The 137,315-nt window shown below is 32.2% G+C and overlaps 1 protein-coding gene across 4 annotated transcripts; it reads right to left on the bottom strand.

Moving 5' to 3' along the window:
- Nucleotides 1-22,721: 22,721 nt before the first annotated feature.
- On the bottom strand, nt 22,722-110,096 carry LOC143230003 (sister chromatid cohesion protein PDS5 homolog A-like). 4 transcript variants are annotated; one of them, XM_076462942.1, is made up of 35 exons: nt 109,745-109,778; nt 109,197-109,300; nt 102,590-102,717; nt 102,072-102,269; nt 99,068-99,154; nt 97,651-97,748; nt 92,057-92,183; nt 86,763-86,843; nt 85,795-85,935; nt 82,650-82,765; nt 80,117-80,211; nt 78,354-78,499; nt 73,763-73,914; nt 73,456-73,569; nt 71,460-71,492; nt 70,559-70,656; nt 70,169-70,308; nt 68,489-68,704; nt 67,082-67,242; nt 65,109-65,232; nt 62,946-63,101; nt 57,064-57,132; nt 54,981-55,114; nt 49,153-49,276; nt 44,871-45,075; nt 43,519-43,633; nt 42,088-42,220; nt 32,739-32,861; nt 30,971-31,033; nt 30,557-30,723; nt 29,479-29,922; nt 28,200-28,304; nt 27,862-27,984; nt 25,135-25,270; nt 22,722-23,858 (listed from the first exon to the last, which is right to left on the bottom strand). In XM_076462942.1, the coding sequence occupies exons 3-35, from the start codon at nt 102,689-102,691 to the stop codon at nt 23,826-23,828; spliced, it is 4,359 nt and encodes a 1,452-aa protein (XP_076319057.1). In that variant the 5' UTR covers nt 102,692-102,717; nt 109,197-109,300; nt 109,745-109,778; the 3' UTR covers nt 22,722-23,825. The 4 variants fall into 4 exon arrangements, with proteins under 4 accessions (XP_076319057.1, XP_076319056.1, XP_076319058.1 ...); XM_076462941.1 differs by lacking the exon at nt 109,197-109,300 and having other exon boundaries at nt 109,745-110,096; XM_076462943.1 differs by lacking the exon at nt 109,197-109,300 and having other exon boundaries at nt 109,535-109,774.
- Between the last annotated feature and the right edge of the window lie 27,219 nt (nt 110,097-137,315).

The raw sequence follows: 137,315 nt of genomic DNA, 5'->3' as shown, positions 1-137,315 counted from the left end.
TACCCTGGTCTACTGCACTTTCACACAGTTTTAACAATATACAAAGTTATTAACCTGATCTACTGCATCTACACAAAGTTTTAACAATATACAAAGTTATTAACCTGGTCTACAGTACCGTAACAAAGTTTTAACAACATATGAAATATTACCCTAGTCTACTGTATCTTCACAAATCTTTAACAACGTATGAAGTGATTACCTTGGTCTACTATATCTTTACAATATTTCAACAATATATAAATTGGTTATCGTTGTCTACCGTAACTTCAGAAAGTTTTAACAGTATATAAAGTGATTACCCTGGTCTACTGCATTTACACAAAGTTTTAACAATAGACAAAGTATTCACCTGGTCTACTGTACCGAAACAAAGTTCTAACAATATATAAAGATATTACCCTGGTCTACTGTAACTTCAGAAAGTGTTAACAATATATAAAGTGATTACCCTGGTCTACTGTATCTTAATGAGGTTTCAACAATACATAATGTTACTATCAAGGTCATCTTTTATCTTGACAAAGCGTAAACTATATATAAAGTGTTTAGCCTCGTCTACTGTATCTTCAAAAAGGTCTAACAATATATAAAGTTATTACACTGGCCTACTGAATCTTGACAAAGCTTTAATAAAATAAAAAGCGATTACTTTGCTCTGCTGTATCTTCACAAAGTGTTTACAATGTGTAAAATTATTACCCTGGTCTACTGTATCTTTACAATGTTTTAACAATATAGAGAATCATTACTTTTGTCTACTTATCTTCAAAAAAGTTTCAACAACATTTGAAGTAAATTCCCTGGTTCACTCTATCTTTACAATATTTAAACAATATATTCAGTGATTAAACTGGTCTACTGTATCTTTATAAAGTTTTAACAAATACATAGAGTGATTACTTTGATCTACTGTTCTTTACAAAGTCATAACAATACTTATATTTATTATCCTGGTCCACTCTATCGTCACAAAGTTTTAACAATATATAAAGTGATTAGCCTGGTCTACTGTATTTTCACAAAGTTTTAAATATATGCAAGTTGATTACCCTTGTCTCCTGATCTTCAAAGCTTTTAACTATATCAAGAGTGAATATAATGGTCTACTCTACTTTCACGAAACTTTAAGTATATATATATATAAAGTTTGTGTATTTTTACTTTTTATCTTTGTGAAGATACAGTCGGCAACGATAACATTTTATATATTGTGAAAACATTATGAAAATACAGTGGACCAGGGTCACCACTTTATATGTTGTTAAAACTTTCTGAAGATAAAGTAGACCAGAGTAATCACTTTATATGCTATTAAAACATTGTGAAGATAAAGTAGACCAGAGTAATCACTTTATATACTATTAAAACATTGTGATGATACAGTTGATCAGAATAAGCACTTTATATATTGTTAAAGCTTTGTCAAGACAGAGTACACCAGGTAAATCACTTTATATACTATTAAAACATTGTGAAGATAAAGTAGACTAGAGTAATCACTTTATATACTATTAAAACATTGTGAAGATAAAGTAGACCAGAGTAATCACTTTATATGCTATTAAAACATTGTGAAGATAAAGTAGACCAGAGTAATCACTTTATATACTATTAAAACATTGTGATGATACAGTTGATCAGAATAAGCACTTTATATATTGTTAAAGCTTTGTCAAGACAGAGTACACCAGGTAAATCACTTTATATACTATTAAAACATTGTGAAGATAAAGTAGACTAGAGTAATCACTTTATATACTATTAAAACATTGTGAAGATAAAGTAGACTAGAGTAATCACTTTATATACTATTAAAACATTGTGAAGATAAAGTAGACCAGAGTAATCACTTCATATATTGTTAAAATTTTGTGAAGTTACAGTAGACAACGATATCACTTTATATATTGTTAAAATATTGTGATATATGAACGTAGTGAAAAACAAGCATTAATATATTTCGTCTGATATATAACAACACAAAACACTGACTGTAAGAGTAACATAAGACTATCAGAGAATGTTTTATATACTGAGATGTTATATCACTCTAGCAATGGAACTTTAAGTATCATGAATACCATATGGACGTTTTCAATGTCGTGACATAAGTTCTGTGACCTCACGACAAAAGTATGGCCTAGAATAGAAAACATATCTATCTTTTTAAATGAAATCAGTTTATCAAAATCGTTCTGATATAACAAACATGGCCTGGCATGCCCAGGTGGGTTAAGGCGTTCGACTCATAATCTGAGGGTCGCGGGTTCGAATCGCGGTCGTACCATACCTGCTCGCCCTTTCAGCCGTGGGGGCGTTATAATGTGATGGTCAATCCCATTATTCGTTGGTAAAAGAGTAGCCCAAGAGTTGGCGGTGGGTGGTGATGACTAGCTGCCTTCCCTCTAGTCTTACACTGCTAAATTAGGGACGGCTAGCGTAGATAGCCTTCGAGTAGCTTTGCGCGAAATTAAAAAAACAGACAAATAACAAACATACTAGACATTCGAAAACATTATTAGATTAATTTCCAGAGACTGTTTTTGAAGAAAACGCTTATAATAAATTAATTTGTATTATTCCATAGTATAACATTATAATAAACTTTTTGTTTTTACATCTTAAACGTTAAGGAAATTGTTATAATATTTACGAAGATTAGTAAAGTCATTGTACTAATAGGAATACGATAAAGTTCTAACACGCTACCACACAGTTACAGTCATAAAACCTATGTTCTTATATTAAACAGCCAGTGGTGTCTAGTAGGGTTGATAGAATGTTGTCAACCATTCAAGTAGGGTTGATAGAATGTTATCAACTATTCAAGTAGGGTTGTTAGAATGTTGTCAACCATTCAAGTAGGGTTGATAGAATGTTGTCAACCATTCAAGTAGGGTTGATAGAATGTTATCAACCATTCAAGTAGGGTTGATAGAATGCTGTCAACCATTCAAGTAGTTTGTGTTCATCAGTAAAAGTTATTTTGACTGTGTTCTGCCCTCTAGTGGCAGGAAACTAGGTTTCTATACCCGTGGTGGGCAGAGCACAGAGAGCCCATTGTGTAACTTTGTGCTTCTTTCAGTTGTCCGTATAATGCAAAGCCTTTCCTACAGCAGAGTCTATTTTCATCAGCAAAAACCAAAAGAAACTGGGACCCGTGATTGACGGTACTCTCGACGTCTCATGCCTAGACTTTCAAAGAATACAGCTGAGGGTACATAAAATATAGACATGCACCTTGATAGTTTGAGTTTCCCTTGTGAAACATACAGAGCCACAAAATCTGTTTATGTTCAATCCACATTAAATATGTCTTTCTTAAATTACGGGAACATCCGGATACGCAACATCATATTTTTTACGAAACTCTCTTTTCTGATCCTTTATTATATATTTCTAACGAAAAGAAACGTATAAGCAATTGGACTGTTCACAGTTTACGATGCACGCTACTGTGATGGAGAGATATTTTGTCAAGAGGTTATTGTATCAGCTGGAAATGTAGCAAAGTCCTATCGGTATCTGAAGTTTTGTTAATGCATGTTTCAGTATACGTGATACTGAAGTCTATGATTGTAATTACATATATTAATGATAGCATATCAGGTATGATGAAACATGAATTTTATGTAAGTAGTATAAACATAGACTTGTATAAGTTGTTCAAATATACTTGTTAGAAACTGATATACAAGCTTGTAATTCATCACAAAAGGCAAAGTTAGACATATAATAACCTAGCATTTCATCTTTCTCCTGAACAGGCTGAATTATCAACGTAAGATGAGTATAAGTTATATTTTCCAAATGACCATGTCATAACCTTTGACTAGTTGCTATGTATCGACAGTTTAATCTTACTAAGTAGTAAGCGTAAAATGTTTTTGAATTTATGTTCAAAATGTACATAATTCAAGAAAACTTGAACAATTTATTTTTAGTATTAAGTATAACCTAAATATACAGGTGAGATTGTTTCATGATGTTAGAAAAGCACGTAGGTCCAATAAGTCTTGATAGAAATAAATAAAAACCCTATATCCCTAGCACTTTCGAAAGATGCCTTCCTTCTTCTCCTGATTCCTGATTCGCCCCTGAAAAAGAAAGTTCCACCTTTTGAAAGTGTTCGGGTTATAGGGTTTTATTCATTTCTAGGTAAGATTCCTATCTTAATAATTAATGTATAGTCATGAATACAGACGTATACAATGTATTTAGCTGAGCTGTTCAAATTTTGTTTTCTTCTCAGCCATATTGAACTTTATTTAATTTTAATACCCTCTTCTCTTAATAAAAGGTCAATATATGGTCAGCTGTGAGAAGGATAAATATCCAATAGTAATGAAACATCCACATTACTTGGTGATTGTTTGTGTTGACCTTTCCATCCTTTTTTCATGACAATAAATTCACTTGAAATAAAAATGTATCTCATAACGGGTGGTATGGGTATTAACACTATTATTGATAAGGAGAAAAAACGTTTTGACCTTCCTAGGTCATCGTATAACTGCAACATAAGCAGAAAGAGCACCTATATTTAGTAGCTCATTTAATGTTGAAAATTAAAATATTTACAGAAACGTAAGAACATAATTTTTATGCAAGTAATTGTTAACCATAGTTATTTAAATAGATCCTTTAAAATACATTTTGTTGGAATAAATCAGCTTATAAAGCTGAACATCAAAATTTTTATAAATTATTTAGATATTTAAATAAGCGTCCTTTTCAGGATAACCAGATGTTATATTAGTTATAGAAATGAGAACAAATGAATTAGCGACAAAGGATTTTACTTATAAATTTTTTGAAATGCAAAATGTAATACAAACTATAAATAGAATAAAAACTATAATCAGTTTGTTAAATGTATGCTAAATCAATATTTGCAAAACACAATTGGTTATACTAACTATGTATTCAATATTTATCAAAACAACATAATAAACGTGATGAAAACTTTTCAAAAGTAAGTTAATTTTTTTAGTGATACCATTCGCTTTTATAATGCCTAAGTAATATAGTTAAATATGCAAATATAAACGTAGGTTGAAACAAGATGAAATCTTTATGTAAACCTATGGGAGTATAGTAACACTATTCATCCTTATAAAACACCAGTATGACTAGTTAAATCGCCTGCTGACGAAAAAGGAACTTGTTACTCTTTGTTATGTCACAATCAATCACTATCACCCCTCAGGTTACCTGCACGTGCAATGTTTCCAGATGTTTGACTTGTAAACTGTGCAGCCACTATATAAGCGACCAAGAGAAACAGTCTGGCAGTACTTTTTTCATGAAAATGTGTTTATAAAGGTCAAAGGTGCTGTGGATATACTTTAAAGTTAGTTCGGTTCTGACAATGACAGTAGTGATAGTAATAACAGCCTTGTGTTAGATCGGAAGACAAAAACAGTCTTCAATCTCAGACAAAAGAAAAATTGCATAATTTTATTTGAGAATAAATAGTAAAAGAAAGATAGCCTATAACTGTGTGACCACTATTGGTATGTTGATGATGCCACTCCAAAATCTCATGTCTCTTTGACCACTCATAAGTCCTGACTGAAATACTTTACTACCATATGGATTGCATATGTGGATACAGTAGATCTTCTGAACTTTACACTGATTCACGCAAATACATACAAAAATATTATTGGATTATTTTTCTTGCTTTGCCACTCATGAACACTACGTAGTCTCTGAATGAGGGAAAGAAAATCTCTGACTTAAATCAAGATGACATGCCTGAATTGCATTCGTTGAGGTTTATTCTGTAAGACTGTTAGATAAGCATGCTTAGGTTTGGTGTGTCGTCGATTTAACTAAATGCTCTATTAGTTTCAAAATGGTGATGTTTTCTGATGTAAATACATGTTCAAAAGTAAATAAATCTACTGCTTGTGAACAATAAACAAATAGCATACAATCCACTTGTTTTAAAATGATATATTAAAAGAAGTCAAACATATATACAAATGTTCGTTACACTTTTAGTAAATGCAGTTGTATTCAGAGCTTTAACTAATTGTCTCTACTTCGTTAAAGTCCAGAGAGACGGGTTTAGTTACTTTAGAACACAGTTCTATAACATTAATTATTCTGCGATAATATAAGTTATGAAAAACGCCACTAAGCGCTCTTTGTTGCTAAACTATCACACAGTCTACGTCTAACTATTCATATAGCTAATTTAACTGAAACTACATCTTGGTCTGGTTTGAATTTCACGCAAAGCTACAGAAGGGCTATCTGCGCTAGCCGTCCCTAATTTAGTAGTGTAAGACTAGAGGGAAGGCAGCTAGTCATCACCACCCGCCGCCAACTCTTGGGATACTATTTTCAGCCTTCCAAGCACTACTAAATATTAGGATGTAATAATACTCAATCAAATAACAAGGAAACTCATAAGGTTTTAGTAACATGACGCAATGATACAAAAATCGCCAATTCACAACAGTTGAAGTACACAATGTATGATTCGTACACAGTTACGTAAACAAACCTGCTATAAGCTATCGCTTCTGGAAAAAAATAAAAGAAATGACAGAATTCAACACTGGTATTAAACTCAAACTGTCTTTACATCTATTAACCTTAATCTGTGAACGTGTTGTCAAGTGATTATATGAATTAACTCACAGTGAAACAGCGATATTTTTTATTATAACTGTTATACAAACAGAGGTATGTCTGTGGGATTAGAACACTAAAAACCGGTTTTCGGTACTCGTGATGTGCACAACCCATTGTGTGGCTTTGTGCTTAATTGCAAATAAACAAACACATGTGTAAATCATTAATTCTCCAGCGTTGTTAAAAGATACAGTAACTGAAGACTACAGTTTTTTCATTGATTTCGTATAACGTTGGGCAGATGTAAAGTTTAATTAAATAAAGTGTTTTGACAAACTTAGCTTTGTTCATATTCCGTGGAACGTTCTGTATGCATTACTATCAGTCCTTTCATTTATAATGCTACAAAATTTCTTCATACGTATTTTGATGCAGTTAAGACTTATATCTGTTAAAACGGACAAGTTGTTCTTGTTGTCATTGACTCCTGATACGAAATTACATTTACAGGGTACCTAGTAAGGTTTAGGAATTCAAATAAAACTGGGAATTACATTGTTGCTAATATCTTCGTAAACTACAAATTGTGTTAACATTTTATTATATTATTTCATATCATTCGCATTGGTTCTAAGAAAAGTATTAATGAAACATATTTTAATGTAAAATAATACCGAGTACAGTTAGCATTAGAGCAAAGTTCATTTGTAGGTCTGATTTCAAGAATATACAATTCTCAAACCTCACTCTGAAACAATTCCAAACCTGAATTAGTTTCAAACTTGCGTGAACAGTTCTACCGAGTAGAAGTGTTGACTTTTCATTATTGTTTTCTTTATCTGAAAGTAAATCCTCGAGTCGTCCTAAAACCAACTGACGAAGATACTAAACCGTTAGACTGTCATCTTTATAAAGGTTCAGAGTATTCTACTGTATATGTAGTATTCACTTCAAGAAGACAAGCAGATACATTTAAGGAGCATCACAGTTTAAAAAGGTCTGTGGAATATTCTTAAATATGTATTAGATTTCAACGACACTTCTGAAACAATACATAAGCTTTAAAGGCCAGCTAAAAATTCCTATCATCCACCCAAACAGAACCATTCTCCAACTCTCTAGTGTCTTCCCAGTACCCATGTGTTCAGCTACAGATCCCTATCATCCATCTCCACAAAATAATGTGTTCAGCTACAGATCCCTATCATCCATTCCCACAAAATAATGTGTTCAGCTACAGATCCCTATCATCCATTCCAACAAATAATGTGTTCAGCCACAGATCCCTATCATCCATTCCAACAAAATAATGTGTTCAGCTACATATCCCTATCATCCGTCCCCACAAAATAATGTGTTCAGCTACAGATTCCCTTTCATCCATCCCAAAAAAAATAATGTGTTCAACTACAGATCCCTATTATCCGTCGACAAAATAATGTGTTCAGCTACAGATCCCTATCATCCATTCCAACAAAATAATGTGTTCAGCTACAGATCCCTATCATCCGTCGACAAAGTAATGTGTTCAGCTACAGATCCCTATCATCCGTCGACAAAATAATGTGTTCACCTACAGATCCCTATCATCCATTCCAACAAAATAATGCGTTCAGCTACAGATCCCTATCATTCATTCCAACAAAATAATGTGTTCAGCTACAGATCCCAATCATCCATCACAACAAAATAATCTGTACGGCTACAGATCCCTATCATCCGTCCACAAAATAATGTGTTCAGCTACAGATCCCTATCATCCATCCCCAACAAAATAATGTGTTCAGCTACAGATCCCTATCATCCGTCCACAAAATAATGTGTTCAGCTACAGATTCCCTATCATCCATTCCAACAAAATAATGTGTTCAGCTACAGATTCCCTATCATCCATTCCAACAAAATAATGTGTTCAGCTACAGATTCCCTTTTATCAATTCCAACAAAATAATGTGTTCAGCTACATATCCCTATCATCCGTCCCCAAAAAATAATGTGTTCAGCAACAGATCCCTCTCATTCAACCCCACAAAATAATGTGTTCAGCTACATATCCCTGTCATCCGTCCCCACAAAATAATGTGTTCAGCTACAGATTCCCTATCATCCATTCCAAAAAAATAATGTGTTCAACTACATATCCCTGTCATCCATCCTCACAAAATAATGTGTTCAGCTACATATCCCTGTCATCCGTCCCAACAAAATAATGTGTTCAGCTACAGATCCCTTTCATCCATTCCAACAAAATAATGGGTTCAGCTACAGATCCCTATCATCCGTCCCCAAAAAATAATGTGTTCAGCAACAGATCCCTCTCATTCAACCCCACAAAATAATGTGTTCAGCTACAGATCCCTATCATCCATTCCAACAAAATAATGTGTTTAGCTACAGATCCCTATCATCCATCCCCACAAAATAATGTGTTCAGCTACAGATTCCCTTTCATCAATTCCAACAAAATAATGTGTTCAGCTACATATCTCTATCATCCGTCCACAAAACAATGTGTTCAGCTACAGATCCCTATCATCCATTCCAACAAAATAATGGGTTCAGCTACAGATCCCTATCATCCGTCCCCAAAAAATAATGTGTTCAGCAACAGATCCCTCTCATTCAACCCCACAAAATAATGTGTTCAGCTACATATCCCTGTCATCCGTCCCCACAAAATAATGTGTTCAGCTACAGATTCCCTATCATCCATTCCAACAAAATAATGTGTTCAGCTACATATCCCTGTCATCCATCCCCACAAAATAATGTGTTCAGCTACAGATCCCTATCATCCGTCCCGACAAAATAATGTGTTCAGCTACAGATCCCTTTCATCCATTCCAACAAAATAATGGGTTCAGCTACAGATCCCTATCATCCGTCATCCATTCCAACAAAATAATGTGTTCAGCAACAGATCCCTCTCATTCGTCCCACAAAATAATGTCTTCAGCTACAGATCCCTATCATCCATTCCAACAAAATAATGTGTTTAGCTACAGATCCCTATCATCCATCCCCACAAAATAATGTGTTCAGCTACAGATTCCCTATCATCCATTCCAACAAAATAATGTGTTCAGCTACATATCTCTATCATCCGTCCACAAAACAATGTGTTCAGCTACAGATCCCTATCATCCATTCCAACAAAATAATGGGTTCAGCTACAGATCCCTATCATCCGTCCCCAAAAAATAATGTGTTCAGCAACAGATCCTCTCATTCAACCCCACAAAATAATGTGTTCAGCTACAGTTCCCTATCATCCATTCCAACAAAATAATGTGTTTAGCTACAGATCCCTATCATCCATTCCAACAAAATAATGTGTTTAGCTACAGATCCCTATCATCCATCCTCACAAAATAATGTGTTCAGCTACAGATCCCTATCATACATTCCAACAAAATGATGTGTTCAGCTACAGATCCCTATCATCCATTCCAAAAAAATAATGTGTTCAGCTACATATCCCTGTCATCCATTCCAACAAAATAATGTGTTCAGCTACATATCCCTATCATCCATCCCCACAAAATAATGTGTTCATCTACAGATGCCTATAATCTACCCTAACCGAACCATTTTCTTACTCTCTACAAAGTTTTCTTAATACGCGAGTATCCAACAACTGGAGAGTTATGAAGGTAACAGTTTGGTTTGGTTGTCGGTAAGACCAAAACTACACAATGAGCTATTTGTGTTCTGCCCACCACAGATATTGAAATCCGACCCTTCAGTCTTACACTGGGGACAGGAGATTACAAAGTGCTTCAAAAAGTAATTGTTATTCCTCTATATATCTGTTGTAACAAATCCCTTGTCAGCATAATAAGGCAACTGGTAACAAATCCCTTGTCAGCATAATGAGGCAACTGTTTCCAAGACATCTTTGTCTTTGAGCTGACTTGAAAAAATGTTGTCACTAGATTTTTTGTACTATTTTAATGTACTGAATAGCTGTTTTCAAGTTTGTATATTTTGCCTAAGCATCTTTTAGTTCAGTGTTTGAACACATCAGTTCTCTATTATAACTAAAGAATGTATCATCTTGAACTAAATTCTGTTCGTTATCTTTACGATCTTGTTCTTTTCTCCTTATATGATGTTTGCATCCTTCATTAACACGTGACACTATCCATGCTTCAATCCAGAGTGATACACAATGTTAGAGTTTCTGTGGCCATCTTGCTATTGAGCCTTCTGGATTATCTTGTTATCAAGTCTTCTGGACTGCGAAAATCTACCAGCCGCTTCAATACTGCGTGATCTGTGAAGAGTATAAACATTTGTCTGTAAAGCGCTTAGATTATAGTGGTTTTATCGTTTTTTATTAACGCTACTGAGCCTAGGGGTTTTCTTCTGACATCATGATTTTTTTCTGTAGAGATATTGAGGGAAATAAGTTAGGGCTTGAAGAACACTTCGCAACTTGATACATAGAATAAAATGTTTTCACAATATATCCCTGGTTTAGCATGCCAAATTTTTCATAAATTCAAACCCCCAAAAAAAAATATCATTGTCATTTACAGACCATTGAATCAGATTAGTCAAATATTGAATAAAATTAAAGATGAAATAAATTTAATGGAGAAAACACGTAACGTGCATGTATTCGTACATAAGAGGTCAAATTACAAGAAATTTAAAATTTAGGATAAACAAACAAACAAACAAAACGGGGAATGATTTGGTTTTGTATTTAACGCAAAGCTACACGAGGGCTATCTGCGCGAGCCGTCCCTAATTTTGCAGTGTAAGACTAGATAGAAGGCAGCTAGTCTTTACCACCTACCACCAACTCTTGGGCTACTCTTTTATCAAGGAATAGTGAGATTGATCGTCACATTATAACGCCCCACGGCTGAAAGGGCGAGGATGTAACGGGGATTCGAAGCTGCAACTCTCGGATTACGAGTCGAGTGTTTTAACCATCTGGCTATGATGCCGGACGAAGTAAATGGTAAAAAAAAAAAACTTTTATCAGCTGAACTATTTTATTTATACTAATTATATTAAACATTTTATCCAATGAGAAAAACCGGTTGTTTTTTTTTGTCGAATCAAATGACTACTGGAAACATTAGAAAAACCATCGAAATAACGAAAACACAACAAAAACAACTTGATCTTTAATAACGATGAAGGACTAGAAAATTAGAAAGTATCTGGATGATGTGATTTGTTAAAAACGTTTAAACTAGTGTCACATGACCATGGTTTTTATACTTATATAGCACACAGTATCTGTTTTTCACACTTGATGATTGAAACATGGAAAATGACTTTTACAAACAATGGTCGATTTAAATACAGATTTTAGATGTGTTATAAAACTTTGTTCCTTTGTAAATTCAATACTTCAAATATATAAAGTGTTCTTCAAATAATAACAGAGCGAAATTCAGCTGAGAATAGCTTAAATGAGATAAAAAGTTCATGGTTTAAAGAGTGGATTCATGAGCTAGTGACTGGAAATTTTACAGTTTATAAGCCCAGTGAAAGCTGGAAAATTCCTTTCAGAGATGAAGGAAGGGAATGAATTGTTGAGAACATCAATTGTATATAAAGTGCATCAAGAAGAAAATTAGAAGTTCATTTCTGGACATCACGATGCACTGGTAAAAGCCATAGAAGGAAACAGGAATGTGAGGTAAAACTAAATTCACATCTTATTTGTACCAGAAGTTGTACTTCCAGTGGCATCAAGGAGGGCAGTCATTGTAAAACCAAGAACTGAAATACTCAAAATAGGATGTATAAGGAAGGAGTTTACATCCAATTAATGTGCCATTGTAGAACCAAAAATATTGGCATGTCCTGACAGATTAAGGGTTGAAAGAACTCATGAATCTGTAGAACAGAACTGTCATCATTTTACAACAAGCTGAAAAATTTGAACATGCCTGGATGTAAAATTGAAAGTTCTGAGGTTCTACACATATTACTTCAATATCAAATGTAGTCACATCTGAGGCAAGACTTGGTAAGTTTGATGTCAAATCCAAACTTGAGGACAGTTTATCAACTCACCAGGACTCTAAAGGCTTACAGCCGATCATTATCGTGCATTACGTGACACTACCATGGAATAGCAAGATACATTCTAAAGTGAACCTCACGTCTTAGGCCTAAAAAAATAACATATCTCACAATATAGATACTGGAGATACAGCTCCAATTCCTGAGTTAGCCAGCGGGTAACTAATCTAAGGTGTGTTTTTATCTAAAATAACAGATGAATTTGATAATATTATTATATTATTCTGTTACTTCATTATAATTATCCACCACTGTATGTAAAGGCTCAAGAAACAGCAAGTTGATCTCTAAAATTACAAAAAGGAAGCGACTGCAAATAGTTTGATGTAATAACTACTATTTGATAAATAAATATAAATTTCAATGAAATTAAAATTAATAATTAGTCTTAATTATGGAGAACAGGGAAATCACAAAAAAAATCCTCTATGGCTACTCTACTTTGGGTCATAAGTTGAATATCTTTCGTGTTTGGGATAGTTATACCCAACAAATTTGACGAGGTTGGATAGCTTCGTGAATTACTTGACACCTAACAAACCAATCATCAGAGGTAAAACTTACAGCACGTGACGCACTTAGCAGATACAGTGTGTGTGTTTTCTTTAAGCAAAGCCACATCGGGCTATCTGTTGAGTCTACCGAGGGAAATCGAACCCCCGGGCAGATGTATTCATCATTATTTAGTAAATTTAATTTTGTATATCTGTTTAAAATAATGAGTAATTAAAATATTTACATTTAATATTGGAAATTATATTAACACATAATTATATGTTATTATTATATGTTAACACGCAATTATATGTTATTATTATATGTTAACATGTAATTATATGTTATTATACGTTAACACATATATAATATTATGTTGCATTTACGTTCTTAATAAAAAGTTATCTATATTAATGTGACTTATGCTTAATCAAAATCTACACCGTGATAAACAATATAAACACCGGCATGGCCAGGTGGGTTAAAGTGTTTGACTCATAATCTGAGGGTCGCGGGTTCGAATCCCGGTCGTACCAAACATTCTCGCCCTTTCAGCCGTGGGGGCATTATAATGTGATGGTCAATCCCATTATTCGTTGGTAAAAGAGTAGCCCAAGAGTTGGCGGTGGGTGGTGATGACTAGCTGCCTTCCCTCTAGTCTTACACTGCTAAATTAGAGACGGCTAGCGCAGATAGCTCTCGTGTAGCTTTGCGTAAAATTACAAAAATACAACAATAGATTAACATTGATAAAATAACTGCCTTGAAAGGAGAAATGTTTACATGTGTGTTAGCTAGAATAACGAGAGATCTAAAGCTATCACGTTAAGTCGTGATATAATTATCATAGTATTCTCACTGAAGATTTTTGATGATCGGCGAAGTTGGGTAACGTGACAACAGTTTAAATATCACGATAATAAAATACAATCACACTGGTTTGGTTTGAATTTCACGCAAAGCTCCGCGAGGACTATCTGCACTAGTCGTCCTTAAGTTAGCAGTGTAAGACGAGAGGGTTGGTAGGTACTCATTACGACCTACCACCAACTCTTGGGCTACTCTTTTACTAACGAAAAGCTGGATTAATCATCACGATATAACGCCATCACGGCTGAAAGGGCGAGCATGTTTGGTGTGACGGGGATTCGAACCCGCGACCCTCAGATTACGAGTCGAGTGCCTGAACCACCTGGCCATGCCGGGCCCAATCACACTAAAGAAGCTGTTTGAATTGACGGTGCAGAACAAGGAAAGAGCTTGGAAACTAGTTTTACTATTTAGTTATATGATACCTTTAGTTTGTGGGAATATAATACTTTATACCACACCGTGCTGTTAAGATTTATATGACACCGAGACTTATCAGGTCTTGCTGATAATAGTGTATGAAAGCACAGTAATTTATAAAGTTTGCTTTCAAGTACAAATGATGTGATCTATATTCACCTCTTTATACAAGGGAAATCCTTGAAACATCGCAGGACTATAGCACACGTAACAAACAACGGGAAGTTAAACGTTTCTATGAACAAAGTAACCACTGAAGCAATGACGTAGGAACGACAATATGGCTTCCTCTTCCTGACTCGTTACGTATGTCGTCTACACATATAAAAATTGAAAATCTTTTCCTGGTTATTCCGTATTTTCCTGGATATTCCGTGTTATCAAAACAAAAGAGATAAAACATATTCATCCCTGTTGGAATTCGGTAACAAGAAACGTGAGCTGGTTAATCTGAAATTGTTCTCACGTTAAACACGCGAAAACTGCAAGTCTGGAACTGGTCACCCGATCCTGAGCTTACAAAGACAAACTCGTGTTTTAAAAATTATTCTGTTGTAAAAATGTTAGGCGGACTTTCTATTTTATCTTCATTATAACAATTAATTCATATCGCTTAGGTTCTTTTATTTTTGGAATTTCTCGCAAAGCTAGTCTTAGGTTACGTGGATTAGTAGTTTCTAATATGAAAGTAATAGATTAGAGAAAGACACAAGTCAACGTAGAACCTACCGCCATCCTTTGAGTTACTGTTTTATTAACGAAAAATGAGATTAAACGCGACGCTATGGCACCCTCACGACTGAAGGGTGAGCATAGTTGTTCCGAGATTTGAACTCACAACCTGTCGACTGCTAGTCTAGTGTCCTAACCATTGGGCCATGCCAGGTCCACCAAGGCAACATTTAGTTACTTAAGCACTGAAATAAACCTAACCGAGAAAACAGGTAAAGTTCAATGTGCAATTCGTACATAAGTAATCAAACTACAGAAAATTTAAAATTTAGAATAAACAAACAAAAAGGGGAATGATTTGGTTTTGTTTTGAATTTCACGCAAAGCTTCACGAGGACTATTGGTGCTAGCGGTCCCTAATTTTGCAGTGTAAGATTAGAGGGAAGACACCTAGGTTTTTTGTCGTTTTGTATTAACACTTCCTGAGCTTGAATGTTTTTTTTCTGATATCATGATTTTTGTTTCTGTATAGAAATTTAAAATTTAGAATAAACTAACAAAACCTTCCAGACAAAACTCAAGAAGAAACGACCGTAAATAATACTTAATGTTTCACTGATGCTGTTAATTGGTTTGTCAAGAACCACATGGTGCAGACTCACCACGAAAACCACTATATAAGTGTCGGTTACTTAATACATGTGTAACAAGAAGGAAAATAAAGAGGAGTTAACTGAGTTACGGTAGTAACTCCAGATGAAAATTGGATTTGGTTACAAAATGTGCAACCATTTTAAAAATATTACGCCAACTTTGTTTCCTCTTGTAATCTGAGACTATTACAGACAGGACTGTTAGAGATGACAGCATGAAAAGGCACGTGAAAGTTTTACTCGGTAAATAATTTAATAGTATTTTTGCATTCTATGTTTTTAATTAAAACGTTTGAAGTATATTTTCGTGTAAGGGAGGTTTGACGTCGTGTAATTAGAGTGTAGTTTAACATTTAGGACCTACTTGAAAAGTTTGGAACGATCTAAACGTAAGTTAAGGTTGAGTGGATGGTGGGTTTGTGTTACTGTTAGTATAATTCATAGAAATTCCAGTTGAAAAATAAAACACCTTTATTATCACTGAGTAGACTGGAACTAGCAGTCTTATTTTAAACAAGTAATTCAAGAGAACTTGTCCAACAGCAGTACGTTATTAAATCAAATTTTATTTTCTCCGCGACAGATGATTTGATCAATTTGTGCACTTTGAGTAATGTGAAATATTATCATGCATACTTATTAAATTTTTTGTGTAAACATGAACAGAACAGTTAGGAAACTTCTGATCTGTTGCACACCTATTACTACAGAAGAGAATCATTTAGAAATCATCTTTGATTTCGGTTCACAAAGAAAGATAAAACACATTCTTCAACGTAAGTGGTCCGTCCAGACGAGCGATCAGTGAAAGGGTAAGTCTTCATTACAAACAGTTCTTTATACAGCTTATGAAGCAACTTATAAAGCTTTGTTTGTTTGTCTGTTTTGAATTTCGAGCGAAGCGACACTAGGGCTTTATCAGTGTAAGAGGGAAGGCAACTAGTTATCACCACCCACCGCCAACTCTTGGGTTACTCTTTTACCAACGAATACTAGGATTGACCGTCACATTATAACGCCCCCACGGCTGAAAGGGCGAGCATGTTCGGTGTGACGGGATTCGAATCCGCGACTTTCAGATTAGGAGTCGACTGCCTTAACCACCTGGCCATGCCGGGTCAAGTTATAAAGGAAATCTAAATTCATGGTTAAAATTCACACTTTATTCTTTAATAGAGATACCAAGAGGCTGGAGTTATTAGGTAGGGTGTGTACATTCTCAAGCCATTTGAGGATAAAATTATAACCTATATACTTTGGTTGCTCAAAAACATAATATAAAAGTCATTATTGGAACACATTGCTACCAAAACACGCAGGCTTTTTTCTATATTGGAAGTTGTTATATACGGAACAATTTCTTTTTTATGTGGTTTTTCGCTAGTTTGTCTCATTAAAAAAAAAAGCATATGCGTGTCTATCTGCCTGCGATTTCTGTTTCTAATATATGGAAATCCACATAGAAAGATCTGCACACGCATGCGCACCCACGCTCGTGCATATATACAAATACATAGATGTGAACATCGTCAGTATACTTGGTATGGGCACAAAATCTCTGGTTACTAGGCTTTTTCTTGGAGCTATGGCAGGTACACATAGTGTCTGTTATTTCTATTTGAAATTTTTAAATAAAACCCTTCTTTTCTGTGTAGTTACTGTAGCTACTTACATAAGTTCTCTCATAAACCACACCCAACACAAATGTTTCAGCAGAAGACAAGCTTCCTATTCAAGGGCATCACATTGCACCATCAACTTGTGGAAGAACACCTTACCATGCAACAACACTCATCAAAGTGACAAGAAAGAACATCTAAAAACAGAACAACAATCAAACCACCTAGTTAATGAATTATCACAAATTTTATTTAACATGTGATTTCACTGTGAACTAAACTAACATCAAGGGTACATGATAAGCAGTTGAATAAATCTCAGCAAACTGATGAATGTTTGTTCTGAATTGGCATGAGAAATGATCGCTGCTATAAAACTTGAGGACGTATTTCTGCTTACGTAGTAAATACATTTGTCTCTCTCTTCCTAGTTTTAAGACACTTTGATGAATATTTTTTCCAACCACTTATCTATTAGAGAAACCCTTAATTCTTAAGCAAACTGATCATAATACAGAGTTGATAAAAATATTCTAGAATAACCCCAACCATTTGTCAGACAAAAGAGAAGTTTGCTTAAAGCAAATGAAAAACGGGGTGGGTAAAATAAATAGAGACGAAAAAAGGTCAAATAATAATCTACATTAATAAAAGGGTGATCTGTGTGTGACCATCATAGCTCCAAGAGCAAAGAACCTAGAAATCTTAACATTTTCAAACATAAGTGGATCCTGAGGGTGTGCATCAGGATGTTATTACTTGCATGCTCATCCTTTCGTGAGGAAAGCAAGCAAAACACCATCACAACTCAAAGAGGAAAGAAGTTAGAACCTGAAATTTTGCAACCATACCAAGTGGATCGTGTGGGTATGTATCTGAATATTATTACTTGTCCACATGCACGCACGCAGCTTTTAATGAGGCAAGCTAGCAAAACCCCACATAGAAAAGAAATAGTACCTTATATTACAAATGCTGGGTGTTCGGAAAGTCACTGTGCAGTTTTGTAATCATATGTCTATTCAGTCTATTTCAAGCCAGCAACTGATAGCAGTGTTTAGAAACAAAATAAGAAGGATCCAGGCCTGTATTGATGCCAACGGAGTCACTTTCAACATTGTTTATAATAGTCATTCATATTTACCTCCTGTATTCTATATTGAAACATGTCTGTTAATAAATATATAAGAGCACAGCGACATTCCGAACACCCTGTAGAAATTACAGACAGGCATGCATACATGTGTGTGTGTGTGTGTGTGAGCACCATAGCTCCAAAAGGAAAGAACCTAGAAACTTGACATTTTGCACCCATACTAAGAACCTGAGGATTTGCACCTTTGTATTATCACTTATCTACATGCACGTGTGCACCTTTTCGTGTAAAATAAAACATAGAAAAATAATGGTTACTTATATTCGAAAAACAAATCACAGGCAGACAGGTATATGTACACATGCACAATGGATCTTTTTAAGCAGATAATTTAGCAGATAACCACATTGAAAAGAAGTGGTTCCTCATACAACAAACATCTAACACATACAAAACCAGTGCAATTTGGCTACAATGCATCCCAATAATGGCTTCTGTGTCACGTTGCTTAGCTACAAAGTATATACGCTATAATTGGTGCTAACAGGGTTCAGAACACACACATTATCAACCAAATAACCTGAGTGAAACTGGGTACTGAATGAGGATACCTGACAAAACAACCACACAAAACATTATGGTAAACATAGCTCCCTTTATTAGCAAAAATGTTACTTTGAGACTGTTTAATAATCTTTAGTCACTCATAATTTTACTAAGATATTATACTCATGATAGACGTCTCAATACTTACAGCTTTACTAAAGAAGAACACTACCAGGATTCATGACTGGTAGTGGACTTACTGAAGAACTTCACTCATACTCTTTAAAATATCTGATTCTTATAGCTTTACTGACAAGGAAATTTTACTCTCAGAATGCTTAAAAATCTGACTAAACATATCTTTACTGAAGAAGGTTAGCCTCAAAGGTCTTAAAACAAAGACAAAATGTAGCTTTCCTGAACAAAGTTATTCTTTCAATGTCTGAAGATTTCTGACAATTCACAGAATAGTCAAAAATATATTCTCAAACTATCTTTATGTTTGACTAAACATAGATTTACTAAACAAAACTGATGTCTCATTACTCATATCCATACAAAACATAAGAGATACAAGTTATTATCAGAATATTTCAAGACGTCTATCTGGCTCTTTTAAATGTCTGACTAACTAGTATTACTGAACAAGAACGTTAATATCTGGATGTTAAAAATCTGACTAACCAGTGTTATTGAACAAGGACGTTACTATCTGGCTGTTTAAGATGTCTGACAAATCAGTGTTACTGAAAACGAACGTTACTATCTGTTTGTTTAAGATGTCTGACTAATCAATGTTACTGAACAAGAACGTTACTATTAGACTATATAATTTTATATTATTTATTTTATTATATTTAATATAGGTATAAAGGCGTTCCTTTATATTGGTTTATTTTGGGTTTCAGTTGTTGTATAAGTAAGGCTTCTTTAAATTTGCGTTTGTTTCTTTATTTAGTTTTTGAGTGTTTTCTATGGTTATGTTGTGTTTATTTGACTTGCAGTGTTCGAAAACGTATGAAGGTGACTTTTTATGTTCTTTGAATCTGGTTTCCATTTTTCTACTTGTTTCTCCAATATAGAAGTCGTGGCAGTTATCACATTGTGTTTTATAAATAATGTTGGTGTGGTGTTTGTCAGTGTAGTTTTTACATGATATAGACCTTAGTTTTGTGCCTGGTTTTTGAACAAATTTGGTATTAACTGGAATGTCATATTTTGTTACTAATTTTTGCCAAATGTTTGTTATTTTTCTGCTGAATATATGGAATATATGGTATGCAGCAGTATATGGTTTCGTGAGATATATTTACTTTTGTTGGTTGATTTTGCTTTATGTCTAGGTGTGTGCGTATAATGTTTTCTAAGGTTTGTGGAGGAAACTTATTGATGCTGATGAAGTATTGTTTTATTTTGTCTGATTCATCGTTAATTTTATCTGGTGAGCATAGTTTTAGGCTGTGTTTATTTGGTTTGTTAGTATGTTGAGTTTTTGTTTTGTTTCATGGAAAGGAATGTATAGTCCAGTATGGGTGATTTTTCGGTGGATTTCTGTTTTAAATTGTGTATCGGTTCTTGTAATTTTGAAGTTAAGAAATGATATTTGATTGCTTTCTTCTAGTTCACATGTGAAGTTGATGTTGGGATGTGTAGCGTTAATATGATTGAAAAAATTGTGTGTTCTGTAGATGTGAACAATCACATCTTCACCAGACTAATCAGTGTTACTGAAAAAGAACGTTATTATATGGCTGTCGAAGATGTCTGAATAACTAGTGTTACTGAACAAGAACGTTACTATGAGACTGTTTATGATGCCTGACTAATCAGTGTTATTGAACAAGAACGTTATTATCACTGTTTCAAATGTCTGACTAATCAGTGTTATGAACAAGGACATTACTATCTCACCGATTAAAGTGTCTGACTAATAAGTGTTATTGAACAAGAACGTTACAACAAGAATGTTTAAATTTTCTAAGTAGTGTTACTGAACAACAACGTTACTCTTTGTCTGTTTAAGATGTCTGACTAATCAGCGTAATAAAGAACGTTACTATCAGACTGTTTAAGATGCCTGACTAATCAGTTTCTGAAAAAAAAGATGCTGTCAGACTATTTCATGTCTGACTAATCAGTATTACTAAACAACAACGTTACTATATGGCTGTTTAAGATGTCTGAATAACCAATCTTATGAACAAGAACGTTACTATCACCGTTTAAGATGTTTGACTATTTAGTGTCACTGAACAACAACATTACTATCTGGATCTTTAAAAATGTCAGAGTAATAAGGGTTATAAAAAATACATTACTATCTGACAATTTAAAGATGTCTCACTAATCAGTGATACTTAAAAACAATGTTGTCGTCAAACTGTTGAAGATGTCTGACTAACCAGTTATTGAACAAAAACGTTACTATCTGGCACTTTAAAATGCCTGACTAATCAGTGTTATTGAACAAGAACGTTACTATCAGATTGTTTAAGAAGTCTGACTAATCAGTATTATGAACAAGAATGTAAATAACTGGCTATTTGAGTTGTATAACTAATCAGTTACTGAACAAGAAAGTTACTATCAGTTGGTTTAACATGTCTCACAAATCAGTATCACTGAACAACAACGTTACTATCTGGCTGTTTAAGATGTTTGACAAATCACTGTTATGAACGGGAACGTCACTATCACTGTTTAAAATATCTGACTAATCAGTGTTTTGTAGTACGTTACCATCTGGCTGTTTAAGATGTTTGACAAATCACTGTTATGAACAGGAACGTCACTATCACTGTTTAAAATATCTGACTAATCAGTGTTATGTAGTACGTTACTATCTGGCTGTTTAATATGTTTGACAAATCACTGTTATTGAGCGAGAACGTCACTATCTGCCTGTTTAAGATGTCTATATAATCAGTGTTATTGAATAACGTTACTATCTAGCTGTTTAAGATACGACTAATCAGTGTTATGAATAAGAACGTTACTATCAGAATGTTTAAGATGACAGCTTTATGGAACAAGGAGATTGCTAACTGTTTTAAAATTTGTGGTTATTAGGTAACAGTGAATGTTATTCTTAAGACTTCAGGTTTATAGTTTTCTTGTAACCATTGTAAAATATTTTTTTCCAAGTCTTCCAGAAATTGTTTAATCTCAAAGTCTCAGTTCAAGAGAGATCCAAGTTCACTTTACACATCAGTTAGTTTGTATAACCAAACAGGTATAACTACTTTCATACTGAAGTGGACATTCCTTGAAGTGGACTCTTACAGTAAATATTAACTTTATTACTGTGCAGGTGTTTAATGCGAAGAACCAAACATTGATAACAACTTATCAAGCATACAAGTTATTTTCACTGCAAATATAAACATTCATACAAACAGGATGTTTGATACTAAACCTTTTCACTACTTGTGGATACCGTATGAATTATACAATACAATTTAGGATTCATAGCACATCCTGTGTTCACATTAATAATTTTCCACTCAATAATGAGATAATTCCTTACTGAAGAGAAGTATTATTTTGACTGAGACTGAAAAGGGAAAAAAAAAACAATTTGTCTGACTTCTGTTTAAGATATGTTGAAAGTCAAATATGTAAAAATAGACAAATCTTTTTATACTCAGAGATCTTGTATTTATATACAGTCTGTGTAAATTAGATCTCAGGAAATAAGGGAACAAGGACTTCCCAAAACAACACTTTATTGGCTCTGGAAATGTCTTCCAATAAAATGCTGTACAAAGTGAAGCACAGCCTGAGTGCAAAAAGCCGGGAACAAATTCAACATGAACATTACATTAAATGATATTTTTTCCAAACTGGATAGTTTATAAAAACAGCTTATTTACATGCCGAAAAGTGAATATAAACTACACGATATATATCCATTACAAAACTTGTAACCACAACTCAATATACAGTAAGTAAGCATAGTTTCTGTAAATCTACCAAATCAAATTAAAATGAAAGCCAACTACTGTTGTGAAACATAAAGTCTTCATACAAATGTCTTACAGTTACTAATTCACTTGTTTCTATTTGTTAAGCAAATACTTATCTTGTCACACAGATAAATGCTGAGTCATGTGTGTGGATATTAAACTAAGAAACAAACCCCATGTGGATATGACATTTTTTTAATAGTTCTGGCTGTCCACATAAAAACCATTAAAAACATTTTTTTAAAACTGAAAAAAAAGAAAGGTTAACAAATTTTAAAATTCAAACTTGTTTTTTAATGACAATTTTTACAACTGGAATAAAGAAAATGAGTTACTTTTAGTCTAAAGAAACTCATAATTACTTCCGTTTGTTTTTCCTCCTAAAAGCACACACAATGTAGTAATACATCACACATTTTCCCCTGATTAAATGATAATTATGGTTCAACAAATGAGAACATAATATTCAAGATTCTAGAAAACAGAAAACATAGACAAATGAAAACCTAGCATGTATGAATGTATTAAAAACAGTCCATGAAGAAGTCCCATAATGTCGCTTGAATCAATGTAGCACTATGAAGATTAACCCGTCAATTCAGGCAGTGCTACACTTTGAAGGTTAGCAGCTATATTAAAAATTAACAGTTTTCAACATGTCTTTCTTCTGTTTCCATATGGTGTGCAGTAGTCAGGAGTGGGAAAATACCTCCACTAGGTAAACATCCACTGACTTGTGTATGTACTTACTGTTGCATCACAGATGTTTGATGATTCTAACTGATACAAGGACTGTTGCATGTGATGACTTTATATGGCCATGAAGGAATCTGATAAACAGATTACTTTACCGGCGTGGTTTTCTTCCTCGTCCCCTTCCCTGTTAATGGAGGAAAAAAAACAACGAAGACAAGAGATTCAGTGCTTTCTATTGGTTAAATTCAAGTGGATTAAAGTAAACTTAACTGTGGAATTTTTTCACAGAGAACATTTTCTATAACAATGTACAAAATAATAGTATTTACATGAAGCCAGCAAATGGTTACTTGTTATAAAACTAATAAACCTACATTTATCACACTTGACAACTACAGCATTATGAAATGTAGTATATGGTTTTAAGATTCTAAATTAATAATATCTTATATAAATACCATTTACAGCCAACGTTAATTTATCACTGTAGACAACAGTATATTATGTAGTAATATATTTCAGCAGTGATAATATCTGGTCTTGTTTTTATAACTTACCATCCAGCTCTTCACTGTTCAGAAGTGTAACACTCCTGGTGTATGATAAAGTGACATAATAACTGTTGACTTATTGAAGTAAGTAAAGTGGCAGATTTCAATGTAACCTCCGAGTAATTTGTTTAACTTTTTAGTAACAAAATTACGTGAAAAGTATGATTACACTGCAATAAAGACAGAAGTAAAATCATTCAAATAAAAACTATGTGACCAATCTTTTACCCAAACAACATTTAGTAGCAACCTAAGGTCAGGTAGTAAGGTGTCCTAACATAGCTTGGTTCAGAGATTCACTACCAGTCTGGACAGAGCTAATAATATACTGAAAAGACATGTATAAAAATTGCCCACTGGTGTATTGCTGTCATTATAAAATATAACAACAAAGTGTACATGCATACCATGTAAGTTACAACTTTGGTTTATGAATCAAGTCATTCCTGAACAAAGGGATAGAAATATTCTTATCATGTTAATAGATCAACTTTTCATCCAGAAATGAATGGATAGAACATCAGTATTATACTTCACTAAGAATTTAAACCACCTCTTTGTAGATTCAGATAAATTGGTTTAAAGAAAAAACTATTTATTAATATATTTTAGAAACTGTTATTAACAGTGGCATTAATCAACACCAAATTTGTGAAACATAAAAAAAATTTAACAAATAACAAGGTGTAAACATAAGCAATCAAATTCACAGTATTTTATATTGAACAATTAATATACTCTACAAGTAATAACAAACCAAAAGTAGTAACAGAATATCAAAAGGTATCTTATTTGGGAAGAATGTATTGCAGTCCCAATAAACATGCTAGTGAAATATATGACACGGAAAAAAAAAAATATATATATACATATATCAACAAAATGTTTAATAAAAATCTCATTGTTTACCCTAGATGAAGAGGCCGACAAGGACGAAGTACAGATAATTTTAACTAGTGCAGAAGATGAGGGAGGCCGGCCCCGACCCCGCTTGACTGGGGATCCTGTATCTGTTCCTTCCTGACTACTGTTTCCTGGGCTCTTCCTGTTAAATTATTTACAATTTCATCATTTTCTTACAACTGGAGCAAAATTTGAAATTTTAAAAGAAATTTTCAAACTACTGTTGAGTATTGTTAACTGAAATATTTACCTTAATCTCAACATGATTCTCAAAACTCTTGTAATCACAGTAAAGTAATTTCTGTAAATTACTATTACATAAATTTTACTCACTTTCATAATAACATGCACATGAAAGTGCTACACGCACATTATTTTGAAATAAATGTCAATCTATGTCAATCACATTTCCATTAGACTGTAATAATAAAGCACAGAATTAAAAATCACCTGCTGTTCCATTTTATATATTGACATGATTTAACTACAAAAAATATACAATTAATGAACTATTAAAATATGCTATAACAAAATTAATGTCAAATCAAGTCACAAGTACACTGGGTGTACAAAAATAAAGGTACTTTTTAACACTGCTAAATTTCATCCTATTATTTATAAAGCTGGTTTTTTTATGCACATATATACAAATTTGCTTCCAATTTGAGGATTTTGGTCACTCAGAATAAGTTTCACTGGTAACTTCAACAAAAAGGGTAAAAGATATTTAAAAATACACTACTAAAGACTAAATGGCAAATCTACATTTCCCCTAATAGTCACTTATTTTAGCAATATATACAGTAGGGAAAACAGTGAAATTAAAAATGACTCACTTCACTATACATTGCCAGTTTTAAAACACAGATTATGATAATTTAAAAACTAACTATATTAATTCTGAATTAAATATTTTTTACACAAAAAATAATCTATGTTAGCTTGAACTGTATTGTAGTTTTGTACATTTTTCTTAATGCAAATATTACAGCCTTGCTTTCTGAAACAATTGATTCACAGCTTGAAAATAAACCTATAACATAAAATTCTTGCACACATTTCTTAACACAAAGGGAACTATTAAACTGAAAACAGTTCATTTTAACTTCTACACTAGAATGATATAAAAACTGAATAAAAGGACCTGATATTTTACTGCCTAGATCAGTTTAGTAAATGTTTGAGAAACTTAATCTACTCACACAAAGTACTTACAATAACAAAGTATCAACCTCTATAATATTTACAATTTGCACTGAAACCTGTATGTACAAGTGCATCCATCATGTAAACAGCTTGTATGTTTGTCCCAAGAAACACGCAATATTTAAATAAAGTTATGTGCAAATTACCTTAAAGACATGTACAGACTTCCTGGGATTACACATAAGTAGTCATGTTAAAGATATGTACTGACTTCCTGGGATTACACATAAACAGTCATGTTAAAGATATGTACTGACTTCCTGGGATTACACATAAACAGTCATGTTAAAGATATGTACTGACTTCCTGGGATTACATATAAACAGTCATGTTAAAGATATGTAATGAATTTCTCAGGTTTATATTAAGCCATTGTAGGATTGTTTTTTTTCCAATGGACAACTGCAACTGGTTAATAAAAAGGTATTCTAGATAATATAATCACAGTGAATCAAGTAAACTCATTACCTAAAATATTTACTAACTTAAAATACATTTGTATAAATAATCTGGTTAAAAGAGATGTATGAAATACACAGGCTTTAACCCAAATAAATTCACTAATTATACATGGTTATATAATACACAAACATGTAAGAAATGTAAAGTACATAAAGCCTAACCAATGACATCACAAGACAGGCTGTTAATAAAGTTACTGAAGAAACATTCCACATAAACTGCAGGAAACCTGATAACTCAACAGGTACATTCAAAACTACAAAACACAATAACTGGGAAAACATGCTACTTTAAATACTTGGCACAGATTCAAAGTAATTACATTTTCCTTTATGAAACATACTATTCAGTGACTTTTGAAATGTAATGCTATTACAAAGAAATGTGCAGTGCATATTAAACAACCTTCATAAAAATATAGTTTTACAAATATGAACAACCATATTATCTTGGAAGGAAAATAGGCAAAACATTTAAATAAGAGACATCCATCTTATGAAAACTATTATACTGCACAAGTATAGGTCTCAAAATAATAATAAAAGTTAAAAATTTAACTCAAGTAAGCTAAGCATTATTACATTACACTAATGCAATAAATATGAAGCCAAACCTATGATTCAATTTGTAATTTATCTTTCATTAAATTTACCATTTGTCCTTGAGTTACGTTGGTTTAAGAGAACTCCACTGATTATCAGTAACCCGTAACCCTGGACATGAGAAAATTAAAGGAATATCACAGGACTTCACATGATGATAGAGTGTATGTGTATGAACTTTTAAAATGTATTTCAACTTGCAGTGTTTCCTATGAATCACTGCCATCCTGTTTTCAGTGATTTATTTAGAAATGGCAATGTTAGAGCAGATTTAATATTTTCTTAGTCTGTATCATGATGGTAAGTAAGAAATCAGATCCAGCTAGTGCTTGCAAAGTCACACTATTACTTTAAACATACCCAGCAGCTCTGATCTTTCATATCTGATGAATATATATTTTAAAAACATAGAGTACATGAAAAACTTCCATACATACATAAACAGGTAACTAGAACCACTTACAAATTTCCCTTTAATATCTGTTGCTTTGACGGTGATGCTAGTACTAATTTCACAGGACTTGAGGACTTTGGTGGTGATCGAGATTTATTCAGCTGTTTGGGTTGTTCATCTTCTTCCTTTGGTCTAACATTTGTATACCAAATACATTTCTCAATCGCTTAAGTGGTCATGTTCCAATAAAACAATTAACACTGTGTAACAACACAAAATTACGTTCCTTTTTAATAACTTGTGACAACTTACTTCTTTGCCTGGTAACAAAGATAATTGTTTATTATACAAAAATAAGATTACAGATGTACATCAAGTTAAATAGATAAAATTACACAGATACATACTTTGCAGCTATTCTCGCTGACTGGCGTGTACCTTGTACAACAGGAGAACTCAGTTTCTGAGGAGATGATGAATAATTGGAATTACGAGGTGGTCTACCAGGTCCCCTAATAACAACACAGATTCATAAAGCAATACAAACTAAAATATTACAACAATGCAATGTTTATTCTAGATTGATTTATTTTTTTCACTTTTGCTACTTTAAAAAAAAAATCATAAGGAGTTTAATCAGGACTTAAAAACCTGGAACGCTACTGATTCTTTCCAACCAATCATAAAAAGGTATGTAAACATCTGACAAATATGGAAAAATACCATAAAGAAGATGTTTTGGAACTTCATGAACTCTCTGATCATCATCAGTTCCAACGTGTGAACATTATATATATATATATAATTGTCAGTGGTGATGAAAAATGGACACCCTGTGCCAATACTGAACACCAAAAACATTGGCTAAGTTCTAGATGAAAACCACTTACAACCTCAAAATATGGACTCCATTCACAGAAAGTGATGCTTTATTTCTGTTGGACATCAAAATTCATTTTGAGCTCCTTAATCCACAACAGACTGTCAATACAGAGGTCAACAGTCAGGAACTTGAATGTTTAAATCAAGTCCTTTACTAAAAGCATCCTTCACTTTTAAACTGGAAAGGTATTGTTCTTCTCTACAACAATGCAAGTCTACATGTGGTACATACAACACAACAAAACATCATTGGCTTCAGAAGATCCCCCCACCCCATCAAATTCTACAGATACAGCTCCATTAGATTACCATCTTTATAGTTTGCTGCATCACCATCTTAATGAAAAAAAATTATGTAAATGTGGAAGGTATTAAACAGAACAATGATATGTTTTTGCTTCAAAGTCAATTGATTTCTTTAAGTGATTGTAAAATGGAAAAGCATCATTGACAAGAATGGAGACTACTTCATTTGATACGTTTATGTTTTGATATGAGTTGAGTTTTTCATCTAAAAAGCAACATTAATTTCTTGACAACCTAACAGATGAACAAAGAAAAACCAACACAACTTTTTTTTGTGTGTGAAATTTAATGGAATGTTGCAGTGGTTGTAATTGACCAGCACTGGTCCACAGATGAGTGGTTAAGAAACACTAATCTACATGTTTGAAAACATTAAATAATGCCCCAGTTTGTGTAGCAATATCTGTAGGGCATGTCTGAGAAATACAAAAAACGATAAATTTCTAATTGTGGTCGATACACGATAAAACTTTTGGAAATGAAAAATGCTTGGCTAACCTTGAAACAATATTAGGTGGTTTGCCCTTTTCTGGGTATTTTTCAGTTTTAGATGGTATATCTGAAGACTGACTGGTAGGTCTTGGTTTCTTGGATGCTGGTTCTTCTTGGAATCCTTCTTCTTTGTCAGAGTATTCATTCAAAGTTCGGTCTGCTTGTCTTGCTCCTTTCATCTGTGTTTCAGAAATGTCATCTTCTTGTGAGCTATTCATTACTGGGCCTTGGCTGCTACTGGTTTCATCTTGACTGGAGACAGAATCATGTGAAGAAACTGCCCTTCCAGGTTTTCTGTTGCTTTCATACTGAGCTGTTTCAGATTTCCTTGGTCTCCCTCGACCTCGCTTGACAGGTGGTGTGGGTACATATGCTCCATTTGTTGTCTTACCTGGAGAAGTTTCCTCCTTTGGTACAACAACCCTTACTGACCTCCTTGTCTTTTGTTCACTGTAAAATATTGTTATCAGTGAGAAAAATTACACATAAAAGGAAAACAATAACAAAGCAAAGTGTAATGTTAAAGATATTCCTAAAACAATAACAAAGCAAAGTGTAATGTTAAAGATATTCCTAAAACAATAACAAAGCAAAGTGTAATGTTAAAGATATTCCTAAAACAATAACAAAGCAAAATGTAATGTTAAAGATATTCCCTTACGTATTACTTAACAGTCAATCAGAAAAGCTCTGTACAGAAATAGTCATATGAATATCTAAATACAACTTAAAACTACAATGAACATACTTCTATAACTCTTTTCACTTCAGAAAATTAAAGATACAAGAGTTGATTTTTAAACCCCATGGACACATCATCATCATGCCATGTTCCCACCAAAACGTTTCTCACTGATAATCTGTTTTCAACTTTCTCAGACAGGATGAATCAAACAAATCCCCAAATTCTTGAAAAATACAAAAAACATTTACAGTGTGAGACTGGTTCAGTGATCATTTCAACAGAGACTAATTACCAAGAAATGTTTGTGTGTTTATCTGCAGCTTGGTTCCAATTTGGGAGGATTCTTTATGTCTTTATATCAAAGGGAATCCTGTTACTGGAAGTCGTGTTTTAACTCACCTCTCACTGTCGTCAGCTTCATTGGATTCTTGATCACCTCCATCCTTACTGTCTAACTGATGGGCATTACCATTAGCTGTACGAGGTTTTCTCCCACGGCCATTGGTGAACTTTTTTATCTCCTGCTTTGCTTGTGGTCCAAACATTTCCATCTCAATACCAGATCTCTGATATATTTTTAAAACATATATTTTAATCAATTACATCAAACATATTAAAACTAAATTAGCAGTAAATATGAGTTTTCAGACATTTAATATCAAACCAAAGATATATACTGTCTAATGCAAATACTCCACAAGTTTATCTAATAAAATGTCACCAAATATTAAAAACAATAGTTTTAAAAAAACGTGATCTTTTCCATTTTTCATTTAGAAGATCTACATTAATCAGTAAATATTACAAACTCACCTTAGGTGGAGTAAATTCACTTATTAATTCCTGTGGTAGGTAAATCTTCATGTTGCTATAGCTCTATATAATTTCAAGAACAAGACTTTTTATTAAAATATATCCTGTTGAATAACAAATAAATATCTTTATATTAAAATAGCATTACATTACAAAAGTTTCTAGATATAACTTTTCAATATTCTCTTAAAAATTCCTTTCTTTTGACACAAAATTAGAAATAAATTCTCATATACTCATAAGCATATATTTAAATCAAAATTATATTTCAAGTAAAATAAAGATACTATCACAATATTTTTGTCATTCTGAATAACATATTTTAAAATGTAGTACACAAGTACAAAATAGGCATCACTAATCCCTTTTCCCAAACAGTTTGTAAAGCACCATGTCACTACTTTCAACTACATTTAATTCTTATGATCCAACTTTACTTATAAGCAAGTGAAACCTCCTGACAAAGTTTAGCTGTGAATTCCAAACAATGCTTTAAACAATAAATCTCTAATATCTTACACTTCCAAGTAAGCTTGTAAACAACCTCAACTTTCTAACAAAGTGTAAATGCAATTTCCAAACAATTCTGCAAAAATATATTTAGTTTATATTTATAAACAAATGAAATTAATCATTCTTGAAATTTGCAAATGAAAAAAACCACACTTAAGTACTGATTTGAGTCATGGCAGGCACTGGTTTGGTAAGATAAAAAATCACATGTAGCAAACAAAGCTGAGATGTCTGAAATTGTGACAACATTGAAAAGTGTTTAGGAAACACTGTTCTAAAGCTTTAAAAATATAGTAAATGTCACATTTCTATGAAAAACTATTGCAATAAAACCTTGTCATATGTAACAATGTCAAAATAAAATTTTAAGAGTAAATTTATTAGGTTGCCTGTGAAAGATAAGTTTTATTTGTTTATTTATTAACAAGTTTAGTTACTATGAAATAATACAATGAACACAGAAAAATACTGTGGTCTTTATTTCATGCAGCATACAAATTTAAGCTGTGCTTTATGATTTTACGCTTAAAAGTCTTAATGTATACAATGTACATAACAGGTTGGTTTTGAAATTTCTTACACTAGTAGTATATAAACATCACATTATTTGCATTACAACCTTTATCAAACTGAAGTAAGAGGAAGATAATATATTGGACTAGCTGTCTCATCAGTTACATTTAATATTTAAAAAGTATACTTTCTTATGAAAAATGTTTTAACTGTTTCTAATACATATATTTTACCTTTATTTTAATTTTATGGTAAATTTATGTTTTCTGCAACTCCAAACATTTTTTAAGGTATCACATGACATATATCAGTATTCATCTGTATTTATACATCAATGCCAAAGACTGCAAGCTTCAAAGAAACATACGATTTCTATTTCAATCAATATTTATATGTCAAGGTTTGCTTTCTAATTACTTTTTTCATGAACATAAATAATTCCTATTGATTATTTTTATTATTATTCCTCATTTTATCACAAAAATCTATTTTCAAAATCAGCATCAAATATGGTATTATTATAAGGTATTGAAAAAAACTAAAATTTGTTTTCTTTAAATCTTACATTTACAGAAAATTAGGAGATTCACAAACAGTGGAGAAAAGAGGAAGTTCCCTGTTTGAGGTTTTGTATCACTTTATGGTAAAATGAGTATTTTTAAACTGAAATAAAGTACCTTAATGTCTTGTTAGAATTTGCAATTATTATAGGCTAATACCTAGTGTTTTTTTTTTGTTTTACCTTGTCAGGATCTGTATAGAGTTTTGAGGGTAGTGATGGTTCCACTGGAAAGTCTTTTAGAACAAAACTGGTTGTTTTAGAAACCAACAAGCCAACAGCCAAATCACATACAGCATATAGTTTCTGGAAGGAAAAAAATGTAAAGATAAATAAAATTTTTTTTTGCTGATTTCTGAAGTCCTTATAACAGTTTTTAAGGTATGTCGGATGAGTCAAACTACAACATTTAACCTCTATTAACAAAATTAATGGTACCTCTCATGTTGGATGAGTCAGAGTACAACAACAATATTAAGGTTACTTCTCATGTTAGATGAATCAAAGTCCAACAACAGTTACCTACACAAACAGGATTAACACTAACTTTTGCATCAGTAAAACATCAGAGTACATCAATGATGAACATGCTCAATCAATATTAACACTATCTTTTGTACAAGGCACAAGTCAGAGTACAGCAAAACCAGCTTGTACAAGCAATATTAAAAATACTTTTTGCATCTGACACAAATCAGAGCACAACAACAAATATCCTGCATGAGCAATGTTAAAGCTTACACTTGTATTGAACATAACTCAGTGTACTACAATCAAACTACATAAGGAACACTATCTTCTTGTCTACTCGATTTGTTTAACCCTGTTCTCAACAGGTCACAGGCCATCACCGAATTTGTGGATTTGCATTCAGAATTTTATTGGACCACTATATTATGCATTTATATCAATAAGTTTGAAGTCAAATTGTATATTATAATTCAAACTTCAATGTTATATATGAGTTAATTTCTTAATTTAAAAGCAAAAATTAAAGAACACACCTAAATATAGATTTTATTAAGTCTATTATTTTGGTATGTTGAATGCAGCACTGTTTAAAATTAGATGTTTATGATGTCAAAATACGAAGTCTATAGTTTCATACAAATTTGGAATTTTTTTTACTTATACTGACAAGCTAAAATATAAAGTAAGAACCTCATATCTTTTTATTTTGCTGAGATATATATGACTTATGTACTAAATGAAACACAATGGTCCCATTCAATTGTTTCAATTTTTTTTAAACAGTCTCTTACATACTTTTATTACAGTAAATGACATGTAAATAACCAATTGACAGCTTAGTATGTCCTTGTTGCAATTTTCTCAGACATTTTAATCTGTGAAAAGGCTGTCACGTTCTGTATTTAATCTATTCAAAGTTTCATTTTTCCTTAATCCAAGCACATCTTAGTTACTAAGCAAAAAAATTATAGTAGAATTCTATAGTATTTGTATAGTCACTTATGATTTCTTGGTTATTCAACTCTATATGTAAAATCTAAATAAAATATCCTCTATGTGCAAAATTTTGGAAGGCTCAGCAAATCTGTGTCCAAAGTCACTGAGTTCAAAAGTCATAGCGAGAAAAGATGATTGTTTGATACACTTCTACATTTATTGTTCTATATTTTAAGGAAAACAAGTTTAATAATTTATTTCCAAATAGTAATAATCTATATGTATATATAATGTATAATAATTGAAATGTAACTATATATTACAAAATACCAGTCCACTAAAACACAGCAAAGACAGGGAACACTAAAGGTCATTTCTATATTACTGGATATAGAATGAGTGCATGTGCACAACATCAATGCGAGTTATGTAATGTTAGCTAGGCATGACTGGAAGGTCAACATAATAAATGTATAAGGTTATATGATTTAAGCTGTTTATAGCATGAAAGAAGCATAATTTATAATTACTTCTTAATTTTCTTATGCTGGTTACCAGATTGGTGACCAATATAGAGAAAATAACAGTCTTATTCAAACAAAACAAATCTTTAGTAAACAAATATTTCAATAAAAAATCTGATTTTTTGTGTACAAACAACTTGTAATGTTTACTAAAAGTCTGCTAAACCTTGTGAAGAAACACATGCTGTTTCAAAAGAATGTGTACAAATGTGAGATGAGCTAATGTAGGTTTTACGGAGCGCTAAAGGGTTAATAATTACAACTAAAACAAATAGACATGTCTTAAATGTTGTAACAGAGCAATTATTAAATGTGAATAAAATGAGTGTAATCTACTTATGTGTTTCTATAACAACACCTATTAAATCACATACACCTTTGCTTCACCAACTTAATTAGTGGCAACATCATAGAAGTTCAACACGACTAAAACTAGCAAAAAATAATAAAATGCATTTAAAATTAAACAAAAGAACACAAATACAAGTTATTGCTTTGCATAGTGGAAAGAATAATCAACTAAACATTGTTCCAAACCTTCTAGTACTTCAAAGTGCATTGTTCCAAAAACATTTTGCAGCATCAACATGTTTAGGAAATAATGTCTACAAATATTCAGTTCCATATTGTTCAAACTCCTAGTGTTTCAAAGTGTACTGCTGCAAGAACATTTTGCAGCATCTACATGTTTAGGAAATAATGTCTACAAATATTCAGTTCCATATTGTTCAAACTCCTAGTGTTTCAAAGTGTAATGTTGCAAAAATATTTTACTGTACCCACAAGTTTAAGAAGTAGGAACATCTAAGAATATTGAGGTATGCCTTTGTTTAATCTTCTAGTTTTTTCAGAACTTATTGTTGCAGTCTTAGTTTGAAAGGAAAATGTCTGAGAAGGATAGAAACATGCATAATATCCAATGAAATACTTAAAAATCAAATCAAAACATCACCAGAAATATAGAATGGGAAGGGGTTAAATCAACAATACGACTATATGAAAGTGTATTCAAGAAGGTGGTCTATCTACGTGGAAAAGTCTCATCTAAAGAAACGAACATTTTACAAATTATGATGAAAGTTTCAATATGGATTTACAAAGCAAAGAATGAGCTGTTTAAAAACTGGAATGTTTTGAGTGGAAATATTACTATAAGTAACAGCTGCAAGACTATAATCATGTGTGGCTGTCTTTCACCTGTGGAAGAGAAAGATAATGTTAAAATCAGAGCTCAAAAGATCTATAAGTTAACAGCAAGTACAGCCAAATACATGGTGTGGAAGGAGGGGTGAGGGAGTGTAGAAAATGTGTAATTGTTCAACTTAATATTCACATTAAAATTCCCATTTCTATAATGTGCAATTCCTATATTTGTGCACTAATAACAGTAGAAAACACACCAACTTCCTTCAAGAGAACCTTTGGGTTTTTTTCATGGAGATTATTCTTTTAAGAAAAGTTGCAAAGTTTGAGTGCCATGTGTTTCACTATCATGTTTCAGTTCAAGTAACACCAACAGCAGAATTTATTTTTCCAGCAATGATCAATCTCTATCACCTTGTGTTTACTTCTATCATAAACTGTTGTGAAACAGATGCAACAACACAAATCCATGCTAGTCTAACATGACAGCAATTCATCAGACAGACCAAGCCTGATTCAGGAAAGGTTTTCCACTTCACAAGGTTTACTGCCAGGCCTTGTAACAAAGAAATTCTGTGGTATGACCTTTATTTGTAAGATTATTTTCATTACATCTGAGTTAATCTCTTGAATTACCAGCAGTGCATCTAAATCAAAGCATAAAATTGACAATTACTAGGAAATTTTCATTTCAACAAGACTTATGGTACAATGAGGAAGAACATCTTATTTCACCACAAAACATCAAAAGGACAAAATTTACGTGACCATGACTTTGAATTATATTAGGATAACACACTGGAGAAGAAGGGAAGAGATGGTTACACAAAAGTCATGATATGACTGCTTAACATATACAGTTATAGAACTGAAAACATGTACTACTAGTTTTAAAAGAGTAGCTGGAGAATGTAATGAAAAACTGACACAAATACCAGTTGATAGTCTGAAACAAAAGCAGCATCCAGCCCTATAATACCAGTTGATAGTCTAAAACAAAAGCAGCATCCAGCCCTATAATACCAGTTGATAGTCTAAAACAAAAGCAGCATCCAGCCCTATAATACCAGTTGATAGTCTAAAACAAAAGCAGCATCCAGCCCTATAATACCAGTTGATAGTCTAAAACAAAAGCAGCATCCAGCCCTATAATACCAGTTGATAGTCTAAAACAAAAGCAGCATCCAGCCCTATAATACCAGTTGATAGTCTAAAACAAAAGCAGCATCCAGCCCTATAATACTAGTTGATAGTCTAAAACAAAAGCAGCATCCAGCCCTATAATACCAGTTGATAGTCTAAAACAAAAGCAGCATCCAGCCCTATAATACCAGTTGATAGTGTAAAACAAAAGCAGCATCCAGCCCTATAATACCAGTTGATAGTCTAAAACAAAAGCAGCATCCAGCCCTATAATACCAGTTGATAATCTAAAACAAAAGCAGCATCCAGCCCTATAATCCAGTTGATAGTCTAAAACAAAAGCAGCATCCAGCCCTATAATACCAGTTGATAGTCTAATACAAAAGCAGCATCCAGCCCTATAATACCAGTTGATAGTCTAATACAAAAGCAGCATCCAGCCCTATAATACCAGTTGATAGTCTAAAACAAAAGCAGCATCCAGCCCTATAATACCAGTTGATAGTCTAAAACAAAAGCAGCATCCAGCCCTATAATACTAGTTGATAGTCTAAAACAAAAGCAGCATCCAGCCCTATAATACCAGTTGATAGTCTAAAACAAAAGCAGCATCCAGCCCTATAATACCAGTTGATAGTGTAAAACAAAAGCAGCATCCAGCCCTATAATACCAGTTGATAGTCTAAAACAAAAGCAGCATCCAGCCCTATAATACCAGTTGATAATCTAAAACAAAAGCAGCATCCAGCCCGATCCAGTTGATAGTCTAAAACAAAAGCAGCATCCAGCCCTATAATACCAGTTGATAGTCTAATACAAAAGCAGCATCCAGCCCTATAATACCAGTTGATAGTCTAAAACAAAAGCAGCATCCAGCCCTATAATACCAGTTGATAGTCTAAAACAAAAGCAGCATCCAGCCCTATAATACCAGTTGATAGTGTAAAACAAAAGCATCATCCAGCCCTTTAATACCAGTTGATAATCTAAAACAAAAGCAGCATCCAGCCCGATCCAGTTGATAGTCTAAAACAAAAGCAGCATCCAGCCCTATAATACCAGTTGATAGTCTAATACAAAAGCAGCATCCAGCCCTATAATACCAGTTGATAGTCTAATACAAAAGCAGCATCCAGCCCTATAATACCAGTTGATAGTCTAAAACAAAAGCAGCATCCAGCCCTATAATACCAGTTGATAGTCTAAAACAAAAGCAGCATCCAGCCCTATAATACCAGTTGATAGTCTAAAACAAAAGCAGCATCCAGCCCTATAATACCAGTTGATAGTCTAAAACAAAAGCAGCATCCAGCCCTATAATACCAGTTGATAGTCTAAAACAAAAGCAGCATCCAGCCCTATAATACCAGTTGACAGTCTAAAACAAAAGCAGCATCCAGCCCTATAATACCAGTTGATAGTGTAAAACAAAAGCAGCATCCAGCCCTATAATACCAGTTGATAGTCTAAAACAAAAGCAGCATCCAGCCCTATAATACCAGTTGATAGTGTAAAACAAAAGCAGCATCCAGCCCTATAATACCAGTTGATAGTGTAAAACAAAAGCAGCATCCAGCCCTATAATACCAGTTGATAGTGTAAAACAAAAGCAGCATCCAGCCCTATAATACCAGTTGATAGTCTAAAACAAAAGCAGCATCCAGCCCTATAATACCAGTTGATAGTCTAAAACAAAAGCAGCATCCAGCCCTATAATACCAGTTGATAGTCTAAAACAAAAGCAGCATCCAGCCCTATAATACCAGTTGATAGTCTAAAACAAAAGCAGCATACAGCCCTATAATACCAGTTGATAGTGTAAAACAAAAGCAGCATCCAGCCCTATAATACCAGTTGATAGTGTAAAACAAAAGCAGCATCCAGCCCTATAATACCAGTTGATAGTGTAAAACAAAAGCAGCATCCAGCCCTATAATACCAGTTGATAGTCTAAAACAAAAGCAGCATCCAGCCCTATAATACCAGTTGATAGTCTAAAACAAAAGCAGCATCCAGCCCTATAATACCAGTTGATAGTCTAAAACAAAAGCAGCATCCAGCCCTATAATACCAGTTGATAGTCTAAAACAAAAGCAGCATCCAGCCCTATAATACCAGTTGATAGTGTAAAACAAAAGCAGCATCCAGCCCTATAATACCAGTTGATAGTGTAAAACAAAAGCAGCATCCAGCCCTATAATACCAGTTGATAGTCTAAAACAAAAGCAGCATCCAGCCCTATAATACCAGTTGATAGTCTAAAACAAAAGCAGCATCCAGCCCTATAATACCAGTTGATAGTCTAAAACAAAAGCAGCATCAAGCCCTATAATACCAGTTGATAGTCTAAAACAAAAGCAGCATCCAGCCCTATAATACCAGTTGATAGTCTAAAACAAAAGCAGCATCCAGCCCTATAATACCAGTTGACAGTCTAAAACAAAAGCAGCATCCAGCCCTATAATACCAGTTGATAGTCTAAAACAAAAGCAGCATCCAGCCCTATAATACCAGTTGATAATCTAAAACAAAAGCAGCATCCAGCCCTATAATCCAGTTGATAGTCTAAAACAAAAGCAGCATCCAGCCCTATAATACCAGTTGATAGTCTAAAACAAAAGCAGCATCCAGCCCTATAATACCAGTTGATAGTCTAAAACAAAAGCAGCATCCAGCCCTATAATACCAGTTGATAGTCTAAAACAAAAGCAGCATCCAGCCCTATAATACCAGTTGATAGTCTAAAACAAAAGCAGCATCCAGCCCTATAATACCAGTTGATAGTGTAAAACAAAAGCAGCATCCAGCCCTATAATACCAGTTGATAGTCTAAAACAAAAGCAGCATCCAGCCCTATAATACCAGTTGATAGTAAAACAAAAGCAGCATCCAGCCCTATAATACCAGTTGATAGTCTAAAACAAAAGCAGCATCCAGCCCTATAATACCAGTTGATAGTCTAAAACAAAAGCAGCATCCAGCCCTATAATACCAGTTGATAGTCTAAAACAAAAGCAGCATCCAGCCCTATAATACCAGTTGATAGTCTAAAACAAAAGCAGCATCCAGCCCTATAATACCAGTTGATAGTCTAAAACAAAAGCAGCATCCAGCCCTATAATACCAGTTGATAGTCTAAAACAAAAGCAGCATCCAGCCCTATAATACCAGTTGATAGTCTAAAACAAAAGCAGCATCCAGCCCTATAATACCAGTTGATAGTCTAAAACAAAAGCAGCATCCAGCCCTATAATACCAGTTGATAGTCTAAAACAAAAGCAGCATCCAGCCCTATAATACCAGTTGATAGTCTAAAACAAAAGCAGCATCCAGCCCTATAATACCAGTTGATAGTCTAAAACAAAAGCAGCATCCAGCCCTATAATACCAGTTGATAGTCTAAAACAAAAGCAGCATCCAGCCCTATAATACCAGTTGATAGTCTAAAACAAAAGCAGCATCCAGCCCTATAATACCAGTTGATAGTCTAAAACAAAAGCAGCATCCAGCCCTATAATACCAGTTGATAGTCTAAAACAAAAGCAGCATCCAGCCCTATAATACCAGTTGATAGTCTAAAACAAAAGCAGCATCCAGCCCTATAATACCAGTTGATAGTGTAAAACAAAAGCAGCATCCAGCCCTATAATACCAGTTGATAGTCTAAAACAAAAGCAGCATCCAGCCCTATAATACCAGTTGATAATCTAAAACAAAAAGCAGCATCCAGCCCAGCATCCAGCCCTATAATACCAGTTGAGTCTGAAACAAAATCTAAACACAAAAGCAGCATCCAGCCCGATACCAGTTGATAGTCTAAAACAAAAGCAGCATCCAGCCCTATAATACCAGTTGATAGTCTAATACAAAAGCAGCATCCAGCCCTATAATACCAGTTGATAGTCTAATACAAAAGCAGCATCCAGCCCTATAATACCAGTTGATAGTGTAATACAAAAGCAGCATCCAGCCCTATAATACCAGTTGATAGTCTAAAACAAAAGCAGCATCCAGCCCTATAATACCAGTTGATAGTCTAACACAAAAGCAGCATCCAGCCCTATAATACAAGTTGATAGTGTAATACAAAAGCAGCATCCAGCCCTATAATACCAGTTGATAGTCTAATACAAAAGCAGCATCCAGCCCTATAATACCAGTTGATAGTGTAATACAAAAGCAGCATCCAGCCCTATAATACCAGTTGATAGTCTAATACAAAAGCAGCATCCAGCCCTATAATACCAGTTGACAGTGTAAAACAAAAGCAGCATCCAGCCCTATCAAAGATTTTGTTTTAAATATAATGTGCAGAAAAATTTTCCATTTTGTAGTTTTACTGAAAACTAGAGTGTTGTTCGCTTGAATTCTCTCACTCTGACCAATACTATATTCCTTTGGACAGTCCAGTGTTATATATGTGTGTGTGGGTGACAGAGATCTTATCCTGTGCAACAGATGCTAAAGACAAAACACCAAACACTGCAATAAAACCAAAAATACACCAAAATGTTGCCACACAGATACTGCTTTGCATTACACATTGTTATATGTCCTAAAAACTATATTTGAAACAAAACAAATAAATAGTTGGCAGTCATTTTTTATTATTAAAATGAGTAAAACATACTTAACATGTTTAAAATAAAGAGCTGGCAGAGTTATTCTGTACTAATAAAAGGAGTATACCATACTCAGCATGTTTAAGATAAACAGCTGGCAGAGTTATTCTGTACTAATAAAAGGATTATACCATACTCAGACATGTTTAAGATAAACAGCTGGCAGAGTTATTCTGTACTAATAAAAGGATTATACCATACTCAGACATGTTTAAGATAAACAGCTGGCAGAGTTATTCTGTACTAATAAAAGGATTATACCATACTCAGACATGTTTAAGATAAACAGCTGGCAGAGTTATTCTGTACTAATAAAAGGAGTATACCATACTCAGACATGTTTAAGATAAACAGCTAGCAGAGTTATTCTGTACTAATAAAAGGATTATACCATACTCAGACATGTTTAACTGAAGATAAGCAACTGGCAGTTATTTCATATGATTAAAAGGTGTATACCATACTCAACATGTTTAACTTAAGATAAAAAGCTGACAGTTTTTAGCACTGTTAAGTAGATTAAAACATAGTCCATATATGAAGCTTAACTAAGTGAAACAGATCATTTGTCTGGTTTGTAAAAATCTTTGGCACATATCACTTAATGGTGTTAACCACATTTGTTTTACCTACTTCGACCAGTTTAAATATATCTATTTTAATTCAGTTATTACTTCTGATCATATCACTTACCAAGTTTGTAAAGCTGTCATTTGGAGCTTGCTTATCCTTTGTCTGTTTGATATTTTCAATAAGACGCTTGAAAAAACTAAAGCTGTAGTTCTCATTCTTAGTTATCAGTGGTTCAATCAAAAACCACAGGCAGCTAATTCAAAAAAAGGAAATTGACAAAAACAATGTTAAATAACACATTCATAGACACTAACCTTCACTTATCAGAAAACAAAAAAAACATTAACATTTCTTGTCTTTTATAATGAAAATCTGAGGGTACAGATGCAATCATTGTTTTTATTATGAAAATCTGAGGGTACAGATGCAATCATTGTTTTTATGGGATTATATTCTCATTTCTTTTTTTCATTATGAAATCCCTAATGCAGATCATGCTTTGTAGAAGATAATAACTGGCTTGTTTAACAGATTAATTAATCACATCTTTAAGTTCAAAATCAAAAGTCCATTTCAAAAAACAGTCAAAATGTATCCAATTTAGGAGTTTTTTATTTCTCTTCTTGAAAAAAAAATCATAAAACAACTTGTTTACATTGTCTGAAATTTTCCAGTTACTACATAAAAAAATATTAATTGTGCAGGCCAATTTATAATTGTGTGACTTTGCCACAGTTTCAGGTCACAAAGCAGATGTATCTTACAAATTTAAAGTTTTAAAAATTCCAACATAAAATCTAGTCTTAAGAAAACTTAGTTACTTAAAACCTTTCAATACATCTATTTAAAACACATTTTGTTATTGTATTTCACTTTACAAACAGAATTTGAAAGAAAATCAAAGTCCAGAATGTACATTATGAATGAAAAATCAGTGAAACCTGAAGACAAAATTTATATCATACAGAATACTCTACAGTTTACACACACACACACACACACACACACACACACACACACACACACACATATTGCACTAAGAGAATGAGAAAACAGCAAAGCTAAAACATAATTAACTTTATGTTACTGCTGACTGTCTCCTTTGAACAACCACTTGTTTTTAATCTTTTTCATAACTACCATACAAGTAAAACCTATACTCATTCAATCAATGGATCAAAGCTTTCCATATGTTCCAGTGTAAAACACTTATGTTACTTTATTTTCCCCACCCACAACAGCTAGTTATAACTGTAACATGTATCAGTAAAAACTACATTAAATGCTTTTTTATAAGTAACACACAAAACCCTCAAAACATTTTTTGTTTTAAATTTAAAAAGAGATGTTTGATGACAAGCCTAATTTTTCATTGTAGAATCACACATTTTAAAAAAAATTAATTCTCATAAAAACTCAGTCCAAAGTTATATCAAAAAAGGATCTGTTAGCCAAAATAAGTAATGTTACCACATGGTAAAACTGATAGGAAAAAAACATTCAACAGTTCAGAGATTATATTAAATACTTGTGCCAATGCATTACACTTACTCTTTAAGTCTCATCAGTGACGGAATGTCATCATATTTTTTGAATGAAGGGTCATGTGCTAAAAGATGAATGGCATAAGGTAGAACATAATCCGGGAGGACCGAAAACAACCTCTCTATTTTAAAAAAAAAAAGTTTTTGTTATACAGAATATATTAATATGGTGTTAAACATAATTTCAAACCTGTCATTTTAATAGCGTTTCAGATACATGTGTTCTAAGCATTAGTTTCAAATTTTAAAATGTTACAAAAACATTTTAGTTTGCTATTGTTTGACATTTTTTACTATCATTCTACATAAGTTCCAATATTCCAATTTTAAAATATTTTTATCAAAACATAAAAGGATGGCAGATTTAACTTATGATATATAAAGATTAACTATATAAGAGAAACACTACAGAAACCTGAACACATCTCTACATCTGACATCTCATGCTGGTCACACAGATCTAACAATATATTATCAGAATTAAAAAAATATAATTATACCATAAAGACTTGTAGTCAGATCAATAGCAGAATCTTTTATGAAGTTACTGCTGTACTGATAAGTTATATTTTTAAGACTATCAACACAGATTTATACCAAATTTAAGATTCATAATCATGTAACATAATACAGATTTTTATTCAATTAATAATTAAAAGAGCACAAATATACAGTAATTTTATTAGTTTCTAAAAACAATATAGATTTATATTCACTATGAATTTAACAGTAGTTATATTTTATAATGAGAGAAGTTTAAAGTACAGGTTCTTATACACTATCATAGTAGTTTAATAAGATATTTTATTACTGTATCAGAAAAATCAAAAGTTCAATACGTAAGTTAATATTCTATAAACATAAAATTATGCTAAATAAACACATCTCTGCATGTCTGCCTTTGTGGAATACATGAACACTACTGAAATTATCCTCTTATAATATTGTATAAGAAAGCATGCTACTAGAATGATATATCAGAGTAAAGCAGTGCACAGATTTCTAATTCAAAGGAAGAAAGTTATACTGATCAAAATATATCCCTTTTAGGAAAAATATGTCACTGATTGTCTTTGGTAACAATTTAAGTGCTCCTGTTTAGGAACAAGTATAAGAGGTAATTATTTACTGTTTGAAATATGTGTTTGTAGTAAGAAATAAAGCTGCACAATGGGCGATCTGTGCTCTACCCACCACAGGTACTAAAACCACATTTCTAGCATTGTAAGTCTGCAGATACAATTCTGTGCTCTGGAGGCCTCAGAAAAAACCAACAATAAATAGATGGAAACAAAAGAGTGAAAACATTTCTTAATAATAAGCTTTAAGTATGAGGTTTAAACAAGAAAATCTACAAACCAGTGGTGATAGGATGTTGCTTCAAATATTCTCGACGTTTATTGATATTGGCCAGAAGATACTGCTTAAACAGTGATTTCAATTCTCTTGTTTTCTCTAAGCCACCTAAAGCAAAGATGGCCATGAACTCTAATGGCAAGCTGAGAGAAAACAGGCCTTTATGTAGTTTCTGTGCAAATTTTTCCCTTACTTGGTAGCATTCATCCTAAAGAAAAATGTAAAAAAAATACTTGTTGATTACATCCGTTTCTACATACTGTTCTCAGACATTTTTAAAAATATAAATACAATTTTCCATTCTGATACATGAGCATGAAGAAAACAGTACTATAATACTCTATAACAATAAGCATCACAGCTCCCACTTCTTCCATCATCATCCATGCTTAAAGTGACAACTGTATGATCAACACACTCCTGGAATACAAAAAGCTTCAATGAAAAACATCTTACGTCAGACATGTTGATAAACTATAGTTTGAAATCAAAGAACATTTAAGCAAACCAAAGTGGAGGAAAACCCAGCTGCAACTGCATTACTCGAGTTAACAAGAATACAAATTAAATAAGGTTGCTCTGATTCTAGTCACTTCAGTCATCTTCCTCATGAAAACAACCATTAATTACATGGTGTAGGCAAGAAGCTTTTAAACTTCTGACTAACAAATCATAACTTCAGATCTTTATATTACTTTGTTAATGTTATAAGAGATATGACAATCATATAATAATGGTGGTTAATTTTGAGTTGGAGAGTATTTTTATAATCTTAAATGTTTCTTTGTTTGCAATTGGCATGGACTGCAGTTACCAGAGATCTTAAACTGTATAACACACAAGAGTTCTTACTTCCACAATAATCCTAAAACATCCTTCTATAAAAATGTTTTGTCTCTAGATCATTTAACTATCTTACAAAATAAATGTCCTTCCTTAGTAAGGTTGTGACATAATCTTCAGCTATGTTAAACAGTTCAAAATTTGCTAAATCATTCAAAAGAGTAAATTTGCACTTCTGAACTCTTACAATGTCAAAAGCTGTAAATAAAAAAAAATTACAATAATAATCATGAGAAAAAAATTTTAATATTTGAGTATTTTTATTATTTTGAAATAAGAAAATATAAACAGGTTTCAACAACAAGAATGGAACTTCTTATAAAACACTTAGATAATCTCTTCTTTAGATTTTGTAATAAACACAAGTTACATTAAAAAATTAAAATAATTTTACTGTTTTTGAAATTAAACTGTCATATGATGTTTTTTATCTCAGAATTTTTTAAGAATGATTGATAAGCGTTATGCACTTCCAATTCCATAAAATTGAATCATTATAATTGAGCATGATAAAATAAGACATCCACTCAGAGAAAGGGCTACTAGTAAATATACACGCTGCACAAAATTCATGCTGACTAACTTAGCAGCACAATACATTTGTACAAAGAATGAGTTACATAAAAAAACACAAAGCTTATCATCATTTAGAATTAATAACAAGAAGTATAGTACATATTTAACAGTTAAAATAATCATATGACTACAAAACTGTTCACAGCTGATGCCAGAAAATTCATACAACCAATTTTTGAAATGTAGGGACTGTCCTTGACAAAGTTATGGTATAAAGTACAAAGCAAACCCCCATCATTGAGCTGTTCTAGCCATTTTCATGGCAGTAAACACAAGCACTGAAATTTGAGATTAAACTGGGCCTCTTTGTAGGATGTTCTGTGATATTCGTACTCATGGTAAAAATGGTACTCATTTTTCAAGAGCACATAAATTTTTCTATGTTTATCAGCTTTCAAAGATCTCACAGTCAGGCATTTAGAATAAATCAGAAATACACTTTACCACTGTGTTCACATGAAAGTCCAACCAATACAAGTATCCTTCTTAGAAAGAAGTAACCACCTGACCACGTCAATAATATCTTTATCAGTTGATATGAGGAACCACATTCTTAATTTTAGCCCAAGAAAATTCCACCTTTTTACCAGCCTATTACTTATTTCCAAAAATTTGATTTAATCAAACTTTCACAATGATTTCTTTGCACTTAAACATGCAATAGGTTACAAAAAATGCATGATTCTGATCTCCCATATCAAAATGTTTGTTTCTTCAGAGCAAAAGCTACATTAGGCTATCTTTTGTGTGCACCACATGAAATCAACCCCTGTACTTTAGTGTTGTAAGTCTGTAAACTTATTGGTGTCCCACCAAGAAATCCAAACAATTTGAACTGCCAGACCTAGTACCAAAGCAAGGAGATACTTGCAATCCTAATAACATCTATTCTAGTTTAGAGGTATTTCAGGGAAAATGCTCATGAACCATCACAACAGAACAAAACAATAACAGTAATCATTTAATATGCAAAAAGATAAATGTATGGTATGTACAATAAAACTTCATTAATCCATATCCTCATAACTGGCATAACACTGTTAATTAAAATGTCATTTATATATCTATAAAACAATGTGTAATTCATTTATCTTGTACATATAATATTATTAATCTAAATGGTTTTATACTACCTTAGAATGTAAATATTGGTTCTATTTCTTAATATACATACTTTCCCAGAAATAATCCTGTTTAAGGATTACCCTTTCCCCTACATACACATGTGCACACACTCTACTTGGTATTGTTTAATGATAGTCTTCTGTTTGTTATGATCACCTGTATATATTAGGTATGTGATTTTACTTCTAATTTGTAGCAGCAAATACATATTGTATCAAATCATCCCATAAGTAATGTCCAAAAATTTAATACAGAAAGTGCATCATCATTTCTCTCTTTGTAGAAGGCTTTAATGACTAAAATATGTAGTAGGGCGTACATGAAAATGTTCAGACAAATAAAAGAAACTAACCCAACTCCACATTTTCAGATCATTAATAAAAAAAACCTTTATGAAGATGGATGTGTCTGAGGAGCACATTAGACATACAATGCTTTATGAGTTTAAAAAAGGCAATAGTGCAGCAGAAAATACATGAAACATTCAAGGTGTTTATGGTGCAGAATCTCTCTATGAAAGAAAATGTAGAAGGTGGTTTCAGAAGTTCAGATCAGGTGACTACAGCTTAAGTGATGCGTCACGTTCAGGTCATCTTAATGATGACTTGCTGCTGGCTGTACTTGATGAAAATTGTGTTGTAACAGTTGAAGAACTAACACAGAAGTTTAATTTAACACATTCAACAATTCACTGTTATCTACAACAGCTTGGAAATATGTCAAAGCTTGGAAAATAGGTCCCCCGTGATTTGACAGAAGCTAACCTTGGAGCGAGAGTGGACATTTGCACTTCTCTGCACTCTCATGAATGTAACTCACCTTTTTTGGAGAGACTAGTGACTGGAGATGAAAAATTTACATATTATAAAAATAGTAGGTCCTGCAGACAATGGCTCTGTGTAGGTAAAGTGGTTAAAGCACAGCCCAAAATGGACATCTACCCTAGGAAAGTTTTGTTAAATGTTTGGTGGGATATTGTTGGTGTGATCCACTTTGAGTTGCTGCCACTCAATGTAACAATTATATCAGACATCTATCTATTGCCAACAGTTAGCATGCTTGAATGTTGCACTGAAAGAAAAGAGGCCTGCTTTGATCAATCATAGAGGTGCTGGGTTACACCAGGATAATGCAAGGCCCCATACAGCAAGAATCACACCTGCAACGGTTGAAAAGCTAGACTTGGAAACACTTCCACACCCTGCTTATTCTCTAAACCTTGGCCTATCTGATTATTACCAATTTCAATGTTTGCAAAACTATCTTGATGGAAAAGAGCTTGGAACACATGGAGATGTCAAAACTACCATCTCTACATTTTTTTCCTCCAAACCCCATGAATTTCACAGAAGCTTGTGAATCATTACCAGGAAGTAATTAATAATAATAATAAAATATACATTACTGATTAAATACCATTAAAACTGTTGAAATCCCTTGTCTTTTTCTGAACCTAAAATCGGTCATTACTTAGGGGATAACATGATATGTGTTAAGATGCTTATCTGTTTTAAATTTTGAACAATGCAAATCATGGAATGGATAAATATTAGACTGGTTAATCAAAAGTTCAAATTATCATACAAAAACAAAATACATATTCTAATATCCTGATATTTGTCACTCATTATATATCTGATTAATTGGAAATTTTGGTAATTTCATCACAATTCCTTATCAATTCAGGTGGAAATTAATTTCACTACACTGCAAACTCGCTGTACAAAACCAAAACACTTACGTTTAAAACAAGGGCTAATATCTGGAACTGTTCTTGAGAAAGTATTTCTGCATAAGGTTGTTCATGACACAACTTCAGCATGCAGCATGCTGCTGAGAAACGCATCCATGACTTCTCTACAGGTCTACAAAGTTAAAAAACAAAATTTTACGTAATAAAAATAACCAAATTAGTGAGAAGGAAAAAGCTAAAACCATGCCCTACTAACATAAAAAAAAATCTAACTTCTGATAAGAATAATTTATGGTTTAATTTAAGCAAACTAAACAACTTTTGAGACTTGATGGTGTTATCCAACTGGTTCTTGCAACAAAAGCCAAGTTCAAAATAAAACATTTCAGATTAAATACTGTTGCATTAAATATACTTTATGAATTCTTGTTTACTTAAACAAATGCCATTAAATCTACTTTTTTCACAGTGATAAAAATGTAAAAATATATAATTTGCAACACCAACCAAAATACTTTTAAACAGCACTCCACCCATTTTCACTCTGAAGTTGTCATTACATTTACTTATTTTTTGTTAAATGTTTTTCAAAAATTCCTAGAATGATTATAATTCTACTTTATACACATCAACTGTATAATTATGGCTCACAAAAACCACTATCATCATCAAATGATGAACTGAAACACTAAATAAAATTTGTTGTACATTTTGTAGCTTGATATGACATACTAAAGTGAAAAAGTAAAACAATAAAATTAATAACTGTAATGAGAAAGAAAATATCTTGTAATGAGTAATTTACACAAAAATGACAAAGAAACAATTTTAAAAGTAGACAAAATATTATCACAGGATGATGCTAACTCTGTGGTGAAATGCATCCACAGTAATGTGTTTATTTACTTTTATTTGTCATTTAGTATTTAACATATTTAGTATAAAACCTTTTGGGTAAAACAATTATAAAAGGTTTGGTACTATGTAAACTATTATCACCACCAATGGCTATCAAATTATGTGTTTACACAACACTGTTCATTCATGTGTTATCAGAAATAATCTTTATATATACACTGCTGGCCAAAATCTTAAAGCCAATGAACATAAAGAAAAATTATGCATTTTGCATTGTTAGACTCAACCACTTATTTCAGTAGAGCTTCGAAAGATGAAAATAAGAAAAGGGAAAATAAAAATAAAAAAACCTTTTAACATTTAATATGGAAAATGTGAACACTATGAAATTAGCCTAAATACTAGCTGGTGAAAAGTTTAAGACCATACTCAAACGAAACGTTAATCGGTAAATACGTAACAAAATTTAGTCAGTTGTGTTCAAGCATTAGCCTTGTCAACATCTCCCACTGACATCTCCTGTGTTACATTGGGTAAAAAACATGGCAAAGGCTAAAAAGTTGACAGAGTTTGAACGTGGCAGAATTGTCGAGCTGCAAAAGCAAGGTTTCTCTCAACGTGCCATGGTTGGTGAGAATGGGCGTAGTAAAACTGCTTTTTCAAATTTCTTAAAAGAACCTGAGAGATACAGAACGAGAATTTCAAGTAGTCAACTCAAGAAAATTTCACCATTGTTGAACAGGAGGATTTGACGGGTTGTCCTGCAAGACATCAGCCGACCGTCCAACCAGATTAAGGCCCTTAAGGACGCAAAATGCAGCTCAAAAACAATAAGACAGCATCTAAGAGAAAAAGGCTTTAAAAACCGTAAACGTCTTCAAAGGCCACGCCTCCTTCCACACCATGAAACAGCTCGGTTAAACTTTGCTGAGAAGCACCAAACATGGGACGTAGAAAAGCGGACAGAGGTTTTGTTCTCTGATGAGAAAAAATTTAACCTGGATGGTCCAGATGGTTTCCAACATTACTGGCACAATAAGCATATCCCACCAGAGACATTTTTACACAACACAGTGGAGGAGATTCCATCATGATCTGGGGTGCTATCTCCTTCCATGGAACAATGGAGCATCAGGTTATGCAGGGGCGTCGTGCAGCTGGCTACATTGGCATGTTGGAGAGAGCATTCTTATTGACTGAAGGCCCTCGCTTGTGTGGAAATGACTGGATCTTTCAGCAGGACAATGCTGCAATCCACAATGCCCACAGGACAAAGGACTTTTTCATGGCGAATAACGTGATTCTTTTGGACTATCCAGCATGTTCTCCCAAACTGAACCCCATTGAAAATGTTTGGGTGTTGATGGCAAGGGAAGTCTATAGAAATGGATGTCAATTCCAAACTGCATAATCTTCATGAAGCCATCTTCACCACTTGGAACAACATTCCAGCCAGCCAACGCTTATATCGACCATGCCAAAGCAAATTGTTAAAGTTATTCACAATGACGGCCTTGCAACTCACTACTGAGAACTCTGTTAGGCATTTCCTACCCTGTTTAGGACTTCTTTTTGGTATGATCTTAAACGTTTGACCAGCTAGTTTTTAGGATAATTTCATAGTGTTCACATTTTCCCTATTAAATGTTAAAAACGTTTTTTATTTTTATTTTCCCTTTTCTTATTTTCATCTTTCAAAGCTCTACTCAAAAAAGTGGTTGAATTAAAATGCAAAATGCATATTTTTTTCTTTATGTTCATTGGCCTTAAGATTTTGGCCAGCAGTGTATATATTGATTTATTATGCTTACTGTGTTGTTACATAAAAAGTTTAACTGGAAAGTAAAATAAAATCAAAATTAGACAAACCAAGAATAAAATATCACTGTTATATTTATATTTCACAATTAAACTTACGTTTTGTATACAATTAACTACCAACTGAAAGGCCCTTGCGAATTCAAATTGTAACTTGAAATTACATTTATTCTATATAGCTTTAAATGTGTAACAAAATACACTTGTATATACTTAATTTATTTTAATGTTCTTTGAAGCATGTATCACTACTACTCTCACTTCTAAATCAATTGGTAAAAGTGTAGCTCACATTAACTTATTGAATTACACAATGCAAAGGCTACTTGTGAGTTGCTTAAAAGCGTACCTTGTTAAACTTTTATAATTACTAAGTTTACCTAATCTGACCAAAGTGTTTGTAAAATTTACACTTTAGCTACCTTTATAATAAGAAATAAAGAACAATACATGAAAAGCAAGAAATATGTTACTCACCCATGTCTCGTGTTGTGAATTATACCTCAGCCCACATATTTTATATTTATGGTGATAATCCATAATATAATTATGTAATTAAATAATACACCATAGATTGTAGAATAATAGCATGCAAAAAACAAAAAACTTCCTCCAATTATCACAGTATTTCTGGCTTTCTATGTGACAAGAGCCTATACAAATTCATCCAAGGTACCATGTTATCTTTCTCACGAGAATGAAACTTGTACTAAAGAGAAACTGACAATTCTCTGTTCATAACACAAACTAATATAATTTGTCATTAGACAGATGAAAACTTTGCTTTTTGCTGATTATAAATAATACAGAATTAAACATGAGAGAACTATCAACAAGTCCTAAAATAAGAGGATGTGGCAGGTGGGTGCAGCAAGATGGGTGTGATTTGGTATTTGATGGCTCTAAAACAAAACAAAAGTTTGGGTGTGATTTGATATTTGATGGCTCTAAAACCTAACAAAAGTTAAAGCTATAAATATATGGTTTGTCTGAACAGTGACAACCTTATGGTTAAATTATGTTAAATTTCATACTTATTAGAGGTGTGGTGAATAAAATAGAGAAAATGGGATGCCTACAGGAACCGTATTACCTTTCTCACACCAGGGAAAATTCACAAGTTTTCAAAATATTGCATTGTAAAAGAACTTAAACTTACATACTGTTAAAATGTGGATTAATAGCTATAATTTTATATTATACTAACAGATAGAACATAAATAAAAATCAGGTTAATAAAATTTGAATGTAAGACACTAAAACTTTGTGTCACGTGCAGTCAAGAATATTCAAGTTTAAAGAGTAAATAAAATTAAAATTATCTGCTGGGGTATCCTTTACCTTACATGACACAAGGGTTTTAGTGTCTTACATTTAAAATTTTATTAATTATGTTTTATTGTTTTATATATCTTTACCAATTAATACGATATATCTTCTCTAATTTAGCCACCACCACTTAAACATATATGAAATTAAGCATACATTGCTTACTATTTGTTGTTACTCAGACAAACAATAGTTCTTAAAACCTTCAATCTTACATGGTTAAAAAACTATAAACAGAAAATCACAACCCCTCCTGCCAAAACCTCTATTTCAGGATATATGATACTTATAACCAATAAAAGTCGATGTTTTTATCTATCAAATGATATCTTACATTACATATTGTGTTCTGAACAGATAATAGTCAATTTCACTTGTAATACAACATTGGTCCCCAATGGAATCACAAGGGCTAGCTCGGATGAATTTGTAATAATTGTGGTTACATAGTTAAAAAGCCAGAAATACTTTGAGAGTTAGGGGTAATTGTTGTTTTTTTTGTATTATTTAATTAAATAAAAACTATTTAAATCACTACTACAATTAGTAAACAATATGTAGGCTTAAACATCCTCAACCATTGAAGGTAAGAAAAAAGAAGATTGGGTATTTTATTTCATGTTTATTTATTTATTATTATAAAAGTAACTAAAATGTAAAAATAGGGGCCTTTTAGGTTAGTGAAGGTTATATTACATAAAATAAATAACATTATAAAAAGGGTTCACAAGTTAAGCACATGAGTAAAATGTAGGTAATGTAATTTTAAATGGTGAGTTGCACATGCCCTAAGTGATTTACAACTTATAATGATGAGATCAGTAGTTATACATGGCTCAAAGAGCAATAAAACCCATACAATTTAATTATCAATTTACTAATACAGTTCCATGTCAATATGAAGTCATTCTAAAAGAAGTCAATATGAAGTCATTCTAAAAAAAAGCCAATATGAAGTCATTCTAAGAAAAGAAGTTTATTTAAATTTATTTTATTTTTCTTATGGTTACAAGATCAGTCAAACTGATCAACCACTTATAGAATTAGGGTAGAGAAAATAACAGGTAAATTATAGGGTTTTAGTAAAAAAACAAACTTTTTAAATGAGAAGGGCAAACTGATCAACCACTTATAAAATTAGGGTACAGAAAATAAGAGGTAAATTATAGGGTTTTAGTAAAAACAAACTTTTTAAATGAGAAGGTCAAACTGATCAACCACTCATAAAATTAGGGAAGAGAAAATAACATGTAAATTCTAAGGTTTTAGTGGAAACAAACTTTTTAAAAGAGATTTTAGAGATTACACACATGAAATGCGAGATTTTTGAAATGAAGAAAAGTATTGTTAACCTTAACATAAAACTACTCTGCACATGAGTACTCTACTATTCATGGACAAATCTTTATTTTAGTTTATTAAAAATTCTTCAGTAAAAAAGTATGATATTTTGTACGTGTAAGATTATGTGAACTTAAAGACTTACAAATTTTTTGAAGATATACACCATATAGAAAATTACTAGTATCAGATCTATAGACTTTAAATGGTACAAAGAAACTATGTATTTGCCCAGACTGACCAAGCACATGTTAAGAGTAAAACCTGATCTTTCATTCAGGAAATATTCTAATGACCACAACTAATTTTTTGTTTTTTAAATGTTTAATAACAATTCAAATTACTTCAAAATAATGGTATTCTCACAATAGCATACAATACGTAAAATGAATATACTTGTGTTTATGTGTTTTGAAATTACTGATTTGGTGTACCTGAGTATAGCAATAACTTTATAATCTCTGTTTACAGAACAGCATAGATATAATAAGTTTACAGAGACCTTAGCTTACAGATAGCTATATACTTACGAAACAAAGTTTTTCTCCATTAGATCTCCCTGGTGCAGAACAACTGTACTGAGAAGCCTAAGTGTTGAGCTAGCTGACTGCTGGGCTGTTTTCAGTCCCACAAGCCAACGAACCATCATTTTCATTCCTTCAATCTTTTTTAATTTGAAAAACAGAATGAATAATATAAATCTTAGCTGTTGCTTTTTTCTTCTTTAGTAAGCAATGCCAACCATACTAATTTAACTATAACTACATCTGAAACGAAATCAGTGCAATAAGTCAAATCAGACATACTGAAAACACTTAGTAGTACTGAAACATGGTACTTAAATTTAATAATACTAGAGTGTTGTTAACAATAAACAGAAGGTATGACAAGAACCTGGTAGGTAAAGAAATACAAATATATATGAAATATATAAATTTATATATCTTCAAAAACTATAACAATTAAAAAAAGAGGTTGCAGAATTGTTGTTGTATCTAATAAAATGTCAAAACAAAAGCAGATCTGAGTGCAGGATGTTTATAGAAAGTTGAAGGACAAAGTACAAAAATCATTTTAAATGATTACTCATAAATTACACATTTTAAAAAGCACACAAATCATATAAAACTTTACAATACATGCACTACAGTATCAAAGCAACAACAAAATGTCCATGACAACATTATGATAAAGCATGATGATGGACAAGGAAGATCAAACCCATCCATAAATTCTGCATTTTTAACAAACCAAAAGAAATACTTATGGCTTAAAATAAAGATTCAAAAAATATTTTTTCTACATCAACACAGTGAGAAACATTTTGTTGCATCCTTGTCAGTTTTTTTATTTTGACTTAGCCACTTCTTTTGATTGCTTTTACCTTTATTTTTTCTCAACTCATCATCTATGTATGGTTGCCTACAACCACACAAACACTACAAGCGTCCATCACACTTGTATAAATGTCAGTGGAGAGATATCATCACACGAACAAACAAAGTTTATATTACTGACAGCCGTCTTCCTTAACCCTCATGTGCTGTTGACTTGACCTTATGATGTGGCCACTCATATAGTTCATCATATGTGCAGAAAGTCAAAAAACAATGTAACCTCAATTTATATCCTCAAATTTATACAACCATTATTGGTCATAATTTTACCATTCAGCAAAAATCTATCATCACTGTGGACATCTAACTCAAGATTATTTTAACAATTGAGTGGAGAAAACACAAACAATGACAACTCTTTGTCTACAGATATTTCTTTCAAGAGTGCAGATAGCCCTCATGTAGCTTTGTGTGAAATTCAAACACAAACAATGACAACTGTTTGTCTACAGATATTTCTTTCAAGAGTGCAGATAGCCCTCATGTAGCTTTGTGTGAAATTCAAACACAAACAATGACAACTGTTTGTCTATAGATATTTCTTTCAAGAGTGCAGATAGCCCTCATGTAGCTTTGTATGAAATTCAAACACAAACAATGACAACTGTTTGTCTACAGATATTTCTTTCAAGAATGCAGATAGCCCTCATGTAGCTTTGTGTGAAATTCAAACACAAACAATGACAACTGTTTGTCTACAGATATTTCTTTCAAGAGTGCAGATAGCCCTCATGTAGCTTTGTATGAAATTCAAACACAAACAATGACAACTGTCTGTCTACAGATATTTCTTTCAAGAGTGCAGATAGCCCTCATGTAGCTTTGTATGAAATTCAAACACAAACAATGACAACTGTTTGTCTACAGATATTTCTTTCAAGAGTGCAGATAGCCCTCATGTAGCTTTGTGTGAAATTCAAACACAAACACATTTCTTTTACGTTTTATAAAAAAAAGTTTAGTGCAAAACTGAGTTTGAAATTAAACTAATTTTTAACAACTATTTTTCTTAATTAAAAGACTTTACTTAAAATTAGTACGTATTTATAAAAAGCATTAATTTACTTTAAAACACTTTTATACTTCTAATTATATTGTTTATTTTATACAAGCTGTCAAGAATACAGTTGAGAAGGATAGATAATATCTTTATTTACTTTGAAAAAGCAGCTACTACTATTATTATTATATGATACAACTTACAGGAAATACCTACCTTAACTTTTGTTTCCTCTGGAAGGTCATCAAATGGCCCCCACATGGCTTCTGTTACCCGAGGAATGTCCTATAAGAAAAAAAAAAAATCATAGTATCTAGAACACCATACAAAAAACACACTCAACAACTCAAGTCCTTCTGAGATAAATAATTAAAAGCAAGGAATCAAAAAGTCAAAGCTTAATGTAACTGTTCTTGTGTGTGTGTTTATTTACATATCAATTAATTTAAGAAAAGTACATATGAAACATTAAAAAACTGAGCATGGGTAACAGTTCTGAATAAAACAGTACAACTGGTCAGCTACTGGGACAAACTGAGCATGGGTAACAGTTCTGAATAAAACAGTACAACTGGTCAGCTACTGGGACAAACTGAGCATGGGTAACAGTTCTGAATGCTCAAACCAATGTTGCCAAGACTACTTTCAGAAGTCACTTTAATTATATGAGAGCCATAATTTGTGGTTTTTTTGGGCTCATTTTATTTTGAGGTCACATATTTAGTTTACTTCCACATGCAGTAAAATGGTTGTAAGAGTGATTTTGGTGATCAACTGGATTAATAAGTTTGACTGTTCTGTGTGCAGTAGTTTTCATGTTAAGAATAAAAATACTGAGAAATCACACATTCCATTTGCATAATTTATAACACTTCCTAAATAAACTTCACACATTTTTTTCATTAAACTTTATATTTGATGTCATTTTTCCATTCTAACTCTATATAGTTAATTTGTCCAACCTAGTAACCACCAAAAAAATAATAAAAAAAGTGTAAATTACCTATCTTTATTTTATAGAATGATTTCGAAGTCTAATATGAAACCACATTTGTTGATGCTAAATAACTCTGTACTCTTTAACAGTACATATTTCTATTTAATAAGTTTTATTACCTTTTGAATCATGTCAAACTAACATTCCCTCTACACAAGTTCAAAATCCCTTGACAAACATGTAACCCAGTCAAATTACAAAATGCATAATTGCTTGTGAGCAAGCATCATGAAATTTTGTCTTATTATTATTATATACCTAATTACCCTTATCTATTCTAAAAGGTTCCTAACTTTTATATTACAGTTATGATAATAAAGAATATACGTGAAAAGTGAGAAATGCATATATTTTAATACCAATGGTACTATTGCAATAAATTTTTATTTAATTAAATAATGCAACAAAGGACACAGAATAACCACATGCAAAAATTAGGAAATATCCCATCACTATAACAGTTTTTGTGGATTTATAATTATGCAGCAATAGCTGTTAAATTTGTCAATGCGTTTCACATAAGAATACAATTTGAAATGAAAATGAAAAAGACAATTTTCTGTACATAAAACAATATGTCATTTGATAAATTAAAACTTCAGCTTTATATTGGTTATAAACAGAGTTTAAACATGTAACTACTAGCAATTTGTAAAAGAGAAGATGTGACAAGTGGGGATGGTAAGAGGGGTGTTAGTTTCTAGTTTATAATCAAACATCGACATTTATAAACATTATGCTTTTCTCAATGATAACAATACTGCTATAACTAATTCATATTTCATACTTCTCAGAGATGTGGTAAATTATAGAAGAGGGGATATCTAGATAGAAAATTTCACAATCTCATATTAGGGAAATTAACCACTTTTAAAAACATTGCCTTATAAAAGCTTACAATTTATATATTAACATTTGGATACTAAGTTTATTTATATCCCATGATAACAGTTTGATTAAATTTTGAATGTAATTCAATAAAACCTTATGACATGGGCAGAAAACAATGTTCATAAAAAACAGTTTAGGTGGAGAATTTTTAATATCTGTGTAAAGATGTGGGCCTTGAAATCATAATCAAAAAATAAACTATCAAATATTCCAGTGACTCAAAACCACTCACATTCCTGAAAATTAAAACCAGTTATAAGTAAAATCACTGAGATAAATGATTTGTGTCAAACATTGATTTTCAATTAGTTTGTCATACGATATTACAACATAAAATCATGGTCACCAGACCACTATTGTGACCAAGTTTCATTGTGGCACCTGGACTTTATCCACTTTTTATTCATGCACATGAATGTGCAAAACAGAACTCAAATATAGAACTATTTTCATGTTCAGTCCAAAATCAAACTTTGTTTCTTGGATTTTAATGGCAGATTCAGTATTTTATGTTTTTCAGGAATGAAGCACTGTGGCTGCACGACATGTTACGAACTCTGCATCATTTTCTTTTTCTTCTTTCTCTGAACTGAACCAATCACTTTATGTGTTTAAACTCGTATGGGACCAAAGCCAGTTAGTTCAGGCAATACTATCAAGTGGTCGTTAATATCAAGTGATTGCTAGCATGCATTTGTTGTTGAGAAAGTAAATAAACATAGCCCTCACTTTCCAGTACAAACAGTGGTGAAGTTAGGTTAGGCACACTAAAAGACCCTTGCTTATCATTGTATAGTGTTGTATTGATGAGAAGGTTAGATTTATCCTGAAGCAGCCTGCTTAGCCTATCAAATTCAGAATGATTATTTTCATTCACTGCCAGAATCCAAATAAGTTATAACTGGTTTGTTTATTATTTTAATAATTGCACATATTGAAGTTTAAATAATATATATGTTATACATAAAGTTTAAAACTGAATCTTGTTTGTGTGTGTGTGTGTCTTGTACTATAATCACACCACCTATTCAAACTATATACTGTAACTTTTTTAATTAGACCTGCCTCCTGGATCTGAAAATACTTGTTCAGGTCTGTCTTACAAACATTTATTATTCCTAATTATCACCTGCTGTAAATTCACACACTAAAACTTTAATTCTAAATTAAAATAAAACTTAAATACACAAGCAAACATTTTGACTTCTGTTACTTTCCTGGAAACAATTCCGCCACATAAAAAATCTAAATTTTGCAAGTTTAGAAAGTAAACTATTTATTTTCCACGATATCCAGGGGCCAAACAAACACTGAATTATACAACAATCAGAAGAATTCGATATAATCAGCCAGTTGCTGGTAAGTGTTAAATTAGTAATTGATTGATTTCCATAACTGCACATAGATACTTTCATTAACATTTAAATTTATTTATTAAGTCTTGTGAACAGAACTACAATATCTAGCTTTTTTATTATGAACTTTGGTTCTCATCACTAAAATATGTAAATTCAGAGGAAAAAAAACAACAAAGTATCTAAGAGTGATGTAGAGATCTTATTCACTACTCCCTCTCCAGTAGACTAGATTCATTACATTCAGGGTTTATAAGTACTACAGTTGGCATGGAATGGTTCATATCCCTAAACAAACCCTACAAAACAATGTGTTTTCTTTGTTTACATTCACTGATAAATATTCCATCTATCATACACACAAAATTTACCCATGGTAACACTTTAAAATAACTTTTTGCAGTTTAGATTATTAACTTTTTCCTAAATAGCACTGCCTTAGAAAAAAACAAAAACTATAAGGAAGAAAATATACATTACTACAGAGTTAATTCTAAACATAAATCAAAAAAATATCAATAATATATTTCTAAATGCAAATAAACTAGGAATTGGAAATGAAAGAAATACTCTTCTGTAAATAACAATATTCTACCTTGCAGAAACTGGATCTTATATGTAATACTTTTAGAAGTTAGCCACTGTTCATGACAAAGTTTTAAACCTTCAATTACGGATTGGGTACAATCCACCCAACTCGCTAACACAAAAGTATCCATGAAAGTAATCACACTAAGATTATTGATAACGTATCCATATGTTTAAAACATTTTACAGGTTATTGGTAAATATTACAAGGTTTCTGAATTAAGTGTTAAGATTTTTTAATTATGGAATTTTTGTAATTTTTTTTATTTCACAATGTTGATTGTACAACACACAGAGTAATTATTATTTCAAAATTAAAAATACTTCAATGCTCAGAAAATTTTCTATAACCTCCAGACAAATATCTAATGTTTTTAAGAAAAAACTTTACATTTTATCTGTTATTTCACAATCAAATTGGAATTTCTATACATGTTTTAAAGATTTGATCAATACCTTAAACCCCATAAAAAATTTGCAAAAAAAGTATAATTATGTTTTTTTCATTTTAGAATGACTACAAATTATAACTCAAAAACACAAATGTTTAGTGTAAATAGCTTAGTGTCCAAACATTATATATTTGCATACATTTATTTTTTTTTTTATTATACTGACCTTTATAGCCATTGCTGGTTAACATCTGTGATGTTACAAAGACACGGCACATGTGCACTCATGTTACCATATCCAATAATATAAACTTTATCCATCTTGGATGTGTTTTAGTGGAGTTGTATTTTGCAAAATAGCCACATTTCAATTATTATATATACATATACACATTTACAAATAAGTTCTTAAAATAATTTTTCTGAAAACACAGATCAGTAAATAAATAACTTAACAATTATATCTTCCAGTTACAATGACCTTTGTACTGATTTCCTGTAAGTTGTTAAACATTTTAATATTTTGCACATTTAAGGACGTGAAATGAAATAATTATTCTAACATTTTATATATGCATTTTAAATGACAAAAGAAAAGATAAATAACTATATCGATACCACAGAATTCCATTATACTTTATTAAGCTTGGTAACTAAGCTGTATTTGAGTCTAAAAAATTTAAATTTCAAGCAGACTGAAAACTCAACCTACCCCCTTGAAGTCTTCTTTTGAAAGAACAATCTGATACAGATATACTTGAAAATCACCATGAAAGCAAAGGGACATTCTGAGCTTTTAACTGGTTATTCACATGTCACAGACAGAAATAAATGTACACTTTTAAAAATGTAGAGAGACCAGTGCATGAGTGATATCTCAGCAAGTTATCATTATATATTCTAATTTGTCAATACTGGTAATATGAGTTCCTAATTTATACAAAACTACAGACTTCATATTTTGACATCACAAATGTGATTTGAACCAGTGCTGCATTCAACATACCACAACTCACAAAAAATCAATGTTTAGGTGTGTTCTTATAATATTTACTTTTAAGATAAGAAATTCACTAATATATAATACTAAAAATTGGATTATAATCTACAATTTAAAACCAACTTGATAAGCATAAATTAATAAAACAGTTAAATTACAGTATGTACATTTTTACTTTTTCTTGTTCCTGGGCAGAATGTTATTTCCCAATTGCTTATGTCTAAAGTATATAGAAATGACCTATTTTTCTCTTCAAACTTTGCTTTTGTGGCCTAGGAGCATATAACAAAAACATAATGGGAGACTATATTTGGGGGCTGATACGTGAAAGTGATTTACATTACAGTCTCAAATCTCAAAAACTACTGACGTCTAAACATTTTTTGTTCATTTTTGTATAACTTTAGTATAAATACATGTAAATCTTGATTCATATGTTGTTTTATTCAGACCTTATGTAAATGAAAATGTACAAATTTGCCCATTTTTACATAGAAAATACATTAATTTCTGAATTTCATTATCCAGGTTACAAAAGCAAAGTTTAAAGGGAATAATGGCCATTTTCTATACTTTTACAACATAAGCAATTAAGAAATAACACATACCATCCAGGAACAAAATTTGTGTTACATAGTGTTATTCTCTGTTTCAGTGAAAAATGTTGCAACATCTATAAACAATGAATATTGGTAATTTTGCACTTTCCAAATTAAAAAGTTCTATGCTACACAATGTACATACTCTAGTACTGTTTGTTAATAATGTTTATATATAAAAACACACACACAAACAAACCCAATAATAGCATTTAGTATATATTACAAAAACTGAAATTGTACAGTTAAGTGGCTCAAATAAAAAACTTAACTTACCTGATCAACCATTAAAAGTTCTTTAACTACTACTTTAGACACAATGCTCTTTATCTGTAATCCAAACAGGTCAGGACAGTGGTATGCTATATGACCAATTGAAACAATGGAAGTCCTGAAGTAATGAGACTGCAGAGTCAGATTCTGTTTCAAATGCTGGAAATGCACAAAATTAATTAACTTTTACCCATTTTTAATATGTTAAAAAACAACAGAGTTGTGTTGATACTGGAGACCACAAAGTACAGTTACAATGTTTCTATATATACTTTGACATCCATATTTAAGACAGCATATCCATATTAATATACAGCAGTAATTTCCAATTGTTTTTGTCACAGTTTCCTTCCTCAACAACTGTTTATGCCCTTTCTAAAAAATTATTTTTAAAGACTATTAAAACATTTTTACTAAAATTAAAATTGTAAGGCAATAGCACCTTAATCTTATGGGTTAATTTCAATAAATATAACCTTGAAACCCTCAAACTTTTTTCACCTTTCTCATATTTTAAAAATGCCCTCTACAAAAGGCAGTACCACCCAGGTTGATTGGGAAACACTGTTCTACAACGTTTTGCTGGTATTGTGGTAAAACAAACTTTCATGTTGAAGAATGATCTACAGAAGGCAGTACCACCCAGGTTGATTGGGAAACACTGTTCTACAACGTTTTGCTGGTATTGTGGTAAAACTGTTCTACAACGTTTTGCTGGTATTGTGGTAAAACTGTTCTACAACGTTTTGCTGGTATTGTGGTAAAACAAACTTTCATGTTGAAGAATGGTCTACAAAAGCTACTTTAACTGTTCTCTTCTAACATATTACTTAGTAGATATGGTAGTAAGCAGGTTGGAAATGAGATAACTTTATATATGGCTATCTATCCTAATAGTATTAGAAATGAGATTACTTTATATATGACTATCTATCCTAATAGTATTAGAAATGAGATAACTTTATATATGACTATCTATCCTAATAGTATTAGAAATGAGATAACTTTATATATGGCTATCTATCCTAATAGTATTAGAAATGAGATAACTTTATATATGACTATCTATCCTAATAGTATTAGAAATGAGATAACTTTATATATGACTATCTATCCTAATAGTATTAGAAATGAGATAACTTTATATATGGCTATCTATCCTAATAGTATTAGAAATGAGATAACTTTATATATGGCTATCTATCCTAATAGTATTAGAAATGAGATAACTTTATATATGACTATCTATCCTAATAGTATTAGAAATGAGATAACTTTATATATGGCTATCTATCCTAATAGTATTAGAAATGAGATAACTTTATATATGGCTATCTATCCTAATAGTATTAGAAATGAGATAACTTTATATATGGCTATCTATCCTAATAGTATTAGAAATGAGATAACTTTATATATGACTATCTATCCTAATAGTATTAGAAATGAGATAACTTTATATATGACTATCTATCCTAATAGTATTAGAAATGAGATAACTTTATATATGACTATCTATCCTAATAGTATTAGTTTTCAAAAACAACTCATCTTAATTTGCACTACAACACATGTATGATACTTGAGCTAACAATTAAAATGAAAATTAATATTTATACTATAAATCACAGTGGTGTTCCCAAAATACACACATCCTGAAAACAGGGTTTTTACAAAATTCATCAAGTAGCTATAGTGAAATTTATAAAACCAAAAACAATTAAATGAGCGTATTGAAAATCATTCTGTAACTGTGATTGTAACTCAAGTATTTTAAACAACTGACAAAAAATACAGTACAGTATACACCTTCCTCAAAACTACATATTTTGTACTGTGTGTAGATTTAATAATACAACAAATTTTCAACAGCCATTTCATTTTAGAAACAGCATCAGTCCAAACAACTATTAATTAGATAAAAAGCTTGAAGCACCAGTACAAAGTCACAGTTTATTTCAACAGGTTTCATAACACACTGATGGTGCTTTTTAAAATTCTGAAGATGAAATAAACAATTACTGATGACAAAGTCATCAGGAGAAAACAATTTCAATCTTATGTTTTTATTAAAGTTTCCATCTAGATCATCAAATTACTATCATTTTCATAATAATATTACAAAACTCCTCAAAGAGTATTAACAGAAGTAAAAGGTAAACTTACATCAAGGATTTGCCCAAACACTCTTTCTTTATTGGATGCAATAACTTTTATGCAGGCTACTGCATGCTTGGCTTGTTTTACTGTTCCATTTTCTACAAAATTCTGAATAATGGGTAGAACACGCCTATAAGAACAAAGAAATTATATTACAAAAGTGACCAAATTGATTTGAGTTAAACACACAAGAGCAGAGAGAAACTAAACAAATGAGCAGAATTAATGTACTACTTCAGATTAATATATTCCCAAAACATTTAACCCTATCACAATGGATCATGAGACAAAGATCATGCCATCATGTTTGCTGACTTGCATTCAAAATTTTATTGTAATAATATTTTACAAATTGATGTCAATATGTCTGGTATCAAACTGTAGATGATAATTCAAGTTTTAGTATTATATCTTAGTTAATTTCTTAATTTAAAAGTAAATATTAAACAAAAACACCTAAATTTCAGTTTTTGTGAGTCATGTTGAATGCAGCACTAGTTCAAACTAGATGATGATGTCAAACTATCAAGTCTCTATTTTCATATGAATTATGAATTACTAACAATGACAAAATACAAAACAGGAACCTCAAATCTTTTTACTTTCTTGAAATATAGATTATGTACCAAATCTAACACAATAGCCTCACTCATCTCTTCCTGTTTTTAGAAATGGTTCCTTATATATTTACTTGAATATATGTTATGTGAATAACCAATCATTAAATATCTGTTATGTGAATAACCAATCAAAAGCTCAGAATGTCCCTATAGTCACTTTCTCAGCCATTTTAAACCAAGATTTCAAACAGGTAGATGAGGTCATGTCTTTAGTCTGCTTAAAATTACATGTTGTTTTAGATAACAACAAAATAAGTTTAGACACTAAGCTTGGTAGATTATAATGGAATTCTGTAGCATTAATACAAGTATTTATCATTTGTTTTGGTTATTGCAATATATATATAAAACCTACAAAAATTTATTTCATTTCACATCCTCCACATATTCCATATTTTTTAACATCTAAACACAACTTAGGTACTAAGTTTAAATTTACTGGGATTCCATGATATCAGAATAGTTAATTATGAATTCTTGGTTTAGCCAACTATGTTAAGCAGCAAACGAGTACAATGGTCCTTGTAACTGGAAAATGTAATTGTTTGCTACACTAAATGTATATTTATCATTATATATTTAAATAAAAATAAGTTTAAGAACTTATTTGTAAATAGTAAAAACATCTATACATATCTATATAATGTATAATTAACTGAAATTAAAGTACCATCAAAACAGGTAACTCTGTGAAGACTAAAGGTCAGTTTTATGTTATTGGGTATAGTGCCATTTCAATGCAAATCTGGTAATGTTGGCTAGGCACAAATGGAAGGTCAATATATAATAATAATAATAATAAATATAAATGTATAATGGTATAAGATTTAAGCTGTTTATATTAAACATTTGTATTTTTGTGTTATAATATGTAGTCATTATAGAATGAAAAAAGCATAACTCATATTTATTTCCTAACTTTATATGGTGACTAGGAGATTGGTCAGATTTACACCCCACAGAGTTAGAAAATATAATAAAAAGTATAAAGTCTTATTGAAACAAATATTTGAAATGTATTCAGAGATTATGCAATAATATCTGAGACTTTCTGGATGAAGAACAGTTTTTAATCATAACATGAAAATCACTTCACACTCAGACTAGAAACAAAACAGACTCAATATTTTCACAAACAAATCTTTAGTATGAAAATATTTCATTAAAAATCTGATTTTTTGCATACAAAAGACTTGCAATCTTTACTTTCTACCAAATATTGTGAAAATAGACATTAAAAGTAACAGTATAAATACTTAACCTGTGTTTATTATACCTAGCCCATCACAAAAGGTTTAACATAAACACAAGACTACTAGCTACTAAAATGATTAAGTACAAATAAAACTGTTTACATACGTGGCAATGTTTGGATGATTTGCTTCAATTTCAGGTCCAATGTTAATTAATATTTGTAGGGTAATATCAGTAGCTACTTCATCATCTATCGTCAGAAAATTTATCAATTCATTGCTAACTTCATCAGTGTAAAACGCTCCAGGGAAGACATAAGTTAAGGTCTGAAAAACAAACAAACCAATGAAACAACTAAAAATGTAACACAGTTACTAACACGTGAAATATACAAACAAAAATATTCTGTTCAAGCTGTCAAAGTAGATTATCTCTTTGTTCTCCAATATCCATTTCTTAAATGTACATTTTCTACATACTAACACAAGTTTCATCTTTATTTATAAATCAACACTAATATATAAACTGTATGCACTGATGACGACACAACTAATATTCATTGTTTTATATGGCTAACATATACTGCTCAGTTCTGAAATCCTTATTAATAAAGATCAAAGAAGTAAAATAAATTCTTCAATGTATAGCTGACACTTAGTAGCAGCTGACTAATTATTTTACTAATTAAAATGTATAAGTTTCAAAATGTGTTGTACCACCAATTTTTTTAACCAAATGTTTGGACGTCTTATAATTAAAAAACTTGACACCAATGTAAGTACACTGCATCCGATGATGGGGTGTGAGATATATTTTAGCACCATTTTAGTGAGTTTATGCACACCAAGATTCATCCTCTCCACCCCATCCTCCTTTTCAATGACTAAAACTAAAGCAGCTCTCATCCATTTTCACACACACAACTTTGATAATTACTACAAATTGGAATTTAAAAACATGAAATTATGCATTTTTAAGTAATGGCAAACTAAATGGTCAATGCAACAAGACCGTATTCACGTATTTAGTGACACTAAAGAACTTCCAACAGCTAACAGGCAAACTACTCTTAACAGTTTTTAAATAGCTAAAATAAACAACTGTAATTTTTCTAATAATCCTCTTCCTAATAGTTTTGGAAATAGAATTTATGCATACACAATATAGCTCAAACTTGCTTTGTTTATTTAAAAGTCATTAATTAACAAAACATTAAATTTACTCCCTAAATGAAGAGATCATGTAAACAAGTTACATTACTTACATGCTGCTGTAGTAAATCAAAATCAATTACAGAAATACTTGACAAATGCAAGTTACATGCCTAACAAAATGAACAATTATAACCAATAGAAAAACTTTAAAATTTCTAAAACACAAACTACTTAAAATTCTGCATGAAAATACAATTACAGCAGTGTTTTTACAACTGTTTCATGAACATTAGGCTTAACAACAACCAAACCTCGTATTAAAAATGCACCGTATATGAAAGCAATATAAAGATTTTATTTAATGAAATTAATAAAAAGTATCAGAAATTGTGCAATATACATTTAAAAATACACCTACATGAAGAAGCTGAAGTCCACGGTGTCCAGAATTTACCAAACCTAGCTGGGCATCAATGTTTCCCACTCCTAAAATGGTATCCTGTACATACATAATCAACTGTTTAACTCCCTGATGATCAATCATGACTGGTGCAACTCGCTCCAACAACTGCTTTATAGTCATGTAAAATGTATTTGTTTGGACAGGGAATCCTAACGACTTCATGACTTCTTTCTGAAATATTGTAGAGATTAACACAAACTGTAAACATAGCTCAATTACAATACTAGTTGGCAAGTTAATGTACAAATGTTCAAATTAAACATTACCCAATTTACAAATATTAGTTGTTTGAAATGATTAAGTTACAACACTGCAGCATGCAACTTTATCACAATAGTTACCAACACAACACAGTACCTTAACATAACAATGTTAACATTCACATTTTGTTATACATTTTTAGAAATTACTGATCTAGATGTAACCTATATTTCACAAGGGATTCTTTAACTATTCTGTTACTTGAAAAGTTTAGTACAAATACATTTTGGTTTGTAAAAATATCCACCTTTTTCTGCAGACTTCAAAGCCTCCTCATGATTCAAAGACACCCATTCGCCAATCAAGTTCCTCCAATCCCCAATTACTTTGAGTTACCCCAAGAATGGTCTCCAACACAAAAAAACACGCTAAGACACACTAAGTATGTGTATCAATACAGTTTCAAAGATCGAGATCTCAGTACTAGCCAGGCACATAAACTATGGAGCTGTTATGCTTGGATGAATTTTTGGGGGCATTTTAGCCCCTCTTTGCAAGGGGTATAACACCTTACAAATAAGGACACATCCTAGTTCATGTGAGTTCACCTGTCAAACTTGATCCTGCTAGTTCCAGAAATGTTAGAGGAGGTAGATAAAAATAAATTAACCTTGTATCTTTGTAATGTAAGATAGGCATTATTCAGATGTAAATGCCTAAGATGATAGCAGGCTAATAACTACAACATTATTTTATAATACCATCAGTAAATAATTAACTAGAAAAATATTACTTCAGCCAGTACATATAAAACTCTTCTTAGGATATCAAAGAGTACTAAAAAAATCTGTCACAACTGATAACTTTGAAGCAATTTATTAAAAATAGAATTGTAGTATTTTCTTTAACAACATTTCTTAAAATAGTCCAAAACTGGCTTAAAAGCAAAAAGTTTGAAATTTTTCAAATGAAAACATACTCCACATGATCCTGGAAACAATTAAAATTCCTCTTAACAAACATTCTTGCTAGACTCTTGGAACAACCATGCAACCCATCTTCTTTAAATGTTAAATCATTTCTAAATCACAAGTTCCTTAATGTGGTTACAAATGTGCTTCTAAAAATCAAGCAAGTATAAAATAAGTTTCAAGTCTTAAAATTAATGACCAATAAAGCATAAACTACATAATTATAATAATACACTTTATTTGAACCAATATCAAATACTGATTCTCAACAGTAACATTAAATAAAAAAAAACAACTATATTTAAACCTAGTTTATGATAATACACAAGTACTATGCAGTTGGATGTAAATTAATTAATAAATATTGAGCTTAATTTTGGTATTAGTTTCCCCAATCTTCATTGGTTTAAACACTGAAGAGAGTATACAAGAAACAGATGCATCTGACAATCCTATCACTTACCACACTATGTTCAGCTTCTGAACAGGAAGCTGTTCCACTAAGTATCACATCCATATGCTCTCTCAACCTTTGATTGTTCTCTAACAATGTACAAAACTTACTGATGAACTCCTGGGACTTCACAGGGTCCAATAAGTTTTCTAGAAACACATTAAACAAAACAATTTAAAACAAAGCCCAAATTATAAAATAAATTGAAAATAAACATTAAAGAACAATTTCACTTTATATGAATGTATATAACAATGCAGACTGAAGCATAGCTACATGAAGCAAGCATTCTTCCTCTATATCTTAAGGAACAGTAACCAGAAGTAAAAAACAAAATGTGTGTCTTCAATAACCAATATAGATAATACATGTCACAAGACATCATGACATATTACTTACTAGACAGAGCAACAATCCTATTAACAAGTATCTTGTCTCTTTCTTCCGACTTCATCATCTGAATTTCCTCCATGAGTGCCCGTACTTGGTTGCGTACACTGAAAGAAAAACAAGGAATAATGTTGCTCATTTCACACTGAAAGTACAGGAATCAAAACTTTTTAGTAAGCAAAATGAAACTACACCATAACAACCTGCATCATTCCTAAACCATATTTTCTGATGATATCTTACATTAAAAGTTCTGATAATGACGAGACAGTGTTTATTTTCCCTTCTGAAATACGCAAGAAATTTCATTACAAACAAACACAATAGAGACTAGACTAAATTATACTGATGTTTCAGATATGTATATCAAACATTGTAAAATTACTAAGAAACCTGCAAATTACAAATGTTTAATTAACTGAGATCATAGAACTCAAGTTTCAAAAGCTTTTAAGGGAAATGTCAAAGGTTACATCTACATGCCTACAACCCTCACCGAAAACCCCATTAAAGTCTGGTCAAACAATGCAGTGAAAAAACAAAACTAAGAAATTTCAAGACCAATTTTTACCTAAATACAAATGCAATGAAAGGTTAAAATAGCTTGAGAATGATCCCAAATTAATTTAACTTAAAACCCTCATTTATAATCAAATTCAAGATATAGATGATGGTGTAATTGAAACACATGTACAGAAAAAAACCGATGTTGGTATCAGATCAAATGTCCACAACTTGGGCAACATTTAAAAATATTTTGGAAACGAACAATTAAAAAAAATGCAGGGTTATAAATAACATATTCTTTGTAGTCTTATAAGTACAATACAAAACTAAAATACTGATCTTGAACAATATTGATTTAAATTACTCTGTCCACAGTGAACTTTGAAATCATGTTTTAACTCACATGTTCTGACATTTCAGCAATTCTTTGAAGGCTCTGTAACACAATAAAGGAAACAATTACATATAAATTATCTTAGTCATACATTATTGTTACACAAGTCCATGTAATTAAACCTATTTTAACCTTCATCAATACATCAAAATATTTTTTTCACTGACCAGTTATATTTTTATTTATTTTTATGTAATTGTCGTATTATCATCCTCCAACACAAAAACGGTAAAACTTTAGATGTCTTGCCCCGAATAATTTCTATGAATAAAAAGTTGCATGGGGTTCGTGTAGACCCCAAGTAATATGCAGATTTGTAGCTCTGTGTCTTTATCAGGCATTATGTATATGGACTCACAGAGGTTATTCATTGTGATAAACAGTGATTACGCATTTACATTTCTCTTGGAGTAATGTACAAAACCTACTCCAGAGACGTCTCCAAAATCCCTGTGCAATGCAGAAAGGTGTCAAATCTGCATTTGTAGATCTAGAATTGCTTGATATAAGACAGCATGTTGGTCACAATGTTCCAGCAACAACAACAAAAAAAAGTTATCTTTGCCCAAGAATCACAGACAGGAAAGTCTGTCAAACCTGTACAGCTTGTGGAAACCATGTCTGTACTGATCACTCCACATCCAGTGTATGGTGTGACAAGTGTTTGTAATATGACTGGTAAAAGATATGAGTAACACTTTATGTTCACTCAGGATAAGTTTTGATTACATGTTGCCCTAAAATTTGGCATTAGTTTAGCTCTGAAACAAAGTTTGATGTAGTTCAATTCCCTTGGGTTCACTTGGACCCCAAGTGCATTTTCATACAATGTGGTGTTTTTTTGTTACATATTCAAGAAATCTGTTTCTTCATTCAGTATTTTATTACTTTTAACTGTGAGATGTCAATTAGAGAAAAAGTGACCCTACATTATCAAAATATATCTCAATTATGACAATTTTTTGTCTAAATAAGAGAAAATGGACATAAATAAATTTTATATTTTTGTAATAATAAATCACATATTATATTCTTATGGTACTCAGTCTTTCTTACAGTTTATCTGCACAATGCTACAAGAAGCCAGTATGCTAACTTTTCAACATCTAAATCATAGCTTCAACATTATGATCTTTAAATTGATGCTGGGTCCGTACGGACCCTAGGTGTACTGAAAGGTGGATATTTTAATGTGTACTGATGAAGGTTAAAAATGTGCATATATTTTTCATGTAAAATATAATTCTGAAATAGACAATCATTCACTTGCAATGAATTTTAAAATAGCTATAATGTACATAACATGTTTGTTTATAACTTTATCAAGCATGCACTTCCACTTCAACTATGTAGCTTATAAATTGTTCAAGAATTATTATTGATAATAGCTGCAATACAAAAATAAAAACTACAATGCTCTGTTTAAACAAATATTTATTTGACAATAGGATATTCACATTGTTTCAAAATATATATAAGATGTACTACAATTATGTGCTTATGAATATTTTAACTTCAGACAGTACTCAGTATGATTTTCATATGTATATTAAAGAGTTTACTGCAGTTAATGTCACAAAATAGAAAATAGAAGAAATTAAGAATATAAAGCTTTAAGTGAAAAAAAGATATTCACTTAGCTAACTCTAAAAGATATGAAATATGAAAACTGTATGCTGAAAAGAAGTATTATTATTCTTAGACTGGAAATCCCCTTGGGCTCACAGTATACTGAGTCTAAATTCACAAATTTATAGTAAAAATACACAGTTAACATTCCTTTCTTGCGAACAACAGGCTGTTAATGTTTACTGACTAATGTAACTAATGTAACAATACACCTGGTGAGTTTTGAATTATAGATGTATAATTTCATGGTCACAGGGTTGGTCATTTTGACCAAGCCTGTGCACAGAAGGTTACAATGTGATGTGCTATAAAAGTATAATAATTACAAACAAAAAAAAGTTAACAGTAACTTATAGCATTAAAGCCAGTTGCTTACTTGACTGCATAATCATCCACAGTAGCAAAAAGTTGATACAGTTTCTTCATTCTTTCTTCTAAGGGTAGCTGGTAAGGCACCAAACAGGTATGTAGGATCTTTTCTACCAAAAGTCTTGAAAAATTGTTAAAACCCAACATTACTTGAGGCTAGGATGAAATATTATTATTATTATAATAAAGTTGATTTACTTCTATTTCTTTTCTTTAGATGGAAAGATACATTTTTAATGATAATATCCAGTAATCTCTATCTTTTAATAAATCTAAATTATTACCTTTTTAATAGTTTTATCAAGGACAATTACCTGTCTTCCAATGCTGTTTGATAATATACATGAAGGACTTTATTTTTTATCCATGATATGCAGTCTAAGGTTGACTGAGGTAAATCTGGGCTACTCATGTTCTGCTTATACACCATGGCTAGTCCTTGTAATGCTTCTTTCCTAATTTTAAACTGAAGCAAAAATAGTGACTAAGTTAGTTTTCTTACATTACAGAGTAATCAAGAGCAGTTTTTACAATCAATACAAGCTTGAAACCACTAAAATGATAATTTAGTTTCTGTATCATTCAATATAAAAGCATGAGACCAAAAATGACATTAAGTGAAAATGGTACACAATTTCTGAACTATTCAATCCCACTGATAATTTTTTTAACATATTTAGTCTACCTTACAATGAAAATCAATCATGATTTAAAATCATATTAGCTTTGACTGTAACAAAAAACTTTTTTAAAAACCACTGGTCAAGACACCACAAAAAATAAATTCTGAAAACTAGCAATTCCAGAAAAAATAAAAAAATGGTAAAAAATGATGATAGGCAGGAAAAGATTACCCTATCTTTCAAAGATCTAATTTCCTTCTTATAATTTTTTCCAGAGGGAGATTAGGTTTCTTTAACTGCTTGTCACATTCATGTTTTTAAGCTTTTAGTATTTACTCACATTTCATCAAAACTTTTTATAATCAAGTCTGCCACTTTTTTGAGTAAAGTAAGAAAGGCTTCACAAATTTTCTTTGTGTATTTTAAAGCAAAAGCACATTAAACCATCTACTGCATCCTCTGCATGCAATCATACCCCAAAGTTTTTGCAATGTAAGTCTATAAATGTATCACTGTTCCACCAGATGACAAATATTTCTTCACCACTTTTAAAAACAACAACCTCATAACTGACCTTGACCTAAGTTATTTATCTTGAAGATTTAGATTACAGACTAGTTTACAATTAATACTATTTTATAATATTTTCAATTCATTCCTTCACATTTTTCCATTATACACTTGGTTAACTAGTTTATGGAACACAAATGAAAATTTATAAATGTTCAAAACTTAATTTCTGTCATGTGTTCAGATGTATCAGTATTAAATGTACTGGTTTATAGATGTTTTTATTGACCCCTTAAGCTTATATTCCTGACAATCAACCTTTCATTTTTCAAAAGATTGACATTTTATGTTTCCAAACTTTCCATTTGTCCAACTGTAAATATAAAGGCTGAAGCAACAGTTACTGCACATCTAAGAGGAATGCTATACAACTTTGATTGGATCTAAGGTTAGAGAAGGAATACAGCTTAACACTAATATCTGTTAAAATTTGACTGACTGGAATTAAGCACAAAACAACCTAATAGACTGTCTGTGCTCTGCCCACCACAGCTATTGATATCTGGTTTCTAGCAGTGCATGTCTGCTGACATACCACTGTGCTACTGAAGTGGGTGTGGGACAAAGCAATTCTCAGAAAGGAGAGATGGTAAGCTTTCATGATACGAAACCAAAATTGCAATAGTACTGTGTCCAAACTTAAATTACTCGACTAGTTACAAACATGGATAATGAAACAACTTCAAAACAAAGTGTTCATGCATTTCCCAATTGAAATACAGCAAGTACATTAAGCTACAGTTTACAATTTGAGCAACAATCTTTTTAAAATGAGGATATTGTTCAAACCACACACTTACAAATGCAAGATCTTATTATTCACTATAAACAAACCACAATTATTGACATAAACAAATAACACCATGCTAGCATGTCTGACAAAAGGTACTGGCACCATGATACTCAAAGATAAGGTCACTTTTCACCAGTAAATATTTGTCAGTCACATCACTATGAATTAAAGTGGAAAGTCTGCTTCAATTACAAAACAAACACACACTAATAAATATGAGAAAAGTTAAAACTAGATAGATAAAATGGAACTTTCTCATCAAGGAAAAATAGTACTTAGAAAGAAAAAAGAAGGTATTTTGCATATTTCAAAACCTAAGTAATTGTACAAGTCCTGAATCAAATTTTAGGATTATTTCATTCAAAACAACATGAATACAACTTTGTTAAGCATGTTTACTGTGAAAACAAAAAAATAACATGACATATCAACAATACTCCTCCAGTTTAGAAACGGGTAAGGAGCTCCCTTTCACACACTATCAATGCAGCAACTGACATCCAATAAAAGCAGTTACAAAAATAATGCTATTTGTAAAATTACAAATACAATAAAAATGTTTGTTATCTATTAGATAAGAAATATTAATTATAACTTCAAGAGATAAATAGTTTCTCCACACTAGACAAGTTTTATGAGGGCACTGCAGTGACACTTGTGGATGCTTAGACTACTGGCATGGGTGCATATCGCACACTATTCACTGTATCCTCCTTCACCTCCAGACATCTAGATTTTATCCTGACACATGAACCAAGATAAAGCAGGGCAAGAAAGTGAGGCAGACTCAGCTTTGCACAACCTGTCATCACTTCAATGAAACCTAACTGCAGAAGCCATTACATCTTACACAACCAACACTAAAAACCCTTTAGTGACAGGCAACAAGCAGAGTAAAAGGTGTGGATACACTGAGAACTGTTGGTTGCAGACCTTCACAAAGGTAGTTCAGGAAACACAGCTCTCTTCACTGAAATTAAATAGTAATGGCTCTCTGTATTGCACTACTCACCTAAGTGGCACGAGGAAGGGACTAGAAAAGATGTCCAACAAATTGCCTGCTTCACTAAAGCTGTGATGTGGCACGAGTAAGGGACTAGAAAAGATGTCCAACAAATTGCCTGCTTCACTAAAGCTGTGATGTGGCACGAGTTATGGACTAGAAAAGATGTCCAACAAATTGCCTGCTTCACTAAAGCTGTGATGTGGCACGAGTAAGGGACTAAAAAATATGTCCAACAAATTGCCTGCTTCACTAAAGGTGTGGTCAATTTACTGGAATAAATAATGATCCTTCTCTGAGATAAAATAACTTGGCACAACTAACATGGATAGGTCATGTAGTCAGCATGTTAGAAATACACTTCCCAAAAAAGGTATTCTATGGAGAGCTTGTTGGAGGCAAATGATCATAAGATGGCAACACAAAAGTACCAGAAACTGCTTGAAGTTGTCAATAAAGGTCTGCAACATTCGTGATAGCTCAAGACTGCAACTTGTGACATAGAGCATTGAAGCTCAAATAACCAAGCAGCACCTTCACAAGTGTCATCAACAAGATCTACATTCAGCTGCCCCAAACTCACACTTCTGTGCACAGTGTTGAGGAAGGTTTTTGTGAAAGAGGTGTAAAAATGGCTGTAATCTTTGTATGTAATGGATGAACAACAAAGAGACAAGTTCCTAAATATTCTAAATTCCTAATATTCTAAATATTAAATGCCAAAAACAATTGTTCTTCAAATAAACATGACATAAAATAAAAAACAATTAACGTACAAGTATACAATTGAACTCTTTATTGTAAAAATAGTTTACCAAAATACATTTACTTAATACAATATTAAAATAAATCAGATTTTTTTCAACCTTAATTAATCAGTTTGAACATGTATTTTATAAAGTGATTAATTATCAAATATAATGAAGGTTAACTTTCTTTCCACAGGTTAAACCCCACAAATACCCTTCAGTTTTTTCAAACTACATCTTCTAATATGTTTGCATACAAAAAATTATCAAAAACAAAACATATGAAAACCTTTCTGAATGAGTAAGGTATTCCATACTAATTACAATATGCAGCATTTTGAACTTTTTTCATTTGTAACCAAATATCCCTACTTAACTATTTTTATACAGGCTCAGCCCTAAACTGACCTGTAGTTTCTAATGTTTTGTATATCTTCACAAAATTTTGCAAGCTTTTAGTAATCATTAAGTCATTTAAAGACAAACAAATCAGGACTTTTTAATTAAATATTATCACAAATTTCTCCATGAAAATAAGTAGTCAGTGTTAACTAAACAGTGATTTTCACATTAAAATTAGCACAGATAGCCCTCATATAGCTTTGTGCAAAATTCAAAACAAACCAAAACATTAAAATTAAAAATAGTTCTACTTATCACAAAAATCCCGTATTTCATGAACATATTCTTTAAAAACCTATTAAATTTCATACTTTTTCTCAGTTAAAATATGGAATGCCTACAGAGCAAATTTTACAATTCTCATACTACAAGAAACAAAGACTTTTTGTGATATTGCAATATAAAGTTAGAACATACAACTCATATAGCATTAAAATTTGGATTATAAGTTAATGTTTTCATGCTAGTTTGTTCATATACCGATAATAAGTAGTGTAATTTGGAACATAACTTATGACATGTAAAGAAAATGAGGCCAGTAGAAAAAAGATGTAATAAGATATATTTTAGAAAATAACAATTACATTAAATTCACAATTTTAAAAAGTGCACTACAGATTTTATTATTTTACCTCACATACTAATAAAACTTCTAAAATGTCACTCTGTACTAGAGAACAAGTGAGAAATTGGTCTTTGATTTTTGTACATAGACCACCATCTATATTTTAAACATTTATATTTATTATACACAAGATTCTGCACCTTTTTGTCTAAGGTCCTTTCTTTAACAAAGTTCAAAAGCTCTTCTGAAACAGTGTTAAACTCTTTCTTTGCAGCACTGATAATGGCCATCACTACCTCATACCTCACATGTTCTTCGGGGTCATGCTGTCTTTGTCGAAGTTGTTCTTAAAATACAAAAAGAAACAAGATTACATATACAAGTCCATCTCTATTGTATTCTTGTGGCTAGGACAATTATTATTATTATTCTTTAACCACTCAGAGTGTATAGGTTAATGTTCTGATACATAATAAATTAAAAACAAAAAATTTTAATATTTCATTACATATCTTAAATATGTGAACTTAAGTTTTAAAAAAATTATTTCTTTATGGTGGTACAAAATTCCAAACTAATATAGTAATACTTTAGAGCAATGGTTCCCAACTGTCATTCCACAGACTGGTCCTTGTCCACAGGCACATTTTAATTGGTCATTAAGTAAACTGAACTTATTCCTGTTTTATAAATGACATATAAAATGTTAATAAATTATACAAAGCAGTCCATGACATTCTGGGATCTTAACTAGCCAGTCCTCAGTCAGATAAAAGGTTGCTGCCACTGTTTTAGAAGTACATATGTCTATGGATGTGAGGTAGATAAAACAAATATAACAAGTGATAATGGAACGTACACACAATCAGCTATAATCATTTGTTTGTTGAATTTTTACCCCAAGTAACTTGAGGGCTTTTTTTCTTCCATTAGCCATTACTAATTTTGAGCTGGTACAATAAAAAGAAAATAACTGGTCAATACCAACTACAATCAACTCTTAGGTTCACTTTACCAATGAATACTGGGACTGATGATCATATTATGCCTGTACAACTGAAACAGCAAGCTTGTTTGATGGAATTCAAGCAGCTATAAGTAGCAAATTGTGTTTCTCAAGTATTGTCTCTCAAAGTAATCACAGTGGTGTAAAATATTCATTGTAATAACAGAACATAAATGTTTTTCTGTGTTCATGAATGATTTATATAATTTCTACATTTGCAAATTCAACATACAAGTTGAGAGTTTTGAAAAGTTGACTGCTTTTATAGTTTAATTTTGGTTTTAACATTTGTAATTACATAAATTACTTAAATGTATAAATATGAAAAATGTCCCCTGCATAACTCCAAAACTACTCACTTCTGTAACGATACACAGTATCTTATCATGAGGCCAAAAACCAGTGTATGTCATTACACTTACTTTAAAATAATGTTCTTTTTAAACGTTTTTTTTTTGAAAATCAGGAAACTGAAATGTTTTCAGATTATGAAACTGTACTTGAAGTTTTACTGAATTTATTTTCACAACACTCTGAAAGTTACTGATTCCTAATGATTATCATGCATTAAGAAACATAGAACTCTCTAAATCAATGAAAAAAGTAATTTATAGTTGTGTTACTGAGTCAATATTTATTATATATATAGTAATTTATAGTTGTGTCACTGAGTCAATATTTATTATATATATAGTAATTTATAGTTGTGTCACCGAGTCAATATTTATTATATATATAGTAATTTATAGTTGTGTCACCGAGTCAATATTTATTATATATATAGTAATTTATAGTTGTGTCACTGAGTCAATATTTATTATATATATAGTAATTTATAGTTGTGTCACTGAGTCAATATTTATTATATATATAGTAATTTATAGTTGTGTCACTGAGTCAATATTTATTATATATATAGTAATGTATAGTCAATATCTATTCAACATACAATCATACCTGTGATATCTTGCTTCAGTTCGGGGTGATTGATAAGAAAGTGCATGGAATACTGTACACATCTCATTCTCACTTGAACACTGATATCATTGAACCTAACGGAAAGACACGGAAAACATGTCAAGGTTCAAAAAACTCATTATCCATGTCAGCATAAATATTAAGTAATTTACTGCCTCGGTACTAGATGGCAGTCACTGTTATTAATTCATCACCACAACTATACAGCAACAAAGATTGTTTATTCCTGTATAAAAGTTATAATGCTCAAATCTTTATATCAGTTATTATTATAAAAATTACTTCCCCAGTGTGATTACCTACTTACAGAGAAAGAATTTCTCACACATAAAGACAATGCAAATATGTCAAAAATCTTTATATCAGTTATTATTATAAAAATTACTTCCCCAGTGTGATTACCTAATTACAGAGAAAGAATTTCTCACACATAAAGACAATGCAAATATGTCAAAAATCTTTAAAGTAAGATATAATGAAAATTTCAGAGATTTTGTAATTGGGAGATTATATCATTGTAACACTTTTTGGATGTTGTTTTAGAATAATCATGAAATTCCTACAAAACTTCTAAAAGGTTACAATGAAACAATCTTAACACACAAAATCTCCAAACAAGTTTACAATGAAACAACAAACATATATGCACAATCTCTAAATGAGGTCACAATAAAACAACTTCACACATCAAATCTCTAAAGATTGCAATTCAGTAACACACACAAAATCTCTTATCAATGAAACAAGTTCACAAATCAAATCTCTAAATAAGGTTAAAACAGAACAACTTCACAAACCACTTTTTTAAACAAGGTTAAAAGAATGTCACAAAAAAGTCTCTAAAAGTTAATAAAAAACATACACACTCACAAGAAAATCTCTAAACAAAATCACTTTCATACATTCTCATACACACAAAATCTCTAATCATGATTACAATGAAGCAATCACACACACAAAATCCCTAAGCATGGTTTGAACCAATCTCTAGTAAGTTTTCATCAGTATTTATCATGATAAAGCACTTACTTTTTTTTCTCAACCAGAATTAATTTAAAGCAAGTGAGCAAAAGATCATCAAATATTAAAACTAAAGGTGTAAAGTTTATTGTAAAATGGTCCTGTAAAGCAATTAGCCACATATATGGTTCGATGTATATTCACACTTAGAATATGGCTTGAAAAACCTTTTTATGCAAAGCCTGCAATGAATTATTTTTATTGTGACCAATTGAATTTCAGAAGTGTAAAAATACTGCAAAGTCTTTACAATAAAAGAATAAAATTATCTCAATTTTCAAGACATAAAAATCACATTGTACATTCAATAAAAGAAAAAACAAAAAATTCACTATATGAAATACAAATGATTACTATTTTAAAACATATTTTAAATGTCTAAAAATATTTATATTCCATCATTGTTTTATAAATAATTATAATACTGTATTTTGTAGGAGTTGTTGTTTTGAATTAAGCACAAAGCTACACAATGGCTATCTGTGCTCTGCCCACCACAGATATCAAAACCCAGTTTTTAACGTTGTAAGTCTGAAGACATACCACCAAGCCAGTGGCAGGCTTTCAGGAGTGAGAAAAGAAAACAACAATAATTTTATAATTTGTGAAGATATTTTTAATTATCATTTTAGGCCTAAAGAAAAAAAAACAAAACAAATGTTATATAACAAAAAATTTTAAAAGCACTGAATTTACTTTGGAAATAATCTCACAAAAGAAAATCATTACAAACCCAACAAAAGACACATATACACAAGTGAATTTTTGTTTAAAATATAATTACTATGGAATGGTTTAAAATTATGATACAAATATAATTTTTCCTATGCTGGCTATTACTAAAAATGAAACTGATTCTGAGTAGAACATAAATATGAATTTATTTTTCTGGAAGCTAATCATACTTCTTAATATAACCTTTCAATTCTACTACTGTTTACAATAAAAAAAAAAATTAGACTTCTACATTTTTTCACATGAAATTCCTGTTTTAACTCTTTAAAGCTTAATATTTTGTAGTCCTCAAGGAATTATTTTCAGAATTTTCAAATAATTATCACCAGGACATTTTTTCACGTGTAAATTATTGTTATAACTCTTTAAAGCTTAATATTTTTGGAGTCCTCAAGGAATTATTTTCAGAATTTTCTAATAATTATCACCAGGTCATGTAAAATTCCAACTTGCTTAATTTTGTGGATAATAGCATGGTTTGAATTAGCTTTCAGCCAAAGATACATAACATTATCAGACACTGTCACCATCCAAAGAGTAAATTATGACTTTCAGCTGAAAACTACAGCATTTGCTCAGGTTTAAGGAATTAAAACACTCCTAATATGACATGTAAAAAAAAATTATTTAACCCAATTATAACTACGCATTCAAATTCTAAGTACGAAAAAGTTATTCAAAACAAAAAAGTATTAATCTAAATTTTTCTACTAAAAACTAAACATATAGGTAGAAATGGTTTTACATATTGTCTTACCTCCCTAAAAAACAGTTCCACAAGGGTTTGTTTGTGGCTGCCAAATCTGAATCTTTGTCAGAAAACATTCGAGCCAAAAGTTTCGTCACTTCTAATCTCTCTTTCTCTTCATTACTCTGAAGAAGTATGTTAAAAAAAAACCTGTATCATTGGTGAAACAGTATAAAGTAAGTAGAAATTACTAACTATACAGTATTTTCCATTCACATTTTACACCTCACACTATTACACAAGTTAAACTTGTTACATGTCAAATAAATACGTGTGTATGTTAATTATCAAAGCAGGTCTTAGCAGGGGAAAGTATCTAAGCAAAATACCAAATGTATGATGGTCATAAATCATATTTTTGAAACTCACTATGTTTATGATTTGAAAGGTTGTAATGCAAGATGATCCTTCTTTTAACCCTACTAACACTAGTCTTCCTAAAGCCACAGGTCAAAGGCCATGCCATTGTATTTGTACACACATTCAAAATTTTATTGAACTAATACTTTATGAATGTACATCTCTAAATCTGGCATCAAACTGAACCACATAATTCAAATTTTAGTATTATACATCAGTTAATTTATTTTAAAAGTAAATACTAAAATAAAAAAAAATGCTACATATCAATTTTTTTGTCAGATGATATGTTGAATGCAACATTGATTCACATTGGATATCTGTAATGTTGAAGTACAAGTTTTGTTGTTTCTTATGAAATCTAAATTAGTGATATTGACAACTGATATTGAATATAAAATGATAACCTCTTATCTTTTCTATTTGCTAAGATGTCCCCACATTTACGGAATCAAACACAGTGGTCCTGCCAACCTCTTTCAATTTTTGAGAATGTTTATGTACACCTACTTCTGTCTGTGATGTATGAACAACCAATCAAAAGTTTGAAATATCCCCCTAGTGACTTCATGAACCTTTGCAAAGTATTTATGTGAAAAACTGTTTATTCCCAATGGTGCATTAATTAGCTAGAAAAATATCTTTATAGACTCATATACAACTAGACTGCTAAGCCTGATAAATTATAGTGAAATCCTGTGGTACTGACATAGTAATCTGTGAATTGTTGCTGTTTTGAAATTACTATATAAAACCTTAAATAAATTATTTTGTTTTATATTCTCCACATGCAAAATTTGATAAGGCTTAGAAAATTATAATAATCAGCAAATGACTATAAAGTTTGCAACTAGAAGAGACAATAGTTTTCTACACTTCTTCATTTACTGTTTAAAAGAAAAAAAGAAACTCAAACACTTGTTTGTAAATAGCAATGATGTATCATAACCAAAATGTGGCTGTATTTTACAAATACTGGTCCACTAAAATACAGCCAAAAGAGGTTACTTTGGAAAGGCCAGTTACATACTGCTGGATACTGTAACATGAGTGAACATGTGCCACATTATTTAACTTGTACATTGTTAGTCACATACAGCTGAAAGGTCAATAAAATAAAAATAATGAACTTACACATATATGTATACTGTGTGAGATTTAAGATATTTAGACATCTGTGGTACTTCTAGCATGAAAAAACTTAACTTCTATCTGTTTCCTACTTTTTCTGTTTTCATGGTGTTAACAATGTCAAATCAACAAAACCCATACAGATAGACAATAGTGAAACTAACATAAAATGTAAAGTTTTAAAAAAAGTTTGATAATTATCTGGAAGTTATAAAGATTTTGTAAGTAAAATTTGATTTTTTTTAATGCACAAAAGTATTTTTAATCTGAAAATAAAAAATAATTTGCATGTTGGATAATCAATATTCAAAAAGAAAAATGCATGACCAAGTCATTATTTTAAAAAATCTGATATTTTGCACATGAAAGTCTTGTAATATTTTCTGATAACCCACAAAATTTTGGAAAGACATGCTCAATGTATTAAACATTATGTCATGAAAACTATAACCAGCACAAAACTGTTAGGAGGTCAAGTCCCTGAAACTAAGCTCATAATTACAAAGTGAATGTTTGTATAAAGATTGCTCCATCAAACCAATTCCTAAAGCCTTTACTTATATTATTGCCAATCAGTCTAGAGTATTAAAATAAGGAACAAATGACAATTTAAACATAACTTAATTACTTTTTAAGTAAAAGAAAACAACAAGTTCTGAAATCATTTGGTAGAGACGGCCTACCACAAGTTCTGAAATAATTTGGTAGAGACGGCCTACCACAAGTTCTGAAATCATTTGGTAGAGACGGCCTACCACAAGTTCTGAAATCATTTGGTTACCACAAGTTCTGAAATCATTTGGTAGAACCAAGTTCTGAAATCATTTGGTAGAGACGGCCTACCACAAGTTCTGAAATCATTTGGTAGAGACGGCCTACCACAAGTTCTGAAATCATTTGGTAGAGACGGCCTACCACAAGTTCTGAAATCATTTGGTAGAGACGGCCTACCACAAGTTCTGAAATCATTTGGTAGAGACGGCCTACCACAAGTTCTGAAACTATCTGGTTGAAAAAACCTACTCCACCCCATTTCTAAATTTTGTAGAAATAAAGAGGTCTTCAAGTAAAATGTAAACCATAAAATAATTTGTCTTAGATTATTTGGAAAAAGTAAATCATAAGAACAGAAACTTCCATATTAGTGCAACCTTTAAGACTAAATTATTTATTTGGACATTCGTTCCAAATATACATAAATTATGTATATAATACTGAAACATAGAAGTTTTATAACTGTCAAACAAATAATAATTTATAAAAATAAAAAAACAGAGTCAATAAACTGTTCACAGCAGTTATGGAGTACTTTATTCCAATTTGTAAAAATAATAATAGAATGTTTATATTTTGGAAATAGCTATTTTCTCATTCACATTATAATGTAACTTTGATTATGCTATTGTGTGTTATAATGGTATAATACAGGTCAGCTAGTTCATTCTTTAGCTGGTTGCTCACTCTTTGACTTTTAAGTTTTACAAGCCAATTTGAAAACTCATTGTTAATAAACAGAATAACTGCTATGAACTAGGGAACAAACTTTTTCTACACTGACAGAATATAACAAGACCATCATACAAGAAATTACAATTCATATGAATGCAAATTAATTGAAAACTGTTATTTTAAATAAATCAAGAGTTTGAAACTTTTACAGTACCTTGAGCTTGAACTCTAGTTGTGGCAAAACTGCTATTAACATTGTTGGACAGATAGCGTTCAGTTCATAGATCAGACTATACAAATGATGTGCTACTTCACTGCGAGATGTTTTCCCAAGGATTAAGGCATTGTTGAAGAACTGGTAAAATAGAATATACGTACATTGTGGTGTCTCTGTAACACAATCTTTATACATTAAAACTGTAACACAATCTTTATACATTAAAACTGTAACACAATCTTTATACATTAAAACTGTAACACAATCTTTATACATTAAAACTGTAACACAATCTACATTATACATTAAAACTGTAACACAATCTTTATACATTAAAACTGTAACACAATCTTTATACATTAAAACTGTAACACAATCTTTATACATTAAAACTGTAACACAATCTTTATACATTAAAACTGTAACACAATCTTTATACATTAAAACTGTAACACAATCTTTATACATTAAAACTGTAACACAATCTTTATACATTAAAACTGTAACACAATCTTTATACATACATGTATAAGACAATACATTAATATAACTACTCTAACATACATGTATAAGACAATACAGGAATATGACTACTCTATTTATTACTACTTCTACCAGTTTCATGACTTCAAAAGTCACTCTTCAGGATATAGTTGTACAGTTAATTTTGTTTATTTTTTCTGTAAGCATTTTTGTGTATATTCAAGGAAATTATACATATATAGTGATTTCCACTTTTAAACTTGTAGTAAAGATCCTAAGTCTTCTGTAAAGCCATGCATGTCTATGAATGACAAAATCTGGAATATGTGTACAATTTACATTGAATGTACATGTCTGTTAACAAGCAGGAAAAAAATTTATATATTACATATTGAAATTCACAAAAATAAAACTTAACAACTAGCTTTTTGTTAGCACCAAGCATGAGATATTTTTTAACTTGTCGAGAAACAGACACTCACTGCTTGAATGTAAGGTTCTATTGTACTTGATGTCCTCTTCAATATGTCCTGTGCTAGACTATATGCATTCTTGTTCTGGGACTAAGTGGGGAAAAAAATAATAATGTTTAATAACATTTAAACCTGCAAAATAAATTAACAGCTAATATAACACTACATTGCTGTATATGTCACTAAGACTTCTCAACATCAGTAAAACATCTGTTCCTTAAGTTAGCACTTGTCCTACACATACAGATGTTTATATCATAAACTACAAACTAACATTTCATGTTAAATTGTTACATACATAATAAATATATATATTTTTAGTTGTAACTTATCATGATAATGTTAAATACACAGCGTGCGAGGTTATGATGCTAGAAAACATATAAATTCTCAGTTTGATTATCTTGTTCTCTGAAATACACAAAGCAGCCAAAGATTTACAAGGGAACTTTTTTTAAATTTAAAAAACAACTTGTAGCAGTTCCCTTCACAGTCCACTCCTGATGAAGAAATTCCACCTTTCAAACGAGTTTGGGTTATAGAACTTTGTATTTCTCCATTAATGCCATAGTAATTGTCATGATCAATACAGGAGAGTTCATCTCTGAAAACTAATATCATATAAACTTAGGAATATGTTCATTCATCATCTCTGTAATCCTCCCTCCCCACCAGCAAGATCAAGAGGACTTTTATTTTATGAACTTATGTACTCTGATCAAGCAAACATAATCCCATTTTAATGAAAGTGTTTGTTTCTGAATATGCAAAAAAAAGAAAGAAAAGAAGACATTGATATATTAGTATGTTCTCTATCTCTTTTAAAACTTTAATCATATTAGTGTGGGATTGGCTGGTGTTTTTACATCTGGGTGACTGACCCAGTCAACAATCACATTAAACAAGCATGATCTTAATGGGGATTCAAACTTGTGACAGAGAGTCGAGTGTCCAAACCATCAGATCATACTATTGGTACCATATTACATTTCTGATAACTCTAGTTAAATAACAAGTAATGAATCTAGAATCAAAGAGCATTTTTAGATTCTCTCACCCAAACTTTCTTATGAAGAGCACAACCTATCACCTAGTCCTTGTCTTTATTATACTGGTAGTTCCAGATGAAGATAACAACACGTGTAACTTTTCTGGCTAATATGCTGCTCTTTGTTTTATTAAAGCATAATGTCAGTACTAAGATTTCATAAAGCAACCCATCACACATTGTTCTGTTCATAATAAGACACTTAAAAGCATAGGAAGTTGTGTTAACTTATTGATGTCAAGGTAACAGAGATTTCCAGAATGCCACTGAATTGGCTTGTGTAGACTTTTGGCAACAAGAGAATTATACATCTAAGATGCAACAATGATTTACATAGTGAAAACAATTTTTGAACACGTTTAACTTGCTTTGAATACATTTATTTACCATATTTACCATCAAATTTATCAACACGTCACAGACACCTACTGTAGAAGAATCCTCACATATATACACACATACTACAAAAACTTAAGTTCTTGATAAAAGCATATTTCAGTCACACCACATAAATCTGTGTTATGCAGGAAGGATTAAAAATAATTGCACACACATATCACTATTATTCGGAGAAGTACATTTTACATGAAAGTTAAAACTGTTACACTTATCACCACAGGTATCATTTGCTGCACAACACAAGGTTATAGTGTCCTACATTCAAAATGTTATTAAACTACTTTTGTTTACATTACATCAGTTCGTATAACATAAAATCTTACCTAACAATCCATATTTAAGTATACAAGTTTTTAATTTTATCAAGCAATATCTGGAAAAATCCTGAATTTCCCCTAGTGCGAGGTTCAAATGACACATTTTCTCATATTATGGGATTGGTTAATTAGAAAATGTGTCATGTGTGTCACACTAGGGGAAATTAAGGATTTTTAAAATACTGCCTTGTAAAATTAAGAAGTTAAAATTTATATACTATTAAAATATGGATTATCAGCTAAGATTCTACACTATTGTAATTGGTATAACAAACAAACAGTAGTTTAGTAAAATTTTAAATGTAAGACACTAAACCTTTGTATCATTTGCAGTAAAGTATACCTACAGCAATAAGTTTAATAGTTCTCTCTCAGATTTAATTACATATTACCTATAGTCAATGTTTTCACATCTCAATTGCCATACTATATTGCATGATGTTCTGAATTGAAAAACATAATTTTCACTTGTGATTCTCATGGGAACTAAAGTTATGTTACAACAGCTAGCCTGGATCAATCTGTAACAGCCTTTGTTGCACAGTCAAAAAGCCTAAAAAATTGTTATTGTTAGAGGAAATTGTCTGCTTTTCGCCTGTTATTAGCATATAATTTTTGCTGCATTATTTAACTAAATAAAAAGTATTTAATGCACTACCATCATTAATATTAAAGAACACAAGTTATCTTCCACAGACAATTTACAGCAAGAAAAAAAAAAGAATACTTAGTTAATTATTCTATTTCTTTATTTTCACATTTATTATTTATTTATTGTATAATTACTAAAATGTAAAAATATAGATCTCTTTAGGTTAGTCAAGGTTAGATTAAGTAAAACAAATAATAATAAAGTATGTTTGTTTTCTAAATTTCATGCATAGCTACTCAAGGGCTATCTGTGCTAGCCATCCCTAATTTAGCAGAGTAAGACTAGAGGGAAGGCTGCTAGTCGTTACCACCACTGCCAACTCTTGGGCTACTCTTTCACCAACAAATAGTGGGATTCACCGTAACATTATAATGCCTCCATGACTAAAGGGGTGAGCATGTGTGGTGCGATGGAGATTCAAACCCGTGACCCTCAGATTACGAGTAGAACACCTTAACCCACATGGCCATGTCGGGCCTAATATAATAAAAATATTTCATCAGACATACATGCGAGCAGCCCGTACGTAATGTAATACAATAGCATAATATGCATAGTATGTTTCACAAGGATATACAATTTATAATGGTGAGAATATTAGTCGGACACCATTCAAACGGCAAGAAAACAATACAATTTAATTATAAATAGATTCACACTATTTTGAGTTTAAAGGTACTCAGGATAAATGAATGTAGTTTCATGTTACATTTGAAGTCATTCTAGAAAAAAAAGAAGGGTAATTTAGATTTCTTTTGTGTATGTGGTATACAGGTTCAGTCAAACTGACCAAACTTGTATAATGTTAATACAGGGTCAGTCAAACTGGTCAAACTTGTATAATGTTAATACAGGGTCAGTCAAACTGACCAAACTTGTATAATGTTAATACAGGTTCAGTCAAACTGACCAAACTTGTATAATGTTAATACAGGGTCAGTCAAACAGACCAAACTTGTGTAATGTTAATACAGGGTCAGTCACACTGACCAAACTTGTATAATGTTAATACAGGACCAGTCAAACTGACCAAGCTTGTATAATGTTAATACAGGACCAGTCAAACTGACCAAGCTTGTATAATGTTAATACAGGGTCAGTCAAACTGATCAAACTTGTATTATGTTAATACAGGGTCAGTCAAACTGGTGAAACTTGTATAATGTTAATACAAAGTCAATCAAACTGACCAAACTTGTATAATGTTAAGGTACAGAAAATAACAAATAAAATATAAAGTTTTTCTCTAAACAAACATGGAATGTGTTTACAAAGTTTTAGAGATTACAAAAATAAAATTTGGGATTTTTGAGATAAAAAACAGTATTTTTAATCTTAATATGAAACTTGCTTTGCACACAAATTATTCAAAGCAAATACTTAATACATTCCAGAGCAAATATTCACTTTAGATTTGTAATGTTTACTAAAAGACTGCCAAATGTTTTGAAGATATGAACACCTTACCAAAAGTTAGAAGTATCAAATCTATACTTTATACAAGCACAAAAAAGTCACATGGTCAGTCAAATTGACCAAGCCAGTGTGGAGACAGTTAATACACGCATGAAACATACAAAAGTTATTCTTTATAAAAGCTATATTGCTCCTATGTGAAATGGTTGATAAGACATCAGAGTTTATTTACTAACTCTTCTGCTATGGGTAGATCAAAGTGTGGATGTCACAATATTTCAGTGAGGTAATTTCAAAATTTAATTGAACAACGTAACTATAGTGTATGAAAACAATCTTCAATTTTTCCTAGTTTCAGAATTGTAGCATTTCTTCCAGCTTCTCTAATTTGTTTACCCATTTCTCTGGGAAGTGCAGAATGTATTTATGTATTATGAACTATTTATTACAAAATTTTTTTCAAGACAAGGCCTAATTTTTATACATTTAATATTATTTGTTTACAGTGTCATAAACTAGAAAATCAGATCCATTTATTACACACATCATTCACATTACATCTTTCACAAATTAAATGATTTATGCTATATTACTTACAACCAATAGTAAAACAAAGTTTTAAGCTATTAAACTAGGTATCACATTACTTTCAGTCTCTTTCAGCTTCAGTTTGAAAGTTTCTCTCATTATGTTTAGAACAAACAGCTTAAAGATATATTTAAAGGCTCTTATGTCATGGTCAAAAAGTCAGATAGTTATATGACATTGTTTGCTTTTTACTTGTTACCATTCTGTATTCTTAGGTGCATTGTTTAAATAAGGAAAATTTACTCAGTGTACTACTACCAACATTAACAAAATAAATGAATGCTTAAATTTAATGTGACTCACAGCAAAAAATAAAAAAGGTCACAAACAGGCAAGACATTTTGTGTTTTATCACGGATATTTTTATTTATAATTATAAAGTTAATTAGAATGTAAAACTTTGAAACTTATTAGATAAGGTTACATTATGTAAGACAATGAAAAACTGTAACACTGTTTAGTAAAATTAAAGATTGTGTGTACAAAAACCTTGTAATATTTACTGAAAGTTTGCAAAATTTTAAGATACACAAAACATATTAAAAGTTATAGTACGGAAACTTATGATCACTTTGGGTTCACAAAGTCAGTGTGGTCCACAGAACCCATAGTGAAAGAGTTAATAAGGTTACATAAAGTTACAGTGAAATATTAGTATTGTTTTTTATCTCAATTATAACTGAAATAGCACTGTATTGATTGGATAAAGTCTGGTATTTTGTTTACATTTGATATTTAAACACCACAATATCAATTATATCGCAATAGTAACTTACTAAAATTTTGAGACACTTAATTAGGTACTTTCTTCATAATATGCCTTTGCTAAAATGAATGAACTTTCAAATTTCTAATTCTAGAAGTTTAAAAAAATAAACAACACCTTTCTTGGCTCAATTATCTGTATCAATATAATGTCCAAGAGTTCCTGAGACACAGAGTCGGCTTCACTGATGAGAGGACACATCATGTCTAACATGAAGTTTTTCACTTTGTTTGAATGGTTGTCACTAGAACAACAAATACATTGCTTAGTAAGAAAGCTGTAATCTATTAAAATTGTGGTACTTTACTTGAAAACAAGCCTGAAATTTGTCTTAAAAACAAAAACACAGAGACTATCTACTGTGGCTTTTCCAAAACTGAGTAGTTTAGGATAAAGATCTTTTAAGATGAAACCAACTTAATTTGTTCAACATTTTTAAACATATATGATCTATTTTACATGAACGTATGATTACAACATTAAGTTCCTTATTTAACAGTAATTTTAAACAAGATACAAACTCAACAAGTATCTACAAATATTTTTTATGAATTTTAATAACTTCGGAGAATTTCATCAATTGTTTACTTTCACTTACTTCATCACAAAATATCAAACCATACAATAACTTACCTAACATTGTTCAACACAAATGAAAAACAAGAATTACAACTAACATATTTTCACTTAACAGTCAAACAATGTGTGCAAATTATGACAGATAGCATCCTCATTGTTACAGATACAATTATTTATGTAATAATTGTACATACGAAAGTGATATTCCAGTATACCATAATTTTACAGTTATTCATAGCTTTCATATTAAATTATGAATGTGAGAGCCCAGAATAAACAATTCATCCTCACTGCTATTTCTGGTACTTTTCTTTATTGTTAGCATTTTTCAGTTTTTGTGACATTTTCAAGGTCTTACCAATGATTTTACACAATTACAGTACATAAAGTTTATAGCATTCTTAACCCATAAATTAAACTCATTTCAGTCGCACTAAAAGTGCACCTATTTCTGTCATGTATCCAACTGAATCACAGTCATAAATGTTAATATACCTTCTTCTTCAGTTGGTATCTTGGTACCAATAACATTCTTGGAAAATTATTTTCTAAACAGACTTCTTACAGCATATATATATATATATATATTACTAAAGTTCTCCAATTAGATTTAAGTTAACATTTTTTTCACACCATCACCCATTTATCTGTCTAAAAATAATGAACAAATTTCAATGAATACAACTTTCATTACAAGTGACAACTTTTACACTAAGGAAGAACACTTTAATACAGATATGACATTTCAATCACTGTTGTGATCATTCTCAAGTTTTAGTGTTCAAACCCACAATCTTTAAATACTAATATTTTTACCATTAGAACTTGTGTGCCACCAGTGACTGAAACATTATACCTGTTTTAAAAATTATCTTCCTTACCCTGAAACATTGTAAGTTGTAATAAAATAATATTTGTAATCAGTAAGCTAAAAATAAAACTGTTAAAGTAAATATTATCTCATAACCGTTCAACCCCATGTACTTTTAGTAAAATTATAGCACAGACGGCCTCAGTTTCTTATTTATCATGTTTTCATGTCCTTACTTTGATAACCTCTAAAATTGTGCAACTTTAATACCTGGGATTGTGAAAGAAAATTATTCATTTCTTTTTCGTTTAAGAAATTTTGTTAACTATGATGCTTTATCTTACTGTGAAAATGTTTCAAATCGGTAAAAATTAACAGGTCAAGCATATTCTTCAATTTGTATTAATGCAAGCACATATGTGGTAATTAGGGATAACTAAACAAAACTAAAAGTAATAGTCACAAAAATGGCTAACTGGAGTGTTATGTGATTAGAATCACTACTCATGCTTACATATATGTCTCTGAACTATTATTATGATTCTGCCAACAGAAGAGGGTGGCATTTTCTTGAAAGGCAAGATAATGTTATGGTAGGAGGAAGCATTAGATGGCTTACATGAAAAAACATGCTGACCACATATGTTAGATATGTGGAACCTTTGCTGACTGGAATTTGAATCTAAATGGGTACAGATGTCACCCTTTTGGTCAGCAATGAAAATGGCTTATATATGTACATAACTGTCTAGGTTTAGATATATATATACACTGTAACTATCAGTGAACCAAAAGAAAATGCTGTAAGGATATTGGGTTAAAATAAAGTGCTATGATACTGCATACTTAATAACCGGAAATAAATATAACACACACTACCATTTGCTTTTTCTAAAATATGAAAGAATACTTAACAAATAGTAGACGCAAGAAACTACAAATGTGATGTATGATTATCACTGTGAAACAAAAAGAAAAAAAATGACTATTGACTCAGAAATAAAAATATATTATTGATTTTAGCCAGTTTAAATAAATAAACACATCAGTATATGATAATTTCATTAATGAATAAGCTCACAAACAGTTTAACATCCACAGAAAAATTACAGATTCAAAGGATTTTGGATACAAGAGTATATGATAAATGTTTTACTTGGAAAAGAATGCTAACAGGAGATCTAATTTAAAAACAACAAAATTCTTACTTAATGCATAAACAAACTCATTTAACTAGCATTTACTAGAATATGACAAAATAAATACATGGTATACCTAATATAAGACTATGTGGTGTTCATACAACTGAATTTTATAAAATAACTGATTTGTTACTGTCCATGAAGATTAACTTGGTGCATAAATATAAAAAGTCTTCAGAACAGACAAAACGATATTTCACAAAGAACATCACTACATTATTGACATGTTAATATGGTGGAAAATTGTATTTTCTTGTTTGAATTTTTTTATATTTTAACTTTAGTTGCTACAGTGGAAAAATACTGCATATGGCCATGTTATTTCTGTAGATGACATTGTGGGAAACACTGGTATGATTATGTTAGAACTTCAAGTGCTACTCTAGAAAACACTAAATATCGTTACGTTATAACTTCAAGTGCTACTCTGGGAAACACTAAATATCATTACATTATAACTGCAGGTGCCACACTGAAAACACTAAATATCAATACATTATAACTGCAGTTGCCACTCTGAAAACACTAAATATCATTACATCATAACTGCAGATGCTACTCTGGAAAACACTGGATATGGTTACATTGTAACTGCAGGTGCTACTCTGGGAAACACTGAATATGGTTACATTGTAACTGCTGGTGCCAAACTGGGAAGTACTAGATATGTTTATGTTGTAACTGCAGGTGCTACTCTGGGAAACACTGAATATGGTTACGTTGTAACTGCTGGTGCCAAACTGGGAAGTACTAGATATGTTTATGTTGTAACTGCAGGTGCTACTCTGGGAAACACTGAATATGGTTACACTGGAATTGCAGGTGCCACTTTAAGAAACACTATGCAAGATTCCATTAGAACTGTAGATACTACTATGGAAAACAACATTTAGAATTATGCTGATGTAATTGTTAAGCACTAACGCCACTACATAGAGAATCAGAATACAGAATATAAATAATAGTGCCATGAAACAAAGCAAACACTAATGAATCAACCAATAAACTGACACTGAATACACAAACACACAAAAAGAGGCTACATAAAAGGGCAGTTAAAGGAACCAGATCTACTTTGGGTAGATACAACAAGCAAAACCATCACAGACAAAGCCAGTGGCTCCAAAATCTCAAAACTTCACACAGACTGGACAATATCTGGGAGTGTCTTGTACTACAGCCAATCTTCAGGGAAAGTTCACTGGTCATATTCCCAGAGAAATGAAAAGTAGTAGCAAAAGCATTTTCCTTACAAGTGTCCACACTATTAATATACTCAGACTACTGAATTGATACAAATAAATATTCCTTCAAGACACTGATTATGGAGTAAGGAAAACACTAAACATAACAGTGAGTAGTGAAATCAGTACTAGATCTAGGTTAACAAAACCAAATTACAGAGTTGGTTCTTTAAAACAATCAAGCATGTAATGGTGAATGAACATGACTTACAAATATAATACAACACAAATAACAACAAAATTTACACTTTATATAACAATACAGAAGCACAAGTCAATATAGGTGCTTCCAGTCTACTGCCTTCTCTCTGTTCATCAATTCATATTTAGTGACAGTTCAATTAGCATTAAACTGCTGTGTAGGACAGCACTAGTAGACTTGTAGTTTATTTATGTATTTTACCAGTGTAATGTTACATTATAGATGCTGGCATTCACTGCTATGAGAAAATTTTTGTTTATAGTTTTTATGGAAATTTTTACTTAAGATAACAGAAAAAAACACTTGAAATATTTAATTTTTTTAAAAAATCAGTACATATTTTTAAACAATAATGTTGCTGCAACTATATTTTCAAAGACTGTTTATTAAAGTACAATTATGATAGATGTTATAGAAAGTAAACTTTCATATCAAAACCAGAGAAATAAATATAATGGCTCCGTGTTTGAAAGGACAAACACGTTTGGTGTCAATGGGTATTGAAACTGTAACCATCACTTCTAATCACCTGGTCAAACTGGCCTGAAGCTCAATATACTTGAAATAATCTTAAATAATACCTAGTCATAATGGCAATATTCTGATTAATTGGACAGCTGGAATGACAGAAAACATTCATAATAATTGAAACATTAACCTAAATTAGTTGATTTAATCAATATAATAAATAATCATACATGTTACATCTTTATTATTCAAGTTAACTGCTCAGCTCAAATTTAAAATTGATGACTTGGTTTCAATTAGGAAAATTCCTACACTTTAAACAAGCCTTATGCCCTTTTAGTTTAAAAACTAGTGAATGAATGAAAACCTGTCAAAGCTCTAACATTAAAATCAGAACTACAAAAAATGGTCATTTCAGTATGACTAGTTTTTCATCATTAAAATCTGGCACAATGACTTACAGAATAAGTATGTCAAATTTTCTTCATCAAAACTTTTATACCCCTAGTAAATTCCATAACAAACATCCATTTGGGTATCTTTACAGCTGTATTAAGGGTCCACTTATATTAAAACATAACACAAGTATATAAACTTAATGAAATAGGTAGATGAAATTAAAACTAATTTAATCTTAAGTTTTAAATACACCCCCTATAAAAATAAAAGAAGTCTAAAACACAATCAAGCTATGTTTGCATAGACAAACATCAGAGTCACTGAATGAATTTATAAAATATCACAGTATGTGAAAAGTAACACAGTTACCTTGAAACCAAAGTGTCACACTGACCACCCAAACCAAGTAAATTTCTTTTAATACCTGAGAACAATTATTCAGTGCTGTTTATACAAACATTTTTAACATAGTTACATCAGTCATAAAAAAATTCATGTGAAACTAATACAGACAAAAGTAGTTGTTTTTTCATAAACTGTAACAAACAGAATGAAAAAATGTTAACTGTAGTACAGTAAACAAGGAAGTTTAATTTGCAATCATATAAATTCCAGCTTTGTTAATTTACAGGGGATTCTAGACATGCTGTTGCCCCCACAAGTCTTTCCTGAGTAGCCTCATTTTAAATCTGTAATGGAACTTGCTGTCAAATATATCTATACTGATATAACTTTTGTAGTTCTCAAGTGTGTTTAACAAGTTTTGAAACAGGTTAGTCATTCTCACTTTTAGTTTGTTTACTTACTTGACAATGTTGAACATAAGTGCAAAAAGTTTGCAGAAAATCGCTTGGTTTTCTTCTAATTCAATACAAATGTTGAAGGTCTTCACCCAAGCCAGATTCTGAGAAAAGTACACAAAACACAGCATTAGTATACTTCACTACCTCTGTTTCCTTCCTAAAACTAAATAAAGACTGAGCAACTAACCTTTCTTAACAAGAAAAATACGAGTTTAACGTAAAAAGAAAGAAAGTATTCAACAAAGCACACTATTTCTTGATTCCTAACCACAATCACATTCTTTCAAAGTATTTCTTGTATTTATAATTTTACTAATGGTCAACAATTTCATAGACACAACACAAATATTTTCAAATACAGAACTATTTATCATGTTTGGGCATAAAGCATAGTTAATACAAGTTGTCACTTAGAAGTTAGTGACTAGACTAGCTTGTTAACTAAGTTAAAAGTTATCATCTTGGTTAATAGTAAATATTGAAAACTTAGCTGTAAATTACATATACACTCATTAGAGGGTTAAGACATTTACATTAAAATAATTTTGAACATTTAAATCAGCTAGTCAGGTGACAACTGCTGATGATATGAGGTTGAGACAGAATGGACTGTATCTGAATAACATGTTAAAATGGTTTTGTGTTTTGTAGATTACAAGACTTTTGTACTCAGAAATTTAATTTTTTAAATTAAGTACTTATACTGAAGATCTGCCTATAAATACACAGAAACAGAAGTGACTGCTCCTAATGCAAAATAATTTTCACATTTAATATGATTAATTTAAAAAATCTCGTAAAGGGATATCACAATTTTGTCAGTAAAATATTTTATCATCTATTTTCTCTACCCTAACTCTGCATGATTTCAGTCTTTTTGACCAACCTTGTAATCACCACAAATAAATTACCATCTTTTTTCTGTCTAGAATGATTGGAGGATGTGACAGAAAACTACAATTGTTTATCCTAAAATAGCCTTAGGCTTGTACCAACTACTTCTGTTTTTACTTACTTTTATAACAATTAATAAAATATATACATAAAACCAAGAAGTTTTATATTAATGTTCAACCTTTTTTTTTGTGCTGTCAGTCAAACAGTGAAATTAAAATTTGATTTATTAACTATAGTTTGATATTGTTTATTTTTAATCATTGATTATACAGTAGTTTAATTAAATATTGAATGTAACTCTGTTAAAGATTGTGATATGCACTTTGACCCACCAAGAGTGATAAGGTTCACTGAAAAATATATAGCTTTTAGTTATAATAAATACAAAGTCAAATTTTAGTTTTCTTAATAATCTATTGCTTTCCCTAAAACATTCAACAGTTTGAAAAAACTAAATTCTGTTTCTCAAAGTTCCCATTCAGCAAAACATACCAAGTTGTAAAGCACAAAATATAGCACCTACCTCTAGCAAATAAAAATATCTTTTGAATGTTGGATCTTTGGGATCTTCTAGACCTTTTAGCTGCTGAATGAAGAATTCAAAAATAGTCTAATGGGAGAAAAAATGAGCACTACTGTAAAACTAATAAAGTGTTTACATATTCAGACCACAAAAACACTAAAACTAAGAAAGCTGATTATATGGGTTTGTCTAAGCTTACATTTTGATTTCTATGTTTTATTTAGATATACTGAAATGTTTCTTTCTAAATGAAAGTGGAAATGGAACAGCAATTTTTTTTTCTTTTAAACCTTTTAGAAAATAATAAAAAGTGGGATGTTTAGAATGAATGTCTTACTACTTATATCAGGGTCATACACAGTTCACAAATTAAAACTGCTTTTTAACTAACAGTAGAAACTTCAAGTACTCAAACTACTAATAAACACAGACTTACCATCAATTCTGACACTATGAATATTTTGTTTAGGGTAACCAGAGTTCATTTCATTCATAATTACTAATAATATTTTGAAAAATTGAAAAGTATAGGAGAATTTTACAAAAAAAATTTGTCAAAATCATAAAGTTTTGTTTTCATAAAATATAACCACTGTAAAAGAAAACAGAAATGTTTATCACATACAAACAAAAAACAATTTGAATTTGATGTTTAGAAGTAGACATTTTTAAATGTTTGTGTATATGTGCTTAGCTTCAACATTTCAAATTCTTCAACACTGCCACATCTTTTCTATAAATCTTTGTAGAACATTTTCCAGAAATAGAATGAACATTGCAAAAACAAAAACTGGTTGTAAAACAAATTGTACCAAACTTCTGGCAATGTGAGCACAGCCATGCTTTACACATTAAGTACCTACAAATATTCATCTACACAATATTTACAAAAAAGAAATATTACACAAAGTGTCTGATTATTGGTTCCCATTGTGCAATGACAACAAATACAAGTATTATTCTGACATACTCTGATATTTTTGATAACTTAGTTTATAATAACTTTTATGGGTAAATTCATAATAAAAAGCAACAAAAAAAAACAGATTTCCAGAGCTTGAAACATTTTTAGATTTATCACTAGCCTTAAGATCTAAATCTAGAGTTATCCTATATTAATAATAAACAAATTTAGGAGATATGCAAAATACACTTATAGAACGTATTTGACAAATAAATTTTTTATTATAACTGCATCTCTTACCAAAAGCATGTGTGTAACTAGAGCAATGTTAACAGCAGTTAATGTAAAAAAGCATAATTTAAAACTTGCATAAAATCAATAGTAATAAAATAAACAACACAATTATTAGCTAAATACACCAGACTTTCACTATAGCAGTACATGTAAGCTTATGGATTCACAACTCTGAAACATAAAAAAATTCAAGGGTCCAATGTGCTGTCTTTATACTTTAAGTTTTTTTCTCATGATCAATATGATATTATTAGTATGTTTTTTTGTATTCAACTGAGAATCACAATAACACAAAAAACTGCATATTTCACACATAAAAACAGAATGTCTATGAATTTAGTATACGTAATTTTTTTCTTTTGCTATATTTCATTGAAATTGCTCTGTATTCTCTGAATCAAACTACACTCACTTGATGTCTTTACACAGAGAAAAATATGTAGATTTTAAAAGATATAATTAAACACTAAAGCATTTCAGGATTGATAGGGACATCTAAAAATACTATTAAAATTCTCAGATTTGTGGTTTGTTCTTTAGTCATCTAAACTTCCCATTATTATTTATTTGTTCATTGCTGCAGGGGCTCCACCTAGTTGCTTTCCCACAAAACAAAATACTGCTTAAACCAATTATTTTATAACTCAAATAGTTTAAAAAACCTGCTCTATCCAATCTTATTTAAACCTTGTCTACAGCTATTTTCAAAGTTTTACTTCATTAGTAATTGTTTAAAGAATACAGTGTGATATCATAAAAGGATAGCAATAATGAATTGTAATAATAAAACCATCACAAGAAAATAATGGACAAAAATATTATAAAAAAAATAAAAATTCAATATATACTTTAAGAAATGAAAATTGGAACTTTTTTCAATGCTTTTGCAAATTTACAAAATATGAACTCCATCATATTTTGAGTTAAAAAATACCATGTGTAACTCTGAACAGTCATAAAAAAATCAAGTTACCTGCAGGTGCTTTTTCCCACATTCAACTTAAATTGTCTATTTCATCTTAAAATCAGAAGTGTGCAAACAGCACTTTAGACCTATCTTTTGTCTCTCTCAAGTCATTGCCAAAGAAGCTTTTCATTCAATAACTGAACTCATCAGTTGTGCTGGATGACAAGAGACAAAAAACTCTGAAATACTGTTTATATATGCAATATAATACCGAGTCAAAACAGCAAATTTAAGAAAATAAAGAAAAAATACACATCTGTAATTTGATTTTTATAATAAAAAAAACTGCAGACAATTTCCCACAGTGTTTCAGCTTTCAATATTTAAATTACAAGTTATGTGCTATCATATGATTTAATGTGTTATGAATGTGCAAAATTTGATTTTTTAAAATATAAGTGCAAACCCTGGATGAAGCTAATTTAACAGAACATTAGTTTCTTAAAATATATCAACTAGAAGTTAATGTGTAAAGTAGTAACCCCTGAGTTTTCTATTCTCACCAGGACACAGTGAAGTAACTGGGTAATTCATAACAGTGTATCAAAAATGTTAATGTCACTTCTTTACAAACAGAAAAATTATTATTCTTGTGTGTATTGTACATATTATTCAAATTATATGGAAAGAAATGATGCAGGTAATTATATGAGTACATTACCTTATTAATCTGCTTTTCTTATGGGAGGTGCTAATCTATATATTTTAACAAAGGATACTTTACTCCATTACTTGAAAAATATCCTCTTTTATTTATGAACAAACAAGAATTCAAAACCTTACAAGTATGCATACATATAAAGTACTTGTCTTTATAGAGACATCTGAATAACAATCACCTTCAACTGACTAGGATCTTTATATGGAGCCTCAGGTGCAAAGACTCTGAATACATCTGCAACACAACATGCAATAAGCAGTCTCACATCACGACTGGGATGCTGCAGAAACCCATCAGTAGCTAGGTGGAGTGCTAAGGGGATGTACACTGTGTTGTCATCATCTTGGCTGATATTCTGGAATGCCTGGGCACACTCCTAAAGTATTTAAAATTATCTGAGTTCTCATCTACATCAGGTCTTTTAACTATCAGGACTAAAACAAACGGTAAGTAAGCTTTCCAATAAATCACAAAGACACTTTTTGACATTTATATGACGTGAAGCAAAACGAGCAAATGCTTCATAAAATGTTATCAAAAATTACATTTTTACAAGCATTAGGGTTATATTATGATTTTGAGAAGTTACTATACATCTCTTCAGTTTAAAAAAGGCACACAACATTTAGTAAGCAATAGTTATGCATACTTAGAAATATATAAAATAACAATATTTATTTTAACATAAAATGTTACCTTTAACCTCCTGACTAGGTCATCAGTACTAAGATCATCAGAAACTTCTTTCACCCCAGATGGATACACAATTTTAGCTTGTACCTTTGCTGCCTTTGGCATTTTGTAGCTTAAAAGTTTGTCATCACCTGCAAAAAAAAAAAAAAAAAAGTTAAGAAACATTAAAACAATTAATAGAAACCTTATTATGAAAAGACTACAACTAATATATTTACCTTTCAGTTTTTATAAATGTAAAAAGAAATCTCTATAGGTTTAGTTTAATGATATCACAAAACACAAAAAGTTAATTCTAGAAAGGTGACCATTAACTCACTATATGTGGGATATTTACTTAATGGCATTCTTCAGTATGCATACTTCTTTCATTAGATGTTGAAAAAAATATTGAAATGTTTTCTTATGTGATTAATTATGTCAGCCACTTGCTAGTTTTTTGTCAGTACTTGAACCGAGGACATGTACCAGAGAATTGGTGATAATTATACTTGTAAATATAAGCCTATTAGCCTTACATCAGTTATGGGAAAAGTTTTGGAAAGTCTGATAAAAAAAATACTTTGTAAATATAAAATAATTTAACAATGCTTACAACTTTATTAAATAGTTAACATGGTTTCACTAAAGGAAGAGATCTTGCCTTACAAATCTTTTCACATCCTTTGAAAAGGTTACTACTTGTGTATACAAGTAAGAAAGTTAATTTGATGCATCAGGATTTTCAGAGAGCATCTATCAAGATGCCACAATAAAGGCTTGTAAAAAAAAAACTTATCTCTATAAGTGTGGGTGACAATTTAACAAACTGGATAGAAGAATGGCTGGATGGAAGAAAGCAAAGGGTTGTTACAAATGAAGTGCAATCAAACTGGATTTATTGTCACAAGTGGGATACCTCAAGAATCAGTCTTAGAACATCTACAATTTCTGATTTACACAAGCTACATAAAAGAAGAAAGAGTCAATAAATTATGTAAATTTGCTGATGATTTTACGGTCTTGGATGTTTCTAACTGTAAAGAGGACACTGCTGAGTTACAAAAAAATTTAGGTCCTTTATTGAATTTAACAAGTAAATGACAATGAGTTTTAATTATAATAAATGCAAGATAACACATATGAGTTATCATAATTTAAAATATAATTTGATGAGAACAATCTTCACATTGTCCCAAAAAAAAGAATCCTTGTGTAACAGTCAATCAGTCTAAAGCCATCAAAGTAGTGTGCTGTTGCTAGTGATAGGGCAAACAAGATTTTAGTTTGTATCTAAAGAAACATTGTATAAAGAAGTTTTTGTATAGGTCATTGGTTAGACCATATTTTGAATATTGTGTTCAATCTTGGGCTCCTCACCTGAGGAAAGACACTGAATTGTTAGAAATAATTCAGAGAAAGGTGGTTGAAATGGAGAGGTTAAAATCTTTCACATTTTTTTTGTTTTGAAAAAGTAGTTATGGAAGATTTGACTGAGGTGTTTAACATTATAAGGGGAACTGACAATGTTGACATCTTTTTTTCATACTTAACAGAATAGTAAGACTAGGGAACGTATGTATAAATTTCAGCAGGGTAGGAGTCATCTTCAGCCAAAACAGTTTTATTTTTCCAACAGAATGGGTTGCCTTGGGATGTTGTGGAGGTAGTCACTTAAAGAGAAAGCTTGATAAGTATATAAAAAATAAAGGCTGGCTTTAAGACTATCTTTTAAAAAACTATTTATTAATAGTTTCAGTTTAGAGGATAGAATAGCCACGATGGACTAGCAAGTAGCATGTTGTAACATTAATTTTGTATGTTCTAGAACTTATAAACTTTTATAATGAGCAGATGATGGAAGTTCACTGTTCTTTACATGGAAACAAGTTATCCTATGTTTCTTCAGCCACAAAACATGTAATGTTAAGTTTTATATTTGTATATTATAGACCAGACAGTCTTAGTTCTTAAGTGAGAAAAATTCTACTTCAACAGAAGATTTAGGAAATCCCTGGTGAAATACTATAAATAAAAAACATGGTAAATTATATATGTAAAAACAGCTGATATGGGTAGAGAAAGCACTATGTAGAAGAGCGATGAAGGTCCAAACATTGTTCGCTCCTCTACGTAGTGCTTTCTCTACCCATACCAGTCATTTTTACATATATAATTTTCTCTACAGTGGGTTTTCTCATCATCATGGAAAAACAATATGGATTCACCACAGGAAAATTTTGTCTTATTAATCTGATGGCTTTTTCCAAAGACTTATCTGGATGAACAAAAAGGCATGGAGTTTGTGTACTCAAGGATTTCAAAAAGCTTTTGATAAGATACTAAACAAAGTATTATCTGAGACAGTTACATCACTAAAGGGTACATTACTGTGTTGTAGGATAATTATATGGGAGAATATAAAAGATATTAATGTATTCCAACAAAATTGGACACTTTTTACTAGTGAAAAACCTCAAGGGTTAATCTTCATGAATTTGTTCCTCCTTATTTGCGTTAATGATACTGAAAGTGACAAAACAAGCCAACCAGTAGCTTGCTAAAAAGATTAAACTCTTGGGCATTTCTAACTGTATTAAGGAGGTGAAGATACAATAAATTAGCATGGCAAGTTGGACAAATATTTGCCAAATCACCCTTAGTTACAATAAATGTAAGGTAATGCATTTGGGTTTATTATAATATAAATCTAACATTTTATATTATACAAGAACCTATTCAATAAGCATGACTGAAATAAAAAGGAATATAAAATAATTAAGTTATTGAAGCCACTAAATCAGTGCTCTGTCACTAAATAGAACAAATGCTTCTGATTTCTCACTGGTATATTCTAATGATAAAGAAACGAGAAAATATAAATTTAAGATTTGGAAAAATGTTAGTCTAGGCTCCTATCAAGATTATTTTAATTGCTTAACAATGTGAATGGCTTATAGGAAGAGTTGCCAAAGGTAGAAGTAATGGTAAGCATTACAGAGGAGTTGAAAAGGAAGAACTGATATCCTCCTAGGAACTGTAGAGTAGTTAATAACCCTCACTCCTAAAATCCAGCAAACCAAAGAAAATCTGCAAAGACACTTACTGATCACACTAACATCATGAACAAATAAATGTTTCAAGAAGTACAGTCTCAAGAATACTACAGAAATGTGACCACTGTAGAACAGAAAGAAAGCTCCTACTACAAAAATAAAATATATGAGAGAGACTAGCTTATGAGAAAGAATGTATAACCTAGTGTTTGGAATAGTGGTATATGGTGCTTTAGACTAACAAGCCTGAATTTGAAATGTTTGGTTTCTTGTTTTATATGTATACATATATGCACACACACACACACACACACACACACACACACACACACACATTAGGTAAATACTCAATAAAAAGTGACAGTACTTTTTCTCAATAGTCAAGTAAGCATTCAGAAGGTTCTGAAATGGTTTGGGAAGCAAGATGTGATCAGTGTTGGTCACTATCACAAAATTTATAGAATTATAAATAAGCACAATTACCACAACATATCATCATGCCATGCCCTCTAGAAAGAAGGCAAAAGGACAGAATTTCAAACCCGAAGAGGATATTGACCACAAACACATTTCAAAACACATATTAGGATATCTCAAACTACAGGAATAACTATCACAAAATCAAGACCTTAATTTTCATGGTTGATTAAAGTGCCAAATGTAAATAAAGAAAGCTTCTAAACACTGCTTTGAGGAAAACTGAAACCAATTCACCAAAGATTTTTGGAAAATATGTAATACAACATAACACAAATGCTAAGATGTTAATGATGTCAAAAGCAAACACTAAATATAATCATAAATGAAATTTAAATAACATTATTGGATACTACTTTTGTACTAGTTTCTTGTCAGATTTATCAGCAATGGCTACAAGTTTTAGTACACCTCATATTCAAACAAATTTTATGTTCTGTTCTTTTCATTCTCAAAAATGAAGCAGTAACAGTGTACTCATCTTTTGTTTTATAGCTAGTTTTCTCAGCTTAATGGCAAAAGATTTTAGCATCATAAAGTGGAAGTCTTCCTGGAAATGGATAAAAAAAAGTGACAGAAGACACACCTTAATGCATGTTCAGATAACTGCCAATTATACTATTGGTGTTTTTGGTTTTTGCACTAGGGTCTTCTTTTATTGAACTGCAGAACCTTTACTGGTTGATTTAGTATATCTCCGTTTGAATCTTGGTCCCACGAAGTGATATACCACTAGCAAGGTATTCAGTTGATGTTGCTTGTCTTTGAAATTGAAAAGTCCTTTTAACTTAAGACTATTTTACAGGATACATTTTGGTGTCTTTATGCCCCCATCATGAACTAAGTGGTCTTTCAAAGTTAGTTATCGATCACACAGAAGTTCTTTTGGATATTTTAAAAATTATTCTTACTCTTATATGCAAAAACGGCTCGTTTGGACCTGACGATGACCGAAGAAGGTCGAAACGTTGTTCGCTCTTCTATGTAAAATATTTTCTCAATCCAAACGAGCCGGTTTTGCATATAAATTTCTCAACAAGTGGGTTTCTCGACATCACTGATTATTCTTACTCTGTACACCCTCTCCAACCAATAGTCAGATTGAAATTTAATATATATTAGTTTAGCATATTAAACAAAAATTATGTACATAACACTTATAGCACAATGACATCATCTTTGAAGATACTACTACTGACCTCTAGTACAAACACTATTTTACACCTGAAAGACTGAACATATAAAACTCCAGCATCTGTAGGAAATGTGGTAAACCTACAATATTAAATACTTATTATTCTAATATGTGTGTTTGGCATGAATAAATTGGTTAGTTGAACAAATATTTGCTAAATAACTTTAATTATAATAAATGCAAAATAATGTATTAGAGTCATCACAATTCAAAACATATACATGAGATGCACTGGAAGCAACTCAATAGTGTGACTAAAGAAAAAAATCTTTGACATAATAGTGGATAAGATGATGTTGCTATTAGTAAAGCTAAAAGTACATTTGCAGACACTGATTACAAGGTGAGATAATCATCTTTCTATAGAAATCACTTTTTAGGTTCCATTTGAAATACTGTATACAGTTTTGGTCTGTTTTTTTAAAAATAAGGACCTGTTATAAAGGGGTAAAAGAATGACTTTAGTGTGATTCTGAGTTTGAGTCATCCTACAAAGACAGCAAAAATTTCTAAAGTTTTTTTTTTTTTTCTGTGCAAAAGGTTAATAACTTATGACAAGATCATGACTAATGCTGAGAGTAAAACTAAAATTCAACCCAGGGATGAGCATAGCTACCTTAATATATTTTTGTTATACTCTTATGTATAAAGGTTAGAATATACTGTTTCATCAGCTGAATACCCTCACTGTTAATATTTTCAGTCATAATCTTAAGAGATAATCTTACTGAATTTTACATGGCTATATATGGAAAATCAACAGTGTAAAAGTCTTTAATTTCTTTGTGTTAAATTCTGAACATAGTAAGATGAAGAGACAACTTTCAGATTTGGAAAAAAAAAATAACAGACTGAACTTCAGCTAAGATAATATTTGATTTTTCTAACAGTAATAAAGTTCAAGAGGAGAATTATGATTTATTGAAAAATATATGGTGTTTAAACTCGTACATTTTCTTAAAGGTGAATCTAAGGGCTACACTGAAAGAGCAAATAGTCTCTTGTTGTTGATATGTTTGATCAACAGTTGCCTAAAAACACCTTTCATGGTTTCCTAATTGCTCCATATATAAAAAACTAAAAGAAATAGTCTTTATCTTAGAGTTTAAAAAACTTCCATCACAAGGTTTAAATTTTAAAACAAGTAGCGTAAAGTTACACTAACACACTGTCTAACAATCAGAACTCAAGACTGTTCATTTAATTTTTTTTTACATATAACCATCTCATACTAAAATGAGTAAATTTCAAACTGAACAATGAAAAATTAAACATTAAAGAAAATTTTTGATATGCTCTCTTTCAGAAAATCTGAGAATTACACATACATATTTTACTATTCATTAGATCCTTGATTAGAAAACATTTATTTCACTAGTTATTACTATAACAAAATATCATACTTTCAATTTATTTTTCTCTGCTACAATTACTACACGTTTCAGATTGTATTCCAATAATTATTGAGATTTAATAAATTCATTATTATTATTTACATTTTGCAAACACTACAGAGGGCCCATCACTTTACATATTTTTACATCAGGATAAATAAGACAAAAGACAAATTATCAAGTTCATTTGATTCATTAGACCACAAGGTATGTCATGACCAAGTACTAGTTATTTTAAATCAACATTATCTTACTATTAGGCTACCTGTCACTTTGAGCTTTTTAAATTCTTCTTGTAAAGCCTCCAAATCTAATTGCTTCTGTTGGACAAGATCACACCATCATCACTTTAAATTTACTAAATTAATAACACGTAATACTAATAAGTCATGTAATATGTTGTACAAAATTATTAGTATGTGAAATTCGTATCAAAACAATGTGACTATGTACAGAACAAACTATGTCATTTATTAAAGTTTACTGGTCATAGTTAAGGATTTCCTTACCCTTACAGTGTGTAACTAAGGTCTAAGGAACTGGAGACAGAAGTTCTACACTTGTCAAAACAGTTGCATTTTCCCAATGCTACATTGCTAGTCCCGCGTTTAGTCTGGCATAATGAATTAGGAAAAATTAGGCTTAGCAAATTTACCGAAATTTAACACCTTAACTTTTCATTAAAAATATTCGTGCAATATTCGCTACACCACAAATAAAGTAGATACAACAAAATTAGGATATTTGTAACAAGTAAACTGTAAATACAAATAAATAAGCAGGTCAATAACCCTCGCCACTTTACGACTAACACCTAACGTTATAACTTTTAGTATAACTGACTTACGTTTTTAGTTAGGCTAACGTTTCAATCTAGGCCTAACCAAACATCACAATGAAAGAGATATACATTTGAATGTTCAAATGCAGAAAGCTAAACTGATGAACAAAGGCTAACTTAAATAATGATTTTTGAGCAACCTATAAATTCATATAATTAGACTGATTTTTACATTTATGTAAAACCAAAACAATTATAATCCGGCTTAACACTTACTTGAACAAAAATCGCAAAATTACATCAATAGATGACGCTCGCTTCAAGATTTCTATACGTAGTTCTGTTACCGGTACTAACTACAGTTTCCATGAGCTTCGAATCTCCAATCATAGGACAGGACTAAAGCCATCATGATGACTGTAGGCATTACCTCAAAAAAAAGGGATAAAGGTAAATTTAAAAATAGTAATTATTCTTTGAAATTATTTTATCAGTTTCTTCTTACGAACACATTAGGGAGAAAAAGGGTTTTATTGGGTAGTAAACGGTATAAAAATATCAATGATTTTATTAATACGATGTGTAATAATTAATATCGCCATTTACATCAATTTCCTGTAAATCAAAATGGCGCCAAACCTTATAAAGCTCCAACAGCAAATGCAAAGTTGAATCTCATTGGTCAAAATCTAATAACGTAGAATCAGGTATCTCTTTGTTTTACAGTAAACACTTCATATTAAGTAACTGGAATTAATAATCTCACTGGGGTACAAACTAGAGGTATTTGGTCTTTCTTTTTTTTTCTTTAAACCTTAAAGGGCATTTTTTCAATTATTTATTTATTTCAAAGTAGAATTAAGAAACAACAGGAAGCTGAACAGTGATGAACGCATGCGCTAATGGTCGTTATAAGTTAAACATGCAAGAAAACGAAAACATTTTTTTGTCATATGAAGTTTATATTAATGTTTATTTTTCAAAATGACCAACTTTGTTGTTTTAAATAAGGTATGGCAACAGCTGAAAGCTAATATTAAAGTAAAAAAGCTAACAGTAATAATTATAGAATTTTGTTGTGTTGAAAGAAAAAAAGTGCATCGTATTCGTGTCAGTATTACTATTAGAACTGGATAGGCCTACAGTTTGTGAAGTATAAATTAAATATTTAACGATAAAAAGCCGTGTTGAACTAACTTGCTAACAGACGAACCTTAATGTATATGTATATACATATATATATATATATATACAGAAATGTGAATTTTTACATTTATAACTAAAGTTAAATTTTTATTTATTTTTACATTTTCGTTCTGATAAGATTGTATTTGTTGTTGGTGATGCAATTGTATTTAATTGAGCTTTGATACTTGTTAGAGCCTTATTTGGTGACATGCAATATAATTTTTTAAAATTCCTTAATGTTTCTCAAATTCTAGTGTGGGTTGTTAAACATTATATAATATTTTGCATATGTAATTTCTGACTCAGGGTGGTAGGTAGTGTAATAATAGTAAGTAGGTGTGACATTTACAGCCATTTTGTAGAGAAAGTCAATAATGCATATACATAAATGTTAAGTTAAAAAGTAAAAAGTTAACTAAAAACTTAACATTTATGTATATGCATTACTGACTTTCTCTACAAAATGGTAGTAACCATCGATGAGTTATACTCCATCTGAGAGAAATGCAAAACTAGGAGTATATTCAGAACCCATGTTGTCATGTAATTATGTGAAAGGAAAATAATTACTCTGCAATTGTTTTGTCTTCACAAAGCTCAAACACCTGGAAATTGGCTGTTTAAAGCAAAAACTGAGACGTCTATAGTATGTTCCAAGCTATATGTACACCAGTGGCACAGTATCATGTCTGCAGACTAAAACCACCAGAAACTTGGTTTCAATACCTGTAATGGGCAATGTATAGATTTGTGCTTAATTCCAAAGAATCAATCAGTTGAATATCTGAAAAATAGAACTGAGAAATAGCACTTATTTAAATTAACTAAGAAATTACTATATACATAGACAAAGTTTAAGTTTACCTTCAAATGTTAGAAGTAAAGCTGACTACACAACTAAGATATCAGTATAAAAATACTGACCATGAATGAATTTTATGACGCATGATGTAATATAATTATTTAAACAATTAAGAATATGATTCAGATGTATTAGAACTTAAGGCTATATTAAATGAAATTCATTATTAACTGTTACATAATTCAGTCAGTTCATGGGGATTGATGAAATCAATACTTATAATGCTGTTCTTGATAATTATACTGTTGTATTTGCTGTGGGATGACTTACAGCTTTCACAGTATGGAAACTTCTCAAACAAGAAAAGTAGCTAATGCTATGAAAGATGATAGAAGCGTCATCTAGTCCAAAAAAATTAATGAAATTTAAACAAATGTGTTGCAAATGATGAATTAAATTTTTTTTATGAGTAGCAACAAGATCAAAATTATTTGAAGTCAGAATAATACAAAATGTAGAAACCAGAGCTCCAAAAAACAAAGTGAAGTCATATGACATTCCAAGTTTATTGTGCATCATCATAAACAAATAGAAAGATGTTTTACTAAAATTAATAGAATGAAAGAGAATAAATAATAAAGCAGATGATACCTAACTACTGTAATTAGGAAAATAATATAGTGAAAAAAGTAAAACAACAACACAGGTATAGTAAACACTGGTTTAGTAAATACTAGAACATTTAACTTACAAGTCAATTATATTACATTGTGTTCAATTTTATAGTGAAAATTGGGTCATTGTTGAGACCTGAGGAATTGTGGATTTTGAGGGCTTTTGATTGAAAAACTAGTTTCTTTGCAAAGAATTTTTCAACATTGTTACACCAGAAAAGGTGGTAGTTGTCTTCTGGTCATTGTATTATAGATTTGATTTTCTCTTGAAGTCAAACAATACATCTTCTGGACAACTGACGTTCTTTAGAGTTACACAAGATATGTTATACACTGTGAAAAGCTATGACCAGATGTGTTTCAAAGAACTGGATACGATCAGACTTAATTGTGAAGAACTCAGAGCAATATAATGCCCAAAATTATGAAAGCTTTACCATTGTTGCAGTGGAATACACTGCAGCATGAGAAACATTAATGCTGCAAACAAATTAATTTATAAATAATATATATGGAACTATTTATATGTTCTTTCCAAGACAATACCATACCTATGTGCATAGTCATTTTTCCTGTGCATCTGTTTTAGATTTGCATACCACTAGTTTTAAGTGAATTTTTATCTAATCACATGAGAACGTTTGTGAATTGTGATACTACATTATGGCAACATTATGCAGCAAAGTTCTCCATGTATATGATGGTGAAACACTTATTTGCACTATACATTTGCCACTAAATGCATTAGATGTTGTTTTTTTTTTAATTTAAGGAGATTTGTGATGTTTAAGGAACTCAATTTCTTTCTTTTTATCAACACATTGTGAACTTGCAAGGTATATATCAACTACAGAGGCACATTGACCTAGATGGCATGATGGTCACTGTACTTAGCATAGTGAGGTCTCACATGCAGCTAAGGTCTTCAGCTCTAGTCTGTTCTTCAGACATTCAGGGGAGAATGAGAAGGACAAGTTTGATTGCATGCTTCCTCCTCCTGTTCTTCAGACATTCAGGGGAGAATGAGGAGGACAAGTTTGATTGCATGCTTCCTCCTCCTGTTCTTCAGACATTCAGGGGAGAATGAGAAGGACAAGTTTGATTGCATGCTTCCTCCTCCTGTTCTTCAGACATTCAGGGGAGAATGAGAAGGACAAGTTTGATTGCATGCTTCCTCCTCCTGTTCTTCAGACATTCAGGGAGAATGAGAAGGACAAGTTTGATTGCATGCTTCCTCCTCCTGTTCTTCAGACATTCAGGGAGAATGAGAAGGACAAGTTTGATTGCATGCTTCCTCCTCCTGTTCTTCAGACATTCAGGGAGAATGAGAAGGACAAGTTTGATTGCATGCTTCCTCCTCCTGTTCTTCAGACATTCAGGGGAGAATGAGAAGGACAAGTTTGATTGTATGCTTCCTCCTCCTGTTCTTCAGACATTCAGGGGAGAATGAGAAGGACAAGTTTGATTGTATGCTTCCTCCTCCTGTTCTTCAGACATTCAGGGGAGAATGAGAAGGACAAGTTTGATTGCATGCTTCCTCCTCCTGTTCTTCAGACATTCAGGGGAGAATGAGAAGGACAAGTTTGATTGCATGCTTCCTCCTCCTGTTCTTCAGACATTCAGGGGAGAATGAGAAGGACAAGTTTGATTGCATGCTTCCTCCTCCTGTTCTTCAGACATTCAGGGGAGAATGAGGAGGACAAGTTTGATTGCTTGTTTTCTCCTCCTGGTTGTACTTTGTGCACTTTTATCCCTGTTGAAGGAAACCCTCAGGTTTTTTCTCATTACCAAGACTTCATTTTGTAGGTAGGTGCCGTTCTTTCTCTTTTCACTCTGTCATATAATTCCTCTCATTCCATATTTATTAATCCTAACACTAACTATATTTCATTCTACCAGGTTCACACAAGAAATAAATAAAAATGACATGATGCAATATGCTTTTACTTAGTGTGAGGTAGAAGTGGTGAAGAAGGGAGTGATTATTAGAGCAGATTTATAGTCTTGAAAATCAACTGTTCCAGGTGGCGTATGGTAAGTAATTACTGGAGTGTCTGTCATAGTGGGTATTTCTAACTTCAGGCAGTGCACACACTGGCTGCAAAAACTGAAACAGCATAGGTTAAATTATTGAGTGATTCAGCAAGCCAGTTTTGTTCTGTACAAAGTCTGAACATTGATTATCTCTGCACACTCAGCAAAGCAGTAATGTTAGGTAAACTGCTTAGACAACAGAGCACATGCTACCTAGAAGGAGATGTACAGAAGGGAAGGCCTGAATAATGCTATATTACCAACTAATTGGTTGGTTAAATACATAGCATGGGCATTCTCCAAATATATAACATCAGCCAGCTCATTCATCAAAGACTCTTTTAATTTCAAGTCTAATCTAAATCAACTTAATCATAAAGCCTTAATGGCCAGTTTCGATGTTATATCCCTCTTTACAGAAGTTGCAACCACTGAAGCCTGCAAGATAGCCTTAGAAATCTATATCCAAGACCCTAACCCAACTATAGACATTCCCAGTAACCAGTTAGCAACCCTCATAGAATTCACCACGATAAAGACAAACTTCATGTTCAACAACCAAAACTATATACAAACAAATGGCCTAAGCATGGGCAACCCAGTATCACCAGTTCTAGCCAATATTTTTATGACACAAGTTGAAACACAAGCAATCAACACAGCATTACATCCACCACTATACTGGTACAGATATGTAGATGACACGGTTGCGGGATTCAAATCTACAGAACACATACTTAATTTATTCAATCACATTAACTCTATACATCCCAACATCAACTTCACATGTGAACAAGCAGGAAGCAATAAAATATCATTTCTTAATCTCAAAATTACAAAAACCGATACACAATTTAAAACAGAAATCCACCGAAAAATCACCCATACTGGACTATACATTCCTTGGGACTCAGCACATGAAACAAAACAAAAACTTAACATGCTAAGAAACCAAATAAACACAGCCATAAAACTATGCTCACCAGATAAAATTAACGATGAATTAGACAAAATAAAACAATACTTAATCAACATCAATAAGTTTCCTCCACAAACCGTAGAAAACATTATACGCACACACCTAGACAGAAAGCAAAGTCAACCAACAAAAGTAAATATATCTCACGAATCAAAAAATCACAAAACCATATACTGCTGTACACCATATATTCCTGACATCAGCAGACAAATAACCAACATTTGGCAAAAACTAGTAACAAAATATGACATTCCAGTTAATACCAAATTTATTCAAAAACCAGGCACAAAACTGAGGTCTATACTACTATGTAAAAACTACACTGACAAACACCACACAAACATTATTTATAAAATACAATGTGATAACTGCCACGACTTCTATATTGGATAAACAAGTAGAAAAATGGAAACCAGATTCAAAGAACATAAAAAGTCACCTTCACACGTTTTCGAACACTGCAAGTCAAATAAACACAACATAACCATAGAAAACACTCAAATACTAAATAAAGAAACAAACATAAACAAACGCAAAATTAAAGAAGCCTTACTTATACAACAACTTAAACCCAAAATAAACCAATATAAAGGAACGCCTTTATACCTATATTAATATAATAAAATAAATAAAATTATATATTCAAACATCTAATACCGCCCTCTACATTCCGACACTCAGTTACACAATCCCTTTCAAACATGTGGTCAGCTTCCGGTCAGTTACCTCTTTCTTTGTGAACCTGACGATGACCGAAGAAGGTCGAAGCGTTGTTCGCTCTTCTATGTAAAATATTTTCTCAACCCAAACGAGCCGTTTTTGCATATAAATTTCTCAACAAGTGGGTTTCTCGACATCACTGATCAAGCTTTCATCTCTTGTCCAAAAATATGGCCTCTCATATCACAACTATTCAGAGCATGCCAGTTGATCAAAACAAATGCCTTTTCTTAACCAAATGTATCAAAGATCAGATGCAGCCTGGTGGTACAAGGATGTTGACTTATTCCTGTGACTAAGGAAGCATTGGGAGCAAGTTTTGATGTTCTGTATAAGATCAGCAACAGAACATCAGTGTCATATGAATAAAGATGGATTTGGAAGCCTTTTACTTACAGCTTCAACAGCATACATCATAAGTGTATTAGCTTTTCTTCAGCAAATTTATCAAAGATCAAATGTAGCCTGGTGGTACAACAATATTGACTTATTCCTGTGACTAAGGATGCATTAGGGCAAAGTTTTTATGTTCTGTATAGGGTCAGCAACAGAACATCAGTGTCACATGAATTAAGGTAAGTTTAGAGGCCTTTGCTTACAGCTATAACAGCATAGATCATAAGTGTATTGGCTTTTTGTGGTTGTTGTCCCCTGTTCTCCTTTGACATTGTTCATAGTTTATCATGGCATTTTTGTTGTAGCAGTCATCAACTTCTGTCAATCAACTGTGTTGATAACTACAAAGTAAGTTCTGAAGACTCATCACTGTTAACAGTTGCAATCAAATTTCAACAGCAAGTCGTACCAGTTCTGGTGCAGTAAAACAAAAATAATGTCTTTGGGTATGAAGTAATTCTTGAGATCACTTCTTGTCTTTCAGTCATCTGTTCCATTGCATGGTCTATGCCAATGTGTGTAAATAGCATGCTGTTGTTAGTTTGGGTCTGAACATTAAAGGTCATCTATCATGCAGTGTATTCTGTGCATAATCAAATCAGTTATAACTGAAAAAATAGATGAAAAGCTTCACTTTTGCAAGGTAAATAAGCCATTTTCCTTCTTAAGTAGCCCATTGAAACTGTAGAAGTGTGACCACTTGTCTCATGTACACATAAATCCATCCAAACATTGTATCTTTGTTGTTGCTCTCTTCATAAACCTTAAGTTGGACCTTTGTATTAAAAAATTCCAATTCAGTCATAAATATCTCATGTGTTTACCCATGTCTTTCTCATTTTTGTATGCATTCATCAGCCTTGCTACACTAGTCTCCATTTATTGTTTAAGAGCTGGTCATTTGTACAAAAATGCTTCAAAGTAGAAGTCAAACAGTGCTTGACTCATGGTTTGATGAGCCTCTATGGCCGTGTTCTGGTGACTGCCATTAATAATCTGAGGCACAGTGAAATGACTGTACAAATCTGTCTGTTGCTGTGCCTGGTCTGTTACATTTTCTGCAGTTGCCCTCCCCAAACATTACAGTGCACATGAGACTGTGTGGAAGAACCCTAGCAGAACACCCAGTTGTTCTTTTATTGATGATCAAGATATTTAGTCTTCATACTTTTGCAGAAGACCATATCCAGAGTAATTGCAAATCTTTGGTCTTTATCTGACTTTAAGTTCTTTAAGCCTGACAACGGGTTCAGTGCTATGAGCAATGTTACCCATTTTGAAGATAATTTATTGATGATGAAGGAGACTAAAACTTCTGTCCACTGCTATTGATGCATCTGTAGCCTTAGGTGTATTCAGGAGGGAATTGTAGGTAAACCAAACATGGTTTCCTTGTGTGTGACCTGGCTGTTGAATTTGGGCTTTGTTTGTTTCATTGTCTTTACTAAATCCAGAAACAAAATCTGGAGTCAGGAGAAGTGCTGATAACTGAGCTGTGAGAGCTAATCTATTGAAGAATTAAGCCACCATTCAAACTAAATCATGTTTATTTGATAACTGGAAATCATTATCATACATGTCTACCTTAAATTTAAATAATGTGTGTTTGTTTTGGGCTTGGTGTTACGCTCGACTTGACATCAAACCAACCCCCTCGGTGTGGATTCCTATATGTGGTGAGGGGACTTCCTGGGGAAATTTCTGTTCTTTCAGTTTACCTCCTCTGGGATCTAAACATCCACCCACGTGTTTATAGTGCATGGCAACCCATGAAGAGCAGTTGAGGATCTTGGTGGTTGAGGGGTCCAACTCTAACACACCACTTTGGCCTTGAATTCCTGTAGACGGGCAGCCTTGAGGTGCCCCCTTGGGTCAATTGGCTGGTCTACTTGGGCTAGAGTCAACCAAGTACCAGTGTTGGATGTTCTCAACAGGTGTTGTGAACATTATATCTGATGCTGATGTTTGGGGTATAGTGCTCACTAAACCCTGGCAATGCTGCAGTGTCCTTATTTGACATTGTAGTGCATCCCCTGTAGGGCTCCATGGTGGGTGGGATCAGTAGGCACCACAATTTCCCTTTCTTTATTATGGATACTCCAATTCAAAATCTTAATAAAATAGTGAAAAAAGAGTTTATAGGTAAATGACCACGTATTCTCAGCAGCAATCCTCACCATCCGTACTACCTGCTTTACCTCATTTTCTTATATTGCACTCACTTTAAGGCAAATGTCTCCCTTTTTCATTCAGAAGGGACTAGAGAGACTTGCTGGCTCTCCGAAGTCAGTAAAAAAGCTTTGATCTGGTGACATATTGGTGGAAACATCCACATCTCAACAAAGTGAACTCCTGTTGCATTCAAAGGCAATTGGGGATATACCTATAGAGGTTACACCTTATTTCTATGTGCCTAATCAATATTTTACTGCTATTGATCTCTCAATTTGTTCCTCTTCATTATTTTACCATTTTTCATAGAAGGTTGACAGTAATCCACAAGGCAGTGATCATTTTCCTATAATCTTGAGAGATACTGGCCGTGGTTGATGCCACCCGACCCGTGTACCCTGGTGGAAGTTGGTACAGGCAAACTGACCCTCTTTCACTTGATCCTGCCATTGTTTGTAAACCATCAATAGACGACTGTGTGGCAGCAGTAACTGACTGTATTATACAAGCAACTGCTCAATGTATTCCTTCAACCTTGACACGTTTTCTACTATATCTGTGTCCATGTGACCAATGCGTAGTCTAGTTAGAACAACTTCCTCTTTCTGATCCTTACAGAAGCAAGACGGCCAAAGTCCAATATACAGTTTTACTTAAAAAACCTTGTTTTTGCATTGCTCACTCTAAGTTTACTGCCAGCTGGCACAGAGCTGAGCCTTGAATACAGGACCATAGTCCATGTATAAGACAGGCACACTGGTGATAGTGCCAGAGCAGATAGACTTAGCTGCAGTGTCGGCAAGCTCGTTCCCGCAACTACCAACATGACCCAGTATCCAGAAAAACTGAATAGAAGTAGATGTTAAAGAGAAATGGGCCAGTAGGTTTTGAATATTGGCGAGAACAGGGTGTGAACCAACGTGAAGCAATTTTAGGACTAGTAGAGAAATAAGTGAGTCAGTATAAATCATGCAGTGTGAGTACTTCATAACTTCTATGTGATCCAGGGTAAGAAAAATGGCATACAGTTAAGCAGTGAACACAAAAGCTGTAGAGAAGATTCTGCATGCAACCACCATTTTACTTTCTTGTCATTGTTATTATTCACAACAACGGCTTTATTTTAAGCCTGTTCTGTCCCAAGGTTTGTCCATAACGCTAGACAATGTTATTGGTGATGGTGACACTGTTTACCTTGGTAATGTTTTTAATTTTTCAAAGGCCATTAGTCTTTTTAATGCCATTTAAGTTTTTTAATTTATACTTTCCACATTTTTAATGTGGCTCCATTTTAAAAATCACAGTTCATCTAGTTCAATTTGAAATAAGAAACTGACCGTAACATTAAGTAACTCAAAACCAGGACTGGAAAAGCCAACTTCAGGTGACTGACGGTGGTTGTTGTACTTACCTGTTAATCTTCCTGGTGAGTTATGATTATTACAGTCACACTACAGAAAGTCCTTTACAACTTGAATTACTGTAGTTTTTCTCTTGACGTTGTAGACTAGATGTAAACATTGGTTTTGTGCTATTTATGTTTTTTTTTAACTTTGTTTTACCTTAATTTCCTTTTATGAATTTTACTGAATTTATTTTTACCTTTTTATCAGACATTTGGTGCAGATAGCCTTGTTGCTTTGTGCCAAAAACACTAAATTAACCATCAAACCAACTGGATGAGAGGCAATGGAATTTTTTTCAATTTCATTTACAGTCACACATTAAAACTGAGTGGTTTTTGCCACAGTGCTCTTTTGTCCTGGTCCCTGATACACACTAGTAGTCACATCTTGAAAACTTGTTCTTTCCGTCTGGAATGCCCATCTTATAAATATTGTCCGTGGATGCTCTTATAGTTCTGTTTTGTAACATTCCAAGTGGAACATATGCTTCAAATATCTTTATGCTTTCAAACACTGTTACAGTAATTTCATTGCAAATTTTTGTGATGTGGTCATATGAAATTCCAGCTCCAAACTTATGGAATATTGATACCACAGTCTGACTGTGAAAGTTGTGGTACATATGCAGCAAAAGTCCTACAGCAAATGTATTCTCAAACATCATACAATATCTTGACTTTGGTTTCTTAGGCACAGGACTCACGTGCCATTCAGACTTAACACTGTTAAATGATTGGCTGAACCAGGATAAGACAAAATAAATGCAGCCATTCTGCTCACACTTATTTCTCTATATGTTTGGTCCCTTGTACACCCTCTTTAGCAGAGCATTAAGGATTCTATTTAAAAACCACGTATATCCCTCCCTGGATTGCAAGATGGCTTTATGAATTATTTTGGAACAATGAAATATTGTTGTAATCTCCACAAGAATATGTCTCCTGTACTGCATCAACAATGCAGAAGAGGAACATCCATCTTCTGTGGAATGAATGAATGACTACTGGTTTTCTACCTCTGGCCTCAGTAACAGAAATCTTTAATATGTTCTTTTTCACTTTTTCCATCAACTTGTGATGTGATAGTTTTGAACACTATGATTTTGCATTTATTGTTGCATAGGTTGGAAATTTCCTTCACAGTGATAAATCTTCCACTGATGTGCTGCTGAAGATAAGCTGTGAATTCAGTCTCGGTGAAATATACTGGAAGTATTCTCATTAGTGTAGATGGACTCCTTGCTACAGCTCTGTCTCTAGGGTTATTGTACAAAATGTCTCCAGTACTAGTTTGACAGCTTTTATGGTATTTTAAGGAAAATCACCCACGGGTAGTAGGTCAGTGACATTCAACTTCCAAAACTTGCCACTTTTGTAAAGAGTTCCTTGATTGGACTGTCCAATAGCTGTGCTGCAAGCATGTAGACTCTCTTGTTCATGAAATGTACCAAGTTCATCTTCTTGACAGTAGAAGCATAAATTTGGATTGAGTGCTGAAACAAAGGACTGTATAAGATTTCATGTATTCTAGACCCATTTATTAATGAAAGCCATCCACCAATCCCACTGTATGATAACAAATTGACATCTTTTGTTGCACTTTTCTTCAGGTATCTCTGTCAGTCTTGCTCTGCATGTGGCTTGTGTATTAATTTGCTGTAGCATATTACATGATGCACAACATTGTTGTCTTTGAGCACATGAACTGGCAAATCTGATAGTTGCTGATTGAGTTGAACATACTCAGGAATTTAAAAAAAAAACACTTTTTTCTTGCCATTGTCCAGAAACTTTTTCCAGTTAACCCTACATCTGGGCAAATTCTCTGATCCAACATAGGTTTTCTCTTTTCCTCTATAATTTTGTAATCCTGATTGCTCTTGGTAGCATCTAAAATTAACACCTGTCTTTGTCTTTTTTTCTCCATAAAGGTAACTTGACATGACTAGGTTACCCAGAAGAAGAAAGCTTGAATATGCTTAAAGCTATTTAAACTATGGTTAAATAATTCTAAAAACAAATACAGCAGGTTTTTCTCAGACTTCAGGATTATGTCAAGATAAATTTTTATTAACTTGACAATAATTGAAAATGCCATATTATTTCCAGAGATACATTAAAAAGATGTCATTTCTGGTATGCCATAATAAATATTTGCTTAGGTAAATTCATGTATAAAAAAAAGTTTCAAAAACATTAATGTAGGCTTTCTTATTTAATCTCTTATGTTTGATGTTACTTATATATAAAGGTTGTCATCAATTTTCATTATGATACATTTCTTTTAATATATATTATAAATATTTTGGCACTATATTGAACTTATTGATTTTCATTAATAAATTTGTGCAGATATGTAAAGGTGTTATATTAATACAATCTTTTAACTTTCATTAATGGTTTAACTTAACACTTTAAAAAATGAGATGCTTCTACACCTATCTTGATGAATATTTCCATCCCTCCCCCTCTTCCTGACATCAACTTTTCTACTGAATTTGTGATAAGCTTCTAACTTAAAAAGCTGAAGTAAGAATCAAAATGTTTAACAATTACAAATATTGTTTGTTACTTTGAGTTGTAAAGAATTAAGAAAAATTAAAAGCATGCCAAAATTAGAGTTTCATAATTCAGAATTATCTTCAGACTTTTGTACAACAAAATTTCCAGACTTTGTTATTGCTCTCTACAGCTGAGTGTCATCATTGAAGTGATCATGACTCAATATATTTTGTACATAAAACGTGTGGGAGGGGTGGTCTAACAACTCCAAATTGTAGTGTGCACAGAGAAAGAACTCATCTAACGCTACACCTCACGAAGCTGCAGAACAAGTAACACATGTTCCATGTAAAACATCTAAAACTGATCTCTCTTGCCAAGTGAACATAAACTGCAGAAAAACTAACAAATGCTCCATGTATAACACAAAAAACTGAGCTGTCTTGCTCAGTGTTCCTGAAACTCTATAACAAGTCAAAAGTGGTCCAAGTAAAACATCTAAAACTGAGCTGTCTTGCTCAGTGTTCCTGAAACTCTATAACAAGTCAAAAGTGGTCCAAGTAAAACATCTAAAACTGAGCTGTCTTGCTCAGTGTTCCTGAAACTCTATAACAAGTCAAAAGTGGTCCAAGTAAAACATCTAAAACTGAGCTGTCTTGCTCAGTGTTCCTGAAACTCTATAACAAGTCAAAAGTGGTCCAAGTAAAACATCTAAAACTGAGCTGTCTTGCTCATTGTTCCTGAAACTCTATAACAAGTCAAAAGTGGACTAAGTAGAACATCTAAAACTGAGCTGTCTTGTTCAGTGTTCCTAAAACTCTATAACAAGTCAAATGTGGGCCAAGTAGAACATCTAAAACTGAGCTGTCTTCCTCAGTGTTCCTGAAACTGTAGAACAAGTCACAAGTGGTCCAATTACTACATCTAAAACTGAGCTGTCTTGTTCAATTTTTCTTAAACTGTGGAACAATTCACAAGTGGTCTGTGTATAACATCTAAAACTGAACTGTTTTCTTCAGTTTCCTCAAACTAAAGAATAACTCACATGTTCTCTGTGTAGAATATCTAACACTGACTTGTCCCCTGAAACTATAGAACAGTTCACAACTTGTCCATGTAGGGCATCTAAAACTAAGGTGTTTTATTCAATTATCATTAAATTATAAAAGAAGTCACAAATGGTCCATGTAGAACATCTTTAATGGAGCTGTCTTCCTCAGTGTACCTAAAACTAGAACAAGCCACAAGTGGTCCATGTAGAATATCTAAAACTGAGCTGCCTTACCCAGTCTTCCTCAAACTGTATAACAAGTCACAAAGTGCCCAGGTAGGATATCTAAAACTGAGCTGTCTTGCCCAATGTTCCTGAAACTGTAAAACAAGTCAAAAGTGATCCAGGTAGAACAGTTAACACAGCTGTTTTTTTCAGTGTTCCACAAAATATAGTTTTATAATATGTTGTCAAAAAATTTAAACTACAGTTAGACCACCACGAGAGTGTGCAATATGTTGTCAAACAATACAAACTACACTAAGATCACCATGATTTTTATATGTTATCAAACAATGGAAACTAAAGTTACACAATCATGAGAATTTGTAATACATTGTCCAACAATAAAAACTGTTCCTGAAAATGTAGAACAAATCACAAGTGGCCCATGTAGGATATCTAAAACTGAGATGTCTTCTTCAATGTTCCTGAAACTATAGAACAAGTCATGAGTGGTCCATGTAGAACATCTAAAAGTGATCTCTCTTGCCAAGTGATCCTAAACTCCAGAAAAACTAACAAATGCTCTATCTAGAGCATAGAAAACTGAGCTCTCTTGCTCAGTGTTCCTGAAACTGTAGAAAAAGACACAGGTGGTACAAATAGAACATCCGAAACTGGCTAGTTTTGTTCAGTGTTCCTCAGAACTGTAGAACAAGATGCAACTGGTCCATGTAGAACATTGAAACTGAGCTGTGTTGTTCAGTGTTCCTGAAACTCTAGAACATGTAACAAGTGATCCATGTAGAACATCTAAAAATGAGCTATTTTACGTAGTTTGTGTGAAATTATACAACAAGTCACAAGTGGCCCAATCACTACATCTAAAACTGAGCTCACTTGCTCAGTGTTTCTTAAACTGCAGAACAAGCCACAAATGTTTCATGTAGAACATGTGAGCTATCTTGTTCAGTGTTCCTCAAGCTATAGAACTAGTGACAAGTGGTTCATATAGAACATCTAAAACTGAGCTGTTGTTTTCAGTTTTCTCAAACTGTAGAACAATTTACAAGTGGTTGACGTAGAACATCTAACACCGAGCTATATTGTTCAAAGTTCCTAAAGCTGCAGAACAAGTCATAAATGTTCTATGTAGAACATCTAAAAGTGAGCTGTTTTTCTCAGTATTCCTGAAACTATAGAATAAATCACAACTTGTACATGTAGAAGATCTAAAACTGTCATGTCTTGCTCAGTATTCCTTTAGCTGCAGAACAAGTCACAAGGGTTCCATGTAAAACATCTAAAACTGAGATGTTTTCTGAAACTGTTGAATAAGTCATAACTGGTCCATGTAGAACATATAAATCTGAGGTTTTTTCCAGTGATTGTGAAACTGCAGAACAATTCTCAAGTGGTTCATGCAGAACATCTATAAATGAGCTGTCTTGTTCAGCATTCCTGAAATTGTAGAACAAGTCACAACTGGTCCATGTAGAACATCTGAAACTGAGTTGTCTTGCCCAGTATTGTTGAAACTGTAAGAAAGCCACAAGTGTACCATGTAGGATTTCTAAACCTGAGTTGCCTTGCTCAGTGTTCATGAAACTGTAGAATGAGTCACAAGTGATCCATGTAGAACATCTAAAACTGAGCTGTTTTTTTCAGTGTTGCAGAAAGTATGGAGAGTTTTATAATATGTTGACAAAAAATGAAAACAACAGTTAGACCATCACAACAGTTTGCAATATGTTCTCAAACAATACAAACTACACTAAGACCACAATAATTTTTATAATATGTTGTCAAACAAAGAAAACTAAAGTTAGACACCCATGAGAATTTTTATATATTGTCCAACAATAAAAACTGTTTGCAAAACTGTAGAACAAGTAACAAATGTTCCATGTAGAACATCTAAACTTAGCTTTTTGCCAAGTGTTTCTCATAGAGTAGAAGAAGTCACAAGTGGTCCATGTAGAACATATAAAACAGAGGTGCCTCTTGAAACTCTAGAACAATTCACAACTGGTCTGTGTAAGACATGTAACTGAGCTGTTTTACTCATTCATGAAACTGTAAAACAAGTCGCAAGAGTTCCATGTAGAACATCTATAAATGAGCTGTCTTGCTCAGTGTTCTTGAAACTGTAGTACAAGTCATAATTGGTCCATGTAGAACATCTAAAATTCAGCTATTTTCCTCAGTGTTTTTGAAACTACAACAAATCACAAGTGATCCTTGTAGAACATCTAAAACTGAGCTGTCTTGCTCAGTGTTTCAGAAAGTGTAAAGAGTATTATAATATGTTGTCAGAAAGTGGTAACTCCAGTAAGACCACCATAATATGTTGTAAAACAAACCAAACTACAGTTAGACCACTGCAAGAGTTTTGTAATATGTTGTCAAACATTACAAACTACAATAAGACCACCATAATTTTTATAGTATGTTATGAAACAAAGGAAACTTTTCCTGAAAATGTAGAACAAATCACAAGTCCCCCATGCAGGATATCTAAAACTGAGCTGCCTTGCTTTTTGTTCTTGAAAGTATAGAACAAGTCACAAATGGTCCATGTTGAACATCTAAAACTAAGCTGTCTTGCTCAGTGTTCCTGAAAGTGTAGAACAAGTCATAAGTGGCCCATGTACGACATCTAAAACTCAGCTGTCTTGCTCAGTCTTCCTTAAACTGTAGAACAAGTCACAAGTGGTCCATGTAGAACACCTAAAACTGAGCTGTCTTGCCCAGTGTTGGTGAAACTGTAGAACAAGTCACAAGTGGCCCACGTAGGATATCTAACACTGAGCTATCTTGCACAATTTTCCTAAAGCTGCAAAACAAGTCACAAATATTCCATGTAGAACATCTAAAACTGAGCTGTCTTGCCCAGGTTTCTTTTTTCACTTCTTAGCTGGTTTGACAGTATTCACGTAAGTATTTTGAGGTGGTCTCATCTTCTACTGTTAAGTTCTCCTTGGTGTCATTGATACTTACTTGAGGTTTCATTTAGATGGTCACTGAAATATTTCATTCTTTATATTTTCTGTTTATTAACATTTTCAGTAATATTCATTCAATACCTACCATTGGCTTGTGACATACCCTAGCATGCTATAGCTTTTGTAACTCAGGCCATATCTGTCTGTTCCTGATCCTACCAAACCTTCAAGGGAAACATCAGAGAATACAATCCTATTCAGCTTTTTGCCTATCATATGAAATTAACCACAGCACCAATGAAGTGTTCTGATAAGAATGATGTATTTATTTGTCATGTTGAAGTGAATCATTTCAGACAAGTGGGTAAGTTTTCATGTACACACCAAAATCAAACATTGTGTACATCTGTCCCACTTGGATTGCTTCCTATGCCAGTTTCATACATTGTTGAACAGTTTAGCACTCAGTAATAGGATGGTGTAAGAAGATGGTATTGAATTATTTTAGGTCTATGGAGCAGGTTTCCAGTAATAAGACACTAAACCTCCCCATTCTGTTATTTTTGTACGGTACTGTCAAAGCACAATCCAGAGATGTTTCTTTATGGATACAATAATTGCAGCTTCGTACTTCTGTATGGTGACCAATGTCAAACCTTTCTGTTGTGTGACAAAGCAATGTTGTATGTTTTCATCATGTTGATGCTGAAGTTAATGTTCTTTCATCTTTGGCACCTTTGTGCTTTGCACATTAGCACTTTCATCTGAGTCTTGATCTTGAAGCAGGGCTCCAAGTGCAACATTATCAAACTGAGAGTGAAAAGCAGGATCTACGTGAGGACTGCATGCAATTTCTGGAGACAAAACAGATGATGACAATTGCATTGCATTAGAAATTGCTGTTTCAAGTTCCAGGCTGAACAGATAGTTTTCACAGTGAACAAATTCATTGATCAAAGTTACCAACTCTTGTGGCCTCACACACAGTAGGCAATGTTATTTCTTGGGAACATCTCAAAATTTGTTGTTTATGATGACCCAAAGAATTATAAAATCACAATGGCAAGAGTTGTTGTGGAGGTGCATGGTAGCCTATTGAGGATGTTAACCTAATAGTTTATGATAAAAATAATAGAAACATATAAATCTAAATAAATAAAAATAGTAAAAGTACAGTTTGACGTGCATGAGAAATTAGGTTTAACAATATTATATTGTATAACATACATAAAATATAGTTCACATTAACAAAAATAATAAAAAGGCTTTCCTTAAGACATTTCTGCATGTTAGAAGCAGTTTTTCCTGAAGCAGAAATAGTCCATTCATGATATCTACATTCTGCCTTGATATGACCAGACCTGACATTAGGAAGTATGAAGTATTTATGTACCACTAACAGTAATTTAGTAACAATCTCAAATTCTTTCAAATGACTTGACTGGATTAATAACCATGTGATACTGATTTAATACTGACCTGATTTAATGTGCTGCAGTTGTAATAATGACAGTAAAAATGTGTAGAGTACAAAAGTTGACATTTATTCCTACAATATTAAATAGTTACTGAACCATTCATTGAATAGAAATGTTTTAATTATCCCTGCAATTATTCAAGTACAAGTACAAATACTCCGAAAGCTTTATTCAAATATGAATACACTACCATGTTCTAGTGCACCTTAATATTCCTTACTTTAACAAAGAATGAACGTTCCTGAGTGCAAATGATTAGAGAACGTTAGTGCACAAGGAGTCATTTTTCTTTTGTCGCATAATGACGTCATTATGAGTGTAATTCATAAGAATTGTCATGAAGTTAAGTAGATGTTCAACAAAGACTACTGGAATATGTCTAATGTGGAAGATAGCTTAGCTGTGTGAAGATGTAAGTGTGTATTAGAAATACATTTCAGGTTAAGAAAAATATTAATGTTCATTGTTTTATTTTATTATAATGTTCTGTGATGAATTAAAGATATTTTTTTCTATTGTGTATAAATGTTCAAGTAAAATAAGTATCCATCTTGAGAATTGTATTAAATGTATAGAATTTTTAGAATGTGTTTAAAGGATAGTGTGTTTTTCATTGATACTTTAAGTACTGTGGATATAATTTGGTAGTTACTTTTAGTTTTACAATGTGGTGATTAAAATTTGGCGTGTGTGTGTGTACAACTGTACGTGTATGTATTAAGTCAAAATAGGGCTTAGTAATTGAAGTGTATGGATGAAGGGGAGCCTATTTATTTCATAACCAAATGAGTTAAACTATGTATATGTTCGAACACTGCTTTTAGGAGGATGTTTACATTAGGCTAAACTAAAAAACAGTTCATTTTTATCTGGTGCTTAGACACAAGTGTGCCTTAAGCATGCAAACATAACCAATTTCTGAGAGATGAGTACAACCACAAGTTTAGACTACAATTGGTGACAGTTCAGGAGTTTGCTGTGAGCTCAACAGTTGAGATCATGTGCATGTCTTAATTAGGTCATTCAATGAGTACTTTGTCCAGTTTTTGATGTAGAATATGGTAGCCAGTATGAATCAACCCTATCTTTAGCTGTGTCCAGCATTTGATGTTGAATACAGTAGCCAGTATGAATCAACTCTATCATCAGCTGTGTCCAGTGTTTGATGTTGAATACTGTGGCTAGTAAGAATCAATCTTATTTTCAGCTGTTTCCAGTTTTTGGTGTAGAATGCAGTAGCCAGTATGTATCAACCCTATTTAGCTGTGTCCAGTGTTTGATGTTGAATACCGTGGCTAGTATAAATCAACCCTTTCTTCAGCTGTGCCTTTTTGATTTAGAATACATTGATCAGTAGGAATCAACTCTTATCTTTATTTTGTGTCAATAACATGATGAGCAAAACAAAAACTAAACCTGGGTGGGAGGGATAGTTTATAAACTATCATAAGAGCAGAGAGGTAGAGCCAAGCAATTCAGGGTTCAAGCCCAGCTAAGTCATTTATTGTCCACCAAAATACCAAGTCTCACCTCATGTAAGTTTATTTCTTTATACAGTTATAAGTCATAAAATGATTTTCCCTTTTCATCACATATTTAATTCATTATTTGGTTGTTTCTGAGTTATGAAATATGTTATAAGAGATAGCTTTAGTACTATTGACTAAAGAATGTAATTCTATTAAAATATTTGTAATAAATATGATTTTTTGTATAAAAAAGTTTTAGTCTCAATTCCTTATTCTATTTAAATTTCTCTTGAGTTTGTGATCCATTCCTACCGACCTGTTGTTTAAATAAATACTGTTTGCTGTTGTAATATTTGCCTTGGATGCCTAATACAGGTTATCTACGTTGTATGAATTCTTGCAGAAACTTTTCTAATTAAGTGGATAATTTTTAATTTATTAAATCAGTCATGTTGTCACTTGTTTTGATGACCTATCAAGAAATTGATTATAGTTAGTATTTCACACATGTAGCATCAAGTTTTTAGTAAAATGTGTAATTCAGATTGTTACCTGGATATGAACAACTCTTTAAAGCCATCTTCAAATTGCTGATGGTCTCACCAGAAGAAGGTACTATATGTGATAGAGCAATTGTGACTATCTTTGGGAGAATAAATACAGTAAATACTAGAATATATAGGATGTGCAAGTTAATTCCTTTTGTCATCTTGACCAGATGATGATAACAATCAAAGAGACTGGTGGTCACAAGAAACCAATGAATCTTCCTCATTTGAAGGGGTAAGTTCATAAAAGTGGGTTTTTAACTTTGTATCATTTTTAAAAGATAACTAGGAACCATTTTCAACTGTCATTATCAAACTACATTTAGTCTTCTTTTTAAACTCTTTCAGTGTTCCTACACCACCACCTGTTAGAAAAATGTCACTGGAGTCATGTGCAAGTTTTTCATTCTTTTAATTTGTATCCTCTTCTGGTGTTACTGCTTGTATAGTTTTTTATGGAAACATCTACCTTTATAGATTCCAAACATTTAACAATCTTGTCTTGGAAGAAGTGTGCTGAAGACTGAATTGCCAGCTGTCTGTCACTGCATGAGTGAGTTAGATGTTAGATCTCTCAAGAACTTCATGGAAGAGAAGTTTGCAAACTGGAACTGACAGCAATATTAAAGAACCTCATGGAAGAGAAGTTGGTCAACTGAAATTGTGATCAGCTATGTCTTTTGATCTCTAAAGAACCTCATAGTAGTAGAATTTGCAAACTTGGTATAGTTGGCTATTTAAATGATACAGCTTCATGATAACACTGACTAAGAATAATGGGAAGTTTCGTCAGTATGACAAGCATGTTTATAGAGTGTAGTGAGAAAATCAAACAAGAAGCAAGAGATCTAGTGAAGAAGTTCATGGAAGAATTAATTTAAATAAATGGCTTGAGAAGCTTTAATAAATCTGTGTTTTATCTTTTTACCTATCTGAACCATCTGTTGCTGAATTTAATATAAAGGATGATGATATGGAACAGGAAAGTGCAGTTGCACAGGGTGTTAAGAGCATTGTGTAGATACAACTGAGACAGTTGTAACATGTTGCCATTGTAGGTTTCTTTCAGATATTTCCCATGGATATAAATTAGCCTCTTAATTTTTGTACAGCCTGTTTAACCAGCAGAAAGTGGCAAAAGTACTGAGTGAATGAAATGTTAATACATCAAAGGATGCATTGTGAAGTTGCATGGTTTCTAACTTGGCAGTATGTATCTTTGTGAAATATGATAAAACTTTGGTATAATGTGAACCACTTGCAAAAGTACACACATTCAAGTTTAAGTAGTATGTGTGTACTATATCAAAATAGGATATTGGTGATTGTGGTCTTTCAATTTTCATCTTCATCAAGCATAAAGAACTTACAGTGTTAATACAATCATCTATTCAGATAGGCCTTGTCTTGCATTACCTCTTCTTCCTTTGGTCTTTGCAATTATGACTAGACTTTCATTTTCTTTTTTCTTCATGAAGTCTAAAAAACTCCAACTGTCTCTTTCTGATGTTAGCCATCAGCTTCTTCCTGTAATCTGTTCTTGAAAAAATATCTTTATTCAGGGTATGAGTTGTTCTGCATACCATCCAGATGCACCTTAAGAACCACAACTCAACTGCTTCAATTGTTTTTTACGTACTAGACAATATTGTTCAACATTCTGACGTTTTTGTGTTGATTGGTATAACATAACAACCCAAAACTTAACTTCGACTCATATAAATTTTACTGTTTGTTTGTATATTTTTCGTTTTAAGAAATGCATCATTTGCCATCCCTATTCACCATTTCATTTCAGAACTACATTTACCATCTGATGTTATCCACCTTCCCAGATAGTTCAATTTATTGACCTTTGTTATCTGTTACTTGTCTACTTTGACCATGTATGTAGGAATGGTTTTGTTTGTAATTACTATATATTCTGTTTTCTTACAGTTTCTACTTAAACCCTTCTTCTCACTTTAACTAACAGCACCCCTCGATGTGTATTTCTGTACGTGGTTAGGGGATCTTCCAGAGAAGGTTCTGTTTTTACAGATTACCTTACCTCCTCTTGGATCTAAACATCCACCTGCGTGTTTGCCGTGCATGGTTACCTGTGAAGGGGAGGAGAGAATCCTGGTGGTTGAGGGGTCCAACTCCAACACACCACTTTGGCCTTGAATTCCTGTAAACGGGTGGTCTTGGGTGGCCCCCCCAGGATGAATCGGCTAGTTTATTTGGACCAGGGTCGACTGAGTACCAGCATAGGACGTCCACAACAGGTGTTGTGGACATTATGTCTGACACTGGTGTCCGGGTATACTGCTCACGAAACCCTGGCATCGCTGCAGTGCCCTAAAGGCACTGTAGTGCATCCCCTTGTAGGGCTCCATGGTGGGTGGGGTCAGTGGGCACCAAAGATTCTATTTATTATGGATACTTATAACAATACAACTTGAAACCATCAAGAAAAGCCTGACTAATGGAAAATGACCACGCATTGATGAATCTGTACAGCCTAACTCACCACTTGAATCTGTTCCGTGATTCCTAATTTTGCATTCCTTAAGTGACAAACATCTAGGGCAGATGTCCCCATTTTTTATTCAGAAAGGCTTGCTGGCTCCACTAAATTGGTTAAAAAGTTATGTTCAGGAAACATCTTCATCACAGCATTCCAAACTCCTCCTGACATCAAAGGCCTTGGGGACATACCCATTGAAGTTACCCCTCATTCCACTTTGAATACTTCCAGAGGAGTCACAGTTGAAAGAGATTTAAGGACTGTCCCTGAATTGGAGATCCTCACAGGTCTCACCAGCCAAAATGTCACAGCAGTATGCCGAATCTTCACTCAAAAAGATGGAATTCTGGAACCAACAAATGTTCTAATACTAACATTTACTGTACCACGTCCTCCCACCACAATCAAGGCAGGATATCTGAATTATAAGATGCGACATTATATTCCATATCCTGTACGATGTTTCCATTGTCAACGATTTGGTCATTCAAAACAATCTTGTCGTGGTTCCTTGGCCTGTGCCCATTGTGGTGGTAAAGACCATAATGCCACCAAATGCCAACTCGAACCACATTGTATAAGCTGTAATGGTATGCATCCTTATTTTACTTCTTGCCTTAAATGGGTAGAAGAAGAAGTACAATGTCTCAAGACAGTTAAGAATTTCACTTACGCAGAGGCTCGAAAATTATTATTACCTATTCTGACCAGAACTTATGCTACAGTAGGAGTCCAAACAGGCCTTACCCTATCTCCTACACAATCTTCACCAGCAAATCTTAATGAAACACTTCCCAAAATCAACACAGTTCATGAATCAGTGTCTCCTTCCATCTCTGTCCTGACCACACCTTCCAGTCATTGCCAAACTTCACCTTCTTCAAGTCAAGCTGTTTCCATGGGGTCTCCCTCTCTTGATACCCCAAAAATTAAACATCTTGCCTGTGCCCTCAGTCATTAGTATGTGTACCGATAAATTCAGGCCAGACCATTCGAGCTAGAGCAGGATCCATAGAGGGTAAAAGACACACATCCAGTAAAGAAAAAAATGTAGTTGTAAGCAGAAGGACTCTACTGTCTTCTCCTCTGAACTAATTACACATGGCCACACTAATCCAATTTAACTGTCGAGGTTTCCAATCAAATGTGACTGACATCAAAGATCTGATAGACTTTTATCATCCCATATGTCTTTCTTTGCAGGAAACATTTCTACAGCCTACAAATACAGTTACTATCCACCACTATTCATTATACCGGAACTACAGGCTATGTGTAGGATGAGGACATGAGGGAGTTGCATTGCTGGTTGATCAGCATGTGCCCACCCTGTCCCTGTCATTGACCATGTCCTTGGAGGCTGTAGCCATCCATGTCTCCTTGGATTGTACCATCACTATTTGCTCTCTATACCTTACACCTGAAATGCATCATAATCAATCAGACCTTGCTACCCTCATTGAGCAACTGCCTACCCCATTTTAATCTTGGGAGATTTCAATGGGCATAATCCCCTTTTGGGTGACTCCCGTATTGATATGAGAGGGCATATGCTCCTGAACCACAACCTGACTCTCTTCAGTACTGGCTCTTACACATATTTTCATGCACCTAGTCAGTCATTTACAGCTATAGATCTTTCTGTCTGTTCCCCTTCGCTACTCACTCACTTTTCCTGGGAGGTTGACGTTAATCCACGAGGTAGTGATCATTTTCCCATCATCTTATGAGATATTGGCCATGATCAGTACCACCCAACCCATGTACTTGGCCTTCTTTCATTACTCTCTCAAAACTTGATCCTGCCATTTTATGTAAATCATCCATAGATGATTGTATAACAGCAGTTACCAACAATATTATACAAGCTGCTACTCGTTGCATCCCTAAAACCTCAACATGTTCCCTATGGCATCCCTGCCCTTGGTGGAATTCTGCCTGTTCTATAACACAGAAAACTTAGAAGCGTGCTTGAGATAAATTTGGAAGATGCCCCACCCCTTCAAACTGCATTGCATTTCATCAAGCCCGTGCACACGCTTCATAAGTCAGACGTCAAAGCCAAGAGGAATCTTGGATTAAATACACCTCCAGCATTTCTTCAACCATCAGCACAAAGGTTATATGGGATAAGATCTGGAGGGTGAGTGGAAGATATACTTCTGCCCCTCTCCATGTTAATATCTGATGACCATGAAGTTCCAGATGCACAGAGCATTGCCAATACTCTTGGGAACTTCTTGTCTCATGTATCTAGCTCTTCAAACTCATCTCTTTCCTTTTTAGCCATTAAAACACAGGCTGAGCATCTGCCTCTTTCCTTTTAAACCGACCATTCCTATGACTACAATTGCCCTCTTACGCTGATAGAACTCAAACTTGCTATTCATCAGTCTGGCAATAAATCAGTCAGACCTGATAATATACATTATGAGATGTTATGCTACCTCTCCCAGAACTCTCTCTCTATTCTCTTAGCTATCTTTTATTGGATATGGCAGGAAAATGTTTATCCAGATGCTTGACGACAAGCTATCATACTACCTATACTGAAAACTGGGAAGGATCCAACGATTCCTTCGAAATACCATCTCATTGCTTTGACAAGTTGTCTCAGTAAGATTTTAGAGAGGATAATCAGTGCCTGCCTCATTTAGTTTTTTAATCAAACAACCTCTCAGTGTGGGTTCTGAAGACAATGCTATATGATAGACTACTTTATTCGCCTTGAAACATCAATTAGAGAAGCCTTTTTAAGGCAACAACATCTTGTTCCTGTTTGCTTTATTTAGAAAAAGTTTACGATATAACATGGAGATATGGCATCTTACGAGACCTTCACTTGTATGGATTGCATGGAAACTTACCCCTTTTCATCCAGCAATTCTTAATGAAGCGCCAATTCCAAGTCCATGTGGGCTCAACACTTTCTCATTTTTTTCCCACAGGAACTTGGAGTTCCTCAGGGCTGTATTCTGAGTGTCATACTTTTCATTATAAAGATTAAAGCCATCATTGAACAGCTACTCCCTACAGTTGCAAATGGTCTTTTTGTTGATAACTTTCACATCTCATGTCAGTCATCAAACATGAGGTTTATTGAACGGCAGCTGCAAACTGCAATCAATCAGATACTGAAGTGGACCACGGCAAATGGTTTTAAACTTTCACTCTCAAAAACCGTTTGTATACATTTCTGCCACAAATGGGGGAATCCACCCAGGTCCAGAACTCTGTCTTGATGATGTACTTCCAATCGTCACTGAGGTAAAATTCTCAGGTCTTATATTTGATTGTAAATTAAATTTTATATCGCACATCAAGCAACTTCGTATCAAATGTATAAAAGCATTGAACATTCTCTGTGTCCTCTCTTCTACTTCTTGGGGAGCAAATCAATACTACATGCTCAAAATTTATCGTGCCCTCATCTGATCCAAACTTAACTATGGGTTTATGGTTCTTCCATAACCTCAGCACCAAAAATGTTGGATCCTGTCCATCACCAGGGGCTTCAGCTTTGCATTGGAGCATTTTGTTCGTCTCCCGTGCAAAATATGTATGTGGAGTCTCGTTAACCCCCTCTATATATTTGCCATTTGCATCTTCTTTAATGTATGCTTCCAAACTTTGATCCTCACCTCAGCATCCTACCTGGAGTTATGTTTTCCAACCACAATGGGCTACACTTTTTAATAACAGAAAATCTGCCATTGTTTTTTTTAGTCTTCGTCTTTAGGCACAATTAGAAGATTTGGATTTATCCTTGAATAACATTGCAGTTTCTTCAAATCAGCCTATTCCACCATGGCAAATTACTGTCCCCAATTGTAACCTATCTTTGAGTCATCTGAGGAAAGCAGATACACCTGATTGGAAATATCACTCTTTCTTTGCTGAACATCTTTCTTATAATCCATCCATTCCTATATATACAGATGGTTCCAAATCGGGTGAGTTAGTGGGTTCAGCCATGGTTTGTGACAGTTCGATTGTGACACACAGACTCCCCCTACAGTTTCTGTTTTCACTGCCGAATTGTATGTCATCTCTCTTGCCCTAAGTCATATTGAAGTAATGCAATATACAAATTGCACAATATATATGGACTCACTCAGCTGTCTATTGGCCCTGGAATTATTCCATGATAGTCACCATCCTCTTCTCATCAATATCGAAAACAAACTGGCCCATCTTTCTCTCTCATCTGTCTTCGTCCAATTCTCTTGGAACCCAGGTCATGTTGGTATTTGTGGGAATGAGCTGGACGACAGAGCAGCAAAGTCTGTCTGTTCTGGATCTATCATCCCAGTAACATTCCATACATGAATTATGGTCCAGTTATCAAATCCAGACTGTACACTAGATGGCAGACAACCTGGAATGATCAACACAATAACAACCTTTTTCAAATGAAACTTTCTCTTGGTCTCTGGCCCTCTTGCTTCTGTAAGGATCAAAGAGAGGTGGTTGTTTTGGTAAGGCTATGCATTGGTCACAGTTTTTTAACCCACCACTTCCTTTTATCTGGAACTGCTGCACCAATGTGTGGTTTATGTGGCACTCAGATCACAATCATCCACATTTTATTATCATGCCGTCGTTAACAACCTAGAATGACGACACCATTTTAAGATATTTGTAAAGCAGGTTTGCCCTTGACTTTGGCCCATGTTATAGGTGATACTGCCCATCTCACTCATGTTTTTACATTTTTATGAGCCATTGGTCTTTTGCACATTATAATGTTTTAACACAATTTCTTTTACACATTTCACTTCTTATTTTGACTTGAACCCAGGACTGAAAAGGT

The sequence above is a fragment of the Tachypleus tridentatus genome, chromosome 10 (assembly GCF_004210375.1).
Source record: "Tachypleus tridentatus isolate NWPU-2018 chromosome 10, ASM421037v1, whole genome shotgun sequence".
Lineage (NCBI taxonomy): Eukaryota > Metazoa > Arthropoda > Merostomata > Xiphosura > Limulidae > Tachypleus > Tachypleus tridentatus.
Note: the sequence above shows the minus strand (reverse complement) of the source record. Positions and strands in the feature narration are given on the sequence as shown.

What these genes read in the sequence shown, in the direction of transcription:
- LOC143230003 (XM_076462941.1), bottom strand. Translation starts at nt 102,691, where the DNA reads ATGCCAAAGGCAGCAAAGGTACAAGCTAAAATTGTGTATCCATCTGGG. An exon ending in AATCATCCAAACATTGCCAC is followed by an intron (nt 65,233 to 67,081) that starts GTATGTAAACAG and finishes TTGTTCTTATAG; the next exon opens with GCGTGTTCTACCCATTATTC. An exon ending in TCACTGATGAGACTTAAAGA is followed by an intron (nt 42,221 to 43,518) that starts GTAAGTGTAATG and finishes TTTTTGAATTAG; the next exon opens with CTGCCTGTGGTTTTTGATTG.